The 144,179-nt window shown below is 45.4% G+C and overlaps 2 protein-coding genes across 4 annotated transcripts; both read left to right on the plus strand.

Annotated features, from left to right (window-relative positions):
• The first annotated feature begins 1,204 nt into the window (after positions 1-1,204).
• On the plus strand, positions 1,205-107,601 carry ADD2 (adducin 2). 3 transcript variants are annotated; one of them, XM_032410760.1, is made up of 17 exons: positions 1,205-1,652; positions 56,992-57,101; positions 60,222-60,339; positions 66,383-66,602; positions 68,359-68,497; positions 75,659-75,810; positions 76,231-76,311; positions 79,062-79,211; positions 80,571-80,714; positions 82,848-82,946; positions 87,280-87,456; positions 92,152-92,409; positions 93,505-93,624; positions 94,511-94,600; positions 96,541-96,688; positions 98,023-98,148; positions 103,376-107,601. In XM_032410760.1, the coding sequence occupies exons 4-17, from the start codon at positions 66,417-66,419 to the stop codon at positions 103,681-103,683; spliced, it is 2,178 nt and encodes a 725-aa protein (XP_032266651.1). In that variant the 5' UTR covers positions 1,205-1,652; positions 56,992-57,101; positions 60,222-60,339; positions 66,383-66,416; the 3' UTR covers positions 103,684-107,601. The 3 variants fall into 3 exon arrangements, with proteins under 3 accessions (XP_032266651.1, XP_032266649.1, XP_032266650.1); XM_032410758.1 differs by lacking the exon at positions 56,992-57,101; XM_032410759.1 differs by lacking the exons at positions 1,205-1,652; positions 56,992-57,101 and adding an exon at positions 1,700-1,946.
• On the plus strand, positions 27,781-28,359 carry LOC116636210 (ubiquitin-40S ribosomal protein S27a). Its single transcript, XM_032410794.1, has one exon. It carries the CDS (start codon positions 27,838-27,840, stop codon positions 28,306-28,308), a length of 471 nt encoding a protein of 156 aa, XP_032266685.1. The 5' UTR covers positions 27,781-27,837; the 3' UTR covers positions 28,309-28,359.
• Positions 107,602-144,179: the final 36,578 nt, after the last annotated feature.

A 144,179-nucleotide genomic window follows, 5' to 3' on the forward strand; every position in this document is an offset into this window, starting at 1 on the left:
TCTGGCCAGACAGACCTTGGGTCCTGGTGGCTCAGCTGCTTATAATTCTAGCAGGTTTTGACAGGAGAATGGGGAAAGGGCTTGTGGACTCAGCAATTCTGAAAGTGAAATGGGAGTGAATGAGGAGCTCTGGGTAGGAAAGGAGGGGATAGAGACTGGGGGATGGAGAGGCTGGGAGAGCTAGAGCAGAAAGACACAACTTCCTCTGGCATCTGAGATGGAATATTTGCCAGTTCTAGGGTGGTTGTGGTGGGCATTTTCTCTTTTTCCACATCAGTAGTAGTTCACATAGAGTGGCATTTCTTAAATGTCAGTGTGCAAAGGAATTACCAGGGATACTTGTTAAAAAATAAACTTCCTAGGCCCACCTCCAGAGATTCTGATTCTGCAGCAGCACTGTGGTGGAGGCAGGTGATTTTTATGGGAGCGTCTAAAGGTGGTGATGGCCCCAGAATCTAGAAGGAGCAGAGGGGCCATGATCTGGTTGGGGGAAGTGACCAGGGGCTTTTCTGGAAGCCATACTTGCCCTGCAATCAACATTTTAAAACACGTAGAGTGGATGCTGATTTGGGGAAGCTGGTGGAGCTTATGGGGGTCTGAAGTCCAAGCTACCACTTGACATTCCTACTCTGAGGGCATATTGAGAAACACTGTCAGAAAGTACAAGTGGAAGATGCTTTAAGTACACTGTTATTTTACAGACTAAGACAATAATGCCCAGAAAGCTTAAGTGACTTCATCAAAGTCACACAGCTAGTTAATGGCAGGTCTGAGACTGTAATCAAGGATTCTGGTTCTCCACCCAGTTCCCTTATTCACTAAACACCTGTTCCCTCTGGGATGAGGAGAGGGGTGAGAGGAGGAAGTAATGAGAATTGGAGGGACCTGGGCTCACAGTCCCAGACCGCAGTACAACAACAAAAATTTTGCTCTAGTTGAAGATGGAGTCAGAATTAGGGTAATTTTGACTCAGAATTCAAATGGCCAACAATTGCTATTAAAATCCCTAATAGTTAATTTTCTAAAGGCAGATGTCCTTCCCAGACAATAAATATTCCATCTGTAAGACTTTTTTCTTTTTTTAATCCCAGGGAAGATATAGCGTTTAAGGAAGCTCACGTTTCAGATTTTCTTCCTAGTAACAAAATCCTCATATTAGCTCTTGGCTCTTGCGGGCAGTTGGTAGTGCCGGAGTGGACGTGGGCAGAGGCCGGGCGGCGGGACTGCGGGTGGGGGGGCACTGCAGCACCGCGGCCCTGGGGCAGCCGGGCAGCGGCCCGCTAGAGGGGGCGCTGTGGGCGCCGCCAAGCGTCCTTTTGTCAGCGCGCACGGCCAAGAGAGCTCTCATTTCCTCCCAGCCTCGTGCGGGAAATGGATTTAATTCTGACTGCAGGGCTGTAAGGGGCGAGCGGGAACGAAAGCCTTTTGTCAAGGAGTAGCAGCCTCTGTTGTCTGTAATTACCACTGACGCGGAGAAGCTGCATTGCTGGTGGAATTCCAGGCAGCTCTGACAAGTGTGGGGCTGCAGGATGGGAAGAAAACATTGCTCTGCAGATTAGCTGGGTGCATTTATTAAGCAGACACCCAAAGGAAAAGACAACAAAGCAAAACAACAGTGGAAGACCAGGGATGGATAAGATGCTGTGCCGGAGGTAAGCCCGTCTTGGGAATGGGCATCGTGGCTTGCCTTGGTTTTGTTTCTTTTAATGGAATTTGAGACCCCTACAGCATCCCTCCACTGTGCGCGAGCTGGTTGGTCCCGATTGGCGAGCGTCTGCTAGTGTGTGTGTCTGTGATGCAGCCCTTCCCCGCGGCTGTGTGTTTTGTGCCTAAAGGTTTCTGTTGACGATGTAACATTGGAGGTTCTTCGGAAAGCGGGGCTGAGTAGCCCTGGCCTCTGCGAGGGGATGGTTGGGCGTACTCGCTCCGAGCGCCACTCCTGACAGGTGGGGCTTTCTTCTCGGTCAGGGCTGGTGGGTGGCAAGCGTCGCCTCACGGGGGCTGCCCCTCCCTTCCCTTCCGGCTCGGCCGCCGCCCTCCAGGGGAGCGGTGTGGGGTGCTCGGCCGGCTGGGCGCGTCCCCCGGGCGTCGTCAAGGCTCGAGGCGGGGCGCTCTGCCGCAGCTGCGGGGCCGCAGGTGCGGCATCGGCAGCCGCCTGCATTTGGAGCAGGGGAGCTGGCACGTGAGCGGGTCCCAGTGGATCTGGATTTTTATGCCGCTCCACCACTTTGGAGGGAAAAAAGGCCACTGTCCCCAAGAGGTCTTGCCAGTGTGTTCCTCTCTTAGCTTTCATCTCCCCTCCCCTCTCTTTTACTGCCTCTTCTTCCCCCCCCCCCCCATCCCCGGGTTGGAGGCCACCCTTGGTCTGGGAGGCCGGGTGGGGTGGGGGTGGGCTGCGTCTGCCAGTTTTGAAATCACCACCACTGAGCTACAAGGTGTTAGGTTAGGGGGAGTGGGGGCGGGGCAGACTGCTTTAGGATGCCGATCAGGCGCTCTGTCTAGCCTATTGTCTTGCTTTTTCTCCCCCTTCCTTTTCGTCTGTAATCTCCACCCCTTGCCAAAGAGAGGGAGAAAGAAAGACTGAAAGCCCCAGGAGAGAGAGAGCGAGAGCGAGAGAGAGAGAAAGAGAAGGAAAGGGGAAAAAAAACCCCAGCCCACACCCTATCAAATTCTTTTAAAAATTGTCATTTATCTGTGACACATGATTATTACCCATCTGTTTCTTTACACCCACTCTTCCCTCTTGCAGTTTGTTGTCTAAGGTTCAACTGGCTGAAATGAGCCGCCTTAATAATAGAAATCAAATCTCAGTTTGCTAAATGGACATTTTGTTCTTTCTGACTAAGCCCAAAGGAGGGGTTGATATGACATCCTGGCGTGAGCAAGTGATTGGAGAGGGTAGACCCACCTCCTTTCACATCTAGTGTGTGGGTCTAGTTAAGGTACATGAGATGCATGTTTAACTTGTACAGTAGGGGTGGCCTCTTTAAAGGGATTTAAACATTGGGTTTCATTTTAAGAGAGAATTCGCCAACATTTGAAGTGAAAGTGCTTTAAATGAATAAAAGCAGATAACTGAAGTTTCAGACTTGCAAGTCACTCTGGCCACTAGCATATGAATAGTATATGTTAGAGATTTAACAGAGGGATTTAGACCATTTAATATTTTTGCTTTATAGTGTTCTACCTTCATTCTGTAAAGCGATCAGACTTTTGTCAGTGTGTATGGACCAGGATCTTGCCCAGCCCTGCTTCTTCCCCCACCCCCGTCCACTTTTCATCTCCCCAACCCCAATAGCAAACCTTTTTTTATTATTGTAATTTCAATATATTTTGGAGAACCACTAAAGATAAATCGTTCTTTGATCCCAAATCCATACATTTTTGTGGGAAGCCATATATTCTTTCTTGTCCAATTGCCTAGCCTTATTAGAAATCTGCTTGTTACATACAAAATATATAACACTGCCTGAAATGACGCACCTTATGGTGTGGTTTCTGGGTTTGGTTGAATTGGCTTTAAGCGTTAGGATGGTGCTAGAATTAGCAAATCACAGCTATTTAAGAGTTTACAGGTGATCAAATATGTTTGTTGGGACAGAGTTTAGTGTTAAGGTTTTAAATGTATGTTTAAAAGACTTTGATAAATATATTTATCACCTACCTTGTTCTACAAGGAATTTAAGACAGTTTATCGGGCTTCATAAAACATAGCAAGGGAGACTAACTTAGAAGTAAATGAGAAAGAAAAAAGAAGACTAAGGGTAGAGATATAAAATGGTATTAAGAATGAAGCTAATACAAAAATACAAGCATAAGACCCTCTACACTTGGTATGAAGGTAAACAAATCCAGCTCTAAACTTTCCAGCATCTCATGGAAAAAGGAGAACTGACCAACCCATGACTCATATGTTTTATTTATTCATTGACTCATTCACCCATTTGTTCATTTAACAAACACTCAGTGAGGACCTACTATGTGCCGGGTTCTGTGAGGGGTGCAGGGACAGACATGGTCTCTGTCCTGACAGCAGTTACAGATGAATGTGAGGAACTGACATTCATCAAGGAAACCCTGTAAATGAATGTATAATTACAGATCGTGCCAAGAGCCGTGCAGAAAAAATATGAAAACACAAAATGTCACATGTCCAGAACATAAAACAAAAAATAAAAACTTCTTAAGTGAAGCACAATTCTTGATTCTAAGAGCAGAAAGGAACTCTTCACAAATATGATAGTGTTTGGAATGATGTCTTCAATCATGTTCTTGTCAGACACAAGGAGGGTTTCATACTGCTGTTTTTAAAGTGTTCCTCAGTGTGAGCTTATATCACTCATGGGTCTCTCAGACCACTGGGGTTCTGGGGATATATACATTTTGAGGAATCTGTGTCTTCTCTAAAATTAGCAGTTTTACTTCAGTGATAATCTTAAATAATAATAAAAATGTGTTCTGGATTATCTTGATGGCAACTCCAAAGCCAATGGTGGGGCCTGTATTTGCCTCTGTATCTTCCCATGTGAGCCAAGTGCAGGCCTGGTGGCTCAGGTTATGAGGCAGAGAGGAGTTTAATTAGAGGTACATGGAGAGAATGGTGAGTCCACACAGGGCACAGGCTCATCAGACTCAAAAGAACAATTCCTGGGATCAGCACTATATTGGCAAGGAATGATGCTCTCATGCTAGTTGCACCTTCATATGCACGAGTTGCAGCAACTTATTAGCAGCAGGTGATGTAGTGAAAACACAATGACAGAGTTGCTGTTGCTGGTTTCAGCAATAATTGGATTAGATCTACACTTAATGCAGATTTGGTAACCCCCGATAACTACCTTATGTCCAAAGCAATGAGACGAGTAATTTGGTGTAATGATTGAGTGGAGCCAGACTGTCTGACTTCAAATTCATTTTTTTACTTACTAGCTGTGAAACTTGGGCAAGTTACTCAGTCTCTCTGATCCTTAGTTTCTTCTTTTGATAATATGGAGATAAATATGTGGTATTGATTTCATCATGATATTACAAGGATTAGAGTTACTACATGTGAAAGACTTGGAGCATATAGTAAAGTTCAATAGATGTTGGTCATTACTATGATTTTTATTATTATGAAATGGCACCCATTTATGTAGGCATCTCAGGATGGGTTTTAGTAGAATTTTAAATTATGGTACCTGATTATCTTCAAGGTAGCAAACACATTTTTGAGGTTATTAATATTGTTTTGCACACATGCTTTATAAGTTGTCTGCATTAGTATTGTTGAAGCCAAAATTCAGATAGTGATAACACATAGCAACTAGACCTGAGACTATATCTTTCTGTTGTTAAACCCAAAATGGTGTTTTAATTCCAGCAAAACAATATTGTCTGTTGCAGGAAGTTAATTTTGTTAGTTTGGCGTTTTAAAGTTTTATAGTTATATTTATTTGTAAATTGATTTTGGCATTTTGGTTATATAAAAGCTATAATGCCTGGATGTTTATAACTGGTTTTGTTTTTTTTTAAAGATTTTATTTATTTATTTGACAGATACATAGCGAGAGAGGGAACACAAGCAGGGGGAGTGGGAGAGGGAGAAGCAGGCTTCCCGCTGAGCAGGGAGCCCGATGCGGGGCTCGATCCCAGAACCCTGGGATCATGACCTGAGCCGAAGGCAGACGCTTAACGACTGAGCCACCCAGGTGCCCCTATAACTGGTCTTTATGAGTGTACATATTTAAGTTACATTTTAATAAAAGTGACTTAGGTCAGCCTGGGTCCATGAGAAATTTTTTTCTTCAAAAGAGATTTTTGGGTAGTTTAAGCATTTTGGACTGTGTACAAGGACATACCCAAGATGCTTGGAGTAGAATTTTGAATCTCTAGAAGAGAGATTGGAGCCCTAATATTTTACTCTATATACCTTAAGTACCATAGTTTTAGCTTGAAAGAATTTTAAGACAGTAATACCAAAAACTGCCTCTGTTTACAACAACAACAAAGTCCCCCAGACTCAAATAGCACCTATGGAATGACAAGCTTCCAGCAAAGATTCGTCCTGGCCTCACTTCCATGATAAATCACATATGAGAGGTTTGTCAATGTTATTGAATGAGGTGAAAAGAAAGTCTTTTCTCTGTGGACTACAATGTTCGACTGTATAGATTAAAACGAGTTTATTGATTATATTGTTCAAATCTGTTTTTAAGTTTCCTTTGTACTTAATTGAGCTGTCAAAGATTACAAGAAATATGCCAGTCTCCCATTATAATTTTTGATAGCTTTCCTTTTGATATATACATATTATAGACCTATGCATTTATATTATATTACACACAGGTTTTATTTGATGCTGTGTTATTTAGGGCCCTGGTTGCCAAGGACTGATGGCTTTTTTGGGATGGGGGACATTTAGTGCCAAAACCAGGACATGCTAGGCAAAGGAAGACAGATCTATTTTAGTTGCAGAGAAGAGAGAGATAACAAACAATGGGCCCAGATTCTTCAAGGACTCTCTAAAAGATATAGTAGAGATGGTGCCAACCAACATCAACCAGCCTATGATTCAACAAGGGGCCCTCCCCAGAAGAAGCAGGGATATTCTTCCAGGTGAGTCCTAGAATAATTCTCAGGCTCAATGCACCAGGCCTGGATGGGCTATGGTGTGGTCAGGGGGAAGGTGAGGTATTAATCACAAGGCTCTAGGAAATTTATCAGCACCTTCCACCTTGAGTAACTGGACCCCAATCCTGATGTGTGCTGAGGGAGCCCCCAGTAACATGGGACTTTAACATAGCCAGCTTCAAACCAGGTCAGTTCTGATCACCCCCAACAGTTGCAGCTGAAAATAAAGATAAGTACATAAATATCACTTGGCCCAGCCATAAATATCTCTAGTGTACTTGGTATGACATAGGACCTCACTCCACAAGCAACCCGGGCAAGACCTGGAGGCTAGGGAATTTAGGATGTGGTTGCCAGAAAGCAAATACGGGAGCTCCATATGATATCTGGAAAGGTCTTCCCTGGTCCCAGCCTTGAAGTGGCTGAAAATAACTTAGCAAGCCAAGTAGCAAATTGACTTCTGTGAGTAGCAGCTTTAAGGACCATTGACACCCTCCACCCTATACCCTCCCCCTACACAGACAGCTGATTAAACCAGGCATGGACCTGTGAAGACTTAGGATCTCAGGGCTGGTAGCCATGTTAGGCCAAACAGGGAAGGGAGTCAGGGTGAGGAGACAAAACAAACAAAAACAACCCCCCCCCAAAAAAAAACCACCCAAAACAAAAAAACAAGACAAGAGGGTGATGATAGGTCATCCCCCTACTCCCCTAGCCAATTTAAAGAAGAAACCACTTGGTTTTCCTGAGGTGGCCAAGTGATTCTAGTTCTGGTAGCTTCCATGAGGCCCAGCTAGACCTTGGTCCCTGTGTTGATGAGGTTGCGTTCTATCCTGCCTGGGCTAGTTTGCTTGGGCTTGTGTTTCATCAGTCACACTGCTCCTGGCTAGAACCTTAGATTACTTCAGAGCCTCCCACTTCTCTTGCCTACATTGAACTCGAACATCAATCCAGAGTGATCTTTCTGAAACAGAAATTGAATCTTGACATTCCTCTACTCTCAGGATAAAACCCAAACTCCTTACCTTTACATCTTCTTCCTTCACACTCCACCCCCTAGGTAGGCTGACCCACCATCTTCCTGGACATGCCCCTTCTACACACCTTCCCCACAGTTTCCACACCTTTCTCAGGGTCTTTCCTCCAAACTTATGTACCCTCCCCCACTTTTGTCTGGCAAGTTGCTTCTTTTAGAAAGCCAACTGAATAGACAAACTTCTAGCAAGCCTGATTAAGATAAAAACAACAATACAAGAAATGAAAGGTTGTATGCTAACATATGTGAAAATCTTGATGAAATGGACATTTTCACAGAACATGTGAACCATGACTATTTCAGAAATCGAATGTCCTGTTTCTGGATGGGAAGAGTAGTTGTTGCAAAGATGTCGATTCCTCACAAATTCTGCCACGTAGATGGCAGCCTACCTGGTAACCAGAAGTGATGCAGATTTGTTCCTATTTTTCTCTTCCTTTGGTCATTTTCTGTGGAATTTTAAAAGGGGTACTTAACTGCATACGCTCCACTGCAAATCATTGTATTGAAGGGAAAGCCAATACATGTGCATTTGAATGTCATTTATAAATTGTTTTTCTTGAAGGGCAAATGAAGTTATTAAACTTTGAAATGCATGGAGACTTTATGAAGACAATTTCTTTTAACAATGGACATGATTTTCAGCCCATATTATTTTATTGAGTATGAATTTTATTATATTTACTTTCTTTATTCCGCAAGGAGCCCATATAAGAATCTCTTGACTTTTGCTTTTATTTTTTTATTTACAGATTTTATTTATTTATTAGAGAGATAGAGAGCACAAGTAGGCTGAGCGGCAGGCAGAGGGAGAGGGAGAAGCAGGCTTCTCTCAGGCTCCACGCTGAGCAGGGAGCCCGACACGGGGTTCGATCCCAGGACCCTGGGATCATGACCTGAGCTGAAGACAGCCGCTTAACTGACTGAGCCACCCAGGCGCCCCTGTTGACTTTTGCTTTAAAAAAAAATTGCTGGCGGGCGCCTGGGTGGCTCAGTTGGTTAAGCGACTGCCTTCGGCTCAGGTCATGATCCTGGATTCCCGGGATCGAGTCCCACATTGGGCTCCCTGCTCAGCGGGGGGTCTGCTTCTCCCTCTGACCCTCTTCCCTCTCGTGCTCTCTGTCTCTCATTCTCTCTCTCAAATAAATAAAATCTTTAAAAAATAAAATAAAAAAAAATTGCTGGCGAAAGGGCATCTGGGTGGTTCAGTCAGTTGGGCATCCAACTCTTGATTTCAGTTCAGGTCATGATCTCGGGGGTCTTGAGTTCGGGCCCCGAGTCAGGGCTCCATGCTCAGCGTGGAGTCTGCTTGAGATTCTCTCCCCCTCTCCATCTGCCCCTCTCCTGACTCATGCTCTCTCACACACACACACTCTCTCTAAAATAAATAAAATCTTTAAAAGAATTGATGGTGAAAAGATAGTTAAAAAGTGAGGGTGCATTCAGTTCCTTCCTCCTTTACTGTGTCAGATGGTAGAGCATCCATACTGATTATCTCAACATTACTTTATTTAGAATTGATTCTTCTTCCCTCTTAGCACCACATTTCTCTTAGATCCTTCCAACACCCTCATTTGTGTCCCAAATTAGCTACATCTGTTACCATAGTTATGCAGTATCCAGCTTAACCCATTCCATGCTTGTTCCTGCTGTACTGTGCATGAGACTTCCTTTCTTGCATTTCCAGAAGACCTATCATTATTTTTCTTTCTTTTTCTCCTGCTGGCACCCCCCCGCCCCGTTTTTACTGTTTTTAAGGCAATGCGTGTGCATAGTTAATAAATCAAATAGGACTGAAGGGCTTCTAACAGAAAGCAACAATCCCTGCCCCAGTCCAAATCCTTATCCACAGACAGGCAAACTGCTTTTAGCTGTTTCCCATTCTGTTGTAGTTACCTCTGTATCTCAAAATAATATGTATACATTGCTGCTTCTGAATTTATCAACTTTGATCATCATCTAATGACCTCATGCCATGACAGTCAAGGATGTAGTTTATATCATACATACATTCATCTCCTCACTTTCTTTCTGAGGTCATCTCTGCGGCTCCAGACAATGCATTGATTAAAACCAGATTTCTCATTCCATGGACTGTTAATTGGGTCACTTGACTCTACTCTGTGTAAGGTAAGTCTACTACCACCACCTCTCTTTGCCCTGCTTCTTCTTTCCCTCTAGCTTCCCTTTACTTTTGCATTATCAAAGTTGATAAAATATTCATTCTGTTCCATGGCCATAGTTAGTTTCTATTATTTGTCTATAATTATGGTAATTCTAAAAGCTGAAGATTTTTAAACTGTTCGTTATCTGGGTTGATATTGTTCACAAGTAATCTAGGATTTCATATCCTTCTTAGGGGCTCCCATATCTCAACCCTTGGGCCCCTGGATAGCAAATGCTCACAGGATGACCCTGGGGACACCAGCACCACCACAGCTGTCCTAGTTCATCCCCTGAAGGGTGTGCAGTTTCTCTAAGGAGACCCCTCCAGTGATCAAATTGATGAACTGAGAAACAGTGGTGTCTGCATACTATTTTGAGATGCGGCGGTAACTACAGCTGAGTGCCTGGCTGGGGGGGTCACTGTGAATGCGCACAGGAGAAGGGGTGAGTGGGGTCTGCTGCTCCACAGAGACCTGTAATTTGTGCTCCAGTGTCCAGTCTCTTTTTTCTTCCTGCCCTGTATCTTGTCTGCCCTATCAGAGTCTGGGACATCTTCAGGGCTCTGCCCCAGATCATCTGCCTCCTTGGCTCCAGCATCTTCTGCCTAAAATTTGGGCTGAGCCTTCTTTTGCTTCAAACATTAGTCACCAGTTCCCCATCTGCTTTTTGTCCTACAGAAACTTGCTGAAATCTCTCCTCTGATAACAACCTGCTTTCACTTTGTTATTATGGGATTATGCATTTTTATTCCCTTATGGTCAATTTGATGGAGTCCAAGGAGAGAGAGAGAGAGGAACATAGGGATAGGTGGGATTAGGCCTGCCATCTTGAATTAGAAGGCAGGGACATTAGTTTTCAATCAAGCCATGCATAATAGCAATAAAATAAGCTATTGGCATGCCCTGATTTAAATTTAAACCCTAGTGAAGTTTGTTCTTCTTTGTTATGAAAATGCCTTCAAATATGTACGGTACCTCTCAACTCAGTCCCAACATCTGCCATCTAGTATAGTGCAGAAACACTGAATCATTATTCCATCCCACACTAAGATGAATGATTTTTAGCTTACATACAATTCTAACAGGCTGAGTTGTTTCTCTTCAGAAAGGTGCAGGTGACAAATTAGAAGAGTTTGGCTAATAGTCTGAAAGAGCCCCGGATAAGAGGGTTAAGAGAAGACAGAAACTTCTCCAGGTAACCTGGGCTGCAGTTATTGGCCAGTTGCTATGGAAGGTCATTTGTCAGAGTTGCCAGTACTTGATTTGGATGCAGAAAGTAAGGAACTAACACTGTGTGTCCTCAGAGGGAGAGGGGCTGCTGGCTTTTTTTTTTTTTTTAACCTGGATAAAAAGGAGGGATTTGTGGGTGCCAAAGGCTTTGTTCAGAGAGTAAATCTGGAGTTATGTCACATAAGAAATTTCAGTTCCCTCTACGTTTCCATCTAATTTGGAGATAATTGCTCCATTCTTCAGCCGTAGCAATGATCACTGAGACAGAAGACAGTTTGGGGATCCTGCTTTATAGATCTTAACTGTTAAAGTTATAGGCTGTAAAAACTCTTGGCAGCTTTGAAGCCTGTATTTGTTATACTTGATTCTGAACTGAAGATGTGTCAGGTTTAAGGATGTCAAAGAATTAAAATCTGCTTTTCAAAATCTATTATATTTATGGATGAAATGATCAAGGTCTATGATTTGTCTCAAAATCTTTTTTTATTGGGGGATGAATGGGGTTGAGGTGAATGGAGATGGATTACAAGTTGATAATTGCTGAGATTGGGTATAATATCTAAACTGGCACTTTTTAGAGTGAAAGGAGGTGCTATTAGTAATTACATTGGAACAAGAGACATGACCCAGACCCTTTCAGGAAAATTGCAGTCTACTCTGAAGCTAGACGATGGGTACTTGGGGTTCATTATATAGTATGCTCTCTAATTTTGCATATTTGCAAATTTTTCCATAATTAAATATGTCTACTGTTTTATACTTTTTACTGTTTTGTTAAAATTGGAGCCTTTAATCTTAACCATGATGTTAAACATAAGTCAACTTTAAACATAATATGAAAATAGCTAGAGAATATTGTTAAAGGATAAATCTATCAAGTTAATTTACAATAATGGGACAAAAGTCCATAGATTCTGTAATTGGGACACCCAGGAAACAATAATTAAGTCGACAATGTTATAAAGCAGATCTCTAGCTTTAGTTATGCAAAAGGGCCTTGTTTTTATTGCTATGAATTGGGTTCATCAGGATTTTATGGATGGGTGGTTTCATCCTCAGAAAGGTCAAGTCTGCTGGGAAATGAGCAGAGCCAAGAAAGTGGGGCTTCGATTTGCAGAGCAAGTCCACATGCTGATCTGTAATTATCTTAATGTCTCTCCTATTCGAGGTTCTCCATTACCTTTTACCTGCTGAAATAGTCTTTCAAAGTTAGTCAGAATTTGAGAAAGAAGGTCTCCATTCTTGCTCTATAATTACCATGGTATGTCATCCCACGGTTTAGTGAAGTTTTTGCTTCTGCGCATGTGAGGTGGTATGGCTGACTTACGTGGATGAGGCAGCAAGGGTGGGCTCTGTCTCTGTCTTTCAGGATGTCAGTTATTTTGTTTCTGCCAATCAGAGGGCCCAAGTGGTTGTGGATTTGGAGTGAGGTTCTTAGTGCCCTATTCAGAGAGGGGTTGAAATGAATGCCCAGCTGCCAGATGGCACCTTGAAAGGAGCCTGGGAGTACCAGGCAAGGTACTATATCATATGTGGGCTCTTTCAAGGCTAGAGTGCTGCTTCTATAGGATCAGGAATCAGTTCTTTAAAAACGATTTGTTCTTTTTTTTTTCTTTTTATTAACATATAATGTATTATTTGTTTCAGGGGTACAGGTCTGTGATTCATCAGTCTTATACAATACACAGCGCTCACCATAGCACATATCCCTCCCCAGTGTCCATCACCCAACCACCCCATACCTCCCACCCTTCTCCCCTCCAGCAACCCTCAGTTTGTTTCCTATGATTAAGAGTCTCTTATTGTTTGTCTCCCTCTCTGGTTTCATCTTGTTTCATTTTTCCCTCCCTTCCCCTATGATCCTCTGCCTTGTTTCTCAAATTGTACATATCAGTGAGATCATATGATAATTGTCTTTCTCTGACTGACTTATTTCACTTAGCATAATACCCTCTAGTTCCATCCACGTTGTTGCAAATAGCAAGATTTCATTTTTTTGATGGCTGCATAATATTCCATTGTATATATATACCATCTCTTCTTCATCCATTCATCTGTTGATGTACATCTAGGCTCTTTCCATAGTTTGGCTATTGTGGACATTGCTGCTATAAACATTGGGGTGCACGTGCCTCTTTGGATCACTACAATTTTATCTTTGGGGTAAATACCCAGTAGTACAATTGCTGGGTCATAGGGTAGATCTAAAAATGATTTGTTCTGATGCTATTTGTGTTACTGGATAATTTACTATTGTGTCCCCTGTATTATGCAAAAGAAGGTCACCTTTTAATTTATTTGCTTGTGCTTTTTAAAGTCAAGCTTATTGAGATATAATATACATAGAGTACAATTCATCTTTCTTAGGTATATTGTTCTATGAATTTTGACAAATATATATATTCATGTAATCACCACCACAATCAAGATAGAACAAGGTTCCCTTGTGTCCCTTTGTAGTGAATCTCCCCCATCCACCCACAGCCCCTGACAACCACCCATCTGGTTTTGCCTTTTCCAGAATGTCCTATAAATGGGATCATACAGTGTAGTCTTTTTTTCCAACTTCTTTCACTTTGTATAATGTTCTTGAGATTAATCCTCGTTGCTACAAATATCAGTAGTTCATTTCTTTTGATTGCTGAGTAATATTTACTTGGATGACTATAGTTTGTTTAGCTATCCACCCATTAAAGGACATTCAGGTTGTTCCCAGTTTTTGATGATTATAAATAAAGCCACTGTACCTATTGACATATAAATTTTTGTGTATTTTAGTTCTCTTGGGTAAATAAATACCTAGGAGTGGGGTTGCATTGTGGTATTGTAAGTGTATTCTTAACTTTACAAGAAACTGCCAAACTGTTTCCAAAATGACCGTACCCCATTTTGCATCCCCACCAGCAATGTATTAGAGTTCTAGTTGCTCTAAACTTGGTATTGCTAGTTGTTTGTTTGTTTGTTTGTTTTCTAGCCATTATGATAGATGTGGGGTAGTATCTCATTGTGGTTTAATTTGCATTTCTTTAATGTCAATGACTCTGAGCGTCTTTTCATGAGCTTGAATGCCACAGTATCTCTTTTTTGGTTGTTTCTTTTAAATGTCTGCAAGTTTCTGCCATTCTGAGGCAAACGGGAAGGGGTATTTCCTCAGTTTCAAAGAGGGAGCAGAAGCATAATGGGGGTATGGGGAGCACTATAGGGGGATGTAGGGAGAGTTGCCTAAGAGGAAGGTAATATGCGAAGGGTGAAGGGGGTAAAGTCAGGAGCTGGGGTATCTCATCCTTCCCTCCTGCTCAGGCTGCTTCGGGAGCTCTTCTTTGGAGGATGTTGTGGTTTGTATTATGAGGAGCTACTCCCTTAGGAAGTAAGGGAGGGATGGAAGAAGACAGCTATAATATTGATTCCTTTTTTTTTTTTAATGTGCTTACTCCAAGTTCTGGTGTTTATATCCTTAATTCAGTAAATATCTCTTTAAAATAGATGTTTGGCCCAGATAACCCCTTCTGTTAATTTTGGGCAGAAGGGAAAGGAGAGTTACATAAAAAATATTCAAGAAAATGCATATTTCGGGCGCCTGGGTGGCTCAGTTGGTTAAGCGACTGCCTTCGGCTCAGGTCATGATCCTGGAGTCCCTGGATCGAGTCCCGCATCGGGCTCCCTGCTCGGCAGGGAGTCTGCTTCTCCCTCTGACCCTCCCCCCTCACATGTGCTCTCTCTTTCATTCTCTCTCTCTCAAATAAATAAATAAAATCTTTAAAAAAAAAAAAAAAAAGAAAATGCATATTTAAATTTGATTGATGTAGGGACCCAAAGAGATATTTGAATACTCATGTTCATAGCAGCATTATTCACAATAGCTAAAACATAGAAGCAACTCAGGTGTCCATTGATGGATGAAGGATAAGGAAAATGTGGTATATACATACAGTGGAATAATATTCAGGCTTAACAAAGAAGAAAATTCCAGGGTGCTTAGGTGGTCCAGTCAGTTAAGCGTCTGCCTTCGGCTCAGGTCATCATCTCAGGGTCCTGGGATCGAGCCCCACATCGGGCTCCCTGCTCAGTGGAGAGTCTGCTTCTCCCTCTCCCTCTGGCCCTCCCTGCTGCTTGTGTTCTCTCTCTCTCTCTCTCTCTCTCTCTCTCTCTCAAATAAATGAATAAAATCTTTAAAAAAAAAAAAAGGAAGAAAATTCTGACATATAGTACAACATGGATGAAACTTGAGGACATACACTAAGTGAAATAAGTTAGTCACAGAAAGACAAATACTGTATGATTTTATTTATACGAGGTGCTTAGAGTCATCAAAATCATAGTGACAGAAAGTAGCATGGTGGTGGCCAGGGTTTGGGGTGGGGAAAATTGTTTAATGGTTTAGTGTTTAATGGATATAGTGTTCCAGTTTTACAAGATGTAAAGAGTTCTGTAGATGGATGCAAGTGATGGTTGCACAACATTGTGAATGGTACACTTAAAACTGGTTAAGATGATACACTTTATGTTATGTGCATTTTACAGCAAATAAAGTTTAATGTGATTGAGGTATGCTAGCAACAATGAATTATTTATCAGAGTGGTAGGTAAGTTTGTTATGGTTTGACTTGAATATCAATCTCTCAGTAAGTGTTTACTGAACACCCTCTATGTGCAGCTACTCTTCCAGGTGCTGAGCATGCCTTGGTGAACCAGGAGATCACACTCTAGTGAGGAGAAGAGGAGGATGTGGGGATTTGAGGAGAGAGTGAGAAGGTGGGAAATGATCCTCTTGAAGAGTCTACACCAAGGAAGGTTGTTTGGTAATGTTTAGAAATCATTTGAAAGGTGTAGAGAGAATTTTGAAATAAGCCCAATTTCCACACCTGTGTGCAAGGGTTAACTACTCAGATGTACACTGGGAGCAAGGTCTTGTAGTGTTTGACCAAAGGTGGGGCTCTTTGAGGTGAGAACAGTGAAGGAGAGAGGAACAGAGGAGTTAGAGGTACTTTGCAAGGGGATTACTACCCAGCTGGGCTAGTTAATATAACCTAGATAAGGAAGGATGTGAAGAGTGGACTTTGGGGGTAGATAGTGAAAAAATAAGTAGAAGGTCTCGGAGACATTGGAGAATCAGAGTAGGTAGGCTGGAAGGGGATTGTCAAGGAGGAGGATGTGAAATCCAGATGTTGGAGGTGGTAATCTTATTGGTGATGACAAGGTCTAGGGTATATGACTATGGGAGTTGGGTGGCTGAGGCTGGGGTGGAAAGAGAGATGATTGGCATGGGAGGCCAAGAAAATGTGAGGCTGGGTGTTGGGTGGATCACCGCATGGGTGTGAATGTTGAAGTCATCAGGAATGAGAAAGGAGGGGAAGATGGTAAAGTCATCAGTGAGTGAGGGGAATGACCAGGAGAGTGGTGGGGGATAGCCACAAGGGGGCTGATGGCAAGCCTATCTAGTTGGGAGCTGTGGACTCCCAGGGCAATGGGGTTTTTGAAGCAATGGCAGTAGATGTAAGTGGCTGTAAGGCACACAGAAGCTATCTACATGGTACCAAGGCCCCGAGGATATGGGATGTGTGCTGTGAGAGAACAGTGAGCTCAGGGGAGAGTGAGGCTTTAGATTTTTTATTTTTGGATCACAGAAATGGGCTTTATGTAGCAGATTTAGGGAATCCTGCAAAGAGTTATAGGATTGTTCATGAGAGTGGCTTCCAAGCAGAAAGGAGGGTAACCAAGGAGACGTTACTGACTTTGGGCTGTTCAAAACTCAATTAAAGGCAATTAACAGTATCTGGTGTTGTTTACGAAAGTACTAGTCTCATGAGAGATCTCCTAGCAGTTCTTGTGCGTTGTGAGAAGAGAAGGAAGACTTCCTCTCTTGAGGCATCTTGTGACTTCATGTCATTAATTCATGCATTACCTCCAGCCATAAATCTCATGGAGAGGACAGAAGGTTTCTGTCCTTCCATATCACCATCTTGCTGTGGCTCTGAGATGATTCTCTTGTCTAGCCTTGCTCTGCTGATGGTGACCTTTAACAAAATAAACTGCGACAGGAAAAATAAAGATTGACGGAGAAGTTGCACTTTCTCAAAATTCATGCTCATGCATTAGAACAGGACATTTTTGGAGGAATGAAGCATGTTACAGGGAAGGGTGAGGTTTCTTAAATGGCCAAAAATCTCAGAAAAACACTCTGCACTACGTGGCAATCCTGAGGCATTTACTTTCCCACTCTCCAAAATAAGTATTTTTTTTTTTAATTTCCTTTCCTTCCACTCCCACCCACCTTGCTGGGTGCCTCCAATTTCATTGAGAGACAGAAACAATGAGCAGAGTGGCCCTTCTTTTAGCAGGAGCCATCCTTTCTCTGGGATCTCTCACCTTCTCAAAACCACCACTCCAGCAATTGGTCATTCTCTTTTCTGCATCGTCGGCTTCTCTCTTTCTCTCTCCCTCTCCCTCTCTGTCTCTCTACTGCAACATTTCCATTGGCATTCAGGCATGCTCTAGTATCTCCCACCTAAGCATCTCAGCTACTACCCCATTCCTCTCTTTATGTTCTCAGCAAAACTCCTTGCAAGAATTGCCTTGCTCACTGTCTTACTTTCTCTTCCCCATTGTCTATATGTGGGCTTCTGTCCTCTCTATGCTACTGAGACTGCTCTTGTCAAGGTCATTAATGACCTTCTTGTTGCTAAATCTAATGGACTCTTGGGGCGCCTGGGTGGCTCAGTCGTTAAGCGTCTGCCTTCGGCTCAGGTCATGATCCCAGGGTCCTGGGATCGAGCCCCGCATTGGGCTCCCTCCTCGGAGGGAAGCCTGCTTCTCCCTCTCCCACTCCCCCTGCTTGTGTTCCCTCTCTCGCTATGTCTCTCTCTGTCAAATAAATAAATAAAATATTTTTAAAAAATAATAAATCTAATGGACTCTTCTCTGTTCTTATCCTACTGACCCATCAGCAGCTTTCAACACAGTGGACCTCTTCTTAAAACATTCTATTATCTGGCCTTCTGGGACCCTTCACTCTCCTGGTTTTCCCTTGCCTCACTGGCTGTTCCTCTTCTTCCTCTGTGAGATTCTATTCACCTCTACCAGACCTCTGAATGTGGGAGAGTCCCATGGCTCTACCCTGAGCCACCTAGTCTCCCTTATACACTGCCCCCAGGGGAGCTCATCCAGGCCTTCGCTTTAGACTCTGTTTATATGTTGATGCGTCTAGTCTCTTTTTTCCCAGAACTCTAGCTTAGTGCTACTCAAACTTTATTGTGCATATGGATCACCTGGGGATCTTGGTAAAATGCACATTCTGATTCCGTTGCTCAGAGGTGGGGCCTAAGATTCTGCATTTCCAGCAAGCTCCTAGGTGATGCTGAGGCTACTAGTCTTGGGATCTTACTTTGAGTAGTGTTGAGCAGTGAGGCTGCAGACTTGTATTCCCAAGTGCCATTCCCAATGCCTCCATTGGGAAAGTCTCCTTGACATTTCTACATGCATGTCTTACAGATAACTCAGACCAAGCCTAACATGACCCTAGTAGAGTCTTGATTTCTTTCCTCAAACCGCTTTTCTCTGTGTTACATCATCCTCCCAGTTGCTCATACCAAAAAATCTTGGAATTGTCCTTGGTTTTCTCTCTTTTCTTCACTTTCCCATCCAATCTATCAGCCACTTCTATTGGCTTAATCCTCTAAAACATATCCCAAATATTTCACTTGGCTCCATCATAATAGTAGTAGCTGACTTTTATTGAGCACTTTCTACATATCAGGCTGTGTTAATGATTTGCTATAGACAGAATGTTTATCTCTCCCCAGAATTCATATATTGAAACCTAATCCCTAATTCGATGGTATTTGGAGGTGGGGGACTTTGGAGATGATTAGGTCATGAGGGCTCTGTAATAATGAGATTAATGACCTTATAAAAGAGACCTCAGAGGGCGCCTGGGTGGCTCAGATGGTTAAGCGTCTGCCTTCGGCTCAGGTCATGATCTCAGGGTCCTGGGATCGAGTCCCGCATCGGGCTCCCTGCTCCTTGGGAGCCTGCTTCTCCCTCTGCTTCTCTCTCTCTGTCTCTAATGAATAAATAAATAAAATCTTTAAAAAAAAAAAAAAAGAGACCTCAGAGAGCTCCCTTGTCTCTTCTGCTATGTAAGGACAGTGAGAAAACAGCTATGAACTGGAAAGCACACCCTCACCAGACACCAAATCTACTGGTGCCTTGATCATGGACTTCCCAGCCTCCAGAACGGAGAGAAATAGATTTCTGTTGTTTATTAACTACCCAGTCTATAATATTTTGTTATGGCAGCTTGAACTAAGACAATACTGTACATTTGTATTTATATATATTAAAAAGCTAATGATCACAACAACCCTATAAGGAGGATGGTATTATTAATATCATTATTTAGATGAGGAAAACTTGTTTCTAGGTAATGCTGTATAAATGAACAGTTTATGACTTTAAAAACCCAATTCATTCTTTTGGTTTATTGTCTCCTTTGTTGTACATAGGAGTCAACAGGGCTATTGATATACTTAGAGAATTAGGGAGGCACTATCTTAAGTTTCTGTGTCCTTGCTAAGTACAAATTACACAGCAAATATCCATAGGCAAATGTCCAAAGGGTGTGCATGTTACAGAATTTATAGTCTCTTTGGGTTTCTCAAATCATTTTTGGCAAGGGCTATACACACTTAAAATGTTAAAAATATTTATGTCTGATAATTATAATATTGTGATGCAACCTTACAAAGACATTGTGTCTTGTAGTGTCCTTGTGCAAAGCAGGGATTCTTTTATTTTCACTCCTGCGTTTCCTGTAACCTATGAGATACATTGAGAACGCAACCTTCAAGCTCCAAGATGGATTCCTTTGCTAAGCTTCATTTATGTTGATTGGTTTCAAGAGTATGGTGCTCTGTGTTGGTTATCACACTTACAACCTATGATGGGAAGTGGCTGGGGTTCAGGAAAAAGCAACCTACATGATCTAGTAGAGAGAAAGTAGTTCATATGAAGAAAAATCTCAAGGATTTGGGGTTGTTTAGATTGGAGAACAGGTGGAGCGACTACTTTGTTATACTGTTCGTTTTAAAGGAAATATTTAGTAAACTTGTTGGTAAAATAAAGACATAAAGATATATCTTTTTTAAAGATTTATTTATTTTATGTGGGGGAGAGGGAGTGGGGAGATGGGCAGGGGGAGAGAATCTTCAAGCAGACTCCCTGCTGAGTATGGAGCCCGACACAGGGCTCTATCCCACCACCCTAAGTTCATGACCTGAGTCAAAACCAAGAGTCGGATGCTTAACTGACTGAACCACCCAGGCGCCCCATAAAGACATCTTTTGTAATGTGAGTCATTTACCTGGCTTTATAAGTGTGAGTTTCTCTGAAGGGTGGGAGAGGGAGGCACACATTCATCATTATCCTAGTGATTTCTATTATACCTTTCTCTAAAGAACCATTTCTCTCTTTTAGAACTTCCAGTATGCCAAGGCAGACAGTACACCAAACGTAACACTGCAGTCCTTTCTCTAGTTCAGTTCAAATATCCTTGGAAGTAAGATTCTTGCATATAAATGAAAGCTCAAAAGGAGCCCACACCATTAACAAGGGCCTGCCATTCTTTATGTTTCTGGAGAACATGTGTCAGATGTCCTATATATGAAACGTTCACTAGAATTCCAGCATGTCAAAGCAGAAGGGACCATGCAGACCTTCCAGTCCACCCCTGGAGTTATAGAGAGCAGACAGATGAAGCCAAGAGAAGACAAGACACTGACCCTTCAAGACGAGGCCATAATTACTGGCAAATCCAGGGTTCCTGAAAAGCTGTTCTTCAGGACATTTCTTTCTAAATGTCAATTTCTCCCCTTTTTAATGTCAGAGTTTTCAAGATGCTATTTGGTTTCAAGGAAAAGAGACAGGAAGAATATAAGTTCCTTGCAAGAATCTAAATATGGTAGAGGAGACGGAGCTGAGCCAGGCCTCCATCCATGATGATCCTTAATCCTTATCATGGACATGGAGAAAAATTTACTGTGATTTAAACGTTATTACAATGTCACAAAGTATATTAGTTTCCTAGGGCTGGCTTAACAAAATACTATAAACTGGATGGCTCACACAGCAGATTTATATGTTCATAGTTCTGGAGGGTAGACTTCTGGAATCAAGGTATTGGCAGGGTCATGCTCCCTCTGGAAGCTGTAAGGGAAGAATCCTTCCTTGCCTGTTCCTGCCTTCTGGTGATTACCAGCAATCCTCCGGGTATCCTTGGCTTGCAGCCACATCATTCCAATCACTGCCTCCATCATCACATAGACTTCTCCTCTGTGCTTGTGGGTCCTCTGTGTCTCTTTACATCCAAATCACCCTCTCCTTATAAGGACCCCCATCAGTGGATTTAGTGCCCTTCCTAATCCACTATGACTTCTTAATTTTCTACAAACACCCTATTTCTAAATAAGGTCACATTCACAGGTTCTAGTTAGATGTGAATTTTGGGGAGATACCACTCAATCCAGCATGCAAAGCTATAATGATTTTATGTTTTAACTTTTGCTAAGAATTTATATTTGTATGCTCTAGAAAGGCATGTTTTTTCTTAGTCCAGAGAGAGAGAGAAAATGCACCTGAAGCATTGCTTTCCAAAGTGTATCTGTTAGAACACTATTCTCAAGAAATGTAACATGAAATAAAAGTTTCAATTGTCAAGAAACTTCAGGAGACACTGTATTCTGCCCTCCTCTTGAAGCATCATAAAGTATCTAGGATATAAAAGTTTGAGAAAGGTCCTATAACAAGGACCTGCGTATACCCTCCCAGTTCCAAAGTTTATTGGACAGGGAGCACTTTTGTCTGTGTCTCTGTATTGGTTAAGGGTTGCCTCCACCTCATGAAAAAGAAACCCATCCACAGTAGCTTAGTCCAATTGGGATTTATTACCCTCATCTAGAAAGTTCAGAGGTCAGAGTCTGGGATTGACACAGTGGTTCATTATGGTACCAATGTATCAGGCTCCTTCTGTCTCTCTGCTGTGCCATGCTCAGCACGTGGTATTCTTTCTCTTGAAAGTTTTCAAACCAGGTACTCCATTTCTAATCTCCCAACTACCTTCTAGTCAGAGAGGAGGAGGAAGTGGTGAGGGAGAAGGGGGAGCATTTCTATCAAGAAACCCGACTTCCCCAGAAATTCCCAGCAGATTTCTGCTTGCACATTATTGACTAGGATTCTATTATATAGTTGTTTCCAGCTTCAGGGAAGGCTGAGAAGTGTAGGGTTTTTTGTTGGGTACATTGTACTTTGGACAAAATTGAGGTTCCGTTAGGAAGGAAGAAAGGGAGGTGATATTGCCTCGGCAGCTGGTTGTGACGGCCACATACATCATTTCCCATGACATTAGTGACCAAGAGATCACCCTTGTTAAAGATGTGTCCACATTGTCCTTCATAAGAGAATGTTTCCTACAGAGTGCTAGGTGTTTTGCACCAGCCTCCAAGTTTAATCCTACTAAACATTTTAGTTCAGTTCAACTCAAGAAGTTTGAAGTGCCCGTACTTATATGGCTCCATGCTACCCTAAGTGCCTTTTAAATTATTTAATGGCTTGATGTGTTCTTGCACTCCTAAGCGAATTTCATTTTCTTTAATGTGCTCTAATGGAATTTGGAGCTTCCCTCTCTATGACCCCAAATCCCTTAAATATATAGCTGCCATGTTTAAAGTAATACATTTAGAATGCATTGTAGAAGCATCACCATTTCTTCTGTCCAACATTTAAAGCAGTGAAAAGACAAACTTCCACTTTCTCAAAGACAATGGATGCTGCCTTGTGACTTAGGAGACTTTGTCAGTGCCAGGGATCTCAGTGATCACTGTTGTGGTCACTTATTCTAATCACCAGGGGCTCCAAAGCACATGCCTCCATTCCCAGGTAGGACCTGCAATGTGAAGCCTATTGCAGGAGGAGCCAAATGGGTCTCCTTCTCTTTTTGGTTCTCCCCCTTTTACTTTGTGTGGTCAGGGAGAGCACACAGGCCAGGAGAAAGAAGGCTAGTTAGTGCAGCATAACATAGCTTAGCCTGAAGAATACAGCGGACCATAATGTCAAAGAGAAAGATACAGAGACATACAACAGATTCTAAAAAAGGTTTCCTTTTGATCTCTGTTTGAATATATGGTGTTTCTAATCTTACCTCTGGAGATAGGTGAGGAGGAGGAAAGGACCCACAGGGTAAGGCAATCAGGTCATCAAACCTGAGAACAGGAATATTCTTTGCAAGTGAGGGCCTAGTGGCCTGGGGAAAACAATCATGGAGATTGGGCCATTCTCCATTCTCTGCGACATATACAAGCTCTTTCCTTCATTCTGGGTGCAGGTAGCCAAACTGGGATATCAAAACACCTGTTTTTCCTTTCAGCAAAAACACATCAAGATTTCTTAAAAACCATTAAAACTCTATGCCATTATACATTTCAAAAAAAAACACAGGTTATACTGGCCTCATATCCAAAGGCAGCAGCTAAAGGAACAAATGCCCTTCTACTATTTTGGTAGATGGCATACTATTCAGAAAAAAAAAATTCAATTTGTAATCCCCCTGAGTGCAAAGGAAATGATTTGTTTATCACAGAATAATGTCTCAGAAAGGTCACTCTGAAAATTCTAAGTGGTTCCCAAGCTACTGACCCATAGATACTGTCTCCAGAATATAAAATGTGTATAGAAGGTATAAGGAGGAGGGTAATGTAGCAAAAGCCAGGATGAGTTTCTCTTGCCTGAGTGACTGTGTTGGGGCATAGTGGATGAGCACGTGCCCTGCGGCTCTGGATTGTATCTCAAGACTTGGCTTCCTTGTTTGAATCCATTGTTGGACTCTTAGTTCTGGAGTGCAGGAACCATTTGCTAAACCTTTTTTTTTTTTTTTCTTTTTGTAGTTTTCTGGTTTTATTAACATAAATATGATGTGCATATAGCTATCTATTCATTTTCTTCACTGTGCAGCCTGGCATTGGGATTGGCAACTCTGATGGCCAGCTGGGCTGCTCTTTCCATAGTAGCTTTGTGATTCTTGGAGGAGACATTGTCAGCAATCTCTGCACAGTGAGATTTGTTGCACATTATCAGCACTTCAAGCTCCTTGACATTGTGGACTAGGAACTTCCAGAAGCCCCTGGGCAGCCTGTGCTTTGTTTTCTTGTTGCTCCCATAACCAATGTTGGGCATCAAGATCTGGCTCTTGAATCTTCTGTACACCCTATTTTCATGCCTCTGGATTTCTGCCCGTTGAGCTTAATTTTGACATATTGGTCTGACTGGTGCCAGATGAACTTCTTGGTCCTCTTTTTAACAATCTTGGGCTCCAGCAGAGTCTGAGGGTGACTGTGATGCCGAGTGGGGGATGGCTGCCACCTCTGCAGGCAGAGCCTACTAGCTAAACATTTGCTGTCTCCCAGCACTTAGCCCAAAAACTGTGAGATGAGTAAGGACACAGGAAAGAAAGGATGCCCCGGTAAATCCATCCAAAAACATGTGTCTCAGCAAAAACTTTTGGCTCAGATGCTCATCTAGTAGCTACAGGCTGTACTTGGTAGTGGGAAGCCAAGCCCCTAAGGGGACAGTTGCTGTCTTAGAGATGAGTGTGGATGAGACCTGGACTCTGGGCTTGCAGGGAAATCTTAAGGCCAGGGAGCTTGGCGAGTATGCTAGGATGACATAGCTAGTAAACTACCAAATAAAGACCTTGACCCCAAGTATTTGGACTCCCAGGTCAGTGATTTCCCACCTCACCCCAGGCTACAGGGTGGAAGAGTGGGATTGCCTGAATTAGAAACCTGATTGTCTTCACTTACTAGCTGTGTGACTGAGGACACTTCTTTTCACCTCTGTTGCTCAGTTTACTCATCTTGATGGGACCTACTTCATTAGGGTCATTGTGAAGATGAAAGGAATGATTGCATGGGGTTAGTGCCTGGCCCTGTGAACTGTTCCCTAGTGTTAGCATCTGCCAGCTCTACTATTATCAGTGCTTTTCATATTTGCATCTTCTTTAAGGCCCCACAATAAGAAGAAAGCTGCGTTGTATGGTGGGTACTGAAATTGAAGAGAACCACCAGAGAGACTTACCATGATAAATAATTCCACTACCCACTGACAAGTGCTGTAAGGCCTCAGAGGAGAGGCCAGTTAATTCTGCTCAAGAGATCAGAGAAAGTGTCACAGAAGGGCTGACATTTGAGCTGGGCCTTACAAAGCAATTTGGAATACTCCCGCTTGATTGGATTCCTTCTTGAAAGATCCTTTTAAGCACAAAACCTCTATTTATTGGGTGCTATTTTATAAGTGATCATTGCAGTTGCAGGCTCCCAGCTCATTATTATTTGAGTTCTGTCAAGGGGATATTTATTACTTACAACTTTTCCCCACCATTTGCATAACCTGTAGATTTAAAAAATAGATTTGCTTCACAACAAATTTAGATTAAACTCGTCCTTGTTTTGGCAATAATCGACATGGAGAGAGATTTATGCAATATATACAGTTAATTTGTTTCTCTATTGGCTACAGATGCTGGGCTCAATTTATCTCCTCTCTGCAGGGTCTTTTGTTGTCCTTGAATATCCATCTCACATATGTCCCCGAGTGTGTGCAACTGATTAATCATAAAAACGATGACATTCCTTGGAGTAATTGGACATTATATAAAAAGCATCTGCTGTGCTTTCTCAAGAGAGAGGGGCAGGCAATCTCCCAGTCAGCAGAGACAGCTGCTCTTCCTGGGGGGATGTGTTCTGAGGCCATAGTCTGGCAGTGGATGGGGACCTGGCCCTCAGCACGTGGCATTTCCCTGCTTTGTGCTGGGATGTTAGAAATGCCGTGCTACTTTCAGGGATGTGGCCTGTGTCTCAGGAGGAGACCAGCCCCCATTACATCTAAGCACCTTTTCCATATTCTGCAGACCTTCTCCCCACAGCATATATTTGCTCAGTCTCTGGTTCTGTACTTTGTGGCACTGTCTGGAAAAGGGGTGTGGGAATAAGAAGCAAAACAAAGCAAAACAAAACCCAAACCTATAGCAAGGGGAGGGGAGGGGCACTTTAATAGTTCCCCTTGAAATCCTTAGGTTCAGTTTCATGAACTGATCCAAAACTTAAAAGAAAAAGACCAGAGGGCACATCCAGGTCACCACCGAGTCCTGTTTGATTTTTTTTTTTTGTCTCCTAAACATTCCCAAATCCATGCACTTTTCACCATCTCCCCTTGGCCTGAGTCCAAGCCTCATCATCCCCATCACCCCATCTGGACATCTGCAGTGACCTCTAACTGGTCTCCCCATTCCCACTTGTGCCCCGCTCCTGGGCTCTGTTGTTCACACTGTTCTTCTTGCTTCATTGTTTACTCTTATTCTTCCTTATAGTATCAGCTCAAATGTCGTTTCCTCTGGCAAGCTGTCTCAAATCTGCTTTCCTAGGTGGCTAAATCTCCAACTATAGGTATTCCTGTCATGGTTGTGTCTCTCCTAAAAAGAAGTAAGCACAGGTACACATACAATTGTTTCTGTGTTACTGGTCAGTACCTCTTTCTTGCAACAAACTGTAATTTCCATATTTGCTAGGATATTGCCTGGTTTTTTGCTCACCAGCCTACCTTCTGCATAGCATATGCTGAATGCTTTTTTTCTCAGTTGAATCACTGACAACATCTAACAACAATGTTCATTTCTTTTCTCCAAGTGTTCAGTTTGGATGGAGTAGATTGAACAGGCCACTCAGCCAATTTTTTTTTTTTTTTTAAGATTTTATTTATTTGACAGAGAGATAGAAGAGCACAAGCAGAGGGAATGGCAGAGGGAGAGGGAGAAGCAGGCTCTGCACTGAGCAGGGAACCCGATGCGGGACTCGATCCCAGGAACCTGAGATCATGACCTGAGCCGAAGGCAGATGCTTAACCATCTGAGCCACCCAGGCGCCCCGCCACTCAGCCAATTTAAATCTTTAGTGTTTGGTAGAAAATTCTTCTCAGTGTGGTTTTAATACTACAAAATGTCCAACAATGCTATTGGATTTTTTTTAGCTATTCCATCAGATATTTACTCAGAGTTTTAAAATAGTCAAATACATGTTGTTTGGAATGTTAAGTCCAAATGCTTTCATTTTTCAATGCTGAATGATGTGTAAGCAGATAATATTGTGACCCTAAATTGCCAAATTAAGTTCATTTCATTTATTAAAAATATCAACAAGGTATGCAAGCTAGGCTTTTCTTGTTATGTTTCAGAGGTATCTAGTAAGTTTCTTGTCAAAAAAATAAACTCAGAATAATTTCTTGCTTCATTTAAAATATTTATACCAGCACCTTGCCTTGGAACAGGCAGTAAACTTTGTGATGAAAAGCTAATATTCTGGAATTCACTCTCCAAAATATTACAAGGAATTCTGAGATGAGAGTGTTTAAAGACAACGTCTTAATTTGCTTAGCACATTAAAACCTTGATTTGGAAGGTAGTGCCTCCTTCTTAATAGCTTGTGCTGTCTTTAATGGCTTTAAATAAGCTACAACCACGCTTTTGGAAGGTCTCTACTTCTGGGTTTTTAAAACTAGGTTTATTTAAGGGGTGCCTGGGTAGTGCAGTCGGTTATGCGTCAGACTCTTGGTTTTGGCTCAGGTCGTGATCTCAGGGTCGTGATCTCAGGGTCGAGAGATCGAACCCTGTGTGGGGCTCTGCGCTGAGCGCAGAGTCTGCTTGAGATACTCTCTTCCTCTTTCCGATCCGCCATCTGCGGTGGAACCGCCGCCAAGATGCAGATTTTCGTGAAAACCCTTACGGGGAAGACCATCACCCTTGAGGTTGAACCCTCGGATACAATAGAAAATGTAAAGGCCAAGATTCAGGATAAGGAAGGAATTCCTCCTGATCAGCAGAGACTGATCTTTGCTGGCAAGCAACTGGAAGATGGACGCACTTTGTCTGACTACAACATTCAAAAGGAGTCTACTCTTCATCTTGTGTTGAGACTTCGTGGTGGTGCTAAGAAAAGGGAGAAGAAGTCTTATACCACTCCCAAGAAGAATAAGCATAAGAGAAAGAAGGTTAAACTGGCCGTCCTGAAATACTATAAGGTGGATGAGAATGGCAAAATCAGTCGCCTTCGTCGGGAGTGCCCTTCAGATGAGTGTGGTGCTGGAGTTTTCATGGCTAGCCACTTCGACAGACATTATTGTGGCAAATGTTGTCTGACTTATTGCTTCAACAAACCAGAAGACAAGTAATTGTATATGGGTTAATAATAAAAGACAGGAACTATAAAAAAAAAAAAAAAAGATACTCTCTTCCTCTCCCTCTGCCCCTCCCACTCATTCTCTCTCTGGCGTTCTCTCTCTCAAATAAATAATTAAATCTTAAAATAAAACCAGGTTTTATTTTTATCTTATTTTTTTAAATTTAAATTCAATTAATTAACATACAGTATATTATTAGTTTCAGAGGTAGAGTTCAGTGATTCATCAGTTATACATAACACCCAGTGCTCATTGTATCACATGTCCTCCTTAATGTCCATCACCCCATCCCTCCACCCACCTCCCCCTCCAGCAACCCTCAGTTTGTTTCCTATGGTTAAGAGTCTCTTATGGTTTGTCTCCCTCTGATTTCATCTTGTTTTATTTTTCCCTCCCTTCCTCAATGCTCTTCTGTTTTGTTTCTTATATTCCACATATGAGTGAAATCATGTGATAGTTGTTTTTCTCCGACTGACTTATTTCGCTTAGCATAATACCTTCTAGTTCCATCCACGTCATTGCAAATGGCAAGATTTCAGACACCAGGTTTATTTAAAAATAAACCTGACAGCCTTTCCAAATTTTACAAATGTATTTGGGATTTTACAAAAGATTTTCTTCTCTTCTTGTATTAATGTTAAGTGTGTCAAAGCATATATTCTCCCTTATAAATTACCTGAGTGATTGTAATGTCCAAGAAGCAGCATAAAGAGAACCACAAGTTCCTGCCTTTCTATCAGTGAAACTGAACATTTCCTGTAGAGCAGAAGTTCCTTATGCTCACCGTATCTCATAGTAATCCAACTCCCAGAGAAAAAGTAAAATATGTGACCAGATTTTATTTTGCATGTATTCTTTTGTGAGTCAGACATTAAAATGTACATATTATATGCACATTCCTGTGTGGGATGACACATAGAAAACCATGCTCTATTGCTCTATTCTTCCTGGCCATTGAGATGTTCAAGGATGATTTTGACTTTAAGCAATTTTGGCCTGATTAATGGACTTTGGAAACTAATTCATCATAAGATGTGACTTTGTGGTGATAATTTTGACCTACTTAATGAAGTCATTAAATGCACAGTCTTGGATTCATGGGGGGCATTGTGCTGACAGCAGCACTATATATATATATATTTTTTTTTAAAGATTTTATTTATTTATTTGACAGAGAGAGACATAGCGAGAGCAGGAACACAAGCAGGGGGAGTGGGAGAGGGAGAAGCAGGCTTCCTGCCGAGCAGGGAGCCCGATGTGGGACTCGATCCCAGGACCCTGGGATCATGACCTGAGCCGAAGGCAGACGCTTAACGACTGAGCCACAGGCGCCCGCAGCACTATATTTTTGAAGTAGGCTTTTCACTTAACACATATGTAACAGGGTCCATAGCATAAGATTTAATAAGCTTTTACAAGAGAGCATGTGTTTTTCCCTCATGGGCAATGTTAAACATGCACTGTCAAACTTAAATATTACATAACTTAAAAAAAAACATATTAAGATGTTTGTTTTATACTGAATGTAGCCAAGAGCCTCATTTTTAGGCTCACTAGATGCATGTTCTATGGCAGAGACCCTAAAGCTATTTTGTCAGAGTTTGCTACAAAGCACATCAAGAACTTGAATAGATCTTGTCCTGAAAGGTGAGCTCTGAAGACAGATAATAGCTACTGCATTTTCTTGTCTTTGAGTTTTTGTGGTCTTCCTCCTATCTCATTCACTGTTGTTCTGTAGCCAAAAAGAGTTGAAGGATCAGTAGGTACTAGTTGAGTCTGGCTTGATGTTTCACCTTGAACTTGATCACTTTGGTCACAGTCATCATCATACTTTCTTTTAAAATTCTCTCTCTTAGGGCACCTGGGTGGCTCAGTCAGTTAAGCATCTGCCTTTGGCTCGGGTCATGATCCCAGGGTCTTGGGATCGAGCCCCACATCAGGCTCCCTACTCGGTGGGAAGCCTGCTTCTCCCTCTCCTGCTCCCCCTGCTTGTGCTCTCTCTCTCTCTCTCTCTCTCTCGGTCAAATAAATAAATAAAATCTTAAAAAATAAAATAAAATTCTCGGGCGCCTGGGTGGCTCAGTCATTAAGTGTCTGCCTTCGGCTCAGGTCATGATCCCAGGGTCCTGGGATCGAGCCCCGCATTGGGCTCCCTGCTCAGCAGGAAGCCTGCTTCTCCTTCTCCCACTCCCCCTGCTTGTGTTCCTGCTCTCGCTATCTCTCTCTCTCTGTCAAACAAATAAATAAAATCTTAAAAAAAAATAAAATAAAATTCTCTCTCTTCAACCAGCAGTCCATTTCTCTCTTTTTTTTTTTTTTTAATTTTTATTTATTTATTTGACAGAGAGAAAGACAGCGAGGGAGGGAACACAAGCAGGGGGAGCGGGAGAGGGAGAAACAGGCTCCCAGCCGAGCAGGGAGCCTGATGTGGGGCTTGATCCCAGGACCCTAGGACCATGACCCGAGCGGAAGGCAGACGTTTAATGACTGAGCCACCCAGGCGCCCTCCATTTCTCTTTTTAACAGTTTAACTATTTCACTTCCCCTAAATGAAACAGTGTGTATAAATAAAGTTAGGTAGGAACACCCAAAACTTAGTTTTGCCACATCAAGAGCTGGCTCCAAGCACAGGTGGAGCTGAGCTGCTCTTGGTGTCTTGTTGGGCCCAGTGCACATATTCTTTGGTGATGTACTTGATAGTACATTTTCATGTGAGCAGACATGAAAACGCTTTACTCTCAAAAAAAAAAAAAAAAAAATTACCAGCTCAGAAATAGAACTTGCTTGTCCCATGATATGTTTTAGGCAGTTCTCCAATCTGCAGAAGGAAAAGAAGTTATGGAAAAGAGGAATTAGTACAAGGTATTGGTAGTCTCAGACATAATTATATTAGGGATATTAAAGGCATGGCTTATTATAGTCTTTCAAATAGAACAGATGGAATCAAATGCTTATAGAATGCCTGATGCATGTCTTTAGAACCTTGAGCATTCTCAGGATAGTTTGAAAACTTATAATACAGACCAGCATCCTCATTTTATTGCTGACTGGAGAGATGTCAAAATTAGTTAATTGATTTGCCTGCAAGTCCACAGCTGGGTTTGCATGTGGTGGAGGAACTGGGATTATGATCCTGGCATCCTGACTCCAGGGTAGTCAGACTGGTCTGAAGTGAGAGAAGAAGGGGAAGAGAAAAAGAAAAGAGAGAGAGAAAGCCAGTAAATGCCAAAGGAGGGCGATAAGGGGTGGTTGCCTAGTCAGAGCTGCAAATGATAGTTAGATTTTTGTAATAGAATTTTTGTAGAGCATTTTTAGGTTCACAGCAAAACTGAGCTGAAGGTACAGAGGTTTTCCGTAGACACCCTGTCCCCACACCTGCTTAGCCTCCCCCACTGTCAGCATCCCCTACAAGAATGGTGCGTGTGTTATAATTGATGAACCGACACTGACACATTATCACCCAAAGTCCATAGTTTACATTAGGGCCCATCCTTACCAGTTAGATTTTAAGAAAGTGCTCAAGCTGGAGGAGGGGCTTGACCTGGCCCTGAAAGGAGAGGGAAGGCCTTGAACATCACCACCTATAGAAGTTTAGCAGTACCTCTTGCACCACATCTTGGGGGCAGGTTGTTCCCCTGGTGGACTGTGGCTCCCTCCCACCTCTCCAATAACTAGCGGTACTTTGTGAGCCAGTACTAGGGTGAGGCAACCGTCCAGATCCGGGGCAGTATAATATGCAGTGATGCACCATGAACCAGTCATGAAGATGTATCTGTTCCTTCCCTCCCAACAACTGCAAAGCAGAATTGGATTGTTCTCTATGTTGAGAATTGTGCTTTTTTTTTTTTTTTAAAGATTTTATTTATTTGACAGAGAGACACAGCAAGAGAGGGAACACAAGCAGGGGGAGTGGGAGAGGGAGAAGCAGGCTTCCCACTGAGCAGGGAGCCCGATGCGGGGCTCGATCCCAGGACCCTGGGATCATGACCTGAGCTGAAGGCAGACGTTTAACGACTGAGTCACCCAGGCGCCCCGAGAATTGTGCTTCTTATAGGCTCGTTATGAATGGAGCTTGTTGAAAATATGACTCTCCCTGGAAGTTGCCAGATTAAATGCTAACACTGAACACAAACAGGCAGCCATTTTCCTAAACAAGGTCATTGCTGAGTAATATCACATATTCCTCCCTCTCCTCAGTACCTCCCCCAGCCCCATCGGCTGGGCTGGCTTTGCTCCCGTCTCTCTAACTTTTAAAGTTGAATGCTTAGATATTTTATTCTCATTCTTGGCTAGAAGTTTGTTTCTAAATGTGGCTCTGGCTTCAGCCACTAATTGTTGACATATAGTGTTCTTTTTGTCATTTTCTAAATAATATGCAATTGCAGTTTAGATTTCCTTTGTGAACAAATATTATTTAGGGGAAAGTTTTAAGATTTCTAGGTGGTGGTCTTTTGTTAAAAATGTATTACCTAGTTTTAATGTTTTGTTTTGTTTTTTAAAGATTTTATTTATTTATTTGACAGAGAGAGAGATAGCGAGAGCAGGAACACAAGCAGGGGGAGTGGGAGAGGGAGAAGCAGGCTTCCCGCCGAGCAGGGAGCCCGATGTGGGGCTCGATCCCAGGACCCTGGGATCATGACCTGAGCCGAAGGCAGACGCTTAACGATTGAGCCACCCAGGCGCCCCTAGTTTTAATGTTTTGTGGTCAGAGAATATGTCTTTCTCAATTTTTAGGGTTTATTGGAGATTGCTTTGTGTCCTGATTTGTAATAAATTTTTATAAATATTCCATCAATGTGTAATCCGAATGTCTCTAAGACCTCCAACCCATTTTTGATACGCAATTTACCTTTCTTTTAATATGTAATAAAAATGGCTCAAACCTCTATTCCACAAACTGGGGGAAGGTCCATGCATTTCACAGCTTCCCCAAGACATGTTGGGTCGAGGAACGTGCATTTCTTGGTCCACCTCTTAGTTTATATTATTGGTGCTGCTGACCATGACCTTATTCAGACTGTTTGTTTTGACAGACCTGTTAACGCTGAGTATCAAGCCCCTCTGTGACCTCAGTGGCTGAACACAACAGAGATTTATTTCTTGCTCCTGCTGCACATCTTTGTTTTTTTGGGAGGGGGGCAGAAACTGTCCTCTGCCTCCCTTACTTAGAGACTTAAGCTGATGGAGTTGTCACCATCTGGAAATTGCTGGTGGCTGCTGCAGGAGGACGGGTTCTAAAATGCTTCTTCCCAGATGAGCTTCTGTTCATATTTCAATGATCATAAGAAGACATAGGCAGTGCTGAGCTGGAAGTGGGTGGGAAATTATCATCCTCTTCTGTCCCTGAAAGGAGAGAGGAAACAAATACTGGTGAACAGGAGTGTCCATCATACTTGACAGGTTGCCTCCCAGAGGAGCTGCCCTCTTTGTTAATACATTTGCCCTCACTAAACACTGTCCTTTCTCCTTTATTCTCCCAGAGCACCACTAATACAAGGCTCTTCTGCATGTCAAACTTCTAACCAAAGGATCAGGCACACAGAAGGTATTTATAGTATAGGGCTGGAAACAACTTTTAAATTCAATTCAGCATCAGTGATTTTTGAGATTTATTGGCTGTTCTCCATCACAGGGAATTTTTCATTGTCTGTTTCTTTCTGTAGGCCCCTGCTCTTTGCCATGTTCTTGTCCCAGTGCCCCTGCCTATTCTTGCATCTCCCATCTTTCCCCATTTGCTGTTAGTGCACCACTTCTGATTTTTTTTTTTAGATTTTATTTATTTATTAGAGATAGAGCATGAGCGGGGGGGAGGGGCAGAGGGAGAAGCTGAGCAGGGAGCCCGACGCGGGGCTCAATCCCAGGACCGCAGGATCATGACCTGAGCCTAAGGCAGATGTTTAACCAACTGAGCCACTCAGGAGCCCCCCATTTCTGATATTTTTGTTACTCTCTGTGCAAGGCAGTTTATCCCTTTGTTTCCCCATCTTCTTCCACATTAAGGCTGATAAGTAAAAGGAACTTGTTTCCTTTACCCACAATGTTTCTGACATGAAATGTGTAGGTGTTTTTTTTATACTGACCAATTCCATAATACCAGAATAGTTCAATTCAATTCTGACACTACCTACCTGGAATTAACATCAGATACAATAGGTTAAGGGCTCAGTCCCACAAGACTACACCCACTCTAGATGCCAGTTGCAAGCCTGGGCCTCTGCATACTTCGACTGATTGGCTATAAATCAGGAGTTCCCCACCCCTCTTTAGGTTTAATAATTTGCTAGAACAGCTCACAGAATTTAGGGAATTACTTACATCCACTGGTTTATTATATAATGAAAGAATATAGATGAACAGTCAGATGAAGAGGTACATAGAATGAGGTTTGAAGGGTCTCAAGCACAGAAGCTTCTGTCCCTATGGAGTTGGGGTAGGCCAACCTCCTAGCATATGGACTCGTTCACCAACCTGGAGGATCTCCAAATCCTGTATATTAGGGATTTTTATGCAGCTTCATCACATAAACATAATCAACTATTAGCTCAATTTCCAGCTCCTCTCCCTGCACTGGAAGATGGGAGATAGGACTGAAAGTTCTAGGCTTCTAATCATACCTTGGTCTTTCTGGTGACTAACCCCCATCTTGAAGCCCACCAAGAGTCACTTCATTAGAACAAAAGATGCTCCTATAATCCAGAATATTCCAAGGGATTTAAGAACTCTGTATAGATGTGCCTTTCATCCCTATCACTCAGAAAATTCCAAGGGTTTTAGGAGCTGTGTGTCAGGAACCTGGGTCAAAGACCAAATATTAGAACAGAAGATACCCCTAACGCCCCTAATTCTCAGGAGATTACAAGGGTTTTAAGAGCTCTCTGTCAGGAACTGGGGGCAGAGACTAGTATATATATTTCTTATTTCACATCAAGGGAGGCAGGAACTTACTTTTCATTTTTTTTAAAGATTTTATTTATTTGAGAGAGAGAGAGGAGCGAGCACAAGCAGGGTAAGTTGCAGAAGGGGAGGGAGAAGAGCAGGGAGCCAGATGCGGGGCTCGATCCCAGGACCCTGGGATCATTACCTGAGCTGAAGGGAGACACTTAACCAACTGAGCCATCCAGGCACCCCTCACTTTTCATTTTTTTAAGAGGCCCATCAAAAAAGTTCTTAAACCCAAAACACATGCACAAAAAACAAAAGAAACCATAAAACCCCTACTATCTCACTCAGGATAATGATGCTTTTCCTAGAATGAAGAAACGTTTTGCTGGACTGTTTGCTTTAACAGGCATTTTGCCCTGCTCTTGATGTTTGCGGTGAAATTGCTTTCTATAATATTAATATTCAGTATACATCTTGTCACCCAAACCTATTGGTTCCTGAGTTTGTATTGTGAGAATGTGAGTATTGAGGGATACATTTAAGTCTAATCGTTCAATCTATTCAGGCTTTTGTACCCTCCCCCCCACTTTTTTAACCTCTTTAATTTGTTATGAACTGAGAAGTATATTAATGTCATCCATTATCATTTGGATCCTGTTATTTTCTCACCAATTCTAAACTGTTTTTTGATATATACATATATATGTGTATATAACATATATATGTCTATATAACTAATATATATGTATCTACATATATATCAAAATACATATATATAGTCCAATACTGTGTTATTTGATGCATAACCTCAGTCATTCAATATGATAATTTCATTGTGGGAATTAGTCTCTTCACATATAAAAATAATCTTTGCTTTATCTAGAGGTTTTTACCTTGAATTTTGTTGTCTTTGATATAAATATTGTAACCCATTGTTTGTTTACATTTATTTTTTCCTGGATAGCTAATAATTTTTAATCATGTTGAATGAGATACATATATCTTTTTATAAGTAGCCTAGAGGTGGATTTTGTCTGACTCCCACACATATCCTCTTACAGTCACTTCTTATCTGTGTCCTCAAATCCCTGGCTGCAACATAGTATTGGAATCCATGTCTGTCCCCGGCCATGTTGCTTGCCCAACACTGCAGTCCTGGGACAGATGTAGCATGAGAGATGCTCACAGTGATATATGTAAAATGGCTCTGGCCACTCAAGGAACAACTTCCATATCACAGTGGGAAGGTTGCTAAATTTTCTCGAGAGCACAGAGCCAGGAAGCAGGCAGTGGGGGAGGAATAAGGTGTCACCTTCCATCTGATGAGCTTTTTCTCCTCCAAATGACAAAGACAAGTGCCTGTGTCAGTCACTGTTTGTGCCTCTCCTTTCAATCTCACAGGTCTTGTGATGAGTAAACATTCATCTGTTGTTCTGGCTCTAGTCTAATTGTCAGTCTTTGTTTCTGGAGTCTTTACGAGTTATGATCTGATTTAGTGTGTGAGTCAACATGGGGTTTTAGTGAAAAGTTGGGGGAGAGTGAGTAATGGAGCACTACGTAGATAGACATCATCCTCAACTGGACTTTCTTATAATGTTTGTGAGCATTTAAAGCATTTCTGTTCATCCATGACCAAGTTTTTGTTTTCATTTATAAGTAAGTCTCTCAAGTAGTGTTTGACTTTCTTTTTAAATAAACAAGCTATAGAAATAATTGCATGCCTCTCGGTACCCTGGACTTCGGAAGCAGATGAACCCAGGGCTAGTGTTCAGCTCAGCCACTTATTAGCTGTGTGTTTCTGAGAAACTTAAATGCTCTGGACCTCAGTTTCCTTTTCTGTAAAATGGGGATAATAATTTCCACTCTAAAGAGTGGTAGTGAAGATGGGAGGCAATCTATGGTATGTTTGCCAGAACTAGCTCTCTGTTGGCCTCACATGGATGTGAGAAGCTGAATCACAGAAGAATTCTTAGGGAGATGGAATCAGAGCATAGGACGTGTGGGGCTCCATCCCAGGACCCTGGGATCATGACCTGAGCCGAAGGCAGACATTTAAGGGACTGAGCCACCCAGGTGCCCCTGATATTATTTAAGTATTTCATTCAACTCCTTTTTTAAAAGCAAGAGTGGGGAGAAATAGATCTTTACATGTCTAAAGTAAAGAAAGTCTTAAGATTTTCTGAACTAGGTAGCTTGAAAGGCATATGAAGAGTTCTAGACCTTATATAATAAGCTAAAAAACTTATCTCAGTACATAGCACTCTGTCTTGTCTTATTTGTTTAGAAATTTCAGCTGAATGGGGTGACAGACCTCAGGGGACCGTTACGCTTATATCATGAAGCCTAGAGGGGCATTTTGCAAAAATACTTGAAAAGTGTAGGTCAGCACAGTCCAGGAGCTGTCATAAGTTTTCTGTCTGCTCAGTGGGAGCAGAACCAGTTTAAATTTCACCATTATGTGAGGAGTCTGGTATAGAAACCTCAGCTAGTGCATGTTGTTTCTATGAAAAAGTAGTTAACTGACACTATATTTCTATATGAACTAGTGTTACCTTGTGCCAAGGATATTTTAGTGCCGCTTGATGATTAGTGCTCCAGGCTCCTGCCCAGCTGGCCCACCCTTTAATCCAGCATTCAACTGCTGCTCTGTGACCCTGGGTTATGCCTTCATGCCTGTCCGCTTCTCCCTCCTCTGGACACAGTGTTTCTTTAGGGCAGAAGTCATTACCATCTATCTGATTATTCTCAGCGTCTCTGCTCCCTTGACAGTTGAAAAAGACTCTGGTTTGTGTATACAGCTTCTTCCCTTGCACTGTTGGACCCTCCTGAGGGGGAAAGCCATGACTGCCTAATTAAGCCTGTTCTCCTGGCTTCTGGAGTAGAAAGTGGGGGAAGAGAGACAGGGCTTGGAAGGAGAGGTGGGCAGGGTAGGAGAAAAGAAAGACAAACTGAATGAGGTTTAATTTGCATAATAAAGTTGAGGTTGTCAGGGAAAGAGTGAGGGGAAAGAAGCGGGGCCTGAAGTAGGACTGAGTTGAGCTGGCTGGGGCAGAAGAGGAGTTTTGGGCAGTGGGGAGGTTGAGACTTGGAGGAAAAGGCCTGTGGTAGCTGTGTGTGTGAGTGTAATGAATCAGAGAGGAAAAAGGAGATTTTTTAAAGTTCTGCTGGAGACTCTCTATTCTTCCTGCTGCTTGAGAAATCCAAGCAAAGGATTAGAGATATATTAAACTTTGTGTTGCATGAACCACGCCCCCAGGACCATGCCATCCCTCCAGGACTGATGTGGGTATGCGATGGCACTGTCAGATTAAACTCCAGTCCTACTGGACAAGGACTCAGTTCCTCTTTCAGTTAATCATTATGTCCGTCTGCCCCCAGCACCGTGAGCACTCTTAGGGTTTAATTCAGAGAGTGCGCTTAATTCCCCATTTCTCTGTTCAGATGTCTTACTGTAGCTTCCCTGTGCTGACAAGGATCATCATCATCATCATCATTAGTGGTATTACTAATTATAATAAGACAGTCGCAATAATTGGGAGAGTCAGATAAAGCACTGCAGGAAGTGAAAACCTAACTAAATTCTTTCTCATAATCACTTCAAAATTGTGAGCACTTTCTGTAGGTGATTTCACAGTGTCTAGAATAAGAATTCATTCATTCATGAAAACTCAGCAGATGCACATTAGGCCTTGTATGTATAAGTGGTTCTTCCAGGATTGTGGAGGATAGAGAGATGGGTCAGAAATGGATCTGTAGGACCCTTGGTTTAAAAGGACAGATAAAGCATGTATCCAAATAGGTATAATGCAAGGTAAAGGATGCTCACTTCTGAAATAGGTACTGACAATGTTGGCTCCGTGAGTTCAGAGGCTCAAGCATGTGGGTTGTTTTCCAGGCAGGACTGTCCTTAACATGCATCCCTTTAGGGCCCCTTTAATTTATTCCCCATGCTTGGTTTTCACAGAGCATATCCCTGAAGGTACCAGTCATCATCTTTCCTCTCCTGCCAGCAAGCAGTTCACTCTGTATTTCCCTGTTTCTGTTCCATCTCAGACTCCCACTTCCCTGGTGGTAATAATATTGGGGTTCTCCTCTCTCCTCCCCAGACCTCTGTGCCACCCCAACTCTCCAATGTCCCCTCCCAAACAGGGGAACATTTACCCAGACCCTTCACCCCAAAAAGCTTCCCTGGGTCCTACTGCCTGCCTCAGGTAGAGCACCAGGTTTGAACCATTGGTGGATGCCAGTGGGCTGACTCTCCCGTTTGGAGAAATGTGGGGGTGGATGTTTTGGAGGGAAAAGTGCTGGGTGGCACTGGATGGGTGGTCAGTCCTACTTCTCTAAGCCATTCCCAGTAACATGGGTCAATTGCTTGTCCCTTGTCAATTGTCCTCTCCCTTTCTGTGTGGATGAACTCATTTCCCCCCCATGGATTTGTTCATGTGGGCTGGGCACCCGTCTGCTGGGTTGGTTTGGGCTGTGGAAGGAGCCCCCACTCCACCGGCCAGGGCTAGTGATTTTGTGGCATGGTCTTCGGTGTCCCCAGTGGGGAAGAGATGGCGGGCCCTGTCGAGGACTGAGCAGAAGGCACTGGTGAGGCCAGGCCCAGGCTTTCTAATTCTAGAGCTGAGAACAGACTGGTTTCCTTGACAACAGAGATGAAGTCTGCTCATCTGCTCCTGGGGGTGGGCTTTGTGTGTCTGTGGGAAGCACTGGGACTTGGGGACAAGAAAGGAGATCCTTTCTTTATCAGTGTAGCAGCCCATTTCTGAAAACTCGCCAACTCTTACTGTATTTTAAAAATATTATAAACTTCCCAGGTTGCACAGTGACATCAGTTATGTAATCTACACATTGGCAATCCAAACATAGAATCTTCCCTTCCTTTCCACTGCATTGCTTCTGATTCTTGACATATTTTACCAGACCTGAAACACCTTTTTGATAACATGTTTTAAGATGTCAGTCAAATATGTACTTAGCCCTAGCACTCTTGACGGCTAAATGAAAAGCATTTTTTCCTTCTTTAGCTAGAAGTGATTTGTGTGGCCAGGCAGCTGGGAGGTAATGAAAATCAGCACTAGACAAGCTGATGTTGGCTCAAACCTGCACTTGTCATATGGCATCCTCAGGAAAAGCTTTGGGATCCAAAACTTTTCCTGATGCAAACCAGAAGATTCAGGCTAAAAGCTGATCCATTTGAATATTTACCCAGCCATCAGCAAGGATGAAATTTTACCATTTACATCGATGTGGATGGAACTGGAGGGTGTTATGCTGAGCGAAATAAGTCAATCAGAGAAAGATGATTATCATACGGTTTCACTCATGTGGAATACAAGAAACAGGGAAGAGGCTCACAGGGGAAGGGAGGGAAAACAGAATGGAAAGAAATCAGAGAAGGAGACAAACCACAAGAGACTCTGGACTCTGGGAAACAAACTGAGGGTTGCTGGAGGGGCAGTGGGTGGGAGGATGGGGTAACTGTGTGACGGGCATTAAGGAGGGCACACGATATGATGAGCACTGGGTGTTATATGCAACTGATGAATTACTGAACTCTACATCTGAAACTAATGATGTACTATATGTTGGCTAATGAATTTAAATTAAAAAACAAAAGAGCTGATCCATTTGCTTTGCCCACCAGGCCTGATTTCAAGGCAGCATGTCTTGGTAGCAGTTTGGTGTTGAATTCGTGCACTACCCTTCCCTTCCTATGCATTATTAAAGCCTCCTTAAAAAGCAGCCTACAGATCACAGGGGAGAAGACATGCCAGCAGTGATTTCACGTCTCCTGCAAGAAGCAACATCTGCTGCCAGAAAACACAGGAAAAAGATCTGCAAAATTGTAGCCTGTGGTAGATTTGATAAAGATGGCCCTTGGACCCTGAGCTTATAAAAGCAGCTAATTTTTTCAAATCTGTTGTCTTACTTTTTGTGTGTCTGTCAGTGCACAACATTCTTGAATGCTAGGTAATTTAGGTGGGAAATTGTGAGCAGGACTTATGTGCCAAGAGTGACTGTTGAGATGGGGATTCATTAGCAAAGGAAGGCCAATTCTGGCAGATCATGAACAGACAGCTGGGGGCCAGAACCTCATACCTTTTCCGGGAGATGTTTTGGTGACTCTTTCCTCTTGTGAAGTTCAAAGCGCTATGGTTCAAACTTAGCTCCTGCGTGCCCCCCTCTCCCAGTAACCAAGGGATGAGCTGTGGCATTCGAAAGCCCTCTACAAATTCCTTTGTTCCTTTCATCTCCCCCAGCAGAGACCCTGACTCCCCCAGGCAAAGGCTCCCTGGCAGGAGAATTCCTAGGCTGAGTTCTTTGTTTAGAGGCGACCTCCCTGCCCCTGGGACCTTGCTACTCTGTGGATGCCAACAGATCCTCTTCTCCATCCCCACTTCCTACATCTCTGAGGGCCCACTGTGGATGAGCAGGGAGAGGGAGAGCCCACCTCAACCCTTCCACTACATGGACCAAGCAGAGACACGAGTGGAGCCAGTCAAATCACAGACTCTCAGTAAAAGAGCATCTCTGTATTGGAAGGAACTTCAGGGGCTGCCTTATCTCTCACTTTATTTTACAGATGCCCAGAATCCCAGAGATGTTGAGGGGCTTGCTTTGATCACAGAGCAAGTTAGAGATCTAGGACCAGACCTCTGGCTCTTGAGTCTGTCCAGGGCTCTTTCCCCAGGACACAGCTCCTGGGGTGCCCACTTAGGGCTGTGGTTTCTCAGTATGGTGTATGGTTCAAGTGTCTATCCAGGGATCAGGAAAGCTTTGTTTTGTATATGTATGACCTCAATTGGTCCCGACATACACTGCATTCAAATATTTCTCAATCAGATAGAATTTGAAGACTTACTGTGAACCTAGAATTGTGCAAGGAGGGTGGGTCCATGTGAAGCTGGATTTTTGTAGATGTGCTTTAGGTAGGAGTGCCACCGGCTAAACCCAGTGCTGTTTTTGGTTGGTTGACAAACGGTTTTGCAAATTATGAAGATCTGTAGGCCTCATACTATATATTTTTGTACCACTTCATGGTTTGGTTAGAAATTACTTACTTTGTTCTACCTTCCTACAGAATCATGGCTAGATTTTTATCTGCTACCTGTAACACTTAATCCTCTGAACCTCATGGTGGGGAGGGGGAGGGAAGACTGAAAAGATGGCCATAAACATCAGCTTGGGCCATTGGGTCCAATAGCATATCAGCAGTTTCATTTTGCCTGTGGTGCCTCCAAAATGAAGGGCAGAAAATACCCCAAAGCGTTTCCCTTCAGTCTCTTCGGGTGCAGAGCCTGCTGCCTGTTGAAGGGCAGAAAGGTTTGGTTGAGAGAAGTTTAAGGTTGGTTGGTGCAGCATCTACCTCCTGTCATGGGCATCAGCGGGGAAGGTGCCCCTGTTGCTTGATGTGACATGTGGGCTGGCCATTCAGCAGATGCTGCCTAATGAAGGCAGTGACCTGGGGGAAGAGCAGAAAGCATGTAGAGCTCAGCATACATAGCTATAGGGGACTGCAGAGGGATTTCCCTTTCCCCCAGAGGCCCATCCGTAACTCCAGCAAGAGACTGTGCAGCCACAATGGTCAGTGGGCCATCAGAAATGCCACTGGAAGGGCCTGGAGGTGTCCTCAGTGCATGTTGGCCTATACCGCCTCATTCATCCAACCAGTTCCTAATGAGCTCCTTATCTTTCAGGCACTATTCCCCAGATGCTGGGGATACAGTGATGAACAAAATCAGATAAGGCCCTTCCCTCTTAGAACTTCCAGTTCAGCGATAAGTGAAAGCCTATTCTAGTTCTTTGTTATTTTTAGAACTTCCAGAAAATAAGTTCTACACAATGAGCTTTTCCCCAGTCATACTCAGTCTCTTCTGCCTCATTGTCAAACTTTTGTTCATGTCTCCTTCTTCCCCCAAAGAAGAAGCAATCCTGAGGTTGTAGTGGGTGTGGAGAGTGGGTGCAGATGCAGGTAGGGTCGTCCTAGGCAGAACCCTGGGTAAGTAGACTTTCTCTCCTCCCTCCCCTGTTGGTGCCCCATCAACCTCTAAAAACACCTTTCCTTGACTCCTCAGGTGCCAGGGTCCCTGTTACAATAAAGTAAGGTAGTGCACCGCCCTAAGTGCTGCATGTTCCCTTCGGGTTCCCTGACCCATCAGCCCCTGATGTCTGCAAAGCTCCAGGAGGACAGCTGTCTCTTTAGGTCACACTGATGTAGGAAGGGATTAACAAATATTTGGTCAACTCTTCCAGGAGTGCTGGCCTTTAAAGGCAGGAGACATTAGTCTAATAAACCTCTAAAGGATTGAACTGCAGGCACAGAGGAGTGGGTGAGGATGTTCAGGCAGCCTGGTGAGATATGGGGGCCAGGTACCACCAGCCCCCGCTCTACACCTGTGGCTTCGTTTGCCTTGCCTGTCAGATTCATGCAGACTGGGGTCATCTTGCCCTACTGACTGGCTTTTCTTTACAGGTGCTGTGTGTGTGTGTATATGTATGTGTGCATATGTCCATGTCTTCTTATTAGTCACTGTTTAGCTTATGTGTGTCTATGTAACCAACCTTGGCTATTAGCCCTTTTGAAGAACATCAGTGCTTGAAGCGCCCAAGGTGGTGCTCTGCTCACATGTCCCCATCATCCAACCCCAGGGAAGTCACCCTCGTCTTCTCCTACCACTTCATTTACATGAGGTAGAAGAGACAAGATCCTTCACATATACTATCCCAGGGCTGCAATTCAGGAAAAGGATAGGATTCATTTTCTTGACACAATCTTTCACCAGTTACAAATAGTAGCAATTGCCTATGGGACTCTTGAGAAATTATGAAGTGTTAATTAGCAGAAGCACTGTGTGTTTAAAATATGTGGCGTATTTAAATAACTATTAAATTAAACCTACTTTGCAGAGTTGAGAATCCATCTGGTCCAAAATCTAAGGAGTTGAATTTTGCTGCAAATATTAAGAGAACTGTTTAAATGCTTCTGGAAAGGATAATTTTGTGTTACTTTTGTTTCCTTAGATGTAGAAACTGAGGCACGGAAGCCCATGGTGACTGGCTGTGGTTACAGCCTGGGCTACTCTAATTCATGTGCCTCCATCTCTCAGAGCAAAGGTTTGAATTGCTCCTCATGTCCAGAGGACATGTGAAAGGACTGTGGTTATCCCTTAGAGGTCACGTATTACAAACTTGCTGATCTCAATGATTTGCAACTCTTTTAGCTTAAAAGTGAAAATCAAGCATTCCCTGACATTTTCTGCAGAGATGAGGAGGGCAGAGCCAGGAAGCCCAGGCCAGGCACTGACCACAAAGTATCACTGAGTCTTTCTTTGGACAAATCACACTCTCTTGGCCTCAGCTTTCTCACAGGTTTGATGAAGGGAGGTGGGGAGTTGGGCTGTGTATCAGTCAGGCTCTAATAAGGAAAATAGAAACTTCTCTAAGTATCTCAGCAGAGGGCATTTAATGCAGGACATTTGCACAGGTAATGGAGGAAGTGAAACAGATCCCAGGGAGGTAGCCCAGAGATCAGCCCCAGCAGGAAGTCACTTCCGCCAGGAAGGAGGCTGGGAGGAAAATGTGAAGGGGTGGTATTATCCCAGCCGTGGGGCCAGGGTCACTCACTCTCGAAGCTGGAACATGGTGGACCTCTCAGGTGGGAACTGGGGCCACGGAGGAGATGCCGCGTGAAGCAGAGATGGAGGGAAGAAATGCCCTGGCATCTTCCCTCCATCTTGGGTCAGTGCCTCCTATTGCCCCCAGCCCAGCAGGAAGCCAGCTGACATGGAGCCTGCCATGGTCAGCAGGGAAGGCTGAGGAATTATTCACTGCAAGCAACCCAGGCCAGGTTGCTTTCAAAGTCCCCTGTAACTCTGACATTCAATGAGAGCCAGATGTTAAATGTGTCCTTGAGGGTTTGTCAATAGGCACATCAGGCCAATAAGGCCAGAGTGGTCTTTAATGAGACTCCCCTACTTCCACCGTCAGAAACTAACATTCCCAAGGTGCACCCAGCTTGTTCTGCACTGGACTTGCCTCTATGCAGGGATGATGGGGCAAGCCTTCAGGGATGGTGTTTGTGGAGGACGGCGGGGGGAGGGGAAGGTACAAGGGTAGGAGAGGATGAGAAAGAGGAGATAGGAGAGGGGTCATACCTGTGAGTGGAGAGCTGATCCCAAAGGCAAAGAGGTCAGGGTCTCACCCATGATCAGGGATGATTACTGTCTGTGCAAAATGATGCTTCCCATCATAAAATAATTCACAACAGGTCAGTGTCCATAGCAGGCTTTTCTAGAATGTTTGATGTATTTTCCTACAAAGCACTTTTCCATGGCGTGTCTTTACTCAGTACCTGTCAAACTGGATTGGTTTGATATCCCCTCACCTAAGGTACCTCCTCCTGAAGGAGGAAGGAAGGGAAAGGGTATTGGCAGTCACACTGTGCTGTCAGCTCAGGACATACCTCTTACACAGGCCTTTTAGCTGCAGTGGAATTTGAGGGGCTACAGACCCCCTTCTTTGGGCTTCAGGCTCTGTATCTGTGAAGTGAGGATGTTGGGTGAGCGTTCAGGGCCTGCCTGGCTCTGCCACTCTGGGATCTGCCCCGGACCCCGGCAGACAGGCGCAGGAATGGCCCCTTGAGCCATACGGGAAAAGAGCACAGGGAGGCATAAATGGGATACTTATGCAGCCATGTCCCATGAGGTTCAGACTGAGTGCGCCACTGTGACCTCAAGGACAGATTTAAATAATCAGAAGCCCTTTGTGATAACTCATGGTTTTGCATTTCTTGACTGTGAAATGGGGAGTGTGTAGACCACAGCAACTCCTATAAATCTACTTTTCTCTGCTGTCCGCTGCCCTCACACCTCATGTTGCTGCTCCTCTCTCAACACAAGACCTTAAAAACCCACCTGCTTCCTTGAAGGTCCCTCCTTTTATTTTCTCCCAGCTCCCTTCCCTGTTGATTCTACTTCATGAAGCCCCCCAAAAATGAGGCAAGGTGAGCTCTTCTTGGAGTATAGGGAGGACAGGCTGTGGGGAGGGGAGAAGCTGGGAACACTCATGCATTAATCATTTTTGTCCTGACTCATATACAGGGCTGAGTAATAGCAGGAAAAGATGCCAGTTTGGTGGCAAATGAGAGGTGCCAGAGCTAAAGAGGGAGAGAATCAGGCGCTGGAGAATGGAAAGACCTTGACCAGGGGAAGAGGAGAGCTGGGGGCTGATGTGGGGTAGGCACACAGGGGTGTCCTGTCTGTCTGGGGTGGGCATTTCATGAAGAGGAAGACTGGGGGAAGTGCTAGCTTGAGGAGCTTGAGAGCAAAGATTTTTTGGCTTTATCCTGTTGTTCGGGAAGAAATGGCATAGTGCCAGTCCCTTTGCCCTGAGCCCATGGCTGACCCTGGAAATCGATCTCCTTCTTTCAGACTGAATGCAGAGGAGGACTCAACAAGCTCTCTTAAGTCAGTGCCACCGATCCATTGGAGTTAGTTTGTGATCTAAAGTCTTGTGGCTATCTTGGCCATAGACAATGGGGGAGTCTTGGGTGATTTTGTGAAGCATTTTTAGAGATAAAACTGTATATGTAGTTTGGATTGCAGGAGGGGCGCTGGAGAAAGAGATCAGTGGGAAATGAAAGTAGAGAATTCAGGCTGTTAAAAACAAAATTCATCTGAGTAGATTTAAAGATCAAATTGGCTTTATTCAGTGATTCATGAAATCAAGCAACATCCCATTTAGCAAGTAGAAAGGAGTTTGGAGGAGCTGTACAAAATGGAAGGGTTTTATAGGCAGTGCAGGGGTGGGACAATTAGCAAAAGAATAGAAAGGATTGTTTCAGGCAAGGTCACATTCCCTTAGGGGACAGAGCAGGGGGTCTTATTAGGTGGATGACCTCATCTTCCTTTGGGACTAGGAGAGGGTCCATGTGACAGATTACATCACTGGTGCTGACCAGAAAATTCCTGACTGGCCAGTTAAGATAACATTTCTGGGGGGAGGTTGAAATTGCAATTTGGTTAGGTAGTAAGCCCTGGTTTGGTGAGTTGGCCTAGCATAAGTGACTCCATTGGGCTTGTGTTTTTCTTTTTAACAAAGTTTCTTGCCTTGTTAAAAAGAAAAACACAAGCCCAAGGGACATCTGTAGCTTCTGCCCATTCTTTCATTGGACTTGGCGGACCAGCTTTTTTTTTTTTTTTTTTTTTTTTTAAACCCAGACTGTTTGAGTGGATAAGCTACTCCACTCCCACCCTCATCCTGGGACATACCAGTGGCCTCTCCTCTCTTGTTGACCAACCTGAGCTTCTCAATATCTACTCACACATGAGCCCAGGCTACATTAGAGGCAAGTTCTCATCCCCTTTTCAGACCAAGCATTTTTCACTCCATAAAAACAATAGGGCAGGGGTGCCTGGGTGGCTCAGTCATTTAAGCATCTGACTCTTGATTTCGACTCAGGTCAGGATCTCAGGGTCATGGATCGAGCCCTGTGTTGGGCTTTGTGCTCAGCATGGAGTCTGCTTGTCCCTCTCTCTCTGCTCCCCCCCACTCTCTCTCTCAAATAAATAAATAAACAAAATCTTAAAAAAAAAAAAAACAATAGGGCAAAAGTACTGATAAGTCTCCATCAAGTTCACTGAAATTAGGAAACTGGGATTCTATCACCAAAGTTTCCATTCTCCTAGGAATTATTCTGGGCCCTCCATAAGCCAGGGATAAGGAAATCTTACTTTGTTTCCATTTTTTTATTTTTTGTTTTTTGTTTTTTTCATCCAAAAGGATGAGACCACTTCTTGGTTGACCCTGTTAGAGAGTGATGAACAGGAGCCGTCAGAACCCATTAGTACTGCCCCAGTGAGCTGCTGTTCAATTCAGAAGCATCGACCGAGCCTAGGGAGACGTGCCACCAGAGCTCGGTGACTTGCTTCTGCTCTTTATCCTCCAGCTGAAAGGGGGGCTTCTCTACTGTCACAGTGGCCAAGTGTGGTGGCTGATTGGATCTACAACTTCTGTCCCTTTGTTCCAGGCATTCCCTTCATCATGGTGCTGCTCGTGACAATATGCTCTTAAAACCTCACTACTCAAGGCGTGGTCTGTGGACCATCAGCAATGGAATCACTTAGGAACTTTTGAGAAATGCAGAATCTCAGGCCTCACCCCACACCTGCTGAATCAGAACCTGTAAATTAGCAAGATCCTCAGGCAATTAGTATATATATTAAGGTTGGAGTAGCCCTAAGACAGTTCTGGAGGCCAGAAGTGCAAAATCAAGGTGTCAGCAAGGCTGTGCTCCCTCCAAAGGCTCTAAGGGAGAATACTTCCTTGCTTCTTCCAGCTTCTGGTGGCTTCTGGTGTTCCTTGATTTTTGGCTGCATCACTCCCATATCTGCCTGTTTTCACATGGCCATCTCACCTGTGTGTCTCATAAGGGATAAGTGATGGGATTTGGGGCCCACCTGGTGAATTTAGGACAATTTCATCTTGAGATTCTTAAATTAATTTCATCGTATAAGATCCATTTTCCAAATAAGGTCACATTCTCAGGTTCTGGGAATTAGGATGTGGACATATTTTTTGAGGTGCCACTGTTCAACTTACTACAGACCGCCTCGGAACATTCCCGTGCTTCCAAGCTTCGTGCCAGTGCTTATCCTCCTCAGCTGGTCCAGCTTGGTGTTTGGATTCACGCATATTGCTGACAGCTGCCAAATAATAGCAGCATTACTGAATGCATCTTCTGTGACAGATACTGTCCTATGTGTTTTTCATGGATGAATCCATTTGACTGCAACAACCCTTTGGGGTTGCTGTCATAATTACCACTCCCACTTTACAAATGAGGAAACTGAGGCATGGGGTGGTTCAGTAACTCGTCTAAAATCTCACAGCTAGTAGAGGTGAACCCAGGATACAAATCAGGCAGTCTTTGCCAGAATCTGCATGCTTTGCCATATAATAATGCTTCTGAAATTATATAATATGTTTCTGAGATTATAGAGGGTTCAAAGGTGTAGGAGAGAGATGGAATCAGGGTCCTTTGTCCCACTTCCCAGAGAGGCTGGGCACAAAGAAGGCAAAGATGGAGTGTGGGCAGTTGTCCTGCCCCCACCCTATAGTGTATGGAGATTGGGGGACCCCTAGCTATTATTTATTCCACCCCAAAGCCTTTTTCATTTAATACTGTATAGGTGCACTTTCCCATGAGACAGCTTGTCCTGGCTAAATGCCTTATGGGTGTTTATTATCAAAGAGGTCTTTAGGTGGATGTTTAGTATGGCCTCATACACTTTCAATATGTATTATGTCTTGGGCTCACACATTCCGTTTGCTTACTAACCATATGTGAAACTTTATTTAATTTGCTTTAAATGCCTTTATTTTGAGTGGTGAGGAGTGAGCTCTCCCCCTGTATTTGCTCTCTTTATACCCTCCTGATTTTCTGCCTTGGTTTGCAATCCTTTGCCCCTTTTATTTTTTCTAGACTGAAAACCTCGCCCCTTTCTTTTGAATTCTAAGCTTGACTGCCAGGAATGGCCAGAAGTCCTTCCTTCCCAAGGCACAAGGCATGTCAGATGGCTGGGCACAGCTTTCTGTGCCTCTAATAAATAGCCAGGTCAAGGGGGTCAGGGAATTAGCTGGAAAAACCTGTAACCAGTCCAGGCATCCTCATCAGTGATGCAAGGAGAGTTGTAACAACACTGGAATCTCTAGATTTACCTGCTCAGATGGAGAAGTGGAAGCCATCATTTAAAACTGCCTATCATCCAAAAATCTACCTGTGTCTTTAGTATAGAAATTCAGTAGCAAATATAATCTGCCTAATTTTATTAAGCTGAGTTTCACAGATGCACTGACATTCCCTTGAGAACATTTGATGGGGCAGTGAGCCCAGATGTATGCTTGTTGGCAAGATGGAATCTAGACTGCAAGTTTAAAAATTCAATTGTTACAATGTCAATAGACCACAGGAAGAATGATTTAATAGTAGCACCTAGCATTTATTGAACCCATATTATTTACTAGGCCCTGTGCTTTCATATTTTATTTCATATAATCCTCTGAGGAGATTCTATTCCTCTCTCCATTGTACAGATCAAGAAACTGAGGTTTAGGGCACCTGGGTGGCTCAGTTGGTTAAGCAACTGCCTTCGGCTCAGGTGATGATCCTGGAGTCTCAGGATCGAGTCCCACATCAGGCTCCCTACTCAGCAGGGAGTCTGCTTCTGCCTCTGACCCTTCCCCCTCTTGTGTTCTCTCTCTCATTCTCTCTCTCTCTCTCTCTCAGATAAATAAATAAAATCTTAAAAAAAACCAAAAAAACTGAGGTTTAGAAAAATTAATTAATTTGCCCAAGTACACACAGCTAGACAGATGCAGAGCTCGGATTTGATCCTGGGCCCTTAATGCTTTCCAGAGCCTGGGTTCTTAGCCATAAGGCTGTATGTTGGAGCCAACTCCCTGGGTGTAGTGAGACACCTTTGGGCTTCTACTGAGTTATTTACCGCTCCACCACCCTCAATAGTTGTTAATTTTCCCTCTGTTTGCCTCAAATCTGTCTACTCCCAATATTGAGAAAATGCAGGGCAGATCTGGGAGAGTTCTGAAAGAGAGGATATAGGAGATGGGAACTAGCATTTGTTGAGCACCTACTATGTTCTAGGCTCTCTGGAGAACACTTCCAGCCAGGGTGGTTTTCATCCACTCAGCGAATCAGAAATCCAGGTAGTGTGTCCATCTCCATTTTTGTCTCATCTTATCTTTTAAGCTTTGGCCTTCTAATCCTAGTCTGGTCTAGCCTTAGGACATGATCCTCCCGTTTCGCCAAGGAGGAAGATGCTTCCTCAGAAGGACATGGATGTGCATGGAGTGAAACATGTTTGGCAGTTGGGCACATCAGTCTGCTTTGCTGTTGCCGATATTGGGTCACTGCCTGGTGGAAGCAGGACGGGCAGCCAATAAACCCCATCTGCCGATAAACCCCAAGTCAGGGTTCATGGGCCTCTCCTAAAGCCTCGTGGCCTCTTTCTCCTGTCTCATAGCTTGGCTTCCTGACCTGGTGGATGACCTGCCACCCACATGTGAAGAGCAATCCCAAAGTTGGTGACCTAACTTCTAAGTTGGGTTTCCATACTTCATCAATGCTAAGATACCCATTTTCCCCACATGTCAACATCTCTGAAATCAGGATGTGTCTTCCAATTAATGATGACTTACAATTATAACTGGCAGTGGTTTTCCTTTTCTAGGAGTCCTTAAGATAATAGCGTGTCAATCAGTGATGTCTCTGATTTGAAGAAATGCCATGATGCCAATGTTTATTTTTACCCCTCACTATCAAATCAATACCTGGGCTTTTATCTTTCTACCTTCACTTCTGAGGCCTGAATCTAAAGTCTTCCTTGTGCTCGCCTATGTGACTAGCCTCCCATGTCATTTCTTCAAGTGGGAGATGTCCTGGAAGTGAAGCTGAGTCTCTAGTATCTGATAGCCCTCAAATTGTTGATGCTTATCTTTCATTCCCTTCTTCCTAAATCTTATCAGTAGTTTTATGGGATCTCAGGAAATTATGAAGTGGGAGGTCCTATTTTAAGATTTGTCGATTCACCTAAGTATTTATGTCCTCAAGTCTGGTGTTAATAGACCAATCGCCTAGAAATGAGTTTGATTGAAGGAGTACCCGTTTTATAACCTGGATGCAGGATTGGGCTGTTTTCCTTGATAATCATCCTTTTATATCTTTGATTTTATGTGGACTGATTATTAAGGTAATTGCTATAGTCAGCTAGTACAGAAATTGCCGTATGGTCTTAAAAGTCACTGTTAATTGTGTGTACACCGCATCTACTTCCAGAAAACATGTGGTTTCCTGATCACCTTTTGCTAGAAACTAATTTCCCTATGTATTATATCTTAGGGGATTCGATTTCCTCTTATTTGAGAATAAAGGGAGGGAAAAAGCAATTAGGAGTGTCTTGAGAAAAGACACTTCAGAGGAAGATAGGTGATCTGGAAGACTCAAAAGAAGCATGTGCTTCTTGTAATAATCTGCTATAGGAATCACAAGAAAAATGTCAGAACGTGACTTGGTTTCCTCAATATAGTACAAAAAGATATGGCTTCTAAGAAATAAGAGAGGACAACCACAGTAGAGAACAGCCTAGCGTGAAGAGGTAAAGGAAAGTATGCCACAGATAATATGTTCCATGCTATCATGAAAAGCATACTAGTTCGCTGAATTAACATCGGTGAAGTGGGAAATAATGACAAACTGTCAGAATGCAAGGAAAGTGTCAATAATAAAACTAATGAGGAAAAATGAAAAATTAGAGAACAGAGATTCAGCATATGGATAACTGGTGATCCTGAAGGAGACATCAGGATTAAGTTAATAGAAGACTATCTTGAGTTCAAAAAAAACAGTGTGACTATGTTATTCAGGGTAGGCTGTCTGCTGTAACAGCAACCTCAGCATCTCCAATCAGATGCTCAGTGGGCTGCCTTCAGGGACACCATGGTTCCTTCCATTTGGGGGCTACATTATCCCCAAGGGCCCCAGAATTTCTATTGGATCCTCTGCATCTAGCAGAGAGGCAAGAAAAGAGAAAGACTGTGGAGAAAGCACTTCTGCTCCTAATCGCCTGGGTTACAGGTGACGCACATCACTTCTTATCACCCATTGATTTACATTCCATATGGCCCTTGCTAGAAGGAAGGCAGGGGCTGGGAAATTGGGTACCCAGGAAGAAGAGCAGTGGGTTTGGTGAGCACATGGCATTGTCCCTGATGCAAACACACAAACAGATATATAGAGAAGTTGAAATAGTTCCTCCCTTAATACATTCACAATAAAATCCAAGCCATATAAAATCAGAGGGAGGATCACAGAGAGAAGGAGAAGGTCAAACAGCATGCCTCCTATTTTTTCCATCTTTGTCCTGACACTCTGTGACAGCCTGAACCTCCCTTCTCAGGCTTTGGGGATATCTCTGCATGGATATCCAGAGGCCAGCAGAGTTTCCCATGTAAGCCTTTAGACCCTCCCACCCTTTAACACATTTCCTTACCATCCCTTCTTCCTGGGCCTATGAAGGGGCCTTCTCCCCCACACCCTAACTCAGCACAGCCCGAGTGTCACTGGGGTTGTGAATTTTTACAGCTTCTTTAGTCTGGAGAGGGGAAGGATGGGGTCAGATCCCCTTTTAGTCCTAGATGCAAGATGTTCTTATAATTTTCTCTTTTGCCCAGTTAGTAAGGAAAACCCTCCCAACAAAACCAATGAAAAAGCCAACAAAACAGTTCTGACCTGAATGTGCTAAAAGAGCATTTGTTTTCACCTCTGTGGTCTAGGATGCACTTTATTCTATTAGACATGGAAGGACATGATATCCAGTAGCTGTTTCCTGGATTTCTTGGCTGGAAATGGAATGGCGAGCAAGGATAGTCCTGCCACGTGATTCAATGGGTTACAGTTCACTTTCCTACTGAAGAACAAATGCTCTCAGATTAGGTCAAAAAGCAGAACCAACTATTTTATGTTTGAACTTGACCAAGGTGAAGCTTTTCAAAATATAGTTCCATTGGTCTTAGATACAGTCTTGCCAGAAGTAAAAGGTAGACAGGATGACTGCTTAAAAGTATCTGTGACTGGATTCTAGGCCAGCCTGAGGTGTGGAACAGTGAATCAGAGGACATGTCAGTTCAATTAGACAGTCTTTTAGATGAGCTTTTATCCACAGAGTGTGCAAGTTTGGCTGACCTTTTCATTGAAGGGACTGAGTATTTGAAGGCTGAACCCAGCCTTCCGGCTAGCTCAGCGTTGTCTCTGCATCACCAGGGCTTCCTGAATCCCCCTCTCTTTCCCCTTCATTGAAGGCATGGTTTTGTGATTGGTGGCACAGATATCTGACAAGTGGATTAAAGCTTAATGCTGGAGACTCAAGGTTGGGGCCTCCCTGGAACCCCGTGGTTCATGAGGCTCTACTAGAGCACTGTGCCGCCAGTACTGTAGTGATCTCTCTCTGAGCCACCCCCTGCCCCAGCTCCATTGTGGGCCTTTTGAGAGCAGGGATTGTGAATTAGATCCTTTGGCGTCCCCATGCCAGAAATAGGAACCAGAATTATCCTTTAAGTGGCTGGCTTAATCCTTGAGGCCTCTTCGAAGGATATGAAGCCTGGGCCTCAGGCTTTAGCTATTTGCTGATTTCCATTCCTTGCCTTCCTACCAGGCCCCTTGCATCTGCTCACCTTCATGTGATGGAGGGGAGGAACGCATGGTGAACTGAAAAGCGAGAACAGGCTCTGGAACCAGATGGGTTCAAACTAGGCTCTGCCTTTGAATAGCTCTGTAGCCCCAACCAGGTCACTCCGTTTCCTGGAGCCTCAAGTTCTACACCGGAAAGCCAGCGTGGTGAGCCCTGCACCACAGCGCTGATGAGAAGGGCCCAGCACAGCCCTACCTATTTGGGTTTAACAGCCCGAATTTTGTTGATTGAATGTCTTCCTTCAAGATCTAACTCAGAACTTTGTCCTCATAAGTGTGGACCGTAGGTGGGGGGATGGGGTAACTGGGTGATGGGCATTAAGGAGGGCACATGATGTGATGAGCACTGGGTGTTATATGCAACTGATGATTAACTGAACTCTACATCTGAAACTAATGATTTGCTATATGTTAGGTAATTGAATTTAAATTTAAAAAAAAATGTGGACCCAGGGTTTCCAGTCTCCTGTTCCAAAAACATTGAATACATGTAGGAAACTGAAAATAAATGTATGTATTCAATATATATATATATACAAGAAACAAAATAAATGTGTGTGTGTTTGTATATATATAGAGAGAGAGAGAGTGTGAGCGAGAGAGATACAGATACACACCATCATTTCAGAGGTGGTCTGAAATGAATGTGTTCAATGCTTGTTATACACACACACACACAGAGTTTTATTTGTATTCATATTTTTCACCTTAATATGACTGTGGGCCTCTAGCAGGCAGGGACCAAATCTCATTTCTTTTGGAAATCTTTCCTCTCATACCCAATTCCAGTTCTTGCTTACTCTTGGGTATCAATAGATACTTAACAAATAATTGTGCTTGTCCAGTGAGAGGGAATGGGACTGATTTTAAGTGGTGAGAAAAAATGCTGGGTCCATTCATTCCATAGCAGTGCAATTTCCGGATAATAAAAGAATGGGAAAAAAGTACTTACCAACCATTAGGTCTGGGGCCCTTTAGTAGAAGGCTTTTAAAATTCACTGGACTTTTCTAGGAAAGGATGCATCAGGGATGCTCAGAAATGAGCACTTCTTAGACCTGCAGCAGTCAGGGGGTTAAAGGGTTCTTCCTGCCTAGGGGTTTCCAGAGATGGACAGAGAGAGACTTTACCATTTCCCTCCTTCCTCCTCCTCCCTTTCTTCTTTTAAACTATTTTTGTCCTAAATGGTCACAGCAGTTGATACCTAATGTAGAACTTGGGAAATTCAGAAACGTGTGAAGAAGCTGATGATAGGCTTCACCCATAATCCCACCCTGCAGAGGCTCGAGCTTTCTCTTTATCTGAATACACCAGGCAGGGTGTGGTCCAACCCCTTGTTCAGCAGTCTCCATTTACTTTGCAAAGTAACAGCCGCAAGCCCATGACTGTCTCCTCCCTCCCTTCTGGAAGTCTCAGGGATCGGTGAGCTTGGGTTCTGACTTCAAGTCTAAGGCTTGGAGCAGATGCTGTGCTGAGGGGCTGGGGGCCTGGGGCTTTCCAAAGCTGGCACTACCCCGGGGGGAGGCCATGCCCATGGCGGTGGTGGGAGTAGCCAGGAGCAACCATTTGCAACATCTTTCCATTTTGGGTACTCAGGGTGCTCAGACTGTCTGTTCCTGTTTGGACACCTCCCACTGAAGGAATCGGAGATAGGCACCTGTCTTAGGTGCACATGGAACTTAAACAGCTTCTAACAAAAAGTCACACAACATGGGCATCTGTTACTCTCCTTCTAGACCTTCTGTTCCTTCTATAGCTGCTAGGAATGACCCATAGAAATACGATTTTATGCTCCAGTGATTACATATACCTGGTCTTCAGTGGGACAGGGAGGAAAATGACTTGTGACCGAGTGCATCTTTTATGATTTGCAATCCCCAGCTGCTCTCCCAGGAGGGTGAATCCCAGCTAGAGTATTTCCTGAGTAGGGGTCAAGGGTGTGAGGATGCAAACTGGAGCTACTGAGAGGGAGCCACAGGGCTCCCCTGAGCAAAGAGTCGAGGGTCTTGGAGCAGGGGCAGAGGAGGGGCTGCTGGAGGGAAGAGGTGAGAGAGACAGATAAGGGGGCAGGGCTGAATTTTGGAGGGCCAAGGGGGTTGCAGTGGCATGTGGTATCTACTGTTTTCTCCTCTGTCTCCCCATAATTAGTGTTATATTGTGAAGTTGAATTTGTTAGTTTAAGAGTTGCAGTCAATTGCTGGAATTCTGCTTCCAAATAGGCAAGAAGAATGGCTGCCAGAGGGGGTCCAGCTATTTGGGGGTTGTACAACAAAAGAACAATTTGTTTTAAAGAAGGAGATTTGGGCACTAGGGAAACTGCCATGCGTACCTCCATTAACACTTGGCACCTTACCAGGAACTGTCTCCCCATGCTATTCCATGGGGACCAAGCTCCCCTAGGGCCTCTCTCCCCCCTGGGACCCCAGGACCTGGACAATGCTGCTTTGTGAAACCAGCCCAACTTGCAATGCACTGTTAGTTGAGTTTTAGTTCAGCTACCATTCATTCAGCTTCTCCCTGGCTCCAGGTCTTGTGGCAGAGCATAAGGAACAGAGGAGTGCCAAAGACACAGGCTGCGCCTCCTAGGAGCTCATGGTAATAGTCTGTTGCTGTCAGATAGTAAGCGGAACAAAAGAGGTGAGTGAAGGTGGTGTGACAGCCAAAGGGACAGGGGTGTGGGTGGGAGGCTTCCAGGAGAGGACAACCTGAACAAAAGGGAGAAGGAAAAGAGGAAAGTTCTCCAGGCAGAGATCAGCATGGACAAAGGCACAGAGGTAGGAACCAGCCTGGTGCCTTCCAGGTCCTGGGAATAGCCCCGGAACACCCATGAGGGGCGGGGAAGGTGGGGGCAGGCACTGAGATACTCTCAGGGCTTTGTGTGCCAGCTAAGAGCCTGGCTCTCATTCACCTGGGTGGCAGTCCTCAAGGGGAAGGAGGTGGGTAAAGAGAAAAGCAAGGCACCCCCAGTTCTCTGACTGGGGATGGATGGGTTTGAATTTCCAGCATGGAGCATGTGTTTGGTTTGAAAAAGCAAATTCAGAATTAAAACTTTATATTTGATAAATGTAAGAAGGATACCTGTCATAATCTAAATTTGACTTGAATTTTGGCTAGAGGAGCAGGAATTAGGAAAAAAAAGTGCAGGAATACTGCCCCAGGTGATGGGAGCCACAGGTGGGTTTTAGCAGGGAGGTGACAGACATGGGTCAGATTTGCACTTTTAGAAAGTGACTCTGGCCACTGATTGGGTGGTGGGTATGAGAGAGGAAAGACTGTGCATAGACTATGAAAGGGATAGAGAGATGGCGGCATGACTCAGGGCCTTGTGCCCTGGGTAGGGAGATATTTAGTGGACAGAAAACCGGAAAACTTGGTGACAGAGAAGGTGCACAGGGTGAGAAAAGGAGGAGTCGGGGCTACGTTCTGCAACCCTTGTGGGGTGGCTGGCTAGGTTGGGGTCAGGGAGGAGGGGCTGGCTGGGGGAGGGAGGCTCTGGTGGTTGGTTCAGTGTTGCTTGGTTCTGACAAGTTAGTTTTAAAGCGACTGTGGGACATCTGAATGAACAAAGGTCCTTGAGCTTCTTGTGACTTGTCCACATTCATACTCTAGTGGGCGACTATCTAGGGCTGGGATCCAGTGTCCTAACTCTTCCCACCTTGCAGCCCAGCTTGACTGGACATGGAGACAAGGAACAGGTGGCTCTGAGATGTCATGCCTCTGAGGAGGGATCAAGCACCCTGGGGGTGGGTGCTGGTGTTCTTATGATATGGAGTACCCCTTGCTTCTCAGCTTTGCCCCAGGGTGTGAATGGTTGGAAGGCAGGCTCTCAAAACACATGCTGGGGAAACCAAAGGCCAAACGGATGGTGATGCTGGCCTCAACACTGCAGCAGGCACAGGCTCAGAGAGTTGTCACACCAGGGTCCCCTGAGGTCCATCCAGGGTGGCAACCCTGCCCCAGTTGCTAGATCCTCCTGAGTGCCCCTGGCATCATGCCTCATTCTCATTAAGACTTGCTCATCTGGTGCCTGCCTGGCCCTGCTCTGCCTGACTGTGCAATCAGAGATCTGATAGTTTTGGTACCACAGGGGAATGTTTTACAACATTTGCCTATGATACCTCTCAGACGTATTTTCATTTTAATCAGGGGATAATACTATAACCCAAGGAATGAGCCTCTAATAGTGGAATTTCAACACCAACAGAGATTGGGATAGGAATTATTGTGTTCAGTGTGTACTTATCTGAGGGACAGATGCCTGTCGTCTTATGTGAATGGCACAGGTCACTTCTGGAGGCAAAAAATTAGTTCTTTCGGTGGAAACAAGAAATAGCTCAGACTCTGAAAATCCAAACCTTAGCAGGTTATGACCACAAGACAACCTCATACCTCTGTGGCATGGGCTGCTGGGGAAGGGGAAGAAGCTTATGCTTCAGGTAAGACAACTTATGAGGCTGCGGATTAGTCCTTAGGGGACATCAGTGGCCACCCCTCAGAAGAACAGCATCCAGGGATATGTCAGTAAACCCTGCACTAGAGCTAGCCAGCCCTGGAAGGGAGGGCTCCCTTTCATGTTGGTGGGCATTGGACAGAAGCAGCATAAGGTGGTGCCTGTGACCCTGTTCTAGCTAAAAATAAGACTAATGGGAGGAGGACCCCAGCTGGCAGCTGGACGTGCAGAGCATCAAGACTAGGTTATGGAAGCAACTGCCAGGTCCCTAACTAGAGCCATGAGTGTCAGGATTGGGCTCAGGGCCATCACAGCACTGAAATGCTGAGCCCAGAGTACCCTGGCTGGGCTGAGAAGGAAGCTGTGCTTTAGTGGGCATGCAGTGTCCTGGCCTCCCTCAGCCACACCATACCTACCAAGATGGATTCTCTCTGCCCCTCAATGGTAAGTTAAGTCTTTCCAGATGCCCCGCTGTAGCCAGCACTGGGTCAGGGATGGAGCTGAACTGGCCCATGAGGAAGGACAGGCAGGGACTGGCCCCAGAGCCATGTGGGAATAGGAGTTGGTGTTGGGGATGCTGCCAGCCCTGGGCGAGACAAGCATCCTTACTCTGAGCAACAGAGTGCCCAAGTGAAAATGGGAAACCATCACTGTGGGTTTCGTTTGTTTGTTTAAACATTGTGATGATTAACCCTTTGAAGACCTTGATCCCCAGGATTTTTAGAGTAGTAACTCATCCTTGTTTGTAAGATAGTAATGCTTGGTGAAATTGTCTTGAATCCAATTCATGGCCTGTGTACCTCCCAAACCCTTCCACTGTCCTGGGGCATGATGTTCTTCAGGCTTCTTCTGCTGCTTTGACAGCATCCGAAATTCTCTCATACCAGTGTCTGTGAGTTGAGTAGCTATTAGTGAAGTACTGGGGGGTGGTATCAGGAAAGGGTCACAATGCCTTCCAGCCTGGCAACCAGGACCCCTCCGGGCTCACGCAGGAGTTCCACATCCTGCTGCCTCCACTGTGCAGAGCAGCTTCTCTCCTCTGGTCCTCACAGTCAGCATTCGGTGAAGAGATTTTCCAATTCCTCTCTTTGAAAAAAATTTTGGTCCCACTCGTAAAGATAATGAAGCTTTCTTTACCTTTTCATAGACATAATTTGCTTTTAAAATAAAATTTCATTTCTAGTTCATTTTTAAGAATTTCTCCACAGTCCTTACAATAAATCAGCACCTAATGGTACTGCAAAAACAGGGTAAGGAGTCCTGGTGGTGCAGACAAGACCCTGATGTTTGTTGCTTGTGTTTTTCAGCTTTCATCCAGATATTTGAAATCCTGTAGATGAGGTCGGCGTCCCTGAGAGCGAAGCAGGGTGCACGGGTCAAGCACTGAGAAGCAGCAGCCTGGGACAAGGCTGGTCCAGGCTCCCGGTAATTTGTTGGCAGTTTTTGGTGGTGATGGGGGGTGAGGCACACTTTTTGGTTGGGTCCATCTCACCAGGATGAGCTTCCAGTCACCAGCAGGATTGGGGGAGTGGAGTGCAGCGGAGTGGAGGAGTGCAGATCTGGAGCCAGAGATGGCCCTGGTTGAGATCCTGACTCCGCTGTTATCTGTGTGATCGTGGGCAAGTTAGCTAACCTCTCTGCGATTCAGTTTATCTGTAAAATAGTGACATTAACATCTGCCCCTATGGAGTGGTCCTGGGAATGAAAATAAATCATGAATAGAAGTTGCCCAGTACTGTTCCGTCACCAGTTCTCTGACGCAAACTGGCAAACTGGGTGTCCTACAGGTCAGCTCAGTTCTGACACTATGCTGAGTTAAAGGACACACAGGTTAACTACCACAAGTTAAAGGGCAAGGTCACCAATAAACTGCCCCCAGTTCAGAAGCCACAAGCCACCCCCAGGCCACCACACTTCTGACTCACTTAGCTATAAATTTGAGGGTTCCCATGCTGCCCTTTAATCCCTAATTCACTATAACAACTCACAGAACTCAATGAAGGTGCTGTAATTGTGACTACAGTTTTGTTACAAAGGATTTAACTCAGGAACAGCCAAATGGAAGCAATGCATAGGGCAGGGTGTGGGGAGGGTGGGGGATTGGTGCAGAGCTTCTGTGCCCCTCCTTATAGAACCTGGGTGCATCACCATCCCAGCATACCAATCAGGAAGCTCCTCCAAGCCTTGATGTCCAGAGATTTTTAATGGGGGGCTTTATTACTATTAGGCATAATGGTTTAAATCATCTGCCACTTGACTGAACTCAGTCTCCAGCCCTTCTCCCTCCTGTCCTCCATGGTTGGGGGTGGGGCTGAAGTTCCAGCCCTCTAATCATGTGCTTGGTCTTTCTTGGTGGCCAGTCCTTCCCTTGAAACATCTAAGGGCCCACCATAAATCACCTCATTAGCATAAATTCAGGTTTGATGAAATGAGCTCATCATGAATAACAAAAGACCCTCCTAATGTTTTTTGGATATTTTAGAAATCCCGAGGCTTTTTGAAGTTCTGTGCCGGGAATGGGGGGAAAAGGCCAGATATATTCTTTATTTTGTCACACCTGGCCCATCAAGCAGTGACCTCTGATGGTCACCACCCTGCTTATCCTCTTTGTTGTGATCTCCAAGTTGACATGTTCCCAGTATTGGTCAGAGAACTGGTCATTCTTGTCAGTCTTTTTCTGGATGTTCTTTTTGTTAATATAGCTCAAGATTGAATTAGTTCTTTAGACTACAACATATAATTACAGTTATTGAGTATGCACCTGTTTACAGTTGAACCATGAGCCTCTCATTACTTGAGCTCCTAATGCTATAATGATTCTAGCCCCTAAATGACACATAATAAGAGCAAATGCTTAATAGCACTTGATATACGCCAGGCACTGTTTTAAATGCTTCACATACATTAACTCATCTAAATCCTCACAACAGCCTAAAGAGGTAAATAGTTTGATCCCCATTTTATACATGGGGAAACTGGGGCACAGAGAGGTTAAGTAACTTGCCCTACAAGATCACACAGCTAATAAGTGGCATGGTTAAGACTGGAACTCATCATCTTCTTGTTCCAGAGTCCATGCTTTTAACTACTAAGCCACACTGCACATAACTTTGGTCACCTGTGCAACATTTTGGAAGGAAAAGAAGGAGCACAAAAGGATGCCTCTTGTTCACAAAGTCAAAGGGTGGTTTTCTCTGGCCCCCATTGTCACAGTGAGAGAGTCAGGGCTTCCATTTTCTACTCCATTCCCAACAGAGCTTCTCTGGAGTAACCTGGGGATGAGCTCTGAGAAGTAAAGGCAGGCCTGGGGGGCATGGTAGTTGGGCTCCTGCCCAGCAGGACCTGAGCTTTTTTGTTCCTCGTGCTTCAGGGAGGGAAATGCTACTTCAAGCCTTCACAGACCCATTCCTGGGAGTGCAGCCATTCCAAGAGGAAGGAAAGAGGGTCAGCCTTTTCCACCTAAATAGAAAGGATTTAGGCTAGGAAGGTTCAGTACTGGGCTGTGCTGACCAAAGTGATCCTAATCCCAGAGAAGCTGAGGGTTCAGGTGGCTCTGGAGCTGGTGGGACCTGGAGTCATAAGGAACACAGGGAGCTCATCTCCATGTGCATATCCATGGTACCCATTGGGAGGTTGCTTGTTTCATTTTTAAAATAACATCAAAGATTGGGGCTTCCAAAGTTCTAAAGAGAATTAAAACAGGAGGGGCAATGCCTCTGGAAAAATGTCTGCAGCGCTGTCTGCCCAGGAGAGTCTGGGTGGTGACTTCATGTCTGCATAGCTCTGATGCACTCCCATTGTCTTTGTCCTTGCAATACCTTATTACTGCTTATTATTGCAGGGGTGAGGCTGTCTGAGAACATGGTGGAGGTGAGGTATTTTTAACTCGCTCCACGCACGTGGGATTGACTTGAACCTACAAGGCAAATGTCAGTAGGTCATGTGTGTTCTTTGCAGTTGCCCATTTGGTATTTGGCTTGAGGGAGAGGCCCCAGGGGTGGGGAGACAAGGATGCAGGAAGAAGGTCTCTTGCTCCAGGAAACTCAGGTCCTCTATCCTTCATTTTCTACACGAATCTATCTCACTCCATATAGTGTAGAGCTGGAAGGGGGCCCAGAGTTTATTCTGTTCACTCCCTCATTTAGAGATGGACAAAATGAGACCCAAAGAGGGAAATTACTACTTGGCCAAGCCCATGAAGCTAAAGAATGACAGAGTGAGGGTGATACTGTAGACTCTGACTCTAGTCCAGAGCTAATTCCACTGGAAACATCCCTGATGGACTCAATAACTCTTTCTCCGCTTAGATGAAGAATCTGGCTTGAATGCTACTAAGTACAACTTCAACCATTCTAGCAATCTGCCAAATCTGTTTCAGATCTTTTTTTAGAGAATTTTTTTTTGCTTTTGGGTTTTTTTTTTTTTTTTTTGGCTGCCACTTCCAGAAGATGCCTCCTCCATACTCTGTCACTCACAGGCAAATATTTCATCTACAGGCCCAGCAGGCATGGTGCTGGTTGGGGGAGATCTGGTGAGGGCACTCATAAGGAAACAATTAATTAGTGAAAGAATCAAGATGAGATGTCGTGGTTTGGCAAACTTGCAAAAGCAGTAATGGTGGCATTTGGAGCCTCCTGCTGTCCCAGGTCAGATGTATGGTGGCAGTTGGTGACTGGAGTTGGAGGATGGGGCTTGGACAGCCATGGGAAATGACACCTGGCAATGGTGTTAGATGATGAGGTTTGTGCCATTTTGGCTGGCTTGTTAAATGGCCAACATCTGGAATGGATGCCTTCTATTATGTGATACAACTATTAACATCTAGCCAGTGGTATTTCAACTCTGGCTGCCTATTGGAATCACCCGGGGAGCGTTTAAAAATCCTGATGTCCATAGCTGATTTCCAAGATCTATAAAGAACTTCTCAAACTCAACACCCAAAAAACAAATAATCAAGTCAAAAAATGGGCAGAAGATATGAAAAGACACTTCTCAAAAGAAGACATACAAATGGCTAACAGACATGAAAAAATGTTCATCATCATTAGCCATCAGGGAAATTCAAATCAAAACCACAGTGAGATACCACCTTACACCAGTTAGAATGGCAAAAATTGACAAGGCAAGAAACAACAAAAGTTGGAGAGGTTGTGGAGAAAGGGGAACCCTCTTACACTGTTGGTGGGAATGCAAGTTGGTACAGGTACTTTGGAAACCAGTGTGGAGGTTCCTCAAAAAGTTAAAAATAGAGCTACCCTATGACCCAGGAATTACACTACTGGGTATTTACCACAAAGATACAGATGTAGTGAAAAGAAGGGCCATATGCACCCCAATGTTCATAGCAGCAATGTCCGCAATAGCCAAACTGTGGAAAGAGCCAAGACGCCCTTCGACAGACAAATGGATAAAGAAGATGTGGTCCATATATACAATGGAATGTTACTCAGCCATCAGAAACGATGAATACCCAACTTTTACATCAACATGGATGGGACTGGAAGAGATTATGCTAAGTGAAATAAGTCAAGCAGAGAAAGTCAATTATCATATGGTTTCACTTATTTGTGGAACATAAGGAATAGCATGGAGGACGGTAGGAGAAGGAAGGGAAAAATGAAGGGGGGGAATCAGAGGGGGAGACGAATCATGAGAGACTATGGATTCCAAGAAACAAATTGAGGGTTTTAGAGGGCAGGGGTGTGGGGGGATGGGCTAACCCAGTGATGGGTATTAAAAAGGGCACATATTGCATGCAGCACAGTGTGTTATACGCATACGCAAACAATGAATCATTGGAACACTACATCAAAAACTAATGATGTACTGTATGGTGACTACATAACAAAAGAAAAAAAAAGAAACACATAAAAATCCTGATGTTCAGATCACACCCCAGACTAATAACATTAAAATCCCTGATAGCAGTATTTTTTAAAGTTCCCCAGTGGATTCCAATATGCACCCAAGTTTAAGAACCACTACTCTAGGCCAAGGGTTCAGGCTGTCAGCTGATGGAAGTAGTACATGTGCCCTCCCTTGAATTTGCTATTTGCTCTTTCCCAAAAGGGAAAAAATAAGGAAGGAAGGAAGGGAGGGAGGGAGGGAGGGAGGGAGGAAAGGGAGGGAGGGAGGGAAGAAGGGAAGGGAAGAAGGGAAGGGAAGGACAGGGAAGGGAAGGGAGGGGCAGGGGCAGGGAAGGGAGGGGAGGAAGGAAGGAAAGAAGGTAGGTAGGTAGGTAGGTAGGTAGGTAGGAAGGAAAAATGAAAGAAGAGGGAAAGGAAGAAAGATCACCTGAGTGTTCTGGCCTGATGGGGTAGATTCCCACTTCTCCCATTACCTAGTGCTTCACCCACCTGCCCCACTCAGAGGAACTATAAGGTGGAGGGTAGAATCTCGACAGAAGATGGAAGAAGATGTTGCAGACAGCTCACCGACAACAAGACTATACTTTACTGGCTGTCAGCAAGGCCTCTTGCATAATGAACTGCTGGCTGTAAGGAAAGTCAAGGTTTGGGCTAACAGAATGGGCCAAGGGGGAAGAACAGATGAGGACAAGGAGGCAGGAGTGCTCTAAGAGAACAAGAGAGGCTTCCACCTCCTCGGGGAATGCAAATGTGAGCTCATGGAGGTAAAGTGAGGGAGGGCAGGTTAAAGATGAAAGCTAGGTATCCCGATCCCCTGTAATGCTCTTTTGTTGGCATCTCTCTACTGGTGTTCAAAAGCTAATTCTTGTTCGTCAAGGCACTTGCCTTCCTTTGCTGAGAAAGGGATCACACAGCAGGGAGAAGGCTAGGGCTCTGTAAGGCTGCCCTGGGTATTGAAGGGGCATAACCCAGATTTGAAGGCCTAGTGATACTGACACACAAAGGGAGACTGGTGTGGTCAAAGCCCCATAGCTGGGAGGTGGAGGCTGGAGCTGCAGCCTGCTTCTTCAGTAAGGTTCCAGTATAGTAAGAGAAGACATTCCTTCGTTTACCATCAGGCCGTGGGGGGGAAAAAAAGCATGCTTGAGTAGAAAAAATAGGGGTCCCAGCCCAACTCTCCAAAGGCTGCCCTAGTCCTGATTCCAGGGGTCAGATCTAGATATAGTACATTAGTAAGTACTAATTCCCAATACGTGGCTTTACACTACGTAGGTATGCATCACAAAAATGCTCCAAAACGTATGCAGATCATGCTTGCACCGGAGGAACTGTCCACTTCCACCCCGGTGTGGCAGTTTAAGTGTAGCTGGTCAGTCAGGGAAGGGTGGTGGACCCCTGGGCGTGTGCCAGATTTTTGCTAGGTCCGATGATGTATTAGCGCCCCCTATCGATGGGAAGCTGCCGGCACCCTGCCCTCCAAACCGCGGCTCGGCTTACACCCTCGGGGGAATAGCCGCCTCCCGCGTGAATCCAACGAATCCAGCCCCTCTGCTGTAGGAAACTGTACTCGGACTGGGAGCTCCCTCTTCCCTTCTCTGTAGGCTTCCAGAAGCGGATTATAAGCCCACCAGGACAATGAGTGAAGAGACTGTCCCCGAGGCTGCCTCGCCGCCGCCGCCCCCGCAAGGGCAGCAGTATCTGGACCGCTTTTCTGAGGATGACCCTGAGTACCTGCGCCTCCGCAGCCGCGCGGCGGACCTGCGGCAGGACTTCAACCTGATGGAGCAGAAGAAGCGCGTCACCATGATCCTGGAGAGCCCCGTGAGTGGGGTCCGCCCCAGGCGGGCGGGAGAGGAGGAGGAGGAGGGGAAGGGAGCGGAGCAGGCAGTGCCGCCCATTCATCTGGCTGAACCTGAGAGATAAATAACTCCTCTTTCATTTGCTCAGTGTTGTAGCAATTTTAAGCCCGCTGAGCAAGACCGGCCTGGCCCTGTGGGTATTTCATTCTCTCCCTGGTCACTGGTAGAGGGCAAAAACCTGGTTTATGTGCAGGCGGTTTGGCTTGGTACGGGGTGGGGGTGGGTCTGAGAGACAGGAGCCCTGCCTCAGTTTCCAGGCTTCCCCAAAAGTTGTAACAATGAACTAACAGGGATATTCCTGTAAACAGGAGGCCAGCAGGGAACGCCACGTGGAAGGCTTGGGGCCCCCATTTTTGAGCACCACAAAGAACTCCCTATCGGGGCAATAAGGTTGACAGGCCTGGGGTAGAGGTGAAGAGGGTCTGGAAGCCCCAGAAGGTGGCCAGAGTGTAGGATACAGAGGAGTATGGGCCAGGGCAGGAAGGGCAAGTCATGATCACCCTACCATGGCCCCAGACTTGAGGTCAGTTGGTACCTGCGTGGCATGGACACAGAGCTCATCCTTGCAGCAAGTGGTGCATTGAGAAGAACAAAGCATGGGCCTAATGGACCACGGAAGTAGGAGGGTGATGGAGGCCCTGGGTGAGGAGAGGAAGAGCGGTGTGGAAGGAATGTGAGGGCGGTAGAGCTGAGGGTCCTCAGGAAACAGTGCATGATCCCAGGGGCTGGGAAGCTCAGGCTGGAGCTGGCATCTCCAGGTGCCTGCCAGGAGGGGCTCTGCCTCAGTCCCCACTGGGCTTTGGAGAGACAGGACACATAGGTGGGCTGTGTGTGACCCTGGCTGAGTGCACACCGTGAATGCTCAGGCTTCACAGAGGAGCACTGAGGTAATGGGCCTGAGGTCTTGGTGACAGGTGACACTGTGGAGGAAGCCTGGAGGAATATGGCAGGGACTAAAAGCTTTGGGATGATGGGAAAACTCCAGTGTGGGACTAGGAGAGATGACAGGTGTGATAGAAGTGGCAGAGTTAGTACCAACCCAAGTTTCGGGGCCTGAATGGATAGAACTTTATTCGCAGGCAAGAAATGGGACAAAAGGAGTTCATGTTTCTTCTGTCCTTTTATAGATTGACCAACACATGAGGGGCCCCCTGTTTCCTCCTGAGTGCTCCCTGCTGCCACCTGGTGGACAGTCCTGCCTTATTTATGGTCTGAAAAGCCAGGCTTAGCAGGGCGTTAGAAGTGGAAGTGACAGGGAGGACAGCAAATCCTTCAGTACCCGAGGAAACTGAGGTCCAGAAGGGCCATAGGCATGGCTGATGGACAGGGAGGATGGCACACATTTTCGTCCAGTTCTGCTTTTTAAAATGTCTCTTAATTACTAAAGTGAAGCCCTATCCTGTCTGATGGCCCAGGGGTGGGGGTGGGGGGCGTTGAGGGGGGTTGGAAGTGGGAGGGACGTCTTGACTATCACTTAGACCCAGGAAGGACCTGGACAAAGGGGACACAACAGCAGACATCTTTTTGCTTCCCAAACAGTAGTTTGGGGAGGCTCCTGAGGTCTCACTAGAATTCCCAATGTCCTCTGAGGCCCAGGGATCCCATGTGTGGCCCTGGCCTAGCTGACCCAGGGGATTGGGGTGGGCTCTTGGAAGAGGGGTCCTCAGCCCCCCCTATGAGACCCACTGGGGGGACCAGCACCTTGGGGCCTGCTTCAGTCTTTCAGGGAGGAACTGGAAGGCCTCATCCAGGAGCAGATGAAGAAGGGGAACAACTCCTCCAACATCTGGGCCCTGCGGCAGATCGCGGACTTCATGGCCAGCACCTCCCACGCAGTCTTCCCAGCATCTTCCATGAGTACGTGTGGAGCTGGGGAGCTGCCAGGAGCAGAGGTGGAGGAAGTGAGGTGGGGAAGAGAGGGTGGGTTGCCAGGCTACAGAGTGAGCAGTGCAGCTGAGTTAGCCGACCCGGGGTGGCAGCCAAAGAGGTACCTGGCTCTGCTTCTGAGGCTGCTGGATTTAAAGACCCACAGGAGAATTACTCCTGGTGCCCAGAAATAGAAGGGGGATGGTGACCTACGGGAAAACCTCTTTCTGGTTCTGTTGGGGGAAGGGACGGGATGACAGGGTGTCACTGTTCTGAGAGGCAGGGCAACCTCTATGTGACTCCTCCATCCCCCTTCATAAGTGGGTTAGCATGAAGGGAGGAGCTTTGCAACTCCAAGTCTCTTACATGGCCTCTGCTTGAGGACCCAGGAGTGGAGAGTGCGGATTCCGCTCCCTGTTACCCTAGCTGTGGATACAGAACTGAAGGAAAATCCTCTTGGGCTAGCAGCAGCTCCTGACTCAGGCTGCTCTTTGCTCAACCCCGTGGAGCCTCTCCCTTGCAGCTGGAGTGGTAGGGAGGGGAGGAGGCCATTGAATCCAGTATCTTGGTGCCCCACCGGACAGGCCAACCTGACTCCATAGACAAGGACCACAAGCAGCCAGGCCTGGGCATGAAACCCTCTTCCTGGGTTCTGAAGTTCTGCCCACAACCTTGAAGAAATAAACATCAAAAAATACTTTCCCTCAACAACATAAATACAGGATTATGATGAAAAATTAGGGAAATAAGAAAAGGAAATTAAAATTAATGTACTGTGTTCTTACAATTAAGAAATGACTATTTTCAATGTTTTGGTATATATCCTTCCAGCCTTTTTCTCTTAACATATATAAATTAGGAAAACAAAAATGGAATCATATTATACATGCAAGTTTGATAGCTTTAACATATCTTGACTAATTTTTCACATAATAAAACATGATTCTGTAATACGATGTTTGGTGAAAGTATGCTATTCTATGGCATGACTGAATATGCCATAATTTATTTTTAGACTTTTAAGTTGTTTACAGCTTTTTGCTCTTATGAACAACAGTGCCATCAATCCTTTCATTTATTCTATGACTATTTTCTAAAGCCAAATTACTGGAAATAGAATTGCTACATTAAAGTATTTGCATGTTTTAAAGACATTAATGCATAATGCCAAATTACCATGGAGAAAGATGGAACCAATTTACATTCCCACCAGCAATGCAATAGAGTGCCCTTTTCCTCCACCTTGATCTGTAGTATGTATTATACCATTCGTTTCATCCTCCTGATTTGATAGGTGATAAATAGTACTTTATTTGTGTTTTAATGTGCATTTGTTTGATCACTAACGACTTTGGATGTATTTTCATATACACGTTGGGATGATTTTTTTTTTTTGTAGTAAATTGCCTATCACATTCCTTGCCAATTTTCCTACTCACATATCCTTTTCTTAAAAATTTTCAAATCTTTATGAAATGGGGCTATTTCCCTCTTATCTATCAAATATATTGCAATTTTTTCCAGTTTTTCCTTTGCCTTTTTTGTTCATGATGTTTTTGTCTTGTAGAACTCTAATTTCCATGCAACTGAATCCATTGTTACTTTCCTTTGTGTGTTCCTCTTTTGATTGCACACTCAGAAATACCTTCCCCATGTTTTATCATCCCATGGGACAAATACCCTTAATTATTTTTAAAAATAAGAATTATTTTGTCAAGTTCCCCCACCCCATACCTCAAAAATTCCCTTTTGGGATTTTGATTGGGATTATATTAAATAAATAGATTAATTTGGTGGAGAATTTATAAATTTACAATTTTATATTAGAATATAAGCTTCATGGGGGAAAAGATATTTGTATGTTTTGTTCACTGCTGTATCCTAGAATAGTGTCTTGGACTTAGAAAAGTAGCTGGGTTCTAGAGGCGAGGGGGGTGGGAGGATGGGTTAGCCTGGTGATGGGTATTAAAGAGGGCACATTCTGCATGGAGCACTGGGTGTTACGCACAAACAATGAATCATGGAACACTACATCAAAAACTAATGATGTAATGTATGGTGATTAACATAACAATAAAAAATTTTTTAAAAATAGAAAAAAAAAGAAAATGAAAATCTCAAAAAAAAAAAAAGCAGTCACTATGGGACATCTGGGTGGAAAAAAAAAGAAAAGAAAAGTAGCTGGCACAGTATAGGTGTTTTAAAAATATTCACACAAATGAATTTTAAGTCTGTTCAGAAATTATGTATGTCTTCTATTTATTTGCTTTATTTGCTTTTTTAAAAAAAATGTCCATTAGAGAAGGTTAGTAGTTATTTTCTTATAGTCCCTACTAATTTCTTGTTAAGTTTATCCTGGAAATTTTATATAACTTTGTTATTTCATTTTATTTTTTTAAAGATTTTATTTATTTATTTGACACAGAGAGACACAGCGAGAGAGGGAACACAAGCAGGGGGAGTGGGAGAGGGAGAAGAAGGCTTCCCGCAGGGAGCCCTATGTGGGGCTTGATCCCAGGACCCTGGGACCATGACCTGAGCCGAAGGCAGATGCTTAATGACTGAGCCATCCAGGCGCCCCTAACTTTGTTATTTTAAATGATTTTTTTCCTCTATTCAATTTTCTTTCTGATTATAGCTGTCATCCAGGGAAAGTAGCTTCTGATTGAACTCTTAAATTCTAATAGCTTCTCAGTTAATTCTCTTGGGTTTTGTATATAGAAAAATCACATAACCTGCAAATAATGGTCATTTTGAATCCTTCATTCCAACATTTACCCTTTGGTTTCTTTTTCCAGTTTTCTCACTGCATCCATTAGAACCCTCAGAAAAAATGTTTAATAATAGATTAGAGAGTAATCGTCCTTGTCTTGTTTCTGACTTTAATAGAAATCCTTTACCACAGGAGTTTGAGTTCGTATCATGTTGAGGAAGTATCTTTTTATTCTAGTTCAATATGGGTTCTTCTCAGAAATGGATGTTGAATTTTATAAAATGCATTTGGGTCATTTATTGATTTCTCTTTCTTTGAACTATTGCTTTGATGAATTATATTAATAGATTTCTGAACATTGAACTCTTTTTTCATTCGTGAAATCAGTCATTCCTGCTCTTGATGCATCCTTTTGAAAATACTCTTCTAGATTTGATCTGCTAGACTTTTATTCAGGATTTGCATATTCATACATGAGATTGGTCAGAAATTCACTTTTTGGGCAGTCTTCATTTAGTATTGGTTTTAAGGCTATAACTTCATAAGATAAATCAAGGTGATCCCCATCCTTCTCTTTGTCCTGATAGAATTTAAATAAGATAGGAAGTGTCTCTTCCTTGGAGGTTTATTACTCACTTGTAAAGCCATCCAGATCTGGAACATTTTTTATAACATTATTTTTCTCAGTTTCATCTAGGGTTTTTAAAAAATTTATTTTGCTGCTTCTTGAGTAAATTTTGATCATATGTTTTAAATAAATAATACATTTCATGGAGATTTTCAAAATTATTAGTGATTTACAGTATTATTTCTATCATTTAAACTTTCTGCTGTGAATGAGTAGACATCCCATTCTCATTCCTGGTGTTGTACCTTCCCGTTTTCTTTTCTGGCAATATTTTTTTTTTTATTATGTGATGTTAATCACCATACATTACATCATTAGTTTTTGATTATTCCCGTTTTCTTTTATGCCAATCCAGATGTTGGTTTATTCATAGATCTTCTCACATAAGCCAATTCTTGGATTTCTATATTAGTTCTACTAATTTTCTAGTTTCCTGATTCATTGATCTTGTTTTTCTATTCACTAATTCTTTTCCATAACTTTTCTTTGGTTTATTTTGTTATTTTTATGTTTTCTAGAGTAGAATAAAATGGATGCTTTATTTTCATATTTAATTGAATAACAAAGACATTTTAGACTATGAATTTTTTTCCCTCTGAGTGTAAGTTTCATCTTATTCCATGCATTTTGACACACTATTTCCTTTATGGTTAATTTCTAGATAGTTTGCAGTTGCTGTTTTGATTTTATTTTTATTCTAAGAACTATCTGGAAGTGTGTTTTCTCATTTCCAAGTGATTGAATTTGTAATGTTTTAAGGGTTTGTTGATAACATCTAGTTTGATTGCATTGTGTTTGGAAAATGTGACCTATTTAATGTCTATGTTGAGGATTTATTGAGATTTTCTCTGTGGCCTAATAATATCATTTTTGAATGATATGTAGGCAGAGACTCTATCTCCAGTGCATGGTATTTCATCTGTATCTTCATTTATTTTTTTTATTTTGTAAAAAATGAGAGTCGTGTTGTCTTCCACTGGATATTTAATTAGTGTTCATTTCTCTTCGTATTTCTGGTAGCTTTTGCTTTGTATCTTGATGAAATGTTATTCAAAGCGTAAATGTTCTTTATAGCTATAGCTTCATGTTGGATTATATGTTTAATTCATGTAAAATGGCCTCCACAGTGGCCCCTCCCAACCATGGCCCCTGCTGCCTGGCTTTGTCTAGGGGGGTGTATGCTTTTGCTCTGCCTCCCTCCTTGCTGCCAGGGATGAATATTCCAAGGGAATATGGCTTTCCCTGATTTCTACTTTGATGATATTATGACCTCTGTTTATTTTTTTCTTTATATTTGCTGGGCATACTTCTGATGATTCTTTTCTTCTTACCTGCTTCATGTCACTTTATTTTAGTGTGTTTGTTGGTAACCCTCCTATAGCATTGTCTCCCGGCATCTCTTGCTATAGCAGAGAAATCCGAAACAGCCGGGGTTTTTTTCGTTCCTTTGTAGGTAACCAACATTTTTTTTGGTAGATGTTTGTGCATTTTCCCCCTTATCCTTGTATTTCAGAAATGTGCCAGGAAGCATATAATTGTAGGCTTTTTCTGTTTATGGACTTTTTCCTGTGGAATGTAGTAAATTCTTATAATTCATTTACACAGGTCTGTTTTTCAGTTCAGAAATGTTTTCTGTTATGTGAGTGCTGATTATTTATATGCCAGCTCTCTGGTCTTTGTCTCCCTTAGCTATCCTATTCTTTCTCATTGTTTTCATGTCTCTGTCCTTATACTTTTTCTTTTGAAAGAGATATAGAGCTGACCAGCATTCCCACTGCCTCACCGACCAGCATGTCAGGAAGACAGTTGGGTGTCTGAAAATCTGATTAGGGCATGTCCAGGGTATCTGAGTCAGGGAATGTGGAGAGGGGAAGTTCCAAGAGTCATGAGTTCAAGTGCAGATAGGTTGTTCTTTGTCCAGGTCCATTTGCCATAGAATTTTGTGGTTGTTTTGTGTTTTTATTTTAGTTTCTTTTTTTGCAATCATGTGTCCTTCAGTCTTAGCTTTCCTGGGGGCAGTTGGGGAGTTTTCATCTTTTTCTGTGTTTTCTTAGGTCCCTTGAGTAAATGGCTTGGTTAGATCTGAGTCATAAACCTGGCGTTCAGTCATCTTAACTTATAAGCATTCTTTCTCCTAAAACCCTGAGAGCAGAGGCTCTGGGGTGCTCGTGGAGCCTTCTGATCTCTTCTCCCACCCTGGGTCTGCTGGTGGGGTAATCCTTACAGCAAAGCTCCACAGAGTGGGGGAGGGGGACACTGATACAGGACACAAAGGATGGGATGGCATGTTTTTAGACCTATTCTGGCCTCCTTGCCATCCCTGGGATTCCCTAGTTATTTGTAAGAGAAGGAATTAAAGAAATCTGGGTCTGAAGACCCTCTCCCAACAATATCTCCCCCTGCCCGGCTTTGTCTGGGGGGCTTATGCTTTTGATATGCCTTCCTTCTTGCTGCTAGGGATGAAGTAAAGAGGTAATTGCTTGTCTGGGGAATGAACAGAGAGGAGGAAGGGATACCAGAATGGTCAATTCCAATGAGAAATTGTTGACTTTGGAATTTCGTCGTTGTTCTTTCTGCCAGTTCCACTGAGCCTCTGGACTACTTCTTCCTCTGTCAACTATAGTTCCTGGACACATGCCCTGGAGGTATCCCTCCTCTGGTGGGCACAAGCTTTTTGGGTTTATATTCCTGACATGGGTGTTTCGAGGTTTGCTCTGCTTGCTTTATGTAGGCCCAACAGCACCTTTGTAGGTCCACCTTCGCCTTTGTAGACCATCTCATCATTTCAGCTAGTGGCAAACCTAATGCAGGACAGATATCACAGTGTGTAACAGCAAGTTTATTGAGATGGTGGAAGCTTCTAAAAGGCATTTAATCCATTAAAGTTTTTAGTGGGATGCTGGGAGAGGCAGCATCAGGAGGCTCCCAGCCAGACATCATTTTAAGCCAGAACCCTTTCCTATTGATTCTTTTATTGGTTTCTAGACACTAATTGGAAGTGCTGGGGCTCAGATGCCCTCTTATGCCTTCTGGAGGCACACAGGGAGCGGTCATCATTTTTAATGGGATAGACTGGACACCACCTCCTAGACCCCTTATGTGCCTTGAAGATAAGACCATCAAGCCCTCTAGGCCCATTTCCAGATCCCTTCCATATCTCCCCAAATTCCCTGAAAGAATCATAACTAACCAAGGGACTGCACATCCAGAGGGGAGCAGATATGGCCTGCCTGAAGCCTGAAGCCCTTCAGCTAACCACACTGACTTCTGGAAGTTTATGACTTGTCAGAAGAAGTTGAGGAATTTACTTCCTGGCTGACTTGGCTTTCTGATTTGCTCTGTTTCCAAAGCAGAGGAAAAGTTATATTACATGGTATAGTTTAAAACAATAAACAATAGCAGGTCTAATGATTAGTATCTTCTTCATCAAAACTAACTGATAAAATATACCTATATTTCCACTCAGAAACTTATTCTTGCTTTTATTCAATGTCCATCTTAAGGATTTATTTTGAGCTTGACATCCCAAGAACCCTTCATTCTGTGGTTTGAATCTTGCCCTGATTTTTGACCAAAAGCAATGCCATTTTTATCTGAATAAGCAGAAGACTTTCTTGGGCACAACTATCCATTCTATGGATTTTCTCCCCCTGGATGAGGGCCAAAGAATATTTAATTCCCTGCCTGTGGAAGTCTCTTGTGCAGTTGTAGTGTCAGTGAGAATTTAGAGAGGACTAGGGCGAGGAAGGAAGGGGGGCAGACAGCAGCCCTGACCCTGAGAGCTGCCCTGTCCCCACCTGTTTCCCTGCAGACTTCTCCATGATGACGCCAATCAATGACCTCCACACAGCTGACTCCTTGAACCTGGCCAAGGGGGAGCGGCTCATGCGGTGCAAGATCAGCAGCGTCTACCGTCTCCTAGACCTCTATGGCTGGGCCCAGCTGAGCGACACCTACGTCACGGTGAGCACAGCATCTTGGAGTGGGGTGGGTACTGCATGTGGCCCTGACAAAATCCCAAGAGAGAGCTCCTGCCCATCGGCATGGCCATGCACTGAGCCCTTCCAACATTTCTAACCACTGTGGTCACCTGAAATAGACAACCTTCCCTGTGACCACTTCCTGCATAAGGAGCTAGGAACTCCTGGATCCTATTTCTAGGGCTACCCTTGATCATTGGGAGATTCCTCTTGTAGGTCCATTGCCCCAGTTCCAAATAAAGGCCAGGTCTTCTTCATCTTTCATGTGCTGGGGGGGAGATAAGGGTTTTTGGGTGTGAGTTTTAGGTGCAGTGGATTCAGGGGAAGTGGGGATTCAAGCAGAGTGTTCTTGGAAATAACCCTTCTGTCTCCTTGCCACTGAGAACATGTGTCTTCCCTCCAGCTGAGAGTCAGCAAGGAGCAGGATCACTTCCTGATTAGCCCTAAGGGAGTTTCTTGCAATGAAGTCACCGCATCCAGCCTGGTAAGTATAGTTGGGCATCTCATTGCCCATTGCTTATTGAAACGACAGCAGTCTACAGTGACAGGTCATCTTCAGATTAGCCACTGCCGTCCTATCCCTCATGGAGCTTGCAGTCTAGTGGGGCAGAGAAGACACATGGCTCCAAAGCAGAATACCCATAGCACAACCCAACCATGAGACCAAATATGAGGTGCAGGCAGCAAGTGCAGTAGGAGGTAGGAGGGGGAGGAGATGGGCCTGAGGTCCTCTGTGCCTGGGATTGGACCCCGAAGTCTGGGAATGGGGAGGCCTTCCCAGACTGGGGAATATATTGGAATAACAGCCAGTGCTTTGTCTCAAAGCAGTGCAAGACTGGCTTAGTGCTGGTGCATTAGCAATAACTTTCTGGAACCCCCTTTGGTTCTCTTGCTCCTTTTACGTGTACTTCCAGAACTTGGTCTTGATAAGGAAAGATTCCTGGGTAGGAGGAGGAAAGAAGTAGAAAGGACTGTCTTACAAGCAGAAGAGGCCCCGTGGTTTCTAGATGTGTGGGCTGCTGTGCTGTACGCCTGAGGGCAGAGGGTACCAACTCAGGGCCTCTGCCAGGCTTGACACACACTCACATGTTGAGTGCACGTATGCAGTTAAAAGAGCCAGCTGACAAAGTCACAGAGTATCTGGGCAGGGTAGACCTTGAGGGCTGCCAAGCCCACTTTATAGGCAGGAGAGGACACTGGAGCCCAGGGAGGTAAGTGACTTGCACAGGGCCACCTAAGGACGTCATGGCCAAGTCAGATTAGGGTCAAAGACACAAGGAGGCACCGGCTCTGCCTTTAAGGCATTTGTGGCGAGTTGGGGAGCAGGCAAGACAAGCAATGATTCAACTCAGAGTGAAGAAGGCTCCCATACAGCAGGAAACTTGGGGAGCCCAGAAAAGGTGCTTGGGCCCAGCAGGAGGGGCAAGGGAAGAGCATGTGGGTTAACCTGATGGTGAAGGAGCTTAGTCCCCAGGAGCCCACAGCATAAGCAGATTTAGACCAGGCCAGGAGGGAGAGACTGGGCAAAGAGAACTCTGTCCTCAGCAGGAGAAGGACGGTTCACACAAAGCCAGGCACATGCCACATCCTGGTGCATTTGGGAGGACAGTGAGGGGCCACGTCTGGCTCACGTATTCAGTGTCTGGAAGTGAGGCTGGGGAGGGGATAGGGACCAGATGAAAAATGGCACCAAAAGCGTGGTTATGGTGCTTTGGCTTTACTCTGCTGGACATGCAGAGCCGCTGAAGCATTGTAAGCAGGTGAGTGATACAGTCACACACACACACGCACACACACGCGCGCACACACACACACACACACACACACAGTGTGTGATTGTTAGCCATGACACCTACTAGCTCCTCGGCATCAAAAGCAGATTATAAGACCAGTAACTAGTTTCTATCTGTCCTTTAAGATCTAGCTTTTGAGTGATTGGTAAATGGGTGTTTATTTTACTATTATCTTTACCTTTGTGTATTTTGCTTAAAAATTCAAAATAAAGAGTAAAAAAAACAAGAAAAAGGCTCAGGTTAGATGTTACTTCCTCTGGGAAGGCTTCTCGGATCCCCCTGTTTTACTGGGATCAAAGACCCCTCCCATCTGCTTCTAGAGAATTCTGTGACTGACTCTCTTCTAGCTTCCCTACCCAAGATGTGGTCTGTGGACCAGCAGCATGGGTATCTCTTGCGAACTTGTCAGAAATGCAGACTCTCGGGTCCCATTCTGGGCCTACTGAATCAGAATCTGCATTTTTTTAATTTTAAATTTTAGTTAACATACAGTGCAGTATTGGTTTTAGGAGTAGAATTCAGTGATTCATCACTTACATACAACACCCAGTGCTCATCACAACAAGTGCCTTTCTAATACCCATCATCCATATACCCCCTCCCCCACCCACCTACTTCCATCAACCTGCAGTTTATTCTCTATTGTTAGGAATCCCTCTCCCCTTTTTTCTCCCTCTTCCCATATGTTCATCTGTTTTCTTTCTTAAATTCCACATATGAGTGAGATCATATGGTATTTGTCTTTCTCTGACTGACTTATTTCATTTAGCGTAATATACTCTAGCTCTATCCATGTCATTGCAAATGGCAAGATTTCATTCTTTTTGATGGCTGAGTAATATTCCTGTGTGTGTGTGTGTGTGTGTGTGTGTGTACACACAACTGCTAGTAGCTCTGGCTGGCCCCACATACAGTAAGTCTGTGGTATTCACACACACACACACACAGACACACACACTTCACATCTTTATCCATTCATCAGTCAGTGGACATTTGAGCTCTCTCCATAGTTTGGCTGTTGTTGCCCCTTCAAATCTGTATTTTTGTATCCTTTGGGTAAACGCCTAGCAGTGCAATTGCTGGATCATAGGGTAGCTCTAGTTTTAACTTTCTGAGGAACCTCCATACTGTTCTCCAGAGTGGCTGCCCCAGTTTGCAGAGAATCTATTTTGACAGGATCTCCAGAGGATTCTTATGCCCGGTCAAGTTTGAGAAACTCTGCTCTAGCATTTTCCCTGCTGAATCATAATCAGTCATGTCTCCTGGTAGCCTGTGTCCTCACCAAAAGCAGGAACCAGGTCTCTTCTTCTCCCGACACCAAGCACAGCCCTTGCTCCTGGGGTGCGGGAATGCCTGGAGGCAGTGGGTGTGGCCCACCTGCGGGAGGGTCCTGAGGTCCCCCACCTGCCTTGTGGCCATAAGTTTCTCTTCCCTGGCCCAGATCAAGGTGAACATCCTGGGAGAGGTGGTGGAGAAGGGCAGCAGCTGCTTCCCAGTGGATACCACGGGCTTCTGTCTACACTCGGCGATCTACGCTGCCAGACCTGATGTGCGCTGCATCATCCACCTGCACACGCCGGCCACGGCAGCCGTGAGTGTCCGCTCTAAGGGCACCATTTCCATCCCTGAGGCTGGCAGCAAACCCCTGCTGCCCCCTTCTCTGAGGTGCTCCCTGACGAAAGAAGTAAGCCCCCCAAGCTAGTGGCAGTCTCGTTATTTAAAACAGTTCTGGAAACATTTCCTGAACTCAAGCCAAGGTGAGGAGAGGGAACACCCCATGTGGTAACCCTAATCCTCTCCATTTTTCCAAGCACAGAAGTCTTGGTTTGGGGACATGAGGCAAAGATATGAAGTGTTTGCTCTGCTGCGTCCCCCACCCTGCTACACATACGCATAAGCACCATTTACCCAAGTGACGGCACCTCTTGAGTTTCCACTCAGGTCAGTCCTCTCCGACTGAAGGCTGGTGCCTGCCCCAACCCCCACCCCCAGCCCAGGCTCTGGTGAGGAGAGATCGTGATAAAAAATAAGATGGTGGGAACCTGGAGTTGTCCACTTTTCATAACCCAGGGTGGGCTTTGAGCTGGGGATAGGAGCAAGGAAAACTCAGCGAGAGTAGAAGGAATACCCTCAAGGATCAGGTTGTCCCCTAAGAGGCTCTGGTAATTTCTCCATGTGTACCTAAGGCACGCCAGTGTCACTTGGAAAGACCACAACCAAGCAGGTCTGGGTGTCCCCTCAACCTTCAACCCATCTTACTGACTTCCAGACCTTACACCTACAGGAGCAGAGCGGACTTGTCATTTGCCTGGGTTTTTTCTGTGAAGCACACCAGTTATGAGCACTCAGATTTTCCAGAATATGGGACAGAATGAGGGAACAAAGGCAGGAGGCTCTCCTAAACCTCTCCATGCTCCTTGTTTTTAATAAAAGGCAGGATTTGAGGCATGGATTTTAACCCTATTCCCTGGCACTCTTATTGCCTTATCACTAGTGAAAGGGGGCCTCTCAGTGGGCCTCCCTGTTTCTGCCCTGACCTCAAGGCTGAGGATTTCCACCAGCTCGCCCCAGAGGACGCTGGACCCTGCTTCACTCGAGCCTGGTGCCAACTCTGCTACCCCCTACCTTTTCCCAGAGTCCTAGGACGAGAGGAGAGCAAGGGGGTGGGCAGGAGCACTAGCTTTCTCAAAGGCATTCTTTGTAGCAATTTTAGAGAGAGGTATATTGACGTGGCTGCTGTCAAAATGATGATGGAAAGACGTCAGAGGAAGCAGCTGGCAAGCCAGAGCCCAGCCGGGTGCAGCAGAGTCAAAGGGCAGTGCCTTTCTTGGGCACTTGCTCTCTCCCGCACTGGTCCTCAGAGTAGAGCCTGGCTGTGCCACTCTGAGGAAAGGGCACAGACTGGGGTGGGGGAGCTGCAGGTGCTAACCATTCCACTGTCTCACTAAAGGTGTCAGCCATGAAGTGTGGCCTCCTGCCTGTCTCCCACAATGCCCTGCTGGTGGGGGACATGGCCTATTATGACTTCAATGGTGGGATGGAGCAGGAAGCGGATCGAATCAGCCTGCAGAAGTGCCTTGGACCCACCTGCAAGGTTTGCTCAGCTGTTTCAGAAAGACACTCTGGGGTGGGATTGTCCAAAACCTACATCATGAGTGACATGTGTTCAGTGGACAATGTTTAGAAGTTGCACTTAAACAAAAAAGTGAAATAAAATTCTCTTTATCCCACTATCCTGAGGTTTTGGTGCATGCTTCACAAATATATTCACATATATTTAGAAAACGTAGATCATAAAATATATCCTCTTTTTTCCTTTAGTAATATCCAGTAAACACCTTTGTATATTATTAAATATTTTCTAAATCACTATTTTATTTTTTTAAAATGTTTTTATTTAATAGAGAGATAGAGAGCACAAGCAGGCAGGGTGGCAGCCAGTGGGAGAGGGAGAAGCAGGCTTCCCGTTGAGCAGGGAACCCCGATGCGGGGCTCGATCCCAGGACCCCAGGATCATGACCTGACCTGAAGGCAGACGCTTAACCGACTGAGCCACCGAGGCGCCCCTCTAAATCACTATTTTAAATTATTAGATTATACCTCATTGTGTAAATGGCTGTGCCACCATTTACCTTAACAAATTGGACACCGGAAGCTCCCCCCCTCCACCCGCCCTGAATTTTTCCTTGATATAAACAACACATGATGAAAATCCTTTTAGCTAAATCTCTGTATATGCTTGAAATCATTTCCTTAGGATAAGTTCCCAGGGACACACATTTTAGAACTCTTACTTCATTCAGGCTCATTGCCCTTTCCTCCCCCAGAGTCTAGTATATGAGAATGCTGCTTCCCTGCACTCTCCCCAAACTTGAGTATTACCCCCCTTTTTTTTTTTTGCTAACTTGATAGAGAAAAACAGAATCTCACTATTGTTTGGCTTAAATCTAAAGACTTATTTTTTAACAGTACATCATTAGGGGTCGCCAGCTTAGTACAGGAAGTTCTGGAGCTGAGCCTACGTTGATAGATGCTTGTTCCCGTCCTTGAAAGGCACTCACTGCCTAAATCATTTCCAGTCGGAGAGTCTCTGCCTTCCCATTCCTGACACAGAGGAGAAATCCCTGCCACTCTCTCCCAACATTCTCTAAAGCCTCATTAGCAGTGCCAGGAGAGGGAGGAGATGTTCACATCTACAAAATGCTACAAGAATTTCAGAGATTTGCTATCTACAAAATCTTTTTAGGCCAGAGTCATCATCTCTTTCTATTTCTCTGGTGCTTGAGAAGAAAAACCTCCAGCTGTTTTCAGCAAGAGAGGATGTGATGATTAGACCACTAGACCTTAGCCCACGTCTGCAAGGACACATCCAACACATGGATCTGTGTCCCTGCTGCTAGGTGGGCATCGTCTGGTTTCAGAGAGTTCATGAGGATGAAACCAACCAAGAAACAGTTTCTGCATCTGAACTCTAGGGAGTCAGGCTCTGTATAAGTTCATTTCTGTTTCTTTCCCCCACCCCCTTTTGTCTGCCTGCCCCTGGCTGAGTCACAAACGTTGCACCAACGGTGAGAACACCTGGGTTCTAGTTCCGATTCTGCCCTTGATTAGCTGGAAGGCTTTCACTTTCTTTAGGCTTCTGTTTCCTCTTCTGCAAAACCAGAGAGTTAAGAGTAGAAGGTCACTATGGCCTCCTTCACAGAAGTGGAGGTCTTAGAGCTACCAGGGCCTCGCTGAGTTCATGGAGAAGAGACTTGAGGTCCAGAGAGGTGACATGACGCACCTGTTTCTGCAGAGCCACCCCTCAGAGAGGCACCCCCTTGGGTTTTGATTTCCAAGTCAACTAAGTCACAAGAGCAAGAGATTGCTTTTGAGGTTAGACCCTCCTATTGGACACAAAGTAATTTCATTCACTTTAACACAGACACCAGTTTTTCAGACTTCAAAGCCCTCCAAGGCCTAAAACTCCAGGTATTGCCCAAAGAAATCCACCAAGCTCTCTAGTCTCCGTTTTAAAAAGCATTTTCTATTTTTTAGGGAGGATGCTTAGGGTTAAAATCACATCCGGGGTAGCATTGGGGTGTTTGCACAGGGAGAATGAACAAGGAGTTGGGGGCATGCTTTGGGACTGGATATGGAAACTGATCTGGAGTAAATGAAAAATCTCTCCTTCTTCACTAAAGTTTAAAAGACTTGAAGTTTTAATTGGTCGTTTGCTCCTATGCAGATCCTGGTGCTAAGAAATCATGGAGTGGTTGCTCTAGGTGACACCGTGGAGGAGGCATTTTATAAGGTCTTCCACCTGCAGGCTGCGTGTGAGATACAGGTGAGCAAGTTCCTCTGGGGAGTGGGCCCTGGCGTGGCTCTGACAGAGTCCCCACTGGCCGTGATTTAAGGAGTCCTGGGAGCCAGCCATCTAAAAGCCTTGCCCTATTTCTCTGCCTTGGCACCACCTTATCCTTCTAAAGTTTCGCACTTAGAATCAGTTTTGTAGCTTTAAAATATTTATCACTGTTGCCTAACAACCAGTATCTACCTCTTGGGGGTCAGTGCCCAGGACAGGGAGCTGCCTAGGCCCATCAATCGGAAAGTGGGAGAAACCGTAATAGGGGATATAAAAGTTCTTACCATGCTCATGTATTACCTGGGGTATAACTGTTACATCTAGCTATGGCAAATAGACACCACATCGTAGGTGGGTCTTTTCTCTTTTTGTCCGGAGGGTGTAGTTTGCAAAGACCATGAACATGGTCCAGCCCAGAAAGGGGTGAAGTTAGACATGGCAAGCCTGAACACCAGGGAACCCCCAACGTAATGTCCAGGGAGCCCATCGTGAGGTTCTCCTAACTAGTAGGGGATGGGGTGGGGGGTGGGTGGGGATTGTCAGTGATCATGAGACCCCTAAAGGAATTGGTGGAAAAGCAATAGGAAAACACAAATCCTATAGTTTTGCCAGATAACAAGGTGGTGTTACATAAGCCAAACACATGCTCCTTTCAGTGTGGCAAGCTGTCAGGGGTGAGTAAGGGGGCCTTGCAAACTGAATGGACTCCAGCCTTTCCAGCTCTGGGATATGTGTCTTTGGGTCAGGGACTTGCTTTCCTCATCTGGACAAGGGGGGGCCTATGGGATCCTTGTGAGGATGGGGCCTTTCAGATAAGGAGAGGTGTTGCTGATGGTATTTTTAGGACTCAGTTGACAGAAGGGAAGGCTAACTGCTCCAGGATGAGTCAGCTCTTCGCAAGGTCCTTTGGTGTCCTGTCTGCCCTCTCCTGGCTGGTCTGGGCAGAGCAGCGCCCCAGGCAGAATGCCTGCCTTTGTCTTGGCAGCTGGGGGACAGGGGAAAGAATGGGATAATCCCAGAGGCATTGCTAGTGGAGGTTCTGCAAGTGGCACCTTTCTCAAGGGTTTTTAAATGAATATGTTGAGAGGACAGTTGTTAAGACAATGATGAAGAGGTGTTAGAGTGGTATGAGACTGCCCCATCCCCCCAGACAGCGGTGGTCATAACAGAAGGTGGAGAAGGTAGAACCAGGGTCAAGGCAGTTCCTTCCTGATGCAGCCCCAACCAGAGATGCTGGCCCTGAGCTCTGACCCCTGACTGATGTTAGAACCTGGCAGAGCCTCTGATATGCCCACTTTCTTTTCCCCATATCTGTGCTCTAACGAGTTCCCCATCTTCCTTCTGAAGAAGAGATTTCCATGAGAAAATAGTTCGTACCATTTTGCAAAGACAGCATGGCCTGGAAATGAATGGAGAGAGATGCCCATGTGTCCCCCATCACGTGGTGAAGACCTGTCCCCGGCTACACGCTGAAAAATGGCCTCCGTACAGTTTAACCAAAGGCAGGACGGCCGTCTAGCAGCTGGGGAGATGAAAGCACAGAGCTGCCAGCCACTGGCCCCGACAGCCCCAGCGCCTTCTCTCGGCCCTGTCTGCTGTCACTTTCTTTTCCGTCAGGACTGCCATGTGACCTTGTTAAAGTGCATCAGGCGATAGAAGCAAATAACCTCCAGAAAACCTCCAGTGGCTTTTTTTTCAGCTCGTGGAGCAGGGAGGCTTCTAGAGAGAGAAAAGAAGCTAGAGGGTGTGGAAGCAGAACAGGCCAGATTAGACCAGAGGTGTGGGTGGTTTAGGGCATGGGCGACCCCCTGGGCCAGTGGTCTGCAGATGCTGTTGGGATGGTAGCCCCTGGGCAGCTCATTTCTGCTTGAACAGCCAGCACTGAGGTTCTGTTTTCATCGTGGGCTAACTTTTCTCCCTCAGTGACCTTGGCAAACAAATGAATGTGGCTGTGGTCATTTTAGTGGTTCAAGGCTAAAAGCCTAGTCCATTCTTCTGGGGACAGTGTTCTCATTGCTCTCCATCGGTTTGGGGTTCTAGGAAACTGGGTCATCCCCAGCTGAGAGAGGCAGCTCCCTGCTCTGCTTACAGGCAGATGGGAAGAAGCTCAGGCAATTCTTCTCCATCTGCTACCCATCGCCATGGAAACTAATGGGGAAAGGGGGAGGTGGGAGGAGGCACAGTTCTTGTGAGGATGTGGGCAGTTCTTTCCTCCATGAATGACTAGGCACATTGTTTCTTTCATAGTAAAACCTTGGAACTTTTTGATCATAAACATTGATGTGGCACTCTATGCCCCAGGTGATATTCTAGGTGCTTTACAAATATTACCTTCAATAATGCTCACAAGGTAGATACTACTATTTTTTTCATTTTACAGATGAGAAAACAGGCACAGAGAGGGTAAATAGCTGCCCCAAATTACACAGCAAGTAAGTGGCAAAGCCAGGATTCAAACCCAGGCAGCCTGTGTCCGCGTCCATGTCCTTAAACACTACGTTGCACTGCCTCCGGGGGAAATGAGGGTCGGTGGGAAAGATCAGCTGACAGCACTCCAAGTCAGGGTTCCAGGGTCCCAAGGGCTGGAGCCCTGCCTTGGCCAGATGGGGGTCTGGGATGAACCAGGTAATTGATCTACCGGCTGGGATTCACTGCCTTTGAGAGTGCATGCCCACGCGCTCAGCCTGTGTGCGTGTGAGGGACTTCACCATTAGAAAATACGGCAACAGAGGCCAGAACCGGAACTGGTGAATGAGCATAACAAAAAGGTGGACTTGCACTTTGTGTAATCTACGCCAACTCACTGTAACCCTTCTAACATTTGGACCACAGTATAGTAGGCTGCCTCCCTAGGCACGGAGCTGACTATCTCCAGGGATATTGGACAAGGACCCTTAGCTTTGGTGGATGCAATTTAGCTTGCTGGCTAAGTCATTTAATAAACGACTATTAAAGTCTCCATCTTTGCCAGATAAAAATGGAGCCTTCAACTGGACACATGCCTTGGATGAAGAGGGTATGGAAAATGAGTATTCTTGCTTCCTCCTCTTCACCCTTGCAAAGGTGGCCTGGCTGACCTCCAGGAAGTCCCATAGGAGGCATTTGTTACACTGGTGAATCCAACACACTCCAGGGTGTGTGCCGGATCCTCACAGGTTCACGGACTCATGGTAGCCAGCAAGCTAAATTGCATCCTTTCCTTTTCAGTAAAAACTGGAACACTGGAAGTTTATGTAATCGGATCATTCTCCTGTAATAAGTAGGCTTACAGGAGATATCAAATATTAATCAGATTGCAGTACAGAACACCTGGCTTCCCACTGAGACGACTGGGAAACCATCCTCTCTCACTGTTGCTGGTCTCACCCTGGAAGCCAAATCATAGCCAATTATATCTGAGTGCTGGATTCAGGGAGTAGACAGAAGGTACCATTATATGGATATGGAATTAGAAAATAAGGAGATTGGTTAGATTAATAATGTCTTCTAGGATCATTCTAAAATCGCCTGCTGTATACACACACCTCTTGCCCTAATACTCAGAGTCCATTGCCTGTAGCCACTTGTTCTGTCCCCTTGCCATGGAGCCTGGACAGTGGGGCAAATACTCCAAGTGCACTGGGGAAGCTGCGTCTCCCTCTACGGGGCCCGGCTGTGTATTATCAGCCCTTCAGGTGTCTCCATCTTCTGTGTTTCCTCAACTGACTAATACCACTGCAGAAGATGAGTTCTTCCTTTAGACCTGTTCATTCAGGCCATCAGGCTACTCTCCTGTTTTATTGGCTGAGGAGCCAGCCTTTCTTTCAAGTGACTTTTTGCTTAAAAAAAAAAAGGCAGGGAGAGATATTTCAAACACACAGAAAGATGCAGAAGAATAATATACACCCACTACTCACCACTCAGATTTAAAAAGTAAAAGCCTTTTTACTTCAGATCTTTTCCTCTTGAAGAAATAAAATATTATAGACAAGAACTGAAGTCCCCTTTGGAGCCCTTCCTGACCTTAACCCCCACCTTCCCCAGAAATAGTCACAAATTGAGGTTGGTCTATATCCAGGTAACTTTTCAGTCCTCTGTATTGCTTTATTCTTGAGGTTTAACACTTGCTGCTTCCTCCTCTTCTATAGTCTCTAAGAACTAGCATTAAGAAAGAAACTGCTAAGACCTCTTTCCCTGGAAGTGGGTACGTGCCCAGTAACTTTGGAGCAGCTTTTCCTCTGGGAGGGAAAAAGCCAGATACAGCTCACATTTCTAGACATGTGTACACACACACATACATGCACGCACACTGAGGTCTTTCTGCTCTTTGCTGCAGGTCTCCGCCCTGTCCGGCGCTGGGGGAGCGGAGAACCTCATCCTCCTGGAGCAGGAGAAGCACCGACCCCACGAAGTGGGCTCCGTGCAGTGGGCAGGGAGCACCTTTGGGCCTATGCAGAAGAGCCGGCTGGGGGAGCACGAGTTTGAGGCCCTAATGAGGATGCTGGACAACCTGGTGAGTCGGTTGAGACTCAGCCCCCTGTAACCAGTCAGGGGGGATGCAGTAGGTGGACATGAGAATTGCAGCATCGTGAAGCTGTTAAAGCCTCATTGATTGGCAACTGACTCAGAATTTGTGGTCATTCTAATCGTAGTTGAGTTTTCTTAAATGATGGCCTTTACCACCCAGTTCTAAAGGCTGTCGATGCCATCTTATATTGTGGCTCAGTTCACTCTTTTCTAGTTAGTTCTGCCTTGGTATCTCGTGACTTTAATGTAGAAACCATGTAATACTCTAATTTCTTTATTCTGGTGAGCAACATTCTAACAATATCCTGTCATAATGATTGAATGAATCAATCATGTAAGGAGTTAACTGGTATGTGTCTAGGGGTGGCCTTTAAAGGATACAAAATCTAACAATCTAGTTGATCATAGGACATATAAATAGGAGACAGTTGGAGAACAAGAGCAAAGTATGCATGATGAGGAGCTAGTTGCAGGAAGAGAACATAACTTCTTCGATTGCTCGGAGAAGTGAAAGATGAAACCTATCTTTGGACCGTTTCTATATCTGATTCATGTTCCCCTCCTGACTGCTACTACCTTGGACCCTCTTTATTGTGTCCAGATCACTGCAATAATTAATCTTTTTCTCCTTGCCTCCAGTCCCTCCAAACCATCCTTACCTTATTACCAGGCTGACTGTGAGGGTCACTTTATAATGATGAAAAACACAATCCACCTTGAAAATACAATTCCTTTTAACATTCATGTGCCGAGTAATCCATGCCTAAATAAAGCACCAGAGCCAGACAGTTTCATACAGGAATTCTTTCAAATCTTTAAGAAACACACAATTCTTTTTTTTTAAGATTTTATTTATTTATTTGAGAGAGACAGAGAGAGGGCACAAGCAGAGTGTGAGGCAGGTAGAGGGAGAGGGAGAAGCAGACTCTCCGCTGAGCAAGGAGCCTGATGTAGGGCTTGATCCTAGGACCCCAATATCCCAGGACCCCGGGATCATGACCTGAGCTGAAGGCAGATGCTTAACTGACTGAGCCACCCAGGTGCCCCAAGAAACAGACAATTCTTCTGCCATTTAAACTGTTTCAGAGAGTGAAAGTGGAACATGAAACTGTAACAGTTATAACACATTCAGACCAATCTTGCTTTGAGTTGATGAAAAATGCTGCATGAGGGTGCCTGGGTGGCTCAGTCGTTAAGCGTCTGCCTTCGGCTCAGGTCATGATCCCAGGGTCCTGGGATCGAGTCCCACATCGGGCTCCCTGCTCAGCGGGAAGCCTGCTTCTCCCTCTCCCACTCCCCCTGCTTGTGTTCCTGCTCTCGCTGTCTCTCTCTCTGTCAAATAAATAAATAAAATCTTTAAAAAAAAAAAAAAGAAAAGAAAAATGCTGCATGAAAACTAGCAGGTAGTATCCAGCATAACATTAGAATAATAATACATAATAACAAAGCAAAGGCTCACTCCTAGTATACAAGGATGGTTTAATATTAAGAGAGAGCACAAGCAGGGGGAGTGGCAGGCAGAGGGAGAGGGAGAAGCAGTCTCCCCAATGAGCAGGGAGCCTGATGTGGGGCTCGATCCCAGAACCCTGGGATCATGACCTGAGCCAAAGGCAGATGCTTAACCGACTGAGCCACCCAGGCGCCCCTATTATAAATCTTTTAAATATATTTCATCATATTAGTGAGTCAAAGGATTAAAAACCTTTTGGTCATTTTAATAAATACCAAAGTCATTTGATAAAAATATAGTATCAGTTTATAAAAATAATAGCTGTTAAGACAGGAGGACACTTATTTAACATGATTAAAGTAATTTTTTCTGAAAACAAGAGCCAATATACTGGTAACACTACAAGTATTTCCATTAAATTTTGAAACAGAACAATGATTCTTTCTGTCAGCACTTTTAATATTGTTCTGGAATAATACTGGAACTCAATCTAAGGTGGTGAGGCATAAAAATAAATATTGAAAAGGAAACAAAATTACTATTCTGTATAAAGAGTATGGTTACATGCCTATAAAATCCCAAAGAGCCAACTAAGAAAAAATATTAGAAATAATGAGTGCATTTTAAAGTAGTCAGTTATGAAAATATATTTAAAAATTAGTAGCTTTTTTTGCATCTTAACATATAATAATATATTTGAAAATATAGTAATGGGAGAAAATAGCCCTATTTGCAAATGCAGAAAGAACATAAAACATTAAGCAGAACTGATTTAAAGAAAACCATAATTGTTTATCAATAGACGTCAGAGAAAATCTGAACTTAATAAAGAGCCACAATTTCCTCTTGGTTAGAAAATCCCATAGGGTTAAGAGGTTGCTCTTCCAAATTAATAAACTCAGTGTAATTCCTTCAATAATAGGGGAGCACAGAAGGACTTAGCAAAAATGTTTTCCCAAGTTTTCCCAAATTCAGAATGGCTAGGAAAATCCTATAAAAAGAAGAGTAATTAGAGATACTTGTCCCATCACATGGTAAAGCATGAAAAATCTTCAGCAACTAAACAGAGGAGCACTAGCGCAGAATGAACAGGTGAATCAGTAGGACAGCTTAGAGAATCCAGAAATAGACCCTAAATGTATGAGAACTTAACACAGGGCAACTAGGCATCTTATAAAGCAGTGGGAGAAAGATTGAGTGCTAGCCCTTTGGGAAATAAATAAGGTGGATCATTCCTTTCAACAAAATGAATTCCGCAGGGCTCCTGGGTGGCTCAGTCAGTTAAGCGTCTGCCTTCAGCTCAGGTCATGATCTCAGAGTCCTGGGATCGAGCCCTGCATCGGGCTCCCTGCTCAGCAGGAAGCCTGGTTCTCCCTCTCCCTCCTCCCTTCCCCCTGCTTGTGCTCTCTCACTCTCTATCTCAAATAAATAAATAAAATCTTAAAAAAAAAACAAGATGAATTCCTGATTTATCAAAAATTTGAACATAAAAAGTAAATTCATATAGATATTAAAAAACAGATTTATATTTTTGATGCTCTTGTGTTGGGAAAGAACTTGTCAAGTATGGTGGGAAAGTCTAACAAATATTGACAGATATGATTATATTAAAATTGAAAATGTATATTTTTATAAACTATCTCTCCCATCATAAACAAAGCTGAAAGACAAACTATGGAGGAAAATATTACAACATCTGTGACATTCAAAAAATTAAAATCCTTAATGTAGAAAGCGGTATTATGAATCAATGTGAAAACAATAAACATCTCAATAGAAAAACAAACCAAGAACACAAGCAGTTTACAAAGGAAGAGATTCAAGTGGCCATTAAAAATATCTAGTTTTACTAGTAACAAAAAAAAGAATTTAAAAAGTTGGAGGATTTTACTTTTAACCCTTCTGATTGCCAAAGTTTTTTGTGTTTTTTTTTTAAACCTCAGCAATATTCAGCAGATGGGAGGGAGGTGAGAACTGGGAACTCCAGCACAATTGGTAGAAGTATAACTTGGCTCAACATTTTGGGAAGATAATAAATACATGAAAACTTTTAATGTATACCCCTTGACCCAGTAATTTTTATTCTAGGAGAGAATCTTTAATTGCCTAAAGAAAACTGTATAAATATACTTATTTCATGGTTGTTTATAATATTTTAAAAATGACAAAGTGTCAGTGCTATCAATTATTTTTTACTAAATCATAAAAAAATAAGGGTTTCTGTGTGTTTATAGGTTCAATAATGTGAAAAAAAATCTCTAAATCACATCAATAAACTAGAAAAGCAGCTTGTAAAGTTGCTTATGCAGTATGGTCCCATTTATATATTGTTTTACATATATAATTATAGAACACATATATATAACATATATATTCTATAGTTATATATTATGTATATACTTACATACATGCACATATATATATGCTTACAGAGATGACCAGAAAGATTTTTAGTGGTTATCTCTGGGGATGAGATTTTTAAATAAAACCCACTTCTTTCTTATGTTTTTCATTATTGCCTGATTTTTCTAGATAGGTCTGTATTTTCTTTATAATCGGAAAAATATTTTAATGCCTCTTTAATTTAAAAAAAATAAGAAGAAGATAGGCAAAGCCAAGAAGGAATCACATGAGGAGCTCTCAAGATGACTGAATGTTCTCACCAAGCAGGAGCCATTTCTACCTCTGTGGGACATGGTCTTGCTTAGGAGACAGGGATGTTTGTGAGTCAGATTTCAGGGTTCCAAGAAAGAAATGGCTTCGAAGCCTTGGAGTCAAGAAAATGAGGGTTGACTGTTAGAATCAGCTGGCAAGCTTTTAAAAATCCTGCAGCCCAGACATTGTCCACTGAAATCAGCAGCTCTGAGGTGGGCACAAGTACCAGCATTTTTAAAGCCCCCAAGGGATCCCAGCATGCAGCCAGGGCTGAGAACCCCTGGAGTAGATGGAAAACTGGAACACTGTTAGGGTAAGGAGACCTGTCTGTCTGGTCCACAAGGTTCTAGGGATTTTCTCAGCTCTGATCAGAGGGCTTGTTGGGGTGAAGGAAAGAGGGCGTTGGGGGACCAGGAGAAGGGAACAATTCTGAAACACATCAAAGGAGCAGCACTGTGTTATGGAGATTTTGGGTTAAACTAAGTCCTTCAGAAAGAAGAAGGCAAAGGGTGTGTGAGATATGTGCGTGGAGGCCATGTTTCCCACAGTAAGTGGTTCTGTTTCTGTCCTTTTTAGGGTTACAGAACAGGCTACACGTACCGCTACCCCTTTGTTCAAGAGAAAACCAAACACAAAAGTGAGGTGGAGATCCCAGCCACCGTCACAGCCTTCGTGTTTGAGGAGGACGGCGCCCCGGTGCCCGCCCTGCGGCAGCATGCCCAGAAACAGCAGAAGGAGAAGACCCGTTGGCTCAACACGCCCAACACCTACCTGCGGGTCAATGTGGCTGATGAGGTTCAGAGGAGCATGGGCAGCCCCCGGCCCAAGACCACAGTAAGGAGGAGATTGGGGTGGGGGGAGGGTGCATGGCTATATCTGTGGGTTAAGCAGCTTAATTTAAAAGGGGAACAGAACAAATATCCCATGGGCTGGGATATTACAGTTTCCCTTTAGAGCTTCCTATTGGACATCTAGGAGCAGCTGCTCATGCCCGCAGAACCTCTGATCACCTGTTTCTTGCACCTCTGCACTGAGGTTTGGGGCCCAAAGAGCAGATTTCTCCAGGGGGTGGCTGGACCTCACTCCCAGCAGCACAAAATCCAGGAACAATTGGTTTTTGCTTCTTCTCCCCCATATACAGGGGGCTTCTGGGAAGTTCATGGGCATCCAACATTTGGATTGTCCATCTGATGCAAACCCAGAAGATGGGTTGGGATATGAATTTCGATTAAGTTGTCTTCTCCCTCCCCACACCTCTTCTCATTTTCTCTCTCACACACACACCAGTATGCATACACACACGACTCTTAATTTGATTTTTCATTAACATTAAAGTAGCTGAAGGCAAGTAGAATAGCTCTTCATTAAAAACAAAAAACAAAAAACGATGAAGCCCTGCAAATTAAAATCAATAAGTCAGGGCACCTGGGTGGCTCAGTTGGTTAAACATCGGACTTTTGATTTCGGCTCAGGTCATGATCTCAGGGTTGTGAGATTGAGCTCTGTGTTGGGCTATGCATGCTCGGTGTGGAGTCGGCTTGAGAGTCTCTCTCTCCCCCTCCCCCGGCTCTCTCTTTCTTTCTCCCTCTAAATAAATAAATAAAATTGAAAATCAGTAAGTCATCTGATGCTAAAGGCCAAGTGGCTGCCTGTTTGTCAAATTGGTTGTCAAGGTTATGAGCCCTACTCTCCAGCGCTCTTTACAGCTGACTATTGACCTGGGGGCCTTCTTTGGCAAGCAGGTCATTTGTTCCCCATCTCTGTTCTGGGAGACAGACCTCAAGGAGGCCCTAGAAGAGAGAACATCTCTCTGTAGGCTTGCTGACCTTGCACATGGACCGGTTGGTCCAGATCTCAGGGGTGGGCCATAGGGGAGGACGTGGTGACTTTATTCCTTTGCCTTACCCACCTGGCCTTGTGTGTGTTCAGTGGATGAAGGCTGACGAGGTGGAGAAATCCAGCAGTGGCATGCCGATACGGATTGAAAACCCAAACCAATTTGTGCCTCTCTATACCGACCCCCAAGAAGTGCTGGACATGCGGAACAAGGTAAGGTGGGAGCTGCTTCTCTTGCCATCTCTTCCCACAAATATGAGCTGAGTTCCCAGGATGTACCTGTCTTATCAAAACCCCAGATTCCTCTTAGGGGAAAGAAACTACCATATATGGGCCATTCTCTAGCGCCGTGCTAACTCTATACTTACGTGGTCCTAAATAACCCTCGTACATAAAGAAGTGCTTGCTTGTGACATTAGATATGTCTAAGAAACCTGCCCATAAATTGAGTTTTTATGAATTTTATGCTATTTTCCTTTCAGCTCATTTTCAAAATTTCAAAATCCTTTATATTTCTCTCTCAACATTTGCTTTATAGTTCACTCACTCACATTTCTCATGTTACTTTAAAAACTTAGGTTGTAGTAGACCACCTCCAAAAGGTCAAGTATACTCACAGAACAGTGATTTAATGTATGGTTCAAGGACCTTCTGCAGTGCTGATTTAAAATGCAGATGCCCAGGTCAAATCCCTTGTTCCTCCCCAAGGAGAGACTCCGATTCAATGGCTGTGGGGTGGCCCCAAAAATCTGTGATAGTCAAGAAATTTCTCAGGGGCTTCAGTAAAATGTGAGGCCCTCCCTCAAGGATCTACTGTGCCTCGTTTCACTCTTCACCTCTTACAGTTACCTCCTCAGAGTTAATGAGAATCCGGTATTTTACATAAACTAATTCACTCTGAAGCACACATGGAGACTGTCTCTTAGAGGACACGCTGTGTTAGAAATAGGGGAGGCAGGCCCCCGCCCCACTGGAGGACCTTTGTAGACCCTAGTCACAGGGCACACGAGACATCAGGATGCCCTCCAAGTGCCCCCTCCCAAACTCCATACCCTGATGCTCAACAGCTAGCTCACTCTCCCCTTCCCTTGCCACACAGATTCGAGAACAAAACCGACAAGATGTGAAGTCGGCAGGACCTCAGTCCCAGCTCCTGGCGAGTGTCATCGCTGAGAAGAGTCGAAGCCCGGTACAGCAGAAGCTGCCCCTGTCTGGAGGGGAAACGTGTTTGCCTTCTGGGTCTTCAGTGCCTGGGGCTAGGCAGCAGGACCCCTGAGTCCTCATGCCCACCGTCCCCTGTGATCTTGGGCACTGGTGCTCTTGCTGCAGGACGGATGCTGTGAGGACCAGGGACAGTGTGTAATTGCCCCCTGTGGGTACCGGGCGGGGGTGCAGCAGCCCAGCCTGCCCCAGGAGTGATGCTGACTTCCATGCTTCACCCATGGAACTCCACTCTGCCCTCTATTGCTATCCTGAAAAGTGGGCATCACAGGAGTGCGGCGGGCAGCTCCCAGCTGCTCCAGGCCTGCCTGCTCTGAGCGCTTCTGGCCTCTGTGCGTGGATATGGCATCACCAGGCCGTAGCTCTGGGAAGATGCTCATGGGCTCGCAGAGGGGAGGCATGTATATAAGGACTGGTGCTCCATTCGGGCCGTTAGTTGCCCACACAAACCCACATAGAGTTACAAAGTATAAAGTTGTTTCCATGCCTGAGATAGGACAGTGTTTGTCTAGTGCTTAGCAAAAGGGGTGAAAATCAGAATTCTGGCTTGTGTTGAAAATCACTGCTACTCGTGGCAAGTAGCAATGGGCATGGCATATTCCTTAGCGGTAAGAAGGGGAGAGATACAGGAACTGTTCCTCTCTGCAGAGTGAACTGAGATCATTTAGATCAGGCTGCAGCCCACAAGGTGGGTGCCCATGCAGGGAAGTATGAAGGTTACGTCATTGTACCACATTGTCACCCACCGCCAGTAGCCAGGATGAGGAACACCAAAAGTGCCACAGGGCCAAGAACAGAGATACCCCATGATCCTGGGGTGGGGGTGGCAAAAGTTCAGTACAGTGAGCAAAACTGTTAAAAACTCTGCCATTTATACCAAGTGTTCTCCTTGGAGTCCCTCTTCTTGGGATCCTGGTCTTGGATTCTCTTTTGAACACTGATTCCTTAAGATAGACCAATGCTGCTTCTCTTTCGGAAGATGCCCATGGGCCCATCATCAGAGGATCTGGGGGGCCAGGAAAGGCGGCCTAGAGTGCGTGGTGTGGGCCAACTGCTCTGGGCTCACCTCCCCTGAGTTTCATGCTCTTTGTCTCCTCCTCAGCTTCAGAGCAGTGCATTCTCAAAGGTCAAGATGAGGATGCCAAATTAGGAAAAAGGGCTATGGGGTCTGAATTTTAGACCCTGTCATGGGCTAGAGGAGTCAAAGGATTTCTGAAGCTCACACAAGGTCCAGCTGGTGAGCTCCCCAGAGCCAGGGGCTCCACAAAGTCTCCCAGGGATTTTTGCCAATGTCCCCCAGGGACCTGCAGTACAGGCAGGTTGAAGATCCGAGATTCAGGACCTTGGCCCCTTGTAATTTATGACTATGTGCAAAACAGGACTAACAGTTTGGACTGAGAACGCTGAAGCCATTGTGTGTTTTGCATTTGACTTCCTGCTGTGTGCTGTGGCTTGTGCAACTGTTGGGGGTGGGAGGAGGGCATGGTGGGGAATGGCTGGCATAAAGCGGGCTTGAGCCAATGCTTTGCTTGCTGGCTTTTGGCTAACTGACTTTGGGCTGTCGACTGTATTTGCGTAGTGATGGCTTGCAAGCATCCACAGGAGGGATTGCAATAAACGTGTGTCTTCCTTCTGCTTGGGAGCATCCTTCGATTTTATTTCTGGGGCAGAGGGTGGACTCCCTGCATTTATCCAGGCAGTTGCAAAGAACCCAGGTCTGGGGGTGAGGTAGCCATGGGAAGGAATGAACAACCCCTACCCCAAGGCCCTGAGCTGTTTCCAAGGAGCTGCATGCCATGCTGTCCCTAGCAAGACCACTGGCAGCCACATGAGTCTGAAAGGAAGCTCGGGCCTGGGCCCCAGCCGCGGCATTCAGAGAGCAACACACACTCTGTGGTTAACTTTCAGTCTACAGAGAGCCAGCTGATGTCCAAGGGCGACGCAGATACCAAAGACGACTCAGAGGAGACCGTGCCCAACCCCTTCAGCCAACTCACTGACCAGGAGCTGGAGGAATACAAGAAGGAGGTGGAGAGGAAGAAACTAGAACTTGACGGTAAATAACCCCGGGTCGCCCAAGGTGAAGGGAGAGCTGGGGGCACCCAGAGGGGCAGCAGAGCAACCAGCAAGACTCACTCCCACCAGTGGCCCTGGGACCCACGCCCCCCTACCTGGCAGGGCCCTCAGGGCTCTGTCTAGCCTTGCCTCACCTTCATGTTCAGCCTTCACTTCTCTCTCTCCTCTGTCATATTCTCAGTTTGCCCTTCCTGCCCCATCAACCAAGTCACATTCTTACCAGCATAATGCTATTACTTACTTAATGGTCCTCATGGCTCAGTGCCTAATGGTGATGCCATGCTGCCATGACCTTGTCTGAGCCTCTCACCTGGGTTTAAAAGAGTTAATCCTTATGGAGTGCTTAGAATAGGGCCTGTAAGTATGGCTTAGGTCAGATAAACATTAGCTGTGATAAGAGAATTATAATAGTGATAATTACTATTAATCTATCAGGTCCAGTATAAACCTTTTAGCCTGGCAATGAAAACTCCCACCAGCTACCTCTGGTCTTTTCCTTATTCCTTTTTTATTTCAAAATCTTCAGTCAAGCCCATCTCTCCATGTTGACTCCCAGATATGCATATTCATGATAGCTTGTATGCTCTCATTCATGCCTTTGTCCCTTCCTGGCACAGTTTCCCTTCTAGACTAGCCTGATCCGAGAACTTCCATCTCAAGCCCCCCTTCCAGCTAAAAAAGCCCTCTCTGTCCCTCTCCACCCCCCCTGCCCACTTTGAGCTGGCCCTTCTCTTTGTTTCAAGAGCACTTGGCATCTGAGACACTGAAGAATTCAGCTCCTGGTTTTGTCCACCGGGCTAGGCTTTCATTCCCTCAGGGAGGGTCTTCGTCCATGACCCCCCCCCCCCCCACCCAGAGTCAGCCATCTTCCTGGGCACAAGCAGGCCCTAGAAGAACCCTTGCTAGCTTGCTTGCAGTTCTAATGAGACAGTTGAAAAAGTAGATAGAAAATGTGGTGCTTTATATCCCTAGAGATATTTGGGCTGAACATGAAAATTAGATAAACAATAAATTAGCTACATGCAAACAAATCATGGGTGGGACGCCTGCAGTCTTGGGCTCCACATCAGGGCTAACATTCCACTGGCAGATGTGCCTGGATGGAGGAAACAGAATATGACTCTGACTCCTCCCATTTGCCTCCCCCCGGATGTAGCAGAAATTTAAAAAAGTTACGGGGGAGCAGCTAACTTCAGCTAGGAGAAACGAGAACCAGCTGGAAGAAAGCATTTTTTTTTTTTTTTTTAATGTTCTCTCTCTGCCCACCTTTCCTCTGTTTGACCCCTATCCTGAGGTGGTTTTCTGTATTTTCAGGAGAGAAAGAAACCACTGCCGAGGAGCCTGGCTCACCTGTAAGGTCTGCACCGGCTTCTCCAGCACAGAGTCCAGCGAAGTCAGAGACAAAGAGCCCCGCGGTCTCTCCCTCCAAGTCTTTAGACGGTGAGTGGAACTGAGCAGCTGGAAGGGAGGAGGCGCCTCCACAGCTTAGAAAGGGGTCTGCATGGAAGGCAGGGCACATGTGCACACTCCAGGGACCCTGCCTTTCAGCAGATCTTGCCTGCTACCCAAAAACCTTTCTGTTCTGCCATTTCTAGGGAATCTGAAATAGGGGTTTCCAAATTTAAGCTTATTTCATCCACAAGCTGTGACAACACATCTTACAATTTAAGTCCCTGTCTAAGCAATAATGAGTAAGTTAATGATTGACACACAGCCTTCTCACCTCTCATTCAGACTAGGTTGGCTGATGGGTCTTTCTAGATGCACCAGCCCAGTGCTCAGACTTTAATATGTGTAGGGATCGCTGGGATCTTGTTAAAATGAAGATTCTGATGCAGTAGGTCTGGGGCGGCACCTGAGACTGTATATTTCCAACAAGCTCTCAGGTAAGGCTGATGACGTTATTCTCAACCTTTGGAATCTCAATACATTGGAATTACCTGGGGAGCTTTAAAAATCCTAACACTGGCCGGGGTCCCACCACAGCATCCCCAGTGGTTCTCAGTTAAATGGTCTGGGATCGGGTAGAGAAGAGTACAGTGGAGTTTTAAGATCTCTCCAGGTAAATCTAATGTGTAGCCCAGGCTGAGAACCACTTCATTAGATACTAGTTTAGAGAACTAAGGTCTAGGCCCAATTCAACTGCTAACTAATAATAACTCAACTGCTAATTTTAGAAAATCAGATCATCTTTGTGCCTCAGTTTCCTTGTCTGTCAAATGGGACTACCAATATTTTCCCCTTTTAAGGTTCTTACACATAGAAGGGAAGCTGTAGATGAGAACATAAAGAATGAAATACAAAACATAAAAGAAATGAAAGAATAAAAACATTTAAATGTAAGATCTGTTTGTGATTATAATTAATAATATACATATGGTGGATAATACTGCTATTATGGTCTATACCACCTACATCATAAAAGTGTCTTTATTGAGCTCCTGGAATCACCCTAGGGCATGAACACTCCTCCCCTGGGGCCCTGAGATTTTCCCTGTTCTGGATAGAATGACCACATGTGTGGATGCTGCTAGAATCCTCCAACTTCTGAGCTCCCTCCGTAGGCAAATTGCTGCCTTGCGTGCAGTCCCAGTGTTGCCAGAGGAAACCCATCTGCTTGTGGCCAGAGCTCTAAGTGGATGTCCCCTAACTGTTTGTGTTCATTGTGTCTCATCCTGGTGTTATCAACCTGTCTCCACAATGTCTTCCTTTCTCTTCCCATTTGTGCCTTCATCAAAGGAGTTTCCTCCGATTCTGAATACTTGTCTCTGTAGTAAGTATAGAGAGGCTGTTTACTAACTCCCTCCAACACTTGCAATGGGGGAGGGAGGACTTCTTCAAAAAGAAATGTGTTTCTCTCCAGCTTTTTCTTTGGCAACCCTGACTTGGGGAGGATTCCTGGCTATAAAGTTCGTGACCAACTCCACATGTGCTATGCATGGGCTAGGCTTCCCTCTAGGATATACACACATAGGATGGACTCATGCACACACACACACACTCATCCTCACATGGGGCATACCACCCAGAAGCAACAAGTCCGCACAGTGAAAGGACGTGGGGCCAGCTCCTGGGCACTCCCTGTGGGGGAATGCTTATGGCCCTCACTAGCACATCTGCACCTCTGTTCCTAATGGCCCCTCCAAGGAGCCCATGACCTCTTCTAGGGCTGGGGCCCAGAGCTTGAATGGCCCTAGGATCAACTGCCTTATAGAGATGCCTAGAGCACCTGACCTGACCATGTCTTCAGCATCCCTCAGGGCATGCACACCAGCCACAGGAGAGAAATCCAAGCTGGAGAGGCAGCTTATGGCAGCAGTGGGACAAGGGGTAGTAATTGCATTTCAGCTCCTGGGAGCCCCTTGGAGCAACCTCTGCTGTTCAGAGGGATAGAGAGTGGAAGGAGGGGTGTATGACAGGTAGGATAACTGCTTACCCACCCCTGACATCATTGCCACTGGTAGCATGATTTCTGCCCAGTCTGGTCCAAATCTGTGCCCTCATGGAGGAGCACACCCTGGTTGAATTGTTAGAAAAATCAAGATCCTCCCTGAAGACTCTTCTTGTAGTTTAGACAGAGCTGAGCCTGCATGATGAGGCCAGAGTTGTAGCTGCCTTGGGTGACCAGTGTGGAGCAGGGCAGGGTGGCCATGGCCACGCTACCCGATGGCTTGCCCAGCTCCTCAGGGCAGACAGAGCTGACCCTCCCACGCCCATCAACGTGTGCATTTTCACATGTAGCTCACCCACTGAATCAGGGCTGGCTTTTCACTGTGTGTCACCATGCTCTCAAATGCTCTGGTGTGGGGTCACCTCCGTGTCCCTCCTCATCTGTCTCCTACCCCATCAGCCTCCCTGAAGGAGACACTTTCAAACCCTCTTCCTCCACATCTGGTCATCTCTGTCATCGCCTTCTCTTTGACAAGCTCCTGATCCCTGCCCCTGCTGACTCCATCCCGCAGTAACCTCTCAGGAGCACTGGCTGTGCCTGCCAAGAAATAGCCCTGCATTCAGCATCAGAAGATCATCGCTGTCACTTACTGATTTCGCCATCTCAAATAAGTCACTTAAAAACCCTGCAGAATGGGGGGCTGCCTAACATGAATCCTTGCCCTATCCTAAGTCATAGCATTGTTATTGGGATAAAATGAGCAAATGAATACAAAAGGGCCTTGTGCTTCCATCTATTAGTTCTCGTTATGTACTATGTTCTTGGGATTGTGAGAGAGAATACAGGCTTGCTGTTTTAAGCCACTAAACTTGGGGGTGGAGGTTGTTATGCAGCAGTAGATAATTATTAAATCATGGTGTATAATAAGAGCTGGTTTTATGGAAATTAGTTTTTCTGTGGGTTGACTAGGCTCAGCTGGATGGTTCTGTTCCATTCAAGTCAGCTGCAGCTGCAGTCATCTGGGAGCTTGACTAAACTGGAACTTCCAAGATGGCGCTCTTATGTCAGGTGCCTTGGCAGGGACAGCTGGAAGGCTGGGGTCAGCTGGGACACTGGGATGGCTGGGTCTCTGTCTCTCTGTCTCTGTCCATGTGGTTGTAGGGCCTCTCCATGTATGTTTCCATCAAGGTAGTCAGACTTCATTACATAGTGGCTCAGAGCTCCCCAAACTCTGAAAGCAGGAACTTCTAGGCCTTCTTAAGTCTTCACCCTAAGGCTGGCTCGGTGGCAGTTTCTCAACATTCTGTTGGTTACTGTGAACCATGGGGCCAGACCAGATTCATTGTGGGAGGGGACCACAGCCAACTATGTCCTCTTAAAAAAAAGGTAAATGACACATGAAAGTGTAAAATGGATATATTGGCAATAGATTTAGAGAAAGGCAAGATCATTGTCAAATGTCAGGAGAGGCTTGAGCCATACCAGAGAGTTGATGAGGCCAACTAGCAGGTGATGTGAGGAGAGGAGAATGGACAGAAAGAAGGTTGTGTTTAGACGAGTGTATTGATTTCAAGACTATTGCCAGGTGATGACCATGGGGACACATGGTGGGAGGGGAGGGGAGTGTGGGCCATTGGAGTAAAGGGCATTAGAGAACTTAGTAGCTGGATGATGATAGGACATGGGCCGAACAGTAGAAGGATGGGAGCTGGGGTCAAGGTGTTGGGTACTAAAAGAGAAACAGTCCTCAAGAGTCGTCTGGAAGAGGACATTGACTTGCCCAGAGAATTTCAGAAGTTAGGAAAGACCAGAGTTTGCCCATAGTCAAACTAGCCCATTCTAACTCTCCCCAAATTTACACCCCTCTGTCCCATGTTCCATGTAACCATACATTTCTCCAGTCTTTACCCCTGTCAAGAACCCTAGTTTTTTCCTAAAACTTCTTTCCCTGCCCATTCCATCTGTAAGTCAGACCAGTCATACTTCACCCATTACTCACATTCCTATAGAGGGGAGCATGCCCAGTGCCTTCTTGTGGTGTGAGATCTCACACAACTCACACAACTCACTCACACACACCAACACTCACACACCACACCAACACACTAATTCACAAACTCATATGGCCACACACAAACTCAACACAACTCATACACTCCACCCACACACTCATACACCACACTCCCATGCTTATTCACACAGCTCACTCCACATTCACACACTTACAAATTCACACATACAAACATGTTCTCATACATTCACACACTCCTCTCAGTTTCATATAGTGAAAAGAACAAAAAACTGGATGTCAGGAGATTGAGATCTGCTCACTTTTACTACTTAGTTTTCATTTCTGTAAAATGGGGAGGAGCTGAACTAGATGATCTGTAAATTCCTTTCTACTTTTCAGAGTCTGTGGTTTTATAATTTCCCCTCCTCCCTCCCCATCCAGGCATTTCAAAGCTTGAGTGGAAGCGAGGTGGGGAGAGAGTGGGAAGGAGGAAAAAGGGCAGTAGGGGGGCTTAGTTTCTGGTCTGAGCAGCTGTGGCTTTGAATATGGCAGCAATCCAAACAGGTTCCCTCCAGGTGACCACTAGAATGGGCCAACCAGCCATCTTCCCCTTTGGTTAATCCTTTTATCTTGGAAACATGGGGTCCATATCACTCAAGGAATTCCATTCTCCCTCTGTCTTCCCCTCTCTGCCTACTGGGGAGATATTCCCCATTTTTCCAAAAGTTCCTCTCTGGTATAGGAAATGAAATGGGTATAAAAACATGTAATTTCCATGTTAACTAACTGGAGTTTAAATAAAAGCTTTAAAAAACTTTAATTTTCATATTTTTACTGGTGAAACTGAACCGGTTACAACAGTTCTTAGATTCTTCCACTGAGTTGTATGTGTTACTGGTCTCCTCCTTCCTATAACCTCTCTCCTCACCTGGGTCTGTCCCCTCATTTAGTCCTACAAAAGCTCTCAACTGGGCCCTAGCTGGGCCCCCTGCCACGTTTGGACATCATTACCTGTTTACATTTGTAGACAAGACCCCAGAGTAACAGACTTGCCAAGGGCCTGTTCCCAGAGCAGGCTGTGTGGAAGGGGGTACAGGGTTTGGGTGAGAATCCTGCCTAACCCTTTCCCCCTACAATGTCAGCCTGTCCCTCCTGTTGCTCTAGGTTTCTTTTATAGAATTGCCTAGAAATGGTTCTGTTAACCCCATATGGAAACTTTCACCTGATGGAAATCTTAAGGGTCATATCTCTTGATCTTTTTCTAGAAGGTGCTAAGAAGACAGAAACAAGCAAAGCCACCACAGAGCCTGAAACAACACAGCCAGAAGGAGTGGTGGTCAACGGGAGGGAGGACGAGCAGACCACAGAGGAAATTCTCAGCAAAGGCTTGAGCCAGATGACCACCAATGCCGACACGGATGTTGATACCTCTAAGGACAAAACCGAGTCGGTCACCAGCGGCCCCATGTCTCCAGAGGGCTCACCTTCCAAGTCTCCCTCCAAAAAGAAGAAGAAATTCCGAACCCCATCCTTCCTGAAAAAGAGCAAAAAGAAGGAGAAAGTGGAGTCCTGATTGGTAGCACCCTTGGGCTCCCATCTGCACCCTCTCCCTCCACCCCTTCCCTTCTCCCATCTCTGTCCCTGGAAGCACAGGGCCAAAGAGGGATAGAATAGGACCCTGGATCACACTCTGAGGGGGAACTTAGAGATTACCCAACCAACCCCTCATTTTACAATTGCCCCAGAGAAATCAGGTGACTTTCCCAAGGTCACACAGCTAGTTAGTGGCAGAGCCTGCACTAGAATTGGGGTCTCCTGGCCCCTAGTCCAGTGCTCTTTCCACTACATAACACTGCCTAGTTGTGGGCCACCTTTGTGAGGATGCTGTCCACTGATCTGAGCCCAGGGCAGAAGGCCTGAGTGGGCTGCAAGCCCTCACAATCTCAGATCAAATCAGACAGGTTCAGACTTCCCCTGAGCAAGGTCCTTTTCCTTGCAGGAATCCAATCTCCTGCTAATGGAGCTGTCACAGTTTAGAAATCTCTCTTTTCCATAGGGTCCCCGCCCTGCTGCTCTCAGTAACCAGATAAATTGCCCTGTCCCCTACACCAGAAGTTTATCTTTGTTCCCAAGGTCTGATGGCTTAGCTTGTGCTTCCCCAACCACTAACCCTGAGCTTTCTTCATGGAACCTCCTGAATGATGGATGGATGAAGAATTGTAAGAGCGGGCAGACATAAGGGCAAGCCGAGTCAGCCACAGGATTGGGAATCATTTAATCAATATAAGAAGCCAGGAACTTGGCCCATTTGAATTGTGCATCTCAGGCGCTTCAAAACTAAAACCAAATTTAGCTTAGAGAAAAGTTGTCTCATGCTCAGGGCAGAAATTTGGGGAAATTTAGATCCTCTGTTGGCTTTGGGTTGTACAAGGAGGATCAAAACAACACAGGAAATGCTATGCCTTTCTAGCTTTGCATGATACATGGAGCAATGTGGCTGTACCCATTTCACTCCTATGTGGCGGTCAGGTGTCCCCTGACCTTCCTTCAAACCTGGAAGCACTGGCTCACAGACTGGAACTGGCATCTTATTCTTGGCACCTTGACCTTGGCTCCTTTGGGTTCCGACTCAGTCACTCTGGGTCCAGCAGAGGAGAATGAGATGAGCCCTTGAGGATTCATTCCTTGGATCAGCTATCAGAAAAATCAGCTTGAGTGTCCTTGCCCCGCCACTATCTGTCCACCCTGGGGCCTAGTAAGAGCCACAGCTGCTGTTGTAAATGCCAGCACTATCTTTTCATATTCTTCCACGGGACATCGAATAATGAGCATTGTTGGCTCCTAAAAAATAGACAATCCATTCTCTTTATAGCACAGTGTCTTCAAAGAGTATTTTTCCTTTTTGTCCTGATTATTGTGAAAGTACTTTTGAAAGTTCTTAATCACAGTTTTCCACTTTTGAGCACTTACTTTCTATATATAGACACTGTGCAGGCTTTCCATGCGTTACACCCTTTGACTGTCATGATAATCTTGTGATGTGGGTAAGATATTCCCATTTTATCGGTAAGAAAACTGAGCCCCAAAAGGACAATCGACTTGCTCCAGGTGACTTGGCTAGAAAGATCCAGAGCCTGGATTTGACCCCTGAGTCAGTCTGAGTCCAGAGCCTTTGTTCTTAACAGTTACGATGATTAGAAAACTTGAAATCCCCAAGGCAGGGGGCTAATTTAGTCCAGGACCCATTTCTGTGATTGGTCTCCACTGTGTAATGTCAGCATTTGAAATGAAGGCAGGAAACTACCTGTGTTCTCCCTCATGAGTGCACGTTAAGCTCCTGATAAATGTGGATTGTGGCGAGGCCAATGTGGACCTCTGACAAAGGAGAGGCAGGAGCCTTCTGGTTGGGCCACAGTATTTGGGGGGCGGGGCTATTTCTTGAGAAGAAAAGAAGCTGACACATGACTAAAGAGAACCCAGTACTGCATCTCTCTAGAGCAGATTCCTAACTGCTACCCCAGCCCCCACTCTGCTCTACTTTCTGATGGGCCTTGTGATGGGCAACCCAATGGTCAGGGGCATCCAATGCCTCACATAAAGTCCATGTTGTGGGAAATGCCTTTAAGAGCCAATCCTTTGATGCCTTCTTTGAAAAAATAGATTTCACATTCATTCCTTCATCCCTCACAATATTTGTTAAGCACCCACAAAGCACCAGGCATTATGCCGTCATTAAAAGAAACCACTCATTGTGGCTAGGATCATCAACAGCCAGCAATGTTAAGAGAAGAGTGGACTGGATTACCATTGACGCAGCTTTTTATGCTTGAGTGGTTGTAGCTCAGAGATGATGTTGATTGACTCTTCGCATTCAAAAAACTCTCTTTATTCCCTTTACAACAGTGAGGCCTCATTTAGGTGAAAATGTCAGAGTCTTGCTGGAGGATCATCCTTGGGATTTATGCCATGGGTCCACCTTATATTTATCCATTTGTTCATCCTCATGCATTCGAACAAAACAACCACAACAAAAAACCCCATGAGCTTGGGTCATGGGTCAAGTCTGAAGGCAGAACATAGTCCCTGCCCACAGAAGTTTTTAAGTATAGGAGGCTTGTAGACGAGTTACGGAAAGGGCAAGGGGGCAGAGGGGACATAAGGAAGTAATGATTTATTGTCTTCTGGACCAGAGAAACTTTCCTGAAAGATGTGATGATTGAGTTAGGTTTTCAGACAAAGAGGAATTCTCCAGGAAGACAAATGTCGGTGGGATATTCGTGCTGAGGGAAGAGCGTGTGCAAAGGCACGGAAGCACAAAACTCCATGACAGGCCCACTGAGTCATGCAGAAACGCCAGAACATAACGTGTAAGGGGGGCGGGGGCTTTGTTTCATAGGTGAGCAGGGCTGGTCAGAGAGAAACCTATAGAAGTGTGCAACTAGATTTTATCCTGAAGGGGGTTTGGACCTGCTGATGGCTTACATCAGGGTGTCATGATCAAGCTTGAATTTTACAGAAATCCATTTGGTGGCTGGAGAATGACCTGGAGAGGAGTACGGTGAAAGCCCAGGAGATCTCCTAATGAGGCCCTTCTGAAATGTCAGCACTGAAACATGCCTGGTGGCCTGCCTTACACCACGTTTTCCTTAGAGCAAATAGCATGCTTCCGGAACAGAATTTTGCTTCCCTAACGGTCTTTGGATAAGGCATCTTAGGAAAGATTTTCAACAAGGAGAGGGAAGCATTCAAAGAGCTAATGCTTGGTGCCGTTTCCAGGTCTGTTTCGTCTCGCTGCAGAACCGCCGTGGGAGCTGTGAGGCCCTCTGCCCATGCCTTGCTCTCCCGTACCTGTCGGCGGTGGTACGCTTAGCACCAGGCTCAAGGTGGTGCACTGGATGCTGTTGCAAGAGACGTGCTGTCCAAAAAAACCATAGGCTTTTAGGGAGAGGATGGGGCGTTTTCTTTGGATCTGGATAAAAGTTGGCTGAGAATTTTGACCAGTGTCTGTCTGGAGAAAATGTCTGTCTAGAGAGCTCAGAGTGGTAGGTAGGAGGGTCATTTCTAGTGAAGCCACTGTACTTGGATATGCCGCAGAAAGGGATGAGAACATGTGAGCCAGTCTGCAGTGTGATGGATGGCTGAGCTGGGCAGGGGGGCCATTTTGAGGCTGTTTCCATGGGGCGGGATGGGAGGCAGAAGGAGAGACAGTTACAGAGGGACAACTTGGTTCCAGTGACTTTCCATGCACTAGTGGCTGGCACCCAGAAGTGATGTGGGAGAACCGTCCACACCATGTGACCTTTCTCAAACTTTGCAAAAAGCTTTGTCAAGGGCAAGCCTCTAGCACAGATCTGTGCTCCATGAGAGCTTCTTGGCCTGTAGTGACCCAAGTAACTGTCCAACTTCGGCCAGGTTACACACATAAAAATAACCTCCCCCAAGGGGCGCCTGGGTGGCGCAGTCGGTTAAGCATCTGACTCTTGGTTTTGGCTCACGTCATGATCTCAGGGTTCTGGATTGGGTTCCATGCTCAGTGCAGAGTCGGCTTGAGATTCTCTCTTCCTCTCCCTCTGCCCCTCCCACTTGTGCTCTCTCTCTCTCAAATAAATAAATCTTTTAAAAAGATAGTCTCCCTCAGCAGTCCTGTAATGAAAATGGGGTTCTTCCTCTGCAGATAGAAAAGTTCTTTTTAAGGGACTTGCAGGGATTTGGATGAGGACCCTGGTCTATAAGAACCCCACTGGAAAGCATTGCTCTCATACTATGGATTTATGTATACTGCCTTGAATCTTCTCCCAGTGTCTGATGCACTGAATATGGCAAGGCAGTCATTCAGATGTCACTTAGCACCGTCATAACAGGGCTACCGCTGTCCTTAACAGGCCACTTCATTACCATGGATTTGAAAGAACCATTCCCCCAACAGCATGATTCCCTTCTGAAAGCCGAAAAGATCAAAAAGAAGTTTGGATTTTTCGAGGGACCTATGCATAGGGGTAGATAGACACATAGCCTACCATCGGCCTGTGGAGGCCATCTTTTGCACAAGTCCTTACTCCTTTTCCTTACGCAGGTCAGCAGAAGCCCTTGAAGTGGTTGCTAGAGCTGCTGTTGACTCTGAGCGTAGAGGAAACAGGTCTTATATCTTCTCTGACCACTTGAGTCTAAGCAAACTCAAAGACAATAACGTTGAGAGGGTCTGAGAAGAAATTAGGGAGGAGGTAAACCCATGCTCTCCAATTCCCACAGAAAGGACAAGGCACCCCACAGTTGTTCCGCATCTGTTCCAAAAGGGACAATTGAATATGAAAAGCCAGAGGCCTGAACGGACTCTGAAGAAATACGCTCATCAGTTATTTATCTGTTGCAGTTTCACTTGTGTCTCAGTATGAGAATGCAGACACGGTAGAGTGATGACTTCCCAATGCCCTGTCTAGCCAACCTACCCACTCGGATGTGGCTTCCTTTTTGCCAGAAATAAAAGAGCACACGTGGAGCCCCGTAACCAGGGCCCATTCAACCCTCTTGAGCCTCTCGCCGTGAGAAGCCACCCTCACCCAGGAATCAATGTGGGCATTTCAGGTGGGGTGTCCTTCTTTAGTGGAGAAATCTTCTTTCCTCATTTTATGTAGATAGGCTTCTCTTTTTAGGAACAATTAGAATCTCCAGTTGAGGGTTTTCTTAAAAATACAGAAGTGATGGTTTGTATTGGTTTGTACTTGGGTTTTGCCAAATCGGTGTTTGGTGCCATTTGCCTTCAAGATGACCCCAAAAGTTGGGTCATCGCTATGAGGAATTGGGCCTGAAGATGGAGGAGAAAGGGTTATAGTGACTGACACGGGCTGCAGGTGTGGCCGGGGGCCGAGCCTCCCTCGCTTTCCTGGTGCGGTGGCTCCTCAGCTCTCTTCCCACCCACTGGTTCCCGAGGAGCAGGATGAGGCCATCTGCAATGTGGCAAGTCCCCAACCTCTAAGTAGCTTAGAGAAAACGGGGTTTGGGGTGGTGGGAGAAGAACTGTAGAAAACCCCCAAACTCTTCTCCCCTCCAACAGATCATCTCATATAACTTTTAGATCTTCCCTTTTTAAATGAATCAGAAGGAGGACGACCGTTGGCCAAGGACGGAGGGGCCAATTTAAATACATCAAAGCTCTTATAAAATGAGACTATATTTTGGGGATCCCTGCCCCCACACTTCAGGCCCACCTTGTGCCTATTGGGCCTGCCTTCTGGGTGACAGCTTGATCTCCGTGGTCTAGTCCACCTTTAAATTCCTGCCATCCATGCTCCAGCCGCTGAGTCTGGCGCTGTGTTCCTCCCTCTCCCAGGAAGACTCGCGTGGGGAGAGGGTCTGAGGCCTGGGCTCGCCTGGCTGGGTATGCAGGGGTCTAGATAGAGAGTGCCGTGTCCTCTAAAGCCGTGGATGGTTTCAGTGAAATGTCTGTGTCTGACAATCGTCTTCCCTTGTACATGCATTGTCTGTGTATAGCTTTTCCTAGTATTGTGAAGTCTCAAATAGGGGTTCCATGTAAATACTCTTTCTGCTACGGAAATGCCAGCCCCCTGGATCATGCATCATCCCCACAAACGGTTTTGCCTTTCTCTACGCTAACACTTTTTGAGCCACTGATGTGCAGATTGATGATTAGTTTCTTGGGCTTTTATTTTGCAATTTTATATATATATATATATACACACATATATAATATATATATATATTTATGGGTTGGTTTTGTATAGTTTTCTGTTTGAATCTCTGAGCACCAAAGCTGCCCTTGGATTTTCAAGAGAACTTTCCAAAGCCACTTCCTGAGGCCCCGCACTCCCCTGCTGCTTTGGTGTTTGTGGTGCCGGGTGGTATCTCTGCCCGTGGATTTCTGTATGTATGTGCTGTTATCTCCCCTGCGGATATTACCCTAGTAAATCTACCGTGCTTGGCTTCCTGGTGTGTGACCCATCTCTGTCGGCCACCCAGCTCTCCCTGCTCCCAGGGGAGCAGAAACCAGAGAGGGGGGTCCTTGTATGGAAACCTCCAACCACACAGGAAACTCTTACCTTTGAAACCATTCCTCACACATGGAAAGCTAACATATGACTAATTGAGTTCTGATGGGGAGGGAGGTGACAGAATGCTGTAGACCTCTGCGAAGGGAAAAGCCCTGTGGATTTGCAAACAGCTCATGGAGGGAGAGCAGTTTAGATGGGTTGGGGGAGGGGAGGGGAATTGTAAAAACAAATGTGGATGGTCCCCACGGGGAAGCAGATTCACCGGCTGGACTGGAAGGAGGTGTCAGGCCAGAATCAGCAGGCTGGGGAGAGCTAAGAGGTCCCCCCAGAGCGTGAAATGGGAATGAAGATAGTAGGGAAGAGAAAGAAGAGGAAAGAGCCCATTGCTCCTCTTTACTCAAATAAGGAGCCCAGGAGTCGTTGAGCATCTGCACACATAGGTCAGGCATTGTGTCTCACACATAGCACCTTGTTTGAACCCCATAAAACCCAAAGGGAGGTCCTATTATTACCCACTTTATAGATGAGGAAACCGGCTCTGAAATGAGGTTTTCATGGGCCACAGGTTAGTATGTGCTGAAGCCCAAATTCAAACTGAGGTCTTCTAGCTAAGCAAGCCCTTGCTCTTCTCAATTTGCTTTTGTCCTGAGCAAATCCCCCCAAAACAGTCTCCATCATTACTTCTGGGCCTGCTGCTTCCTGGGGGGCCTGTGTCCCCAGTGCTGCCTCTACACCCAGGTACCCAGAGGCTCCCACGGGCTCCTGCGGACCCAGGCCAGCCCTGCCCCAAGGCCGTCAGTGTCTTCTCTCCTGAGACCACCACGGGGACACCCCCGCCCCCCCCACACACACACACCACGACAGCTCTAATGTCTCTGCCGTGAGCTCGGCTCCCGCCAAGGAGCACGGCCAGCGTGCTGACACCACCCCACAGAGCTTGCTGCAGTGGAAGGTGGCGGTGCAAACCCTCAAGGGGAGCTCTTCCTCCACACCTCCGAAAGGCCCACTGCGGAACCGGGTCCCACGAACACGGGAGCAGAACGCCCTCTACCTTCCAGAACTGCTGAGGGCTTTCTTCAGAGTATGCTTCGTGGGAGAGAAGGCCTAGGGCCCGCGACCCGCAGTCCCCTGCGCGTGGAAGGAGCACCGCCTGGCCAGGAAGCAGAAAGGCCGGGGCGGCAGTGAGGCGGGGCCGGGACACGGGGGGAGGCCGGTGGGCTCCGGGCCGACCTGAGAGCGTTGGCGAGGTGCCGGGGTTCACGCTGTGGAACCCGGCTCGCAAGCTCTAAGTCAGGAGGCAGGGAGGGGGGTGCTTCGTGCTGGCTACCCTAATATGCCAACGGGGACTTTCAGCCAAGTCACTGGGGATGCCGCTGCCACCACACGACTACTCTCTAATCGAACAAAACGTAACCATTAGAAATAGAAATCTTTCCTCTTCTCTTCCTTTGGGCCTTTGGACATGGATCCACACATCTCTGACAGGAACCACATTTAATCTGAGAGAGAGCTCACTCTGTCAAGAATAAGCACGGAGAAAAATAATGTGGTAATGATTTAACAGTTCAAAAGCAGGAGACCCATCTGAGAGGCTGGAAGACCTGCTCCTCAATGGAGCAGAGTTACTGCAAGAAGCAGCAGGGAGGTTAAGAAAATCTCTGTCAATATCCATTTATCAGAAAACACCAGCCAGTCATGAAAAGGGAGTACTTCAAATCAAGAAAACATTTATTGGTGATGAAAAACAATGCCATATTTTAAAATGAAGCATAGACAGTCAATGGCAGGTTCCATACTGTTAATGAATGGGGAGAACATAAAGATATGTTTAGATATGTAAGAATCCCAAGCCCACCGCTTGAAAAAAATTAGCTAATCAAGTATCTGGTTGATTGGGAAATCAATATAAGTAAATAACTCAACAATGGAGAATTAAAAAATGGTAGTGAGCAACTAAAGCACATAAATTTACAGCTAGGTCTAGTTTTTCATTATTAATTCAACAAACCTAAGGCAATTGTTTAAGAAGTAGTTACTGGTATACACACACACATTTGGGTCAGCAGAGAGGTAGACGATGCTACACTTACCATAACCGATGAGAGAGATGTAATAGATCAGTTCATTTTTCAAATTGTTACTATAGGAATAATGGTTCACTTACATATAAAGTTGTAAACATAGAGATGATTTATAAAAATGTAAAGATAATTTTCATTAAGACATAGCTTCCAAATCACTGAACAGAAAAATAACAATAAAAAAATCAATAGGAATCCAGCTAAGATGGAGTAACAGAGACCATATTTACCATCCTGCCTAAAGCACCCCCAAAATGGATAAAATACATGAAAGAATGACGTTTAAGACACCTGAAAATGATCATCCAGGAGGGCACAAGAAAGCTTCCTTGTCTTACCACCCACCCCAAAGCTAAGACAGCTACGCCTCTTACTGCTGCTACTAAAGATGACCACCAGGAGGCGACATTTCCTTTCTCTGCTTCCACTTTGCAGCAACCTGCCCAGCGGTACTCCCATTTTCTGGCAGATAGACCCTAGCAGTTCTGTCATAGAACTCGGCCTCTTTGTCACCAGCAAAAGGGTCAAGGATGAGCAGTGAGCCTCCTGACTTATCTAAGACTTAAGAACCTGATTTCTGAGCAGCCCTTAACACTTACCTAATATCCAGTACTCTGCCTGGTTCCCAGAGTGCCCATCTTTTGGGGAGCCTGCCCACTGACCCCAGCTCACTGAGGTCTGTTTTCTCGTGGCCCAGAGGCCACGAACAATAGTACTTGGGCTGAATCCTGATCCTGTGCCCTTGGATAAGCCCCTTAACATCTCTAAACTTCCGTTCCCTCTTCTGCAAAATGAGGAAATAATCAGTATGGAAAATGAGAATTGGGGGGAATAGTTTTTGGTGATTTAAAAGTATTTTAATTTTTGATTGTACAGTGAAGGATACCATAAAATTTTCACTCCTTCGGGATTCTAAAGGTCAGCTTCTACTATTCTTATAATTAATGCATGCACATGCACACAAACACATGCACAGACTCTCCCTCTCTCTCTCTTACTCAACCTTGGCTTCATTCTAAATGAATTTAAAATTGATTATCTCAGCTTCCATTGTTTTATCTGCTCAAAAGATCCTGCCTTAGCCAGCAGGAGTCTCTCCTCTCTCAGGTGGATCTTTACTTCTACCGCCTCAGCCCGTAACAAAGGTCACCCCTGACCAACATAAGCACTCTGGCCTTTGGGAAGTGCAGGCCCAGAGTATACCTGGAAGCTCTCCTACTATAAACACTGAAAAGTTTTAAATCAAGCTAAACATTTTAAGTTAAATATGTTCTATTCTCCTACCTTTACAAATATACACTCACAATGAGGCCGAAGGCCAGGTTCAAATTCAGAATTCTCAGAATTGGAATTCTGCAGAGGAAAACGGTAGTGTGGGAAGAGCTACTCCCCAGTCTCTAACTATTAGCCTGAGGCCTGTTACCCTTCTCTTCCAAACGCTGGATCCATCCCTTGCCACAAGGTGGCCTTGTAGACACACGTGTGGACACCTGGACCTCATGTCCAGGCTCTGTCCATAACCCCCCAAGCAAATAGATGCCCTCTGGCCACACTGTGAGTCCTTGGGGGATATGAACTCTGTAAAGAACGTGTGCAGACACTAGGGCAGGGCATTCTGGGGTCCTGGATAGCCAGAGCATGGGGTAGCACCAGGCGGGCTCGTCGCCTTGGCCCTGCTGGCTCCACCCCCACGGAGGGTGCGGCTAGACAAAGTGTCAGGGCAGGACCCTCTGTAGTGCCGGACTCGGGGCCCGGGCCCCTCTTGCTCAGATCTAAGGCCAGTATCGCTGCCCAGAGTCCTAGGGAAGGGCCAGGAAGGCAATACAATATCCACATTCCCATTAACCGTAAAATGAATACTCACCACGGGCTTGGCTGAGAAGTGTTTTAACAAGGGAAGACAAAAAATACTTGACAAGATCTGGCCTAAGGTGGCTGCTTGATTTACCAGGCTAATGAGGGCTGAAAGAAACCAAGCTGTCTTTAGCCTTGCCTGGATCTAAACACTGCATGAGCTCCTTCCGGTGACTCCCAAATGCAGTGAGACAGGAACCCTCTCCCGGCGCCGAAAGCACTCCCATTGCCTCCCTCTCGCTCTCGGCTACTGAAACGTGGTGAATACAGACAGGAAACAGCACTGGATTGTTGGTGAGTTCACTACCCATCTGCCTCTCCCCTTTGTAGGGCCAGAAACCTGACTTTATCAGATCACCCAGAGGTGATCCGGCTCAGGATTATAGCTTATTTTCCACAGATGGCATTTTCGGGTGATTACTTCCTGGTGACACGTAGGGAGGCACCTTCATCTTATCCTTCAGGCATCTCGCAAACACAGGCTCCTTCTGGGAGAACACTGGCGGCCGCTAACCCCGGCCTCTGCATCTCCATGCTCATTGGTGCCCCCAGCAGGAGTGGCATCTGCTGACCTGGCCACCAGCTTGGGCCTGCAGCTTCCCTGTGTCGTCTATAAACATCACCCATGACCCACAGCTCAGCCTAGGAGACATGTCATCATGTCTCCTAATTTCTTCCCATTCATCATTCAGTCTACATGGGACCATTTTGACAGAGAGACCAGCATTCCCCTCTTGAGGCCTCCCCCAGCTGCCTCTAGAATTGTCCTAACACCCAGGCTTGGGGGATTGGGTCTGAAGTGTGGCATTCAAATACTAGGAAGTTAACCAGAGAGTAACATGAACCCATTTCTGCCATTGTGACTGTCACCAAGGCTTGCATGGCTGTGGAAATGGATCCCACATGGTCTGAGGGATGCTTGTCTGCAGATGAGTGGTTCTCCAACACTGGCCCAATCCCCGCAGGGATCAAGCTTTGAGGCAGCCACTTGTTCCCAAAAGGGAACAGAGGCTGGGGGAACTGGGTCCAGTGGAGCATCCAGCCTCAGCCCCCACCAGCTCCTAGGGCTTTGCTGGGCCCAGGACACCAGCCACACTCCCTTAGAAGCCTGCTCATTCTTGCCAGCCAATAGACCTAGGTTAAAAGGGTTAGTCTACCTTAATGATCAAGATGCAGGGAGATCTTATAAGGTCTTGGCCTCTTCATTCTGTAAGTGCCCCCTCGATCTTAACAGAAACTAGCATAAACAAAAAGTTTGGTTTACTGGATAGATATAGAGGTGCTCAACAAACCAAAGGAAGTAGTGCAGGAATAGGGGCAGAAGCCATGGGGACTGGACCCAGCCCTTAAAGCCCTGGGACTCAACTTTTGCCTAGACTCATCATTATCTCTGCTGCAGACAGGTTTTCGCCAGGACCCACCATCTCATATCCCATCAGTTTCATAATCCAAGAGGCAAGGGAGTATGCTCCTTGAGATGCACAGAAAAATCCTGGGGAAGGGCTCTGATTGGCCTGGCCCCACTCAGCCCATGCTGAGGTGCCCATTCTGGGGCCACTTTCTAGAGCTGGGGGTGGCCATCACTGGCCCAGCTGGGTCATTTGCCTATGCTGAGACAGGGAGAACTGGAGAAGGATCGGGCTGGAGGAGGGCATGAGCTTCGTGTTGGCATGCTGTGTTGCAGAGTGCTAAGATATCCAAGTAGAGCTGCCAGATGTTTGAATCTAGAGCTCAAAGGAGACGTCTGGCTGGAGATATCGCCAATGACCAATGACCCAGCTTGGGGGACAGATGAGGACAAGGAAATGGATGAAGAGAGAGAGTAAGAAAAGAGCCTTAGATGAGGTTTTGAGGAGCCCCCAAGCCATGGCGGAGAAGGGTGACCTGGTAAAGGAGGCTGAGAAGAAGCAGCTGGTGTGGTAGGAGGGAAGCAAAAGAGTGTGGCCCGTGGGCTCCAAGGGAAGAATGTGCAGAGAAAGTGGGAGTCGTTAGCAGTGACAGAAGCTGGTGACAGGCAGGCCTGAATGGAGGCCATTGGTGACCTTGGCAAGACCTGCTTCAGAGGGATGATCAGAAGCCAGAACGGGATGGAATGAGGAGGAAGGTTCCAGATAGGGAAATGCAGATAGGGAGGATGGCAACGCTGTGCAGACCTTTGATTCTGAAAAGGAAAGGAAGAACGGTGACAGCTGGGGCAGCATGACAGGGGTGGGGGGTGCTTTAATTTATTATCATTATTTATGATAATATAGTTTTTATGTTACTAAAGATTAACTATGTCCTATAAAATAATATAGTGTGTTAATTATTGTATAATACATAACAATGGTATATAGAACATGTTTTATTTATAAGCATATAGCATATATGTTACATATTATATATTACATATTATGTATACATACATATACATAATAGCATATATAAGGATTATAGTTAATATACTTATAAAAGATTATGTCACGGTAATAATGTAATATTATTAATTGTATGTCTTAGTTCATAGCACATTCTCATCTTAGGTACATATATATTGGAGATATTTATTTATTAAAATTAATATTATAAGAAACAGTTGTGAAACTATCACCCAACGTAAGAACTAGCCTACTGACAATAGTTTACAACGTAGTCCTTCCCCATCCTGCCCTTGGCCTCGCCCCACTGAAAGTAAGTACCATCCTGAATCCTGTTTTATCATGCCTTTGTGGCATTTTCACACATGGAACATTTCAGAGCAGTTAAAACGAATGAACTGCAGGTCCGTGCAACAACATGGATGCGTCTTAGCAATGCCTATTAAGTGAAAAAAGTAAGCTCCAGAAGAACACCTACAGCATGCCATCTTTTTAATCAAGTTATAGATACGTTAAAATAAACGTATTGAGAAAAACTACCACGGGAGCCCCTGCCGAGGAGGGACACATGCAGGGTGAGTGCAGACGGGTGAGCGAGTTTCTTTGGGGTGACAGTTACTCGTTCCTTCTGAAGCAGGAGGCAAGGTGATCTGCTGGGAGTCAGGGGGGAGCCGGAGGGGAGGCTAGAGGTGTGCGGAGAGCAGAGACTATTGAGAGTAAGTGGGGGAGCGTGCTCCCTAGGCAGACCCCACCCCCGCCCGGCAGGCGGCTGTGGGCATTGAGTGACCGCCCTGCAGACCCGTCCTGGGCGGCGCCCTTGCTGCTCGCTCGCAGCTGCTGGGACCCATACGGTCAGGGGAGCTGCCATGGTGGTTGGCCCAGCGGGGAACTGAACCGACCAGGGGGTCAGAGGCATCTCGTTTATTGTCAAGAGAGTCCAGGGAGGTGAAGGGCAGAGGGACAGGACAGGGAGGGAAGCCTCTGCGAGGATGAGGAAGGGCCGGTGGAGGCTGATGGATGAGCACCAAAGGGCAGAGTCTGGACCAGGGGTCCTGATGAGCCTGGGTGTGACCCTGAGGGGTGGATGGCTCAGGCTGTTGGATGAGAGGATCCCAAAATGAGATTTTGGAGAAAGAACTAAGACTGAAAAGCTGACAGGAGGAAGTGAGCCAGTGCTCAGTGGCAGATCACTGGGAGTCAGGCAGGGATGGCAGGATCTTTGTCCCGAGGGCCCAGTCGGGAGCCCACTGGCCTCACACGCGGGACTCCACTCACAGCAGCCTGGGGCAGAGGTCTCCAGCACTCTCGGGCTCCGTGGCCACCAGCGTTCCAAGAGGGGGCTCTGCCTTCATGTTCGACCACGGTGCTAGCCACTCTGATTTTCCTCCCCCGGCCCCCACCTGTCAGCGCGGGAGACTGGACCTAATGGCTGTTTGCTCGTGGGGGGACACAAGCTTCTTGGAGGCATGGGCTGGTCTTACCTTTCCCCGGAGCCCCAGGCCCAGCAAAGCAGCCGGATCATGCATTATGGTAGGGGCTCAGATATTTCTCAAACTAAGTCAGAGCAGCAGATATCGGAGCTGGAGGAAGTCATGGAGGTCCCAGGGTTTCCGGCCGTCTCGTCACCCCACAGATGAGGGAACGGAGACAGAGGTGATGCGGCTTGTCCCAAGCCACACTGCTGCTCCGTGACTGAGACCCAGCAAGTGCCAAAAGCAAAGACCCTCTCTCCAGAAAAGTACCCATAAACACAAAACCTTGCATGCATCCCCCAGCCGAAGGAGCCCCTGCAGCTCCGTGGGCCGTGCCACTGAATGCTGGCCTCTGTTGGGCATGTCGAGTGATGAGATGACAGATCAGTGGCCGAGAGAGGGCTCCGGAGCCAGGCCGCTGCGGTTCAGGTCCCAGCTCCGCCACCTACTAGCTGCGTGGTTACCGAGCGTCCTGACCAGTAAGCTGGAGATACTGGGTCCTTGCAAACATGAGCACAGCAAGACATGGAGCAAATGTTCTGGAAGTGTTCGCTGTGGTCATGACTGTCACCAAGTGAACCCCTAAGTGAAGTACGGCAGCAGCAACAATATTTTTTAAAGGGATTGAACAATCCCTTGATGAATGTTTGATTTCATCTATTCAAGCGTGTGCTGGGACCCTTACAGCAATCATGAAATGACTTGCTTTTGAGGAAATCTTGCTTCGTGCCTTAAATTCTCAGTAACGACACGCTTGATTCAAATGGCAGCAGTTTCTTTTGCAGAAAGTTGGACCAAGGTTAAAAATAACACATGTGTCTTGTCTCCAGTGAGCTGGTTGCGGTCTGTCCCCCGGCGTTGGGGGGAAGGGACCCCCCCCCCGGGAAGGGCCCCCCCCCCACTCCTCCGGCTCGCTGCACTGCCTCGCGGCCTCCAGGGGGCGCCCGCCCACACACGATTCCATCCCTTGTTCACATCCTTGCTTCAGATCTTCAAGGGCCGCCGGGTCCCCGTGGGCCACACCACTTACTTCACGCGACTTAGCAGGAGACCTTTTGGATCTGGCCCTAAGCGCGCCGCCAGCCTCGCCTGCTGGCCTCTCGGACACCATCCTGTGTCCCAGCCGTCCCGTGTTCGCTCCTCTGCCTGCCTCGCCTACTCTCCACCCGGGCTGTCTGCCTACTGGCGCCAAGTGCGGACCCCTGGGGCTCGCCGCCTGCACGGGGGTCTCCCCATCCTGCGCCCCGCGGAACTGCAGCGCCCGGCACCGTGCCCAGCGAGCTTGTGTCGGGGGAGGAACAATCCAGAACAGGCCCTTGGGGGGCGTGGCAGGTCCTGGGGAGTTTTCTCCGGCCTGGTTATTCACAGGCACTCAGGCGAGAATCGGAGCCCTGGTGCTGTGGAATCTGATGTCACTGATCTGGAGTGCACCGTCATTAACTACAAAATCAGCACATCTTTTCATTACGGAAAGGAGAAGAGACACTTCACATCCCACCCCAATTTTTTTTCCCTCCATCCAACAATGTTTCTCAAGCTTTGGGAAGGGGTACAAAGCAACACCCAGAATGGTATTTTCAATTATCTTCTCTTTGACGATTGCTTTTGCAGAACTAATTGAGGCTAGAACGCTTTGGCTTTTCTGGACCAAAGGATTCAGAAGCCCTGTGGGGTTTTGAAAGGAACAAAATAACATTTTAATCTAGGACATTCTATGCTGTTCCTCCTACATAATCAAGCCACTGGAGATCTGACTAAGTCTTGCACAAGTACCAACTCCAAGAAAGAACCCAGTGATACAATAGCCCGTGGCCTGAGGTGGGAGGCGGGATGGCAGGCCCGGCCTGGAACTCTGGTCCTGAGACTCCTTTCACTTCCGTGCAGAGTGGAACTTGCCTGAACACTCTGCCACATACTGTCTCATTAGACTTCTTATTCTCCTATCAGCCCTGGCTTTGCAGTCAGCTGACCTGCATTCCCGCACCCACATCTCTACTTACTTCCAAAGCCAGTCATTCTCTTCAGGCCTTGATGTTCTCATCCACAAAATGGGCTCCATGGTGGTACCAGCCTCCTGAGATAAGCAGGTGTAGCTCTCACGCAGTATCGGGCACCAGCAAGTGCTTCACAAAAGTGTTTCACACCAGAGGTTATTATGATTATTATGATCATTACTGTTTCTCCCATTTGTCACATAATGAAACCAAGACTCCAGTCAAGGAATTTGCCTGAGAACTGCATGTAGACAGGGCCAAGGCTGGATCCCCATCTCCTGGAGGCTTCCATCCAGGGCTCTGAGCTTTCCCAGTGAGCTGAGATGTCCTACCACGGTGACAACCCCATGGTTCCTCCTCTATCCGAAGGGAGGAAGATGTAATTAATGCTTTCAAGAGATTCCAGATGCCTAGATGAAAGAAAGCTCAGGCATGTCATTACCCAGCATTTTTGTCTTATCACTGCCTTTGAAATTTGTTTTGGTGGAAGAACGTAATGGTTTCCCTCCGTCTGGTCCATGTGGCCAGCCCCCGGGCCCTGGGCTCACCACGGTTCCTGGGCCTCCACCTCTAGATCCTCCTCCCAGCTAGCAGATGGGGCTCCTGACACGAAAGCCCACTGTCCACATCAGTTCTGAGCAGAGTGAGTGGTGGGCTAACTGGAAGCCCTCCCACCCCCCAGAATCGCCTTCTTTGTACAAAAGGCTTGGTGCTTCTGTGTCCCTCTTTCTGCTTTGCTCTCTAATAGTGCAAACTAGGGTGACACCAATTAACACACAGGCGTGGGCTATCGCTTTTAGGAGGACTGGCGCGACTTAGGACAGCTCAAGGGGAGAAGGGGAGCGAGGACGGGGAAGTGGAGAAAAACTTCTCCTCCCTCACAATTACGAGGAAGGCTGAATCATTAAAGACATGAATCAGATTTATTCTTGTGGCTTTTAAAATAAACACCACAGGGCTAGCATGACCTGACAGCCTGTCCATCCCCACAGAGGCTTTGGTCTCAGTTTAAAAAAGAAGAGACAGCACGTTCCAGCCCAAAAGATTGTGTCATCCTGAAGGGTGTGACCATCACTCTTGCTCTTCCATGGCGAGAAAGAGACCTGTGACCCTGGGCTCCTGTCTTCATCTTCATGTTGTTAGGGGCCTGGTTGGGTCAATGCAGCAGCTGGAGAGGAACAGGCCACAAACGACAGGAAAAGGTGAACCTCAGGGGAGCGTTCTGTTGCCACCTGCTCTCCCCGACCCCCCACCCCCCCACCCAGGCACTATTGGAGCCCCAGGGCGTGGGGAAGCAGAAGGGAAGTTCTACCCTCTCAGATGAGGGCGAGGCTTTCTGTCCCCAAATGCCTGCCCTCACGTCTGAGCTCATGAGTGGAGGGTAGAAACTCACAAAGTGTGATGGCGGGGTTCCAGGAAGGACACTTTCTCAAATATCTGCCCCACTGCCTTTCACCGAGTTTGAAAATCTGTCTCTCATTTAATCAGTTATTCCATTTATTTAGCTCTCAAAGGAATCTTTGGTTTTTAAGAGCCTCTCTTAAAATGCAAACTCACACTGAAATAATATTAAAAGATTTCCCCTCATCAAGCTGGAAGAACTGTCTTTCTGCGGTGGCAGCTGGGTGGAGCCGGGCCGTCAGCTCGGGCAGAGGCGCAACCAGGCAGCCTGGCGGTAAACGTGCCCGGCCAGCTTTAGAAAGTAGAACTTCTGTTTTCCACGCTGTTATGAGTTGTACTGAGTCCCCTCCCCAAAGGTATGTTCAAGTCTTAACCGCCTCAGAGTCCGACCTCATTTGGAAATAGGGTTGTTGCGGATGCAGTTAGTTAAGATGAAGTCGTATTGGAGTAGGGTTGGGCCTTTTATCCAATATAATTGTGTTTTTATAAACCAGATGTGAAGCTATGAGGGGAGAAGCCGCGTGAAGACCCCCCGCACAGACGGAAGCCGCCCACGTGAGCAGAGGCCGCGATGGCAGCCAGGCTCTCACAAGCCCGGGAACTCCTGCGGCGACCGGAAGCCGGAAGAGCTAGGGGAGGATCCTCCCCTCAAGCCCTTGGAAGGAGCATGGCCCTGCCCACACCTCGATGTCGTACTTCTGCCCTCCAGAACCGTGAGAGAATACATTTCTGCTGTTTAATGCCACCCAGCTTGTGGTCCTTTGTGACTGCAGCGCTCGGAACGGACTGTACGCTCCTCCCTGAGTAGCGAACTGCCCACGTGACCGGAGGGCGCATGCGGGCTCCTGTCAGGGATTCGGCAACGGGAGGGGCCGGGCCGGACACACGAGGACCCTTCCGCTCCCACGGCGCTTTCAGGATTGTTCTGAGGTTAGGAGAGCAGTTCATTCATTCCGTTAATTATCTCTGAGTAGATTCCGTGCCAGGCTCAGGGTGGGGAGCAGGACACTGCTCTAAGGGACGGGGTGTCCTTGTCTTTCAAAGGGAAGGTGAGCCTGTTAGAAAGAACGGTTCGGAGGCCGCCGTGGACTGGCAAGCAAAGGTGCTTGGAGAAATTAATCCATTTAAAAACTAATTATTTAGCAGTGCACACAGTTTCAAATGTCAAACTGAACTAACATTTTTTTTCAAGATTCTGTTTATTTGAGAGAGAGTGTATAAGCACAGAGGCAGAGGGAGAAGCAGACTCCCTGCTGAGCAGGACGCCCAACGTGGGGACTCGATCCCAGGACCCTGAAATCATAACCTGAGCTGAAGGCAGACGCTTAACTGACTGAGTCACCCAGGCGCTCCAGAACTAACATATTTAGAACAAAATAGGATTCTCTGTTCCAGCTCTCCACACTCTGCACACGGTCCCCTCCTGGAGGCCACTGCTATCAACTGCTGCTTCCCCGGGTTTACTCATCCCCATGTTTCTAAATAACAAGTATACAGTGTTGTCTTTTACTTTATCAATTCTAGATGCAGTCCGCTGACTTCCTCTTATGGTAGATGAGGATCTCGTTCTCTGACACCTCCATCCGCATCCCTCTGTTTCCTGTCCCTCCTCCTCCCCGTGTAGATTACAGTTTTTAGATCAATAGTCACTGTTTACATTGTCTGCCTAGGACAAATATTATTCACCTCAGAGTATTGTAGTGCACTCCGATTACATTTCCTTTCTTAATTCTTGTTTTATCTGTAGTTCATAATTGCCTTGCTTTTTTAATTTACTGAATTCTTCGTACTTGATTGTCAATTCACCCTACAACTCCCAAAAGTCTCTCAGAACATTTTTCTACAAGGTCAGCAAACATCAAGCAATTCAATTCTTTCTTTCTTTCTTCTTTTTTTTTTTTTTCTTTTGCTTTTGGAACCACCCCTCATGAAGACCTGTTTTCTCCCATCAGGGCCGGTTTTTGGCCTGTAGGCTGCTGCATAGCTGTCTTCCTGGGACTGAATGCTTTTTGCTGTCATCCCTGAACTTATTTTTGCCTTTCTTTTTGGGTTGGATTTTGTTTCCTTCATGTCTTCCTCTTTTTAGTTTAATAACTTGTTGGAATGGAATACATGCTCCAGAAGCCTGATAGGTTAAAAAGACGGTCGAGGGTATGGCCATGCTCATCACGCCTGCCCTTTTTTGAGTGAGCCTGCTCCAGTCTGGACAATAAACCTGCCCTATCACCTGATCTACAGCTGTCACTTTGGGATCTCCCTTCACCTATTTCTAGTGATTTCTTCTCTGGGTTGAAATTAATCCTCTTTATCCCACGTTCTTCTCCTTCTTGCTTTACTTCCAGTGGCCTCCTGAGAAGGGGGTACACGGGAGGTAGAGTTTTTGAACCCAAAGATGTCTTTATTATGTCTGTCCCCACATTTCCTTGATTGTTTGAAGATGAAGAGGAAAAATCTGTGTCCTAAGATGGCCAACCGAGCCAGCAAGGGAGTCCTAGTCCCTGCCCTGGGGGCTCTTCCAGGTTCTTCTCCCTGCTCTGCTTCCCGCGCATGCCAAAACGTTTCCCTCGCGTGCCAGAAGTGCCAAGTATGTGGAAGTAGAAGTGTATAAATTACCCCCCTTTGCTTGTGTTTGGGGCTCAGACCTTTGGAGATCATACTCTGGGCCCGCCAGTGTTAAATAAACCTCCCATCCTCCAAGATCTCCGAGTGCCACTTGGTTCTTCCGTCGGGTGATCCAATCCCAGTTCCATAACAGTTAAGTGACTCTAGAATTCTAAGTCGGAAATGATTTTTTAGGCTGGAATTTTTTTTATAAGTCAGGGGGCATTTCTCCACTGGCCTCTCATTGCCAGTGTTGCTACTGAGGAGTACAAAGCCATTTGAATTCTTTTATATGCGATCTAGTTTTTCTGTCTGGAAGCATATAGGATCTTGTCTTTGTTCTGAAATTTCACAATGATGCCCCTTCACGTAGATTTATTTTTAATCCATTTGCAGGCTCTCACTGGGCCCTTTGAATCTGGAAAGTCATGTTCTTCAGTTCTGGGGAATATTCTTAAACTTGATGACCTAGTCCCCTTAGCCTCCTCTGTTCTCTTTTGAAATTCTTCTTGGTCAGATTTTGGATCTTTTATACTTAACCTCTAATTTCTTATGTCACTTCTCTTAATTTCTATTTCTTTGTTCCTTTTGCTCCATTTTCCAGGAAATTTCTTCCCACTTAGCTTCTGGTTCTTCTACTGAGTGTATCGTTTTTGCCCTCCTATTTTAATTTTCTTTTTTTTTTTTTTTAAGATTTTATTTATTTATTTGACAGAGAGAGACACAGCGAGAGAGGGAACACAAGCAGGGGGAGTGGGAGAGGGAGAAGCAGGCTTCCCGCCGAGCAGAGAGCCCGACGCGGGGCTCGATCCCAGGACTCGGGGATCATGACCTGAGCTGAAGGCAGATCCTTAACGACTGAGCCACCCAGGCGACCCCCTCCTATTTTAATTTTCAAGAGCTTTTTTGGTTGCTATTATTCAGGGGTTTTTGACAGATAATTCTTGCTTCATTGATGTCATCTCCCCTGTTCTCCAGGAGTATTAATGATAGCTTTAAAAAAGAAGTTTTCTTCTAACTTGCATTCATTCCATTTCCTCTAGATTCCTTTTTTATTTTATTTTATTTTCTTTGTTTTAGAGAGAGGGAGAGGGTGGGGCGGGGCAGAGAGAGAGAATCTTAAGCAGGCCTCACGCTCAGTGTGGAGCCCGACATAGGGCCTGATCCCACAACCCTAAGATCATGACCTGAACCAAAATCAAGAGTCAGATGCTCAACCAACTGAGCCACCCAGGCACCCCTAGATTCACTTTCATTATTTATTTGTTGGGCCTCTTTATTCCACACCAGAGAACTTTCTCAATATCTCACAAGCCTTGGCCGTCTACTCTTGACTAAGATTGGGCTCTAAAAAAGCCACTGAAAGTCCTGAATGTGTGAAGGTCTTGGCAGATTGGAGCTTGCCCTGGGTGGTCTAAAGGGGTGTGTACTGGGCACCTCCAACTCAGTCTCTTTCTTCTCAGGCTGGCCAGATTCCCCAAGGAAGAGCCTACATGTCGCGTCCCCCACCCCAGAAGCCTGTTTTCTGTGGAGCACACAGGCCTTCGCTTCCCTCTTTGCAGAAAAGCCTTCAGTCTTATGCCGGGTTGGGAAAAGAGCAGTCACAGGGAATGTGGAGTATGGAAGAAATCTAATCACTCCTTGACAGCTCTCCACCCCCCACCCCCCTCCCCAACTTCTAATTTGAGCCCCCTCCCTTACCTCCTGTTCTGAAGGCGCCCAGTGCGGCCCATTCTGAGCCCTTCGAGCGTTCTGTGGAGGAGTCAGGCTGGATGCTCAGGTTCTCCGCGGACGGCTTAGCGTTCAGCTTCATCGGCTCTGCTAATTCAGCTCCCGCACACTACCCGCTTTCCAGCTTCACAACTTTTGTAGCTCTTGTCTCCTCTTGTTCTCCCTGTCGTCTTGAGTTTATGTTTTGTTTTGTTTTAAAGTTTCTTTATTAGGGAGAAATGTTAGACATATATTCTATTCAATCAGGCACCTGGACCCAGAGGGTCTCAAAGCTAATTATCCAAACCCGATGACAGCCAACATTTATGATTTATTGTGATCCCGGCAGTCTTCTAAATACTCACATGTACTAATTCATTTAATTTTCATACCAGCCCTAAGAGATAAGTACTATCATTATCAAATGGGGAAACTGAGGCACAGAGCTGTTATGTAAGGCCTCCCAATCAGTAAGTGATGAAGCTGGGATTCAAGCCCCTACATTTGGTCCTGTATCTGTACACGGTCTTTTTTTTTTTTTTTTTTAAGATTTTTAAAAATTTATTTATTTGACAGAGAGATAGCACAAGTAGGCAGAGCGGCAGGCAGAGGGAAAGGGAGAAGCAGGCTCTCTGCTGAGCAGGGAGCCCGATGCGGGGCTCGATCCCAGGACCCTGGGATCATGACCTGAGCTGAAGGCAGCCTCTTAAAGACTGAGCCACCCAGGCGCCCCTCTGTACACGGTCTTGCTTGAGAAATGTTACTATATTACTCTAAGACCTAGTTACCAAAAGACAAAGAGGGAACTGCTCAGATTCTATTCAACAACTTGTTTCTAGTTAAATTATATCTTTGTTCACTCTGCCTGTTATGTATCAGGCACTGTGTACCATTCTCGTGTAATTTTCACTGCATTCTTATGTGGTAGGTATTCATGGGCACGCTATCCATATAGAACGCCAGGGCAGAGAGCTGTTAAGCAACCTGCTGAAAGGAATCTTGAGACAAGATTCAAATTCAAGATCACATGGCTTTAGTGCCTAAGAAGGCTTTGGGGTGTGCTCAGAATTTTGGAAAGTATTTGTCAATACCAGAGACCAGAGCATATGCCATCACTCCCTTTCCACGTGTCCAAATATTTAACAAAATACTTATGGTTCATTATTTTAGTTTTCTTCTTCAATTACATGCATGTTGGATCTCTTTTGTCTGCATCTCAGATCTCCAATTTTCTCTGTAATCCTTGTTAACATTTTAAATGTTAGTAGGTTCCAAGATGGGATTAAATGTACTTGCGTGAGGGGACAGGGAAGGGGCTGGGCAAGGCCTGGAAGGCCACCAGACCATGATGCAGGTAGGATGCTGAGTGATGGAGAGAGGATGAGAAGGTGGGGTAGAAGTGTTCTAGACTGCCATTGAGTCAAAGGAAAGGTTTGGCAGAGACACAGAAGAGTCCCCTGTCTCCCAGAAGCAGGTTTGCCTCAGTGTCTCTGTGACAGTCAGTCACTGGCTGACAAATGTGTTACAGATTTGAGGCACAAAGTGGGCCCACCTCAATTATAGTCCCCTCGATCGGAGATCTACAGGGTGCGTTTTCCTGGCAGCCATACCTCATTTGCTTTGCATTTCTGAAAACATTTTATTTCAGCCTCATATTTTTTTAAAGATTTTATTTATTTATTTGAGAGAGAAAGAAAGAGCAGGGTGAAGGGAGGGGAGAGAGAATCTGAAGCAGACTCCACACTGAGCACAGAGCCCAATGTGGGGCTTGATCTCACGACCCTGAGATCATGACCTGAGTGGAAACCAAGAGTCGGTCACTTAACCGACTGAGCCACCCAGGCACCCCTCAGCCTCACATTTGATTAGAATTCTAGATTCAAAATAATTTTTCCTTAGAACTTTGAAGGAATTGGATCCATTGTCTTCTAAAATCCAGTTGTTGATGAGAAGCCTGATGACAATCTGATTTCTGATTTTTTTTAAAGATTTGTTTATTTATTTGAGAGAGAGAGAGAGCATGAACAGGAGGAGGGGCAGAGGGAGAATCCTCAAGCAGACTCCCCGCTGAGTGTAGAGCCCCACACAGGGCTTGATCTCAGGACCCCAAGATCATGATCTGAGCTGAAATCAAGAGTCAGCCGCTCAACCAACTGAGCCACCCAGGAGCCCTTGATTTCTGATTTTTAAAGAATGTCTCTTTGCCTCCCCCTCCTTACCTTCCCCTCTCTCTCCATCCCTCCCTCTCTCTCCCCACCCCCCAATCCCCTGCCCCACTCCCTCTCTCCGCTTTAGGATATACCATATCCTCAGAATGTAGAAATTTGTTAAAGATGTGTGTGGCGGTCAATACTATTTGAACTTTTAAAGTCTGAAAATTATGTTTCTTTTGAGCCTTGGGGAAGTAAGTATATTATTTTTTTGATCCACTTTCTCTGTTTTTCCTCTGGAAGGTCTATGAGTCAGGTAATTGATTTTCTGGATTAACACTTTCAGGCCTTTTAGCTTTTCTCTCAGGTTTCCAGCTCTTTACTTTCTGTTCTGGGAAATTGTTGGACTTTATCTTCCAACTGTTCTATTAATTTTTTTCTAAATAATTTTCTGATTGTTTCTTTTTAATAGCACTCTGCTCTTGTTTTTATTCATATCCACACAACATCTCAAAAACTCTGAGGACATTAATTAGAGGGTTGCTTTTGTGTTTTCTTCTCTTCTCTGAGTTAACCTGTTTCTTTTGGAGTGATTTTGTTTGTGTATCTTTGTTGTTCATACTCAGGCATCTGTCTTCTATCTGGTGATTGTCGATTCCCATGTAATAATGGGAAACAGTGTTGCTTTTTTGCAGCCAGTCGCTGTGGGCTTCCTTGCTCACATAGGGGTGTGGCTGTTTCTCTCCCTAGGTCTCTGCTAAGAGTGGGTAAGCTGGCTGGATGCCAGGCAGTGTTGGCCAGGCTCAGCTGTGGGTGTGCTGCTCTTTTGGATTAGCATGTAGATTGCCAGACCTAAACTGGGGCTTCCCAGATGCCCTCGTGGAGGGCTTTACTCACTGGCACTGGGATCCCGCCTGGAGTCCTATTTGGCCCCTGGAAGTAAGTTCAATATATTTAGAGAAGAGGCCTATAGTTTGGCGCCTGAAGGAAAATGCTGGGCTTCCTACAATTGACCTCTGGGCAAAAGGGCTGAAAAGTTTGCTGCCTTGTGATCTCAGCTCTCTGATGGTTTCTAGAAAAACTGTGATTGTGCAATAGGTTAGGATGGGTGACAACTGTCGCTTTCTACATCCTAAGCAGAAGTGGCCTCTCCATGGATTGCACTTGAAATTCATGATGGCATTTCCTTTACTGGAGCTGGACAGTCCTACTGTGGTCCCCCCACCCCCGGTGTAATCATTTTGTCCTTCTCCTAGATGACTGTTTCAAACTCTTCCCTCTTCCTCCTGAAAACTCACTCTCAGCTGGTGAATTTGCTTCCCATTTCCCTGATAAATTCAAAAGAAACCTTCCACCAACTCCCGCTGTGACACCTGCCACCTACCCGGCTCTACACTCTGCCCCCGTCCTGTTACAGGGTGAACAGCCCATGATCCCAGCAGAGAACCACACCCTCACCTGTGGACCAGGTCCCATCCTCTCATCTGCTGCCGGTATCACCCCTGCACGGCCCCCTCCCTCCCTCCTCATCAACCTCCCCTCGGCCTCCAACAGCCCTTCTAAACTTCTCCAGGTATGCTCTATAACAGGGCCTGCATTTGTGTGTTTGACTTTCTCAAAATGGTTATGTGGGATTTTATTGCCATTATAAAAATGGAGGCGGGCCTAATAAGGTTCCTTGAACTTTTCAAAGTTTCTCCAATCCTCCTCCCGGAGACTCCTGCAAGTTGGCATGCAAATCGCTGAAAATACTTCTTGATGCCAGCAGAGGGCACTCTCACGGTGCCCACACTTTCCAGGAAGTGTACCCGGGAGTCCAGGGGAGCTTTGGTTTGGGAAACATTTGCCCACGGTTTCTGGTTATCACAGTTCCCCAACAGGCACCTGTTTGACTGGCATTTCCTGGCACCAACCCATCTTAGCATATTTCTTGGTCGGTTGAGTTTGGCTTGAAGGGAGGTTTCAGTAAATTCATTACTTCACACCATCAGGTAAGTTCCAGTTTACTTAGCTTGGAAACCAACCTAAGCCAAGTGATGAAAATAAACATAATCTTGAGTAACTCTACATGGATATTGCTGTTATACTAATAGGGTGTTAATTAGTAAAGAGTGCTTAACTTTTTTACTGCCAATCTAAACAAGCCGGCTTTGTCTTTGGCTCTGGGCCCTACAACTGCATCTCAAAGTGATTTGCAAACATTAATTAAATACTTCGGTGCACATCCAAGGAGTAGGTATCATCAACCCTTTTCCAAAATGTAAAAAGCAGATGCCCTAAGCCAATCTATGACTTACCTAAGGTAAGCACCACACTGGAGCTGGATTTAGAATTCTGTAAACGGTTCCAGGACTCTCTGTACCCATTTCCCTGGAACTCTCTGGCAAGTTATCACTTCTCAGCAGACAAACCTGTCTCCTCCCTGTCTTCTAACTTCTGTTCTAGAAAATGTGATATTCAAGGGAGTGGTTCACACCATTTGATGGACGGACAAAATGGACGTTTCATGGTAACTCCTGAGCTGTAAGTCCATTCCCCACAGCCAATGTCTGAAAAGGGGGGGGGTTGTCTTTTTATCATGGTGGTTCGGGACCTAGGTTTGGGACCACAGGATTTGGTAGACTCAAACCTGGGAAACGCTCAAGCTCTGTGAGGAGGGAAGGGCTCCTTCCCTGGGCCTTCTATTCTCTGAGAACAAGTAGCACAGGGGGGCCCAAAGCAAGGACCACCCCCCCCCCCCAGGCATTCCATGTTGGTGAGCCCAAGGCAAACTATTTATGCTCTGCCCTGTCTGGAGGGGGGCAGTGGCTCACAGGCAGGCTGGGCCAGTTTCACAGAGAAGACGGTGGAACCCCGTCCCATGCCCAGAGGCCAGGCTGGCTGTTGGGAGTGAGCCCTGCAGAGTATCGGGCTCAGCACTCCGTTCTGTCTCCCCGGACGTGTGCTGTAGTGGCAAACCTGGAGGCTGCAGCACAGCCCGGGCTTTACCGCCTGGCTCCCGGAAGTGATGTCAGCCTGAGTTACTAGAATAGTCCCCAAAGAAGTTTCATGCCAGATGAGGAGGATGAACTCAGAATGTGGCCAGCTGTGTATAGCTCACACCTGGCTCCTCCCGCAGGAGGATCCTCTCCTTTTAGTGAACTAAGGAAGGGGGAGTTTCGTGGGCATCTTGACCTCCAGCTGATGCTCAGCAAGGGCGGCCTAACTGGGATAAGGGATTTCAGCTGCATGGGAGCCAGGCCGCGTATAAAGTGGATTTATTCCAGGAATGAAAGGTAAGTTCAACAAACCAATCAATGTAATACACCAGACTGATAGAATAAAGGGGGGAACCCACATGATTGTCTCAATAGATGCAGACAAAGCATTTGACAAAATCCAACACTCTTCATGATAAAAACATTCAACAATCTAGGAACAGACAGGAACTTCCTCAGTCTGGTAAAGAGCATCTTCGAAAATTCCACAGCTAACAACATATTTAATGAAGAAAGACTGAAAGCTTTCCCACTGAGATCAGGAAGAAGGCAAGGATGTCTGTTCTCCCCATTTCTATTCGAGAGTGTCCTGGAAGCTCTAGCAAGGGCAATAAGATGAGAAAAAAAAAAATCAATAAAATGCATCCAGCTTGGACAGGAAGAAGTAAGACTCTATTTGCAGATGACATGGTTGTGACCTTGAAGGGGAAGTGTGGGAATGGTCCTTGGCCGTCCTCTAGCCTCACTGGCTTCTGCTGCGGGGCAGCTTGTCCATGAGGCCTTGACATGCCCCTACTCCCCAGCTGTACCTGCTACTGAAGTGAGGCTGTCGATTGTCAGGGTCATACGACCTTTACCCTCCTTGTCCCAAGGCCTGGGCCTCTTTGGGTCAGCGAACGCTCCTGCCCACCTCCCTGGACCACATTGGGGGCACATGCCCCTGGGAAACTGTTCTCAGGTCCACCCACCAAGATGCCGCATGAGCCATGAACCTAGCACTTCTCAGGTGTCATGTTGGAGATGGGATTTTCAACCTCCCAGGCTACACGGGGTGGGGGTGGGGGGGGAGACACCAGGCCCCAGCTTTCCCAGAGAGTGAGCTATTCAAGGTAAGAAGTGGAAAAAAGGCTCTGTGCAGAGCCTGAAGACATGGGCATTCGGAGCAGCGATTTACAATGGATGACTAGGCTAAGGGAGTATTCCCATCACTGGAAAGGGTTGGGAAGGACTTTACCCAAGGAGGAAAGAAGCAGGGAAGAAAGCAAAGCACCATGACAGGTGCAGGTGTGAAAGTATTCGCTGGTGGGGAGGAGGCTGGTTGAGGAACGTCCAGGCCGTGGGGGGTCCCAAGCAGCATCCAGCAGCCCGGAGCCTTGGTGGGGGTCACACACAGGCTGCAGGGCACGGTGACTCCGGGGCCCCACAGTGGCCGCTGGAGACCAGGTGCCCGAGGGACCAGCACGCGGCCCTGGAGGTGAGGGAAGGAGATCCAGGGGCTTCACAGAGACTCACTCTTTGAGAAAATGAGCACCATTTCTGAAGAGAAACTTCCAACGCGCCATCCACTCATGGTCATTAATAGAAAGTGATTTTAGACTTCCATCTCCCAACTGCGGCGGGCACAGGAAGTCCATCTGAAAAGCCGGCGGGGGCCTCCCCATGTGCCGGGGTTTTCATTGCACAGCTCAGAGAAAACTGCTTCCTCCCGGCCCACATGTCTCGAGTGCACCCTTATTCTCAGTGCTGTGCATCCAGTCAGATGTCCCGGAATTGTGAATCTTTCCATAAAAGTCATCGATTGAATGTGCACATGAGCAGGTTGTCCTTAGTCGTTATTCCTTTGATTCGTGCATATGTGTAAGTTAGAAACAGGCCCAGTCAGTCCATGCATCCTGACTTCTGATTCAGGAAAGACCACCCCTTCCCCTCCCGCCTGTATACATGACTGAGTAGTGACTGAGGCCCCTTCTGCTAGGTCCGACCGGACTCAGGGCAGGAACAAGTGTAAAAAGGGGTGCTATAGGCGGTGAGCACCACCATAAGTTCAAAGACAATGAGCTGTGCCCAGTCCCAAACCTGCCAAAATGGAAAACATGTCTCCCACTCCCCAGGCCACTGGGCAAACACCGGCTTGTTCTCTGAGGTCATTCAGTCTTGAGCTGCAAATCTTTATGATGTCTAAATAGGCACTCGGAGCAGAAGGAAACACCAAACACATTACTTTATGGATTTCTTTGTGTATAATGGGAAGAGTGTTCCCGGGATTCCGTGTCACAAAGCCTGTTGGAATCACAGCCTCACCCCTCAGATGTGTGTGGCTACAGGTAATCTCCCTAACCCGCCAGACTCCCTACTCGCCCCCCGGTGGAAGGGAAGCTTGCATCTGCTTCACGGGTGTCGTGCAGATTAAGGAGGGCCTGTTCAAGAATGTGTCCACAGCAGGTGTTAAATAAATGCCTGTTCCTGTTCCTTCGTTAGTGGAAGGAAGCGATGAGACAAGCCAATTTAGGATCAATAGAGGATACTGCGCGCTGCCTGGGGAAAGGCAGACCACCCTGGGCTCCTTTCATTCCTGGGTTTATTTGGATGACCAGTCTCAGGGCTTCATCTAAATAGGATTTGGTCGCACAGCAGAGCCTCCAGCTTGAAAATATACTATTTGTTTCCCTCTCCCTCTGTCATCTCGGGCTTTCCTGGCAACCTCCTGAATAATGCATGACCTCCTCAGAAAGCTTATCTTCATGGCCCCACCAGCCTTGGCCATGCTGCAGCAGAAAGAGGGCCATACATCTTCTCTGCCCAGAAGTGGTCATGTCCCGGAACACAGCCTGCCTTCTCTGGGCCTTTCCCCTCCCGGGCTGACGTCAGTCCCGTTCTCCTGGGGGCTCTGCACAGACTGAATAGGGGTTCCGCACTGCGTCCCCACCCGGGGGTTTTCAATGGCCATCGTGTGGGGAGCAAGACAGCGGATGTGTCCGTGGCACCAGCGCTCTCTGATGCTGTGGCCTGCGGACCCTCGGGTCACCGAGCCAAGTGCTGAGTTGGCGGGGGTTCCTACAGTCACAGCGGCTGGGTCTCCACGTAGCATAAAGAGGAGCATTGTCTGGGCGGCAGAGGAGATGGTGAGATGAATAAGGCTGGTAGCAGGACTGCTTATTATTACCTGACCTCAGTTGGTTCTATGCCCAAACAGCGAAATACACGCAATTCATGGAATTCCTTTCTTTCTTTTGCAATAATTACACAGCACAAGCTATACAAGTCTGCCACCAGTGGATTTGCAAATCCATGTCCTACAGACCAAATTTCACATTCACATTTTTTTTTCTGCATTGAGAGACCATCACTAAGATGTCTTATTCATTTCTTTCTTTTTCCATGTGTCCAACCTGAGCTGAGTCTTCAGACCTAGCTGATGACCCTTCATCGTGTCCACGGTCAGCATCTTCTCTCTTTCCAAGTCCTCAGAACTGTCTCCCAGCTCCCTGTTCCATCCACCCCCTCACTATTATGCCGGCAGAGGACCTACCACCCACTTTATCAGGATAATTGGGGGGGGCACCAGTAAACTTCCTTTTATTTTTTCCTACCTACAAATTTATTCAAATACCACCCCTCCCAACCCACCCACCACCTCTACCTCCATCCCTCCAGACTCAGAGCACCAGGTGTCTGGACTTGGGCCCAAAGCCAACCTTTCCCCTACATTCCTGATTTGTTGTTTGCTCCTTGCCTTTGGGACCTTGGTCCACTAGCCTGCTCCTCCCTTTCCCACATCTTCAGGCCCTCCTCTCTACTGGCTCTTTCCCTTCATCCTATAAAAATGCTGAAGCCTTTACTACCTTAAAAAATGAGTACAAGACGCCACCAGCTAGCTCCTTTCCTAGCTTCTCCTTCCCTTTGAGAAGCGAGTCTACACTTGCTGTCCCTCCTCCCTCGCTTTCTCCACTTACTCCTCTGTATTCAGGCTCCTGCCACGCACCTTGCTGCAGCTGCTCTGGAAAAGGTGACTAGCCTTCTGGAAGGCTAAATCAAGAAGCTCTGTCCTTCTCCCATTGTGCCCTTTTCTGCAGAATTTGATGCACTGATCACTTCTGTCTTCAAAGTTTCCTTCTTGTTGTTTCCAAGACAACGCTCCTCTCTCCTCCTGCCTCTAATTGCTCCTCTTCAGGATCCCCTTCTTGGCATGTTGCACTTCCCTCTCCCTTCTCACCACGTGATCTCCCTCTCCCATCATTTTACTACCGTGTTGTGCTGAGGCCCCTCAAACAAATAGCACCAGGCTTGGCTTCTCTGTGGACTTCCTCACACTGGTGGGTATAACTGATTGATAGGTATCTCCACTTGGAGGATCTGTAAGCCTCTCAAACCCAATACATCTAAAATCCATCTTCCTTTTCCCCTTCCCCAGACCTGCCCCTCCTCCTGGGTTCCCAATCTTATAATATATTCACTTTTTAAAATCCCAAGCTATAAGGATGCCTGGGTGACTCAGTCTGTTAAGCATCCGACTCTTGATTTCGGCCTAGGTCATGATCTCAGGGTCATGAGATGGAGCCCTGCATCCAGCCCCATTTCAGGCTCCCTGTTGGGAATGGGGTCTGCTTAAGATTCTCTCTTTCCATCTCTCTCTGCCTTTCCCCACCTTGTGCACGTGCTCTCTCTCTCTCTCTCAAAAAAAAAAAAAAAATCCCAAGCTCTAAACCCAACAGTCTAAACTCCTTCCTTTCTTTCATTCCCCACTTTCCAATAATCACCTATGTCAATGTTATCTCCTAAGTATTCCTAGAATTTGATCTTTCTCTCCACCCATCCAACTATTATCTCTTTTCAATAACTTTTCAATTTATTAGATTCCATTTGGGGTCATGTTCAAATCCCCCTGCCACATAGCCTCTAGAACAGTTTGCATAAAAGAAATATCTTACTGTTTTGCTTCCATGTATGATGGGAACAGATAAATTACATTTAAAGTTTTAAAATTCCTGCCTGACTTCTGCTTCTGGGAAGAAAAAGTAGATGCACTTTTCCATATTCCTCCTGCTAAGTACAACTAGAAACTCTGAATATTATATGGAAAACCAATGTAAAAAAGACTCTGAAAGGTATAGAGAAGAAGGTAGACAAGCTGGGAACCTTGAACGCAAGGAACCTCCACAGTGATGTCAGAGAAAATCAGCTAAAGCAGAAGATCTAAAAAAGACCCAGAGTTTCAAAACACAATATAAAAATATAAAATATATATAAAAATATAAAAAACACAGTATAAAAAAGGTTTTAATTGAGAATCACTCATCTGATTTTTTAAGAACCAGGAAGAAGATCTCAAATTGATTTTTTTAAAAAAATCAATCTATGTCAACATCAAGACTTCAGAGATGGTGGGATTATTTGACAAAGATTTTAAAGCCCCCACGATAAAAAAAAAAATGTCCCAATAAGCAATTATGAATATGCTTCAAACATATGAAAAAAGACAAAGACATAGCAAAGAAATAGAAGATACAAAGAGTCAGGTGGAAATTGTAGAACTGAAAATACAATAACTGAAATAAAATCCCCAGTGGATGGTCCTAATAGCAGAATGGAAGGACAGAGGAAAGAATCAGTGATCTGGAACATAAAACAATAGAAATCGGCAAATGTGAATAAAAGAGAGAAAATGAATTGAAAAAAAAAAATGAGCAGAACCTCAGGGACCTGTGGAACTATAACAAAAGGTGTAACATCCATATTATTAGAATCTTGGAAGCAGAGAAGGAAGATGGCAGGACTGAAAAAGCAGTTGAAGAAATAAAGGCTGAAAAGTCCCCAAATTTGGTGACACATAAACCTATAGATTCGAGAAACTAAGTGAATCCCAAACAGGATAAGCCCAAAGAAATCCAGACCAACACACATCCTAACTAAAGACCAAATGTCTTCCCACAAAGATTGGGAACAGGGCAAGGATGTCTGTCTGTTCCACTATTGGTTAACATGTTCTCAAAGTTCTACCTGGTGCAACAGAATTAAAAAAGGAATAATAAAAGCATACAAATTGGAAAAGAGAAAATAAATGTGACCCTGTTTGCAGATGACATGATTGTCCACATAGAAAATCCCAAGGAATAAAAAAAAAAAAAAAAAATTGTTAAACCTTCCTAGAACTAATAAGTGAATCCAGCAAGATCACAGGGTATAAGAAAAACATATAAAGATTGTATTTCTATATACCAGCAATGAACATATGGACACTGAAATTAAAAATGCACTACCATTGAGAATCACTAAAAAGAAAAGAAATACTTAGATATAAATCAAACAAAACACGCGCAAGACTTCTGTGCTGAACAGTACACCATACTGATGAAAGAAATGAAAGAAGATCTAAAATAGTAGGAGGGACATAATGTGTTTATGGATTAAAACACTCAACATAGTAAAGATGTCGATTCTTTCCAAATTGATATACTAGCTTAACATTATTCCTATCAAAATCTCAGCAGGAGTTTTAAAAATATAGACAAGATTACTCTAAAATTTGTATGGAAAGGCAAAGGAACTAGAATAGCTCAAGCAATTTTGGGGAAAACAAAAGGAGAAAGTGGGAAGAATTTGTCTACCCAATTTTGAGACTTCCGTAGTTACAGTAACCAAGACAGTATTGGTACTGATGAAGGGCTAGACACATAGATCAATGAAACAGAACGGAGGACACAGAAATAGATCCACATGAATTTGCCCAGTTCATTTCTGACAAAGAGAAAAAAGCAATTCAAGAATTGCCTTTTTAACAAATGATGCTGGAATAATTGGATATAAGAAAAACAAAAAGAACCTTTATCTAAATCTCACCTCTTGCATAAAAATTAACTCAAAACTGGATCATGAGCTTAAATCTAAAATCGAAAACTGTAAAGCTTTTAGGAAAAACAAAAACCACAGGAGAAAATCTTTGAGATCTAGGCCAAGGCAAATTCTTAGATTTGACCCCAAAAACACAACCCTTAAAAGGAAAAGTTGATAAATTTGACTTTACCAAAATTAAAAATGCTTCCTCTATGAAAGACTCTGTCAAATGGATGAAAAGACAAGCTACAGGGTGGGAGAAAATATTTTTAAACCACATATCTGACAAAAGACAAGTATCTAAAATAAAGAACTCTCAAAACCGAACAGTAAAAAAAAGCAAAAATTCAGTTAGAAAATGGTCAAAAGACATGGAGAAACATTTCATTGAAGAGGATGTACAAAAGGTAAATAAGCACACAAAAAGATGCTCAGTATCGTTAGCCATCCCAGAAATGCAAATTCAAACCACAATGAGATATCACTACATACCTATCACAATGGCGAAAATCTTTTAAAAAATGGTAACACCACCAAATGCTGGTGAGGATGCTGAGAAACTGGACACATTGCTGATGGGAATGGAAAATGATATGGCCACACTCTGGGAAAATGTTTGGCAGTTTCTTTAAAAATTAAACATGCAACTACCATATGACCCAACAATTGCACTCCGGGGTATTTATCCCAGAGAAACAATGACTTCTGTTCATACAAGAACTGACACACAAATATTTATAGCTGCTTTATTTGTAATAGCCCCAAACTGGAAACAACCCAGATGTGTTTCAAGTGTTGAACAGGTAAATTGCAGCATGTCCTTACCATGGGATATTACCGCTCTGGTATGAATGGTGGTGTCCCCCCCAGATTCATAAAATCCTAACTCCCAAAGGTGATAGGGATTAGTAAGTAGGTGGGGTCTTTGGGGGGGGGGTGCTCAAGTCAGGAGGGTGATTAGTTTCATAAAAGAGGCTCCAGAGAGATGCTTAGCCCCTTCCACCATGTGAGAACACAGCCCGAAAGCACTGTGGCTATAACCACGAAGTGGACCCTCATGGGAACAAGACCATTGCTGGCACTCGGTCCTGGACTTCCAGCCCCCAGAACTGTGGAGAAGTAAATTTCTGTTGTAAATTTCTAAGCTGAACGGTCTGTGGTATTTTATGATAGCGGCCCAAATAGACTGAGACAACTACTCAACAATGAAAAGGAATTATTAATACAGATGATGAGGGAACAGAAGGCTGGCTGAAGACAATGCATAAGCTGACACCCTGCAACTTCCCCGAGGCCCCACTCCTGGGTGGGACCTGTGTGACTTTCTTCCAGGAAGTTCCCAACTATCTTAATGTTAATGCCTTACTAGGGGGGTAAACCACCTTAACTTGACAATGGCAAGGCCTCCGATAACCTGTGAGTCTTCTTTAGCATATGAAAGTTCTTTTGCAAACCTCTCTTTTTCCTTACCGCCCCCAAGCCCATGGTATGTAATCAGCCACCCCTCACAACCCCGGGGCAGCAGCTCTTTCTGCCCACAGGTCCTGTCCCCGTGCTTTAATAAGCCACCATTTTGCACCAAAAACGTCTCAAGAATTCTTCCTTGGTTGTCGGCTCCAGACCTCACTTATATTCTAAAACTTCATCACACATATATGCACCAACCTGGTTGAATCTCCAGAGAATTATGCGAAGTGAAAGAAACCAATCCCCAAAAGTTACATACTGTATAATTCCATTTTTTAACGGTCTGGAAATGACACAGAAATGGAGGACAGATCAGTGGTGGCTGGGAGCTTAAGAGGGGCCTGGGAGGGAATGGGCATGGCTCTGAAAGGTGAACAGGAAGGATCCCGGCGGTGCTGGAAATGTATCTTGACCGAATCAATGATGATATCATGGTTGTAAAATCGCACTAGGGTTTGCCACGTCAGGGAGGACGGTTTCATCTTGTTGGCCACACAAGTGGATGTGATGAAACACAGGACAGAGGGAGAGAGGAAAAGAGGGAGCAAGGTAGAAAGACAGGGATGAAGGGACAGAGAAACGGAGGAAAAACCAGAGAGATTTAGATCTGGAGCACTTGCCATAAGAAACTGAAGAGAACTCAAAGTTTGGGCAGGAGAAGAATTTTTAGAAAGATTTCAGAGGATATTTTGTATGGTATGCTAAATAATCCTCTCTTCCGGATCTAGAAGAAAACTTTAGTAAATGCCTGCGTTACTTACCTTTTTTTTTGGTGGGATTTGTGTTTATTTGGATATGACACCATAGCAATGGTCTGCAAGGCAGCCTAGAATGTTCAGGTCATATTTGGTGGTTTGTGTGGGTTTTTTACCCCCCTAGAACTCTGACCAGAATGAGCTTTCACGATGACCATCCAGTTGTTATGCTCATGGTGCAGAGCAGAGGTTGGCCCGACGGGGGTTGTGCAAACCTTGGTAAGTCCTTCAAGAAGAGGGAAATTCTGAAATCAGAATTAGAACCATGAGGGGAGGGCATGGACTTTTAGGGCCCCGCTGGGTGAAGTGGAGAACCACACTTAGTGTGGCTTTATGTAAGCAAGGCTGAGAGGGCCTAAGAAAGTCTGTCAGAAGGCACAGGCTGGGAATTAGTATATAAATACACAATGTCTGCGGATCCTGGGATCTTTCCTGGATGAGGAGGTCAGCGGCAGACATGCCTGGACATGTTCAGAGCCCCTGTCTGGCCCCGGCAGGGCAGGAGGTCACGGAGGGACTGGGGATCAAGCAGACCACCTGCTGTACCACATGCGGCCAGCCCGCGGCCGGACGCCGCTCCCGGAGGCAGGCAGCGCCGGAGGTTGAGAGGGTGTGCGAGGCCCTGCCTTAATAATTACCCGTGGGCACCAAGCCACAGAGACCAGCTAGGTGGCAGACCGCCTGCCAGCCCTAGAAGGCTCTACGGCAGAGCGGCGATGTGCCAGAATTCAGATGAGCTCCTGGCGGCCGCGTCCCGGGGAAGGAAGCTGGGAACGGGCCGTGTGGTCGGGGGCCCAGGGCCGAAGGCCGCAGTTCCTTCCAGGGCTCGGCTGAGCGCGCTGGGAAAGGCAGGACCAGCTGGCTCAGATAACTGAGGAACACTTAATGGTCAGGCTCCTGGGTGAACTGAGATTTCCTCAGGAAGCCTGATCTCTTGCTGTGGGGGAGTCCAATTCAGGAGGCGGAAGAGAAAGCAGCTCCCCTCAGGGAAGGGGACGGAGCTGCGGGTGGGTCGGGGCCGGAAGAGGGACGCGGGCCTGGGCCGGGCGGTGCGCGGGGATGATTCAGCTGCTGAGGTCAGGCCCTGACAGGACAGGTTTGGTGGGTGGGGAGGAGCCGATGGCCGGGGTAGATTTGCTTTGGGTGAGAAAACACGGAGCGGAAAAAGATTTCGGGGGTGGTGGAGGAGGAGGAGGAGAAGAAACAGATTCCAAGGAGAACTTTAGGAATCATTGCCGTGTTCCGCGCTGTGTAGCCACCATCTCTCTCCTCCGCGTCCTCAATTAGCCTCCAACTGTGTACTATGCCCCACTGCCCTTTCCCACTGGGTAGCAGCTCCCCTATGGACAGCTCAAGACTCCAGAACTTTCTTTTTTTCTTTTTTCTTTCTTTCTTTCTTTCTTTCTTTTTCTTTCTTTCTTTCTTTCTTTCTTTTTTTTTTTTTTTACCACTTTTAATTATTGAAACAGTCTCACTCCAATACTGAAAACTCCAGGCTACAGCTGTGGCCCCGGCAGCTTGGAGTTGGGGGGTGGGGAGGGGGGGTCAACTCCCAGGTGCCTCCCATCTGGTCCCAAGCCTCAGCTCTGAGGGGAGACAAGGAAGAGGTCCCTCTAGTGGTCCCTCTGTGGATGGTGTTACTTTTCTAGGTAACACTGACAAGCCCCTGGTGGCCTCTGAGGGTCAGACACCCAAATGCTGTCCTCCCTTGGGCCAATAAGACCTCCCCCGTGCATTTCCCTGACTGGGGTGGGTGTTCCTCAGAAAATGCCGCTGGGATTTTCTCACCTAAAAGATTGCTCAAGCCTAGCCACCTCCTCTGGTGTCTACTGAACTGTGGGGAAGCCTCCTTTTTTGCTGAGCCCAACGACAGGGGTGCAACTGTCCTGTGGCCACCCTTATAGCAGCTCTGCCATCTCCCCGCCACGCCTGTCTCCAGGCTCCAGCAGAGTGAGAAGGTCTGTGGGTCCAAAGACTCAACAAATCCCAGAAAGAGAGAGTCACTAGGCCCCAAGTTGTGGAGGTGGGGATGATCCATGTTCTCTTGGGTCACCCCTCTTTAGCGTGAGGTGCTCCGTTGACCTTTCCAGCCTCAGCTGTGCTGGCCCCAGCTTGCATTTCATGTCCTGGTTACAGCAAAGTGTTTCTGTTTCACCTGCACTGTGGGGTTCCACATTTCAGGGTCTTGTGCCTCCCACCCCCCAGAAAATACTCCTCCCTTGAAATAAGGTCAGTCTTTAGTCCTCTCCCATGCAGACTGGGCTAAGCATCCCTTCCCACTGCTCTGATCCCTGTGGACATACATGTTTCTTTCTTCCTTTTTTTTTAAGATTTTATTTATTTATTTGACAGAGAGAGAGAGAGACAGCGAGAGAGGGAACACAAGCAGGGGGAGTGGGAGAGGGAGAACCAGGCTTCCCGCAGAGCAGAGAGTCCGATGCGGGGCTTGATCCCAGGACCCCAGGATCAGGACCTGAGCTGAAGGCAGATGCGTAACCAACTGAGCCACCCAGATGCCCCTGGACACATGTTTCTAGCATGTGTCTCATGGTATTAAAACAGGGCCCTAAGGACCTAACTCTCCACATTAGACTACATTTCTTGAAGGCAGAAATTGGCTCTTTGATATCTGTATGTTGTGCTGTATGTTGTGCCCACAACTTCTGATTCATAGAAGACAGTCAATGCATGCTTGGTGATCAGACTAAGGAGAAGAAAGAGGGAGATGGACTAAGTCTCTCATCTTTCACCATGAGGGGCATGTACAACAGATGCTTCAGTGTGGGAAATGCCAGCCTCTGACATCTTCCCAGGTTCAGGGAGAGGGAAGTGAGGCCAATCTTTCTCAACTGAGCTAAAAAGCCAAATACTGTCCCCCTAGACACCTGGTGACTAGAGCCCAGGTGGGTGGCCTACACTCAGCTAATAGGAAGTCCCACCAGGATTTAACCCCCAGGAAAGACTGTCAGGACGGGGAGGCCGGTGCCCTGGGGCTGTGGTGGCAGCAGTGGCAGCTTCCTGACCCCTTTGTAGGAAGTTGGACTCCATAACCCAGTGGAGGCCACCAACCTCCATTCCTCCAGGTTCCCCTAAAGCAGCAATAAGCACCCAACTTTCTGCCTTAACTCCCTCTCCACATGAAAGACAGAAGATGGTTTCTATTTCCTCCACAGAAATCGGAGTAATGTATATTGTTTACAAAAGGCAGGCCTAAAATAAAGTGACCCATAAAGCTCTGCTCTAAAAGGATGACAAAGATATGAAAACAAAGCAAAGCAAAGCAAAAACTAAAGTAAGGATGGCAATATTGATATCAAAGAATAATATAGAATATTTTATCAATACAAGGTGCAAGTCACAAAGAAGATATAAGGCTCATGAATATTTATGTTCTGCATAAAATAGCATCTAAATATTAAAAGTAAAAATCTTAGAAATCAAGAAGAAATTGATAGGACTGTAATCCAAATGGTAACATTTATCATTTCTTTTATGCACTTTGATTAATCAAGTGGACCCACAAATGAAGGAATTAAATAATATAATCAACAAGCTTTTCAACATTTATAGTCTACAAAAACCTAACTCATATTACTATAAAATAGCCATTGGACATTTATAAAGTAAAGTAATATATTAGGTCATAAAAGAAATTCCAATAAATTCTTAGATGTAAACTCTCTTTGACCATAATCCAGCAAAACAAAGAATTACTAAGAAAAATATTAAATAATAGAATCCAAATACCAGGAAATTAAGCAATATTCTTCTAAATAGCCCTTGGGTAATAAAGGAAATAAAACATGTAATTAAATAGTGTTTTGAAAATAACCATAATAATAACATCAGGTTTCAAAACTTCTGACTTGTGACAAAGCCATACTAAAAAAAAAAAAAATCATATTCTAGAATGTTATTATTTTTCAAAAGGAATAATGAAAATAATGAATTAAGTATTCATCTCAAGAAGGAAAGTTTTGTTGTTGTTGTTTGTTTCCTGTGTAATTAGAGAGGGTGGTTTCATCTCTTTATTCACCCACCTCTATCTGACAGCCTTCACTGTATATTCTTTTTTTTCCCCAACTTTATTGAAGTATAATTAACAAATAAAAATTGTATATATTCAGAATATGCAACTTGATGCTTTGATTTACGTATCTGTTGTGAAATGATCACCACAATCAAGCTAATTAACATATCTATCACCTCATATAGTTACCATTTTTTCTTTTCTATTCTTTGTGTGTGTGTGTATGTTTGTGTGTGTGTTTCAAGTATCCTAGCAGGTTTCAAGTATGCAGTACGGTATTGTGAACTATTAACAATAGCTCTGCTAATATCTTGCATAACTGAAGCTTTGTACCCTTTGATCATCACCTCCCCAATTCCCTCTCCTCCTAGCCCCCATTCTA

The sequence above is a fragment of the Phoca vitulina genome, unplaced genomic scaffold (assembly GCF_004348235.1).
Source record: "Phoca vitulina isolate PV1807 unplaced genomic scaffold, GSC_HSeal_1.0 scaffold12, whole genome shotgun sequence".
NCBI classification, from domain to species: domain Eukaryota; kingdom Metazoa; phylum Chordata; class Mammalia; order Carnivora; family Phocidae; genus Phoca; species Phoca vitulina.

Bases quoted from the DNA above. Each gene is read 5' to 3' on its own strand.
- LOC116636210 (XM_032410794.1), top strand. From the start codon at position 27,838: ATGCAGATTTTCGTGAAAACCCTTACGGGGAAGACCATCACCCTTGAG.
- ADD2 (XM_032410760.1), top strand. From the start codon at position 66,417: ATGAGTGAAGAGACTGTCCCCGAGGCTGCCTCGCCGCCGCCGCCCCCG. The intron at 68,498-75,658 runs GTACGTGTGGAG...GTTTCCCTGCAG, and splicing joins CTTCCCAGCATCTTCCATGA to ACTTCTCCATGATGACGCCA. The intron at 93,625-94,510 runs GTAAGGTGGGAG...CTTGCCACACAG, and splicing joins TGCTGGACATGCGGAACAAG to ATTCGAGAACAAAACCGACA.